This window comes from Ctenopharyngodon idella, chromosome 8 (assembly GCF_019924925.1).
Source record: "Ctenopharyngodon idella isolate HZGC_01 chromosome 8, HZGC01, whole genome shotgun sequence".
NCBI lineage: Eukaryota > Metazoa > Chordata > Actinopteri > Cypriniformes > Xenocyprididae > Ctenopharyngodon > Ctenopharyngodon idella.
Window position 1 is genome coordinate 2,259,869 of NC_067227.1, and position 109,838 is coordinate 2,369,706.

General features: G+C 38.6%; 3 protein-coding genes and 1 long non-coding RNA gene across 13 annotated transcripts; 3 read left to right on the plus strand and 1 right to left on the minus strand.

Annotated features, from left to right (window-relative positions):
- Nucleotides 1-7,747: 7,747 nt before the first annotated feature.
- LOC127518068 (uncharacterized) lies at nt 7,748-55,829 on the minus strand. Of its 7 annotated transcripts, XM_051904392.1 has the most exons (19): nt 55,425-55,829; nt 45,913-46,024; nt 44,052-44,168; nt 43,748-43,858; nt 43,397-43,507; nt 43,130-43,246; nt 42,688-42,804; nt 40,799-41,213; nt 40,479-40,556; nt 40,320-40,374; nt 38,582-38,674; nt 36,390-38,342; nt 36,145-36,301; nt 16,995-17,408; nt 13,826-14,272; nt 9,085-9,342; nt 8,745-8,990; nt 8,412-8,657; nt 7,748-8,067 (listed from the first exon to the last, which is right to left on the minus strand). In XM_051904392.1, the coding sequence occupies exons 2-19, from the start codon at nt 46,011-46,013 to the stop codon at nt 7,767-7,769; spliced, it is 5,337 nt and encodes a 1,778-aa protein (XP_051760352.1). In that variant the 5' UTR covers nt 46,014-46,024; nt 55,425-55,829; the 3' UTR covers nt 7,748-7,766. The 7 variants fall into 7 exon arrangements, 6 of the variants coding, with proteins under 6 accessions (XP_051760352.1, XP_051760354.1, XP_051760355.1 ...); XM_051904394.1 differs by lacking the exons at nt 7,748-8,067; nt 8,412-8,657; nt 8,745-8,990 and adding an exon at nt 9,513-9,915 and having other exon boundaries at nt 9,206-9,342; XM_051904395.1 differs by lacking the exons at nt 7,748-8,067; nt 8,412-8,657; nt 8,745-8,990; nt 13,826-14,272 and adding an exon at nt 9,513-9,915 and having other exon boundaries at nt 9,206-9,342.
- Nucleotides 51,306-53,473, plus strand: LOC127518069 (uncharacterized). The gene is made up of 3 exons (XR_007931451.1): nt 51,306-51,958; nt 52,144-52,278; nt 52,333-53,473. It is a non-coding gene; the product is annotated as an uncharacterized LOC127518069 (long non-coding RNA).
- A 21,240-nt stretch (nt 55,830-77,069) lies between the features above and the next one.
- Nucleotides 77,070-89,633, plus strand: chmp7 (charged multivesicular body protein 7). 3 transcript variants are annotated; one of them, XM_051903877.1, is made up of 11 exons: nt 77,070-77,212; nt 79,016-79,291; nt 80,751-80,922; nt 82,425-82,610; nt 83,281-83,414; nt 85,451-85,499; nt 85,600-85,719; nt 86,343-86,441; nt 86,561-86,618; nt 88,287-88,460; nt 89,324-89,633. In XM_051903877.1, the coding sequence occupies exons 1-11, from the start codon at nt 77,172-77,174 to the stop codon at nt 89,374-89,376; spliced, it is 1,362 nt and encodes a 453-aa protein (XP_051759837.1). In that variant the 5' UTR covers nt 77,070-77,171; the 3' UTR covers nt 89,377-89,633. The 3 variants fall into 3 exon arrangements, with proteins under 3 accessions (XP_051759837.1, XP_051759835.1, XP_051759836.1); XM_051903875.1 differs by having other exon boundaries at nt 77,072-77,212; nt 88,287-88,517; XM_051903876.1 differs by having other exon boundaries at nt 77,210-77,393; nt 88,287-88,517.
- Nucleotides 89,634-91,400: 1,767 nt separating this feature from the next.
- entpd4 (ectonucleoside triphosphate diphosphohydrolase 4) lies at nt 91,401-109,072 on the plus strand. Of its 2 annotated transcripts, none has more exons than XM_051903262.1 (13): nt 91,401-91,657; nt 92,112-92,277; nt 94,716-94,913; nt 94,996-95,201; nt 98,704-98,854; nt 98,934-99,037; nt 99,442-99,501; nt 99,624-99,778; nt 102,274-102,440; nt 104,073-104,397; nt 106,376-106,461; nt 106,597-106,758; nt 107,803-109,072. In XM_051903262.1, the coding sequence occupies exons 2-13, from the start codon at nt 92,270-92,272 to the stop codon at nt 108,038-108,040; spliced, it is 1,860 nt and encodes a 619-aa protein (XP_051759222.1). In that variant the 5' UTR covers nt 91,401-91,657; nt 92,112-92,269; the 3' UTR covers nt 108,041-109,072. The 2 variants fall into 2 exon arrangements, with proteins under 2 accessions (XP_051759222.1, XP_051759223.1); XM_051903263.1 differs by having other exon boundaries at nt 99,624-99,754.
- The last annotated feature ends 766 nt before the right edge of the window (nt 109,073-109,838 follow it).

Sequence of the window (109,838 nt, forward strand, 5' to 3'; positions counted from 1 at the left end):
GTACTTAATAAAACACAATGGACCAACACCAGCAGACGTCACGGCCCCCCCAAATCATTATTGACTTCAGAAACTTCACACTAGACTTCAAGCAGCTTGGATTCTGTGCCTCTCCAGTCTTCCTTCAGACTCTGGGACCATGATTTCAACATGAAATGCAAAATTTACTTTTATCTGAAAAGAGGACTTTCGACCACTGTTCACTGTCCAGTTCTTTTTCTCCTTAGCCCAGGTAAGATGCTTCTGACGTTGTCTCTGGTTCAGAAGTGGCTTGGTAGTCCTTTTCCTGAAGATGTCTGAGTGTGGTGACTCTTGATGCGCTGACTCCGGCTTCATTCTACTCATTGTGAAGCTCTCCCAAGTGTTTGAATCGGCTTTACTTGACAGTATTCTCAAGCTTGCGGTCATCCCTGTTGCTTGTGCACCTTTGCCTACCCAATTTCTTCCTTCCAGTCAACTTTGCATTTAATATGCTTTGATACATCACTCTGTAAACAGCCACCCCATTCAGTAATGACCTTCTGTGACTTACTCTCTTTGTGGAGGGTGTCAATGATTGTCTCCTGGACCATTGCCAAGTCAGCAGTCTTCCCCATTAGTGTGGTTTCAAAGAACAAAAGATACCCGGAATTTATACTGTAGGGATGGTCATTTAATGAAACTCAAATGTAAATATTCTAATATTTTGAGATACTGGATTTTGGACTTTCATTAGCTGTACGCTCTAATCAACAAATTTAAAAAAAAAAAAAAAAAACTTTTGAAATGTTTTACTTTACATGTAGGGAATCTAGAATATATGAAAGTTTCATTTTTTTAAATAATTTACAATAAAAAAAATGAACTTTTTCACGATATTCTAATTATATGACCAGCACCTGTATGCTGTTTTGTCTATACATTCAGAAAATCATAAAAATAAAAGTCCTAGTTTCCACAGACTGATTTCACCTCAGATGGAGAGTACACATTCTCATAGTGTCAACTATATGGTTTCAGGACATTCTGATGTTGTATTCTAAAATTCATATTTATGCTATTTTGACTGAATAAATGAATGTGAAATCGCTTTGACAGAAGATTACTTGTTTTCAGATCAGTACTTTGACGGTCTTACCGTAATAGCCAGTGTATGCGCAAACTGCAAAATATAGTGGCAGCTAGATTGACCCTGCATTTCGTGGTGGCGGCTGGTTTGACCACAGTTTTCCACAGATGGTGTGGATTGTTAATTCCTGGGAGCAGCATTTCCTATTAACATTGAGTTTCTGGAGAAGTTGGTTGGAGATGAAGTTCCCCGCTGAGTCGGAGTTGATGAGGGCTTACGCTGAAACACAGATTTGTGGATATGTACAGTAGTTATTGTTAAAGGAGCGATTTTAGGTGGAAGTTGAATAGTACTCACCGCTGGGTGTGGTGGTCGGACTGGGCAGGCAGTGATGATGTGACCCCCTCCCCCACAATACAGGCATAGCTGTTTGAGAATCCTCCTTTGATGCTCTGCATGTGTCAGGTGGTACGAGTCTACCTGCATGAGTTCAGGTGTTGGAAGAGTAACTGATGGTACGGAGGGTGGAGGATGCAGAGCGGGTTTAGGGAGAGAGCAAGCTGTTAGACGTTGAGAAATTCTGATGGTCTTCTGGATGAAGCTTTCGAGTCCAAAAGCATCGTCATATATCACCATGAGTTGACGTACATCAGCATTGAGTCCTTGTTGAAATGCAGTGAGCAATGCAGTCTCATTCCAGCCGCTAGAAGCCGCTAATGTGCAAAATTGGAGAGCATAGGCACTGACCAAATTATCCCCTTGGCGCAGGTTAAACAGCTGATTGTGAACAGAGAGTTCTGAGGTGGTTTGGCCAAATACCTCTTTAAAGTGGCTGAGGAATTAATAGAGTGATGTGGTGACTTGGGCATTCGATTGCCATTTAAGAGCGCAACCAGACAGGAGGGAAATTACAAATGCCACTCGGACTCGATCAGTGGTGAGACTGCATCACGAAGTAGAGCAAACATTGGAGAATGAACCCGTTGCAATTCTCCACCTCACCGGTGAATGTCGCTGGTTGGGCCATGGGACCGGCAGAGGCAGCAGGTGAAGCAGTGGGTGTAGATGGCAGGTGAGATTTGCGTACTGCTTGCACAAGGTCGGCGAAAGGATTGGTGGAGCGATTCCCGCCAGTTTCCATGGTGCTCTGCATGTGGTCTGGTCTTCTGTTACACAACAGAAGAAGGCAGACAGGTAAGTTGAAACAACAGAGAGTTTATTTATAACAGAGGCATGGAACTGAATGGGAATGCAGACTGGTGAGTATAGCAGTTCAGAGATGCATAGATGACTTAGCTGAATGGTAATGATAATGTCTTTTTGCAGGAGTGATGCTGAAGACTGGGAACTAGGATGAATCCGATGAGAGGCAGACAACAGATGACGGAAGACAGAAGACAGATGACGGGAATCCACAATGGCAGGTAATTACACAGGTGAGTAACGTGATGGAGTCTATTTGTTTATATAGAGATGAGACAAGACAAAGGAGTGCAGGTTGTGAGGGTATTTATGGTGTGTACTGATGAGGAGGTGAAGGTACGAGTGAACGAGTGGGTGGAGCATGCTGATCTGGGGACAATAGGATGATTGTGGTCTGAGATGGCTGCGACTCTGTGACAGCAATATAATTAATAAGAAATTAATTCATTAATATAACAGATTGACCACACTGTGTGACTTACCTAGGTGAAGTTTTTGGGGTAGGATACCGAGTACCGACTGTGGCTGCCTCCTCTTCTAAACTCCAGAAAAAAGTTTGCAATCTTGTTTCCACGGACACGTGCCGAATCTGCTTTGCAACTGTTGTTCCTGCCCACTGAATCCAGTCCCAGGCTGGATCCGTATTAGAGCCGTGAAACGGAGGTGACTATAACGCGAATTTGCCGGTTTGAAAACGGATCCGGCTCAGAGTCATCTGCTGTCTGGGATAGAAAAGTCAGAAAAAGGAAGAGTGTTGGATTTTTTAGGGTGACTGAAAAGTCACCGCAGTCGATTTGGCGACTTGAAACGGAAGGAGGAAGTAATGATAGTAAGAAAGATAAGCCTATTCTGCACCTGTAAGGATCTGTGCCCTGATGTTGCTGGCGACAGGGGGCAGTTCCAAAGCTGTAGCATTCAGTGGGAAGGGCATCGGCGTTGTGGAAAACAGAGTGAAAGGAGTTTTGCTTGGGGAAAAGTGTTAGGAGGAATAAAGGCCGGGGCCAGAGGCAGCCTCACGCTTGGACCCCTGGAGCCTGGGGAGGGACAAAGAGAGTAGGAAAAGAAAAAATAAGGCGTCTGGGCCTGTGCCGCTAGCGGAGGCAGCCTCGCTCTAGAGTCTGATGGTGGGGCTGCAGGCCAGAGACAGGGAAGAGGGTTGGAGAAAGTGACAGGAAAAGGCTGTGGTGAACTGGCGAGTATGCCACTGGCAGAGGCATACTTGCGCTGCAAGGCTGGACCGTGTTGATGGAAGCTGGCATTGAGATGTGGGGTGCAGCGCTGGGGAAGCTGCGGTGTGAAGCTCAGCGGAGCAAAAAGGAAAGTGAGGCCTGGCCGTGGCGGAATCTAAGGCGCAGCCCAGACTGCCTGAAGCCCTGCTTCCGTGGCCTGACACTGTCAGAAAAACCAATCTTGCGAGGGAGGGAGGCAGCGATTTTTGAGAGCGCAAGTTGGGGGCCTTGTGATTCTTGCTCGCTTTGTTAGAGGCTTTGGAAGGTGGAGTGGATTTTGGAGATGGTAATGCTGACTGATAGCTCTACTTTATTCATCGTCATTAAAAATGAACGTCAGCGCTGATTAGCGCTTGTCTTAACCCCAACACTATCCATTATTCTTTTGCAAGGATTGTGGGGTGTGCTGATGTGTAGGAGGATGCTGAAGATGATGGTGGACCTCTTGACGGTGGAGGTGAGGGCAAACCTCTGCGTCTTGGGGTATGAGAAGCGGCATGGCTGGGCAGACGACAACGCAGTGTTGCTAGGGGCTCAATTGCGGTGTCCTGTTGAGCGCAAGTGCTCCTTGTATTGGTGAGATGCGATGTAGGATCCTGGGCAATGAGGGATTCATCATCAGACTGGAACAATTCAATCTTGGACATCGTAACAATTGGGTGGGACCAAATGCTGAAAACTGTTAAGGAATGGAGGTGAGTCAACTGTGTATACATATAGGCTTCCTCTCATGCTGATAGGATAGACGTGGTAATTGCTGATGATGAGTTGACTGGATAGATCATTTGCACATGCTCCTTCCGAACTTAGTTAATAAAACATAATTTTCAAAAATCTGCATGTAGCCATGTGCTGAATGGCATCGCAGGCTCACCGGGGCAAGGCAGGAAAAAACTAGGGATAGGCACGCAAGTAACAGCATTCTCTGTGACCACCAATAGCACGGGGAAAAAACTAAACATTGTTGCCAATTTGTGGAATCTTTTAGGAATTAGTAGGGGAATAAAGCACGGGAGACAGGAGTAGCGAACTTCATCCATCTTGTTTACTCATTTCACTTCCGTTCTCCACACATTAAGTCAGAACACAAGACTTTTCAAAATAGTTGTCAACAATACAATTCACTTATGAACACAACACAGTAGATGCAGAAAGCAGGAGACAAAATACTGGTTCAACATCAGCAGAGTTTATTTAATCTTTTAGTTGTGTCTTTCCTAGTTCTCAGTCTGACTTTCTCTGACCAGCACTAATTCAAAAAGTGCTATTATACCAAAGCAAAGTCAACAGAAGATGATTACTTAACATCATGAATAATCACTACTTAACATGTAATGAAAACCTTAAAATGTAGATCTCTAGATTTGTGAAAACAACACAAGATTAGATTAAAGAGTAACAAAGTGAAACGTATTAAAGGGATAGTTCACCCAAAAATGAAAATTTGATGTTTATCTGCTTACCCCCAGGGCATCCAAGATGTAGGTGACTTTGTTTCTTCAGTAGAACACAAATGATGATTTTAACTCCAACCGTTGCGGTCTGTCAGTCGTATAATGCATGTCAATGGTAACTCCATCTATAAGAGTCAAAAAAACGAGCACAGACAAATCCAAATTAAACCCTGCGGCTCGTGACGACACATTGATGTCCTAAGACACGAAACGATTGGTTTGTGCGAGAAACCGAACAGTATTTATATCATTTTTCACCTCTAAAACACCACTATGTCCAACTGCCTTGAGTGCACGCACGGCATCCGGTGTGTGAGGTCTGAATGCACTCTGATGCCGGAAGTGATCACTCGCACTCATTGACATATACACGCGAGAGATCACTTCCATCATTTTTAGACCTCACCAACCGGATGCTCAAGGCAGTTGGACATAGTGGTGTATTAGAGGTAAAAAAAAAAAGATAAATAATGTTCGGTTTCTCGCACAAACCGATCGTTTCGTGTCTTAGGACATCAATGTGTCGTCACGAGCCGCAGGGTTTAATTTGGATTTGTCTGTGCATGTTTTTTTGACTCTTATAGATGGAGTTACCATTGACAAGGATTATATGCAACGGTTGGAGTTAAAAATCATCATTTGTGTTCTACTGAAGAAACAAAGTCACCTACATCTTGGATGCACTGGGGGTAAGCAGATAAACATCAAATTTTCATTTTTGGGTGAACTATCCCTTTAAGTAAATGAACATTAATAATGAGCAAATATACATATGGAGAGATAACAAGAAGATATGATAAAACAAAAGTAAAAAGTAAGAACATGTATGTTTGCTATCTCTGCAAGTTGGGTCTAACTATACATTTTACTGCATAACCAAAACACTTGCAACTTTCTTACAGCTCAAATAAGTGTATTACTGGAGTTCATTAACATCATATTTACATTTATTCATGTAGCAGATTCTTGTATCCAAACTGACTTATAAATGTGGAATACAAATTAGAAAATACATAGAACACAGAGACACAACGTCAATCTCTTGAACTTGATGTAAGCAGTAACTCACCAGTTAAGACAGTTATTAAGAAATAACTCTTGCTCTAATATGTATATTAAGGCAATATATACACTATTGGACACAACAGTCCAATATTTTAAACATTTCAACAAAATCATTCTGGTTCAAATTAACCAAACTTCATTGAAGATATAAAGAAATTCCTTTCAAAATAATCATAAAAATAAAGTACCAGATGTTTGGTGCTTTGCATAGTGATTGTCAGTTTGTTTTATCATGAATTAAGCCATTTACAAAACATACTCTTAATGATGAATCATCAGGTTAACGGTCGAGGATCTTCACCATATTTCAAATCGCTTGTCTCCGATGAACTGCTTTCTGGCACTGACTTTGTTTCCGAACAGTCTGCAAACACAAAATTGACCACAATATGATATAAAGTCATCTGATGTGAAAAAAAATAGTCAACTGATGTCAACCAAAGTTAAAGTATTTATCATAAAGTATATAATTAAAGTATATTTGGCTAAGCTGTACAGAAAATATGTATTTTAAAATGAACCACTGACATTTATGTATGACAAGTCATTTTAAATATGCATTTTTTAATATTTAAAAAAATACAGACTTAAATGCTTCAAAAATGCTTATGTGGCCCTTAAACAATGTGGATCTAAAACTAGCATTGATTGTGTTTTTTAAACGTTTCAATCAGATTACAGAAAACAGATATGACTTTATAACACAGAAATTAAATGATTTATGTTTTGTTTTGTTAAATCATTAAAACTACACTGTTTTATTAATAAATGATGTGGGTCCATAGAGGGTTAATAACCTACACTAATAAAACACTGGTCACACACTCACCGTACAGTCTGAATACTGCTGGAGACGACACTGTAGATTCTCTCTGCTGATTCATCTGTGACATTATTGTGACTCAGGCTATGAAGGAATGAGACAGAAACAATAAAATAACAGAAATAAACAAAAGTCTAAATTTGTGTTTCTCTATTCCTGCCGTGTCTCTGTAACTCACTCCAGAGTCTGAGTTTTGTGCAGATGTGGCAGCAGCGGCTTCATGCAGTGATCAGTGAGTTTGCAGTGACTGAGATCCAGTTCTGTCAGCCCTTTAGAATATTCCAGAAACAGTGCCAGCTCTTCACAAGTGCTCTGGTCCATCTGAATGTGACTGAAGTCCATTTCTCCTCCCAAGGCCTGTGAAAGAGCCTCAGCCCTCCTCAAAGAGCCTCTCTGGGATCCAGCTTTACTAATACAAGCCAGAAACTGCAGCAGCAGAGCTTTACTGCAGCTGATGAGAAGAAGGAGAACACAATGACAAACATGAATGTAAGAAAAACAATATACAGGTAGTTTAAAAGAAGATAAATTAATGCATAATGTTATATCAGTAATGAAAGGGATGTCAGATTTCATACCTTAGCTGGACTTTAGGCAGGATTGGCCAAAGTTGTTTCAGGGCGGTATTAGAGATGTCACAGTCCTGTAAAATCAACTTCACAATATTTTGGGTTTTCTGAAGCACAGATGAGATTATTTTACAGTCTTTATTTGTTAGTTTCAAATGTTCTTGATTTTTCTGTGTATTTGTTAAATCCAGAGCAGAGCAGCAGGAGAAGTCCAGTCTGTTGTGAAGAGCAGAGAGCAGAACTGCTGCTGCCTCCTGCTGGAGATCAGAGGAACTGCAGCAATGAAGCAGCCTCAGCAGCAGCAGCCTGTCAACACTAACACACACATATAATGTTAACAAAGAGATTCTTGAGCAAAACAACAGCCAGATCTATCTAGTTTAAGTCCATTAACACATAAACAGTTAAATCAGTAAACCTGAGTTGTGTGACTCTGCTGAGCAATGGCAGAAAGCTTTCCAGCTCCTTCTCTGGTATGGAGGTCCAGAGCAGATTGAGTTTGACAGTGTTACAGTGCTCTAGGGTGAAGCGCAGGGCAGCGCAGTGAACACAGTCCAACACTCTGCCGTTCAGGTTGATGTAATTTTTTGCTGAACTCATCAGACTGGACACATACTGAGGAAAACGAGTCTCATAAATCTCCATAATGATGGACAGAGTAAAGCTGGGGCTCAACCTGTGGAGATTAAGATAATTTAGTAAAATCTACTTTAATCACAGGAACTCAATGAATACAAATCCCCAAACTGACAAGTAAACTACAACTGGACAACTACAAACTTCTTGTATCAACTTCTGTTTTTTAAGCGCTTGACATGACTGTGTAATTTATGTTGGTAAAATATAACAGGAAAGTATCTTTAAGTATTAACAACAGACATTATTTTACTCCTAAATCAAGTAAAATAAGGTTTGAAATGCCAGAGGAAACTAATGACTTGAAAACCTCAGTTCTCTTCAAGGTTTTATGACCAAGAGTCTTGCAAACTGAACTGCTCTATCCTTGAGAGATTCTTTTACCTTTTCAGCTGGATTCTGTCTAACACCAGCAGAAGTTCTCTGATGTTTTCACAAGTGATTTTGCTCTTTCTAAAGTCCAACTTCAGATTTAGAGCTTGATGTTGCAGCAGGTAATGAATCACTTCCCAGGTTAGTGAGCAGCAAGTCAGATCCTTAGACATCTTCTTTAGAAAAAAGCATGTCAGTTCATCATCCTGTACTTCATACACCAGCGAAACCAACTGCTGAAGAGTCTCTTTAGAGAACCTGAACACACACAGACAGAACAGCACTTGTCAGTTTGTGAAACAGGTTGAATTGCTCAAAAATGGAACAATAGTGCTGAACACAGACCTGATAGTCCGGGGTTCCTGGAGACCGAACAGGGCCGTTAGAGACAGAGCCTCTGATTTACACTCAGTAAGATCCAAACACTGAACAGACAACAGTTTCAGGAGAGACGTCAAGCTGCTCAGGATATGAGAGAGATTTTGCTTCGAGCCTTTTGTGAGCAGTGAAAACTCATCTGTGCTCAGTGGAAAAGGATCATTCAATGACCTCAGTGCTCTGAACATCTTTACTAACAGTTTGTCTTCCACACTGTCAAAGATTAAATCAGAGATCATGAGAAACATTCAAATAGTAGTTTTCAGGATGATGTAAATTGTGTGAATACAGATAATGAATCTCAAACCTCAGTTTCTGCAGGTGTTTGATGTGTTTGAAGAGCAGTTTGAGTCCTCTGACAGAGATGACGCTTGTGTTCAGAGTCAGGTTTAGTTTTGAGGGTGAATGGCCCAGAACTCTCCCCACAGATCTGCAGGTGCTGCTGGGTAATTTTTCATTCAGAGTGACAGTGAAGTCTAAAGCCTGGAGCAGAGGAGTCACCTGATCTGCCTTCACTCTGGGTCCAAACACTTTACATAGTGAAGGGATGAACCGCTCAGCATTCCTACAGGATGAGGAAGTTATGAATAATGATTTACAAAAATATAGATTATTTTATTTTGCATCAATATTTAAGCATACTGTTTTATCTTACTTTCAGTTAGAACATTCTGTGCTTACAGTATGAGGCTGAAAAGCATAACTATAGTCAAAAGAGCAGTATTAGACACATACCTGTCATACAAACCAGTCTCTCAGCTCTACTGGTTTCTTCTCAGTTTGGAGTTTCAGCACTTCTTGGAGGATGGAGCTCTTTCTTTCTGAGAGCTTTATGGTCCAGACTGCAGGAGCTGACTGATAAATTGGCTGTAATGCTGGAAGGACACTCCTGCCTGTTTGAGTCTCATAGTCCTTCACATGTAAGTACAGATCCAGCAGGAAATCACACTGATCAATTTGATTCATGGTATAATCATAATAATTCTCATCATAGGGGAAAGATGTGTAGCTGCACACAGATGTTAATAGTTGAGTGTAATTTTCTTCTGTATTTGCATTGAACTCTGATGCTGAAACAAACAGATTCAGCAGAAACTTTACAGCAGCTTCTCTGTTCATGTTGATAATGTCATTAAATCTGTGGAGAAACACACATAATTATCACTTTATTGTCCAGTGTAGGAGAATATAAAATATTGAAAGTGACTCACTGAACTATTATAAATTCATATAAACATACAGTTGTGATCAGAATTATTGGCACACTTGGTAAATATGATCAAAGATGACTATTAAAATAAATCTGCATTGTTTATCCTTTTGATCTTTAATTCATAAAATTAGCAAAAATCTAAACTTTCATTGAAGGAAAAGAATTGAAAGTGGGAAAAAAAAAAAAAAAAAAAAATCACATTATGAAATAAATGTTTTTCTCCAAAACACGTTGGCCACAATTATTGGCACCCTTTTATTCAATACTTTTTGCAACCTCCTTTTGCCAAGATAACAGCTCTGAGTCTTCACCTATAATGTCTGATGAGTTTGGAGAACACCTGACAAGAGATCAGAGACCATTCCTTCATGCAGAATCTCTCCAGATCATTCAAATTCCCAGATCCATGTTGATGCTTCTTCTATAGGGTTCAGGTCTGGGGACTGGGACGGCCATGGCAGAAGCTTCATTTTGTGCTCAGTGACACATTTTTGTGTTGGTTTTAATGTTTGTTTTGGATCATTGTCCTGATGGAAGATCCAACCACGGCCCATTATTGGATTTCTAGCAGAAGCGGTCAGGTTTTGATTTTTTTATCTGTTGGTATTTGATAGAATCCATGATACCATGTATCTGAACAAGATGTCCAGGACCTCCAGCTGAAAAATAGGCCCACAACATTAAAGATCCAGCAGTATATTTAACCGTGGGCATGGGGTACTTTTTATCCATGTGTGCACCAAACCCATCTGGTGGGTTTGCTGCCAAAAAGCTCTTTTTTTAGTTTCATCTGACCAAAGAAGCCGGTCCCGTTTGAAGTTCCAGTCTTGTCTCACAACTGAATATGCTGGAGATTGTTTCTGGATGAGAGCAGAGGATTTTTCTTGTAACCCTCCCAAACAACTTGTGGGGATGTAGGTGCTGTTTGATAATTTTTTTTAGGCTTTCTGAGACTCAAGACTCAACTAATCTCTGCAATTCTCCAGCTGTGATCCTTGGAGAGTCTTTGTCCACTCAAACTCTCCTCCTCACCGTGCATTAGGGCGATTTAGACACACATCCTCTTCCAGGCAGATTTGTAACATCTTTAGTTAATTGGAACCTCTTAATTATTGCCCTGATAGTGGAAATGGGGATTTTCAATGCTTTAGCTATTTTCATACAGCCACTTTCTATTTTGTGAAGCTCAACAATCTTTTGCTGCACATCAGAACTATATTCTTTGGTTTTACTCATTATGATGAATGATTAAGGGAATTTGGCCTTTGTGTTTCCTCATGTTTATACTCCTGTGGAACAGAAAGTCATGACTGGACAATTTCATGTTCATGATCACCCTGGTGTGCTAAAAAAAAAAAAAAAAAAATGGGAATATGAATGGGAATATGCTTCAGAGATATTTTACTCACAAAAATTCTAGGGGTGCCAATAATTGTGGCCAACATGTTTTGGAGAAAAACATTTATTTCATAATGTGATTTTTCCCCCACTTTCAATTCTTTTCCTTCAATGAAAGGTTAGATTTTTGCTAATTTTATGAATTAAAGATCAAAAGGATAAACAATGCAATTTATTTTTATAGTCATCTTTGATCATATTTACCAAGTGTGCCAATAATTCTGACCACAACTGTATATGACAGCCTGGTCTCATTGTTAATACGTAGGTATTAATACGTAACTTTCAAAGACACAAAACATACATTTTTGTACGTTTAGAAAGGTGCTAAAACGTACAATATTGACGTAATTATGGCACTAAAATGTAAAAATACTTACGTTTTTACAGCAAAAAAAACGTAAAATATTTATGAATCTTATCATGTCTTAAAGATATATGTATAATTTCCCTTTTATCGTTTTGTAGATAAATGTAAGATCCCTAAACCCCATCCCGAACCTAAAAACCTACCCATTTTATACAGAATGTTAAAAGAATAAAACATAATGGGCAGAAATGTGTAGGAAAATGACAATTTTAGTAAAAATATAACATTAAAACGATATTTTGAGCCACTAATCCTACACCTATCCCTAAACCTACCCATAACCATTTCTTTAAACTACCTACTAATATAAATAAAAGAGTGACAGACAAACAAGCGTAATCACAATAATTTTTTTTTTTTTTTTTTGCGAAAATGTCAAAAGTGGTACCAAAAGTAGTTCAAATGATGATGAGTTCCAGTCAGTCTTCTCTGGCGGTAATAGTTTTTATAGGGTACAGAGCAGAATTTAACTTATTAATCCATGAAAATATGATGAATCCGGCTTCTCTCCGTGAAGGCGCGCACTCATTTCAAATGTCAATCCACTGAAACACGGCATGTCGCAATCTGTGACGAAGCAGGTGAGAACCAATGAGCGTTCGATATCAGTGCCGTAAACCATGTCGTAACGCTTCTCGAGGGTGGCGCCACTTTCAATTTGAATCATAACGAGCGCGAGCTTTGACTGTGATGGTCGCTGTTGCTGAGAATGAAGATGAAGATTGATGGATAAAGGGCTGATTTTGGATCTGTTCCTTACAAACATATGGATTCTAAAGATTGGGAGTACAGCGAACAAATACAATTGATGTGATTTGTGAATTTATGTTGTGTTTTGGTGTGTCTTATGGTTGTATTGTCAGTCGCTGCATAGGAGAAAACGCCTCACAGCAACCAAACTAAATATTACAAAATGGTTAAACAATTACAGAAAATTTATTCATAAGGTTTTAAATTGTAGTCTTATTTAACATTATGCAATCCTCCGAAACGAGCAGCACAAGTCACGAACAGAAATGTTATTTCATATTAAGTAGATGAGTAAACTGCTTTCAATAAATTCGACTAAAAACAAAATTAAATCATTAAAGCCACGATTTGAATATTAATACATGGGAATTCATATACATTCACACTTTACGTTACATGATTTACGTTTTTATTGCTGTTAATACGTAAGTATTTTTACGTTTTAGTCCTCTAAATACGTCAATGTTGTACGTTTTTTTTGTGTATGAAAACGTAAGTAAATGTACGTGTGGTAGAACCACAATTTACGTAAAAATACACACGTATTCTCATGAGATCACGTTGTATATGAACATGAGCTGGAGTGTTTTCCTTTTTTACAATTTAGTTTTAACTTGTGTACACAGTGTGTGTTATAAATATAATCCTAAAATGAATATTTAGTAAATTAAGTATTTTTGTCTAGCTTCTATCTTTTGGAATCTAAACCAAATTAAAAAACAAAGTTTAAGTAACTTAATTTTCTCAAAAGTTTCATTTTATGTAATTGGCACATATTCAGTTGATATGAAGGTAAACCTGTGTCAGACAGTTTCTACACTGTGTTTATTTTTTGACTTGACAGTAAACACTTAATCTAGAGCTTCATTAAAGTCATCCAAGCTTCATCCAGCATGTTAATCAGAATACAATTTGCCTTGTCGTTGTGCACTAACTGTGAAAGTCAAGGGTAATGTGTGATGTTTTTAATCCTGAAAATATTTGATAATGTATTGTGTCATGTATACTTGGACAGAGAGGTGAAGATTGTAGCTTGACTATGCAAAAACACACTGTAGCTCGATTATAACCACATATATAAACGTACTGTGTGCTGCATTAAGCTGCTATAATAGAAATACATGAACAAAATCAAGAAGTTTACACAACCGGCCACTGCGGTATTGACAAAACCGCACTTCAATTCAGTGTTTTCAAATCAGGTTCACATTTACATATATATTGTCTACCCAACATATACATTCACTTCATTGATTTTATTGTGAGCACTGAATACAATAATCAAGCATAGTGGTCTGTTCCCCATAAAACTCTCACCTGAGCTGTGAGATGTAGGGCAGACACTGGAGGAATCCCCTCACTTCACTCTCTTCATCTGTACAGTCTATCAGCTCTACTGGTTTCTTCTCAGTTTGGAGTTTCAGCACTTCTTGGAGGATGGAGCTCTTTCTCACTGAGAGCTTTATGGTCCAGACTGCAGGAGCTGACTGATAAATTGGCTGTAATGCTGGAAGGACACTCCTGCCTGTTTGAGTCTCATAGTCCTTCACATGTGAGTACAGATCCAGCAGGAAATCACACTGATATTCAATATGAGAATAATAATAATAAACATCATAGGGGAAAGATGTGTAGCTGCACACAGATGTTAATAGTTGAGTGTAATTTTCTTCTGTATTTGCATCGAAATCTAATGCTGAAACAAACAGATTCAGCAGAAACTTTACAGCAGCTTCTCTGTTCATGTTGATAATGTCACAAAATCTGTGGGAATACACACGTAATTATCACTTTATTGTCCAGTGTAGGAGAATATAAAATATTGTGTAAAATAGTGACTCACTGAATTATTATAAATTCATATAAACATATATGAACATAAGCTGGAGTGTTTTTTTTTTTTTACAATTCAGTTTTAACTCCATTCAGTTTATATTTCAGTTGTAGTGGCTGGTTGTATATACAGTGTGTGTTATAAATATAATCCTAAATTGAATAATTAGTAAATTAAGTATAACTCCTATCTTTTAAAAACTGAACAAAATTAAAAAAGTTTGAGTAGCTTAATTTTCTCAAACCATTAATTTTATGTAATTGGCACATATTTAGTTGATATGAAGGTAAACCTGTGTCAGACAGACAGTTTCTACATTGTGTTTATTTTCTGACTTGACAGTAAACACAATCTAGAGCTTCATTAAAGTCATCCAAGCTTCATCCAGCATGTTAATCAGAATACAATTGGCCTCGTCGTTGTGCACTAACTGTGAAAGTCAAGGGTAATGTGTGATGTTTTTAATCCTGAAAATATTTGATAACGTATTGTGTCATGTATACTTGGACAGAGAGGTGAAGATTGTAGCTTGACTATGCAAAAACACACTGCAGCTCGATTATAACCACATATATAAACGTACTGTGTGCTGCATGAAGCTGCTATAATAGAAATACATGAACAAAATCAATTTCTACAGAGACTGAACAAGAGTGAGAAGATCTACTGAAGATATACTTACAGGTGCTGGTCATATAATTAGAATATCATCAAAAAGTTGATTTATTTCACTAATTCTATTCAAAAAGTGAAACTTGTATATTATATTCATTCATTACACACAGGCTGATATATTTCAAATGTTTATTTCTTTTAATTTTGATGAGTATAACTGACAACTAAGGAAAAACCCAAATTCAGTATCTCAGAAAATTAGAATATTGTGAAAAGGTTCAATATTGAAGACACCTGGTGCCACACTCTAATCAGCTAATTAACTCAAAATACCTGCAAAGGCCTTTAAATGGTCTCTCAGTCTAGTTCTGTAGGCTACACAATCATGGGGAAGACTGCTGACTTGACAGTTGTCCAAAAGACGACCATTGACACCTTGCACAAGGAGGGCAAGACACAAAAGGTCATTGCAAAAGAGGCTGGCTGTTCACAGAGCTCTGTATCCAAGCACATTAATAGAGAGGCGAAGGAAAGGAAAAGATGCAGTAGAAAAAAAGTGTACAAGCAATAGGGATAACCGCACCCTGGAGAGGATTGTGAAACAAAACCCATTCAAAAATGTGGGGGAGATTGACAAAGAGTGGACTGCAGCTGGAGTCAGTGCTTCAAGAACCACTATGCACAGACGTATGCAAGACATGGGTTTCAGCTGTCGCATTCCTTGTGTCAAGCCACTCTTGAACAAGACAGCGTCAGAAGCGTCTCGCCTGGGCTAAAGACAAAAAGGACTGGACTGCTGCTGAGTGGTCCAAAGTTATGTTCTCTGATGAAAGTAAATTTTGCATTTCCTTTGGAAATCAGGGTCCCAGAGTCTGGAGGAAGAGAGGAGAGGCACACAATCCACGTTGCTTGAGGTCCAGTGTAAAATTTCCACAGTCAGTGATGGTTTGGGGTGCCATGTCATCTGCTGGTGTTGGTCCACTGTGTATTCTGAGGTCCAAGGTCAACACAGCCGGAAGTTTTAGAGCACTTCATGCTTCCTGCTGCTGACCAACTTTATGGAGATGCAGATTTCATTTTCCAACAGGACTTGGCACCTGCACACAGTGCCAAAGCTACCAGTACCTGGTTTAAGGACCATGGTATCCCTGTTCTTAATTGGCCAGCAAACTCGCCTGACCTTAACCCCATAGGAAATCTATGGGGTATTGTGAAGAGAAAGATGCGATATGCCAGACCCAACAATGCAGAAGAGCTGAAGGCCACTATCAGAGCAACCTGGGCTCTTATAACACCTGAGCAGTGCCACAGACTGATCGACTCCATGCCACGCCGCATTGCTGCAGTAATTCAGGCAAAAGGAGCCCCAACTAAGTATTGAGTGCTGTACATGCTCATACTTTTCATGTTCATACTTTTCAGTTGGCCAAGATTTCTAAAAATCCTTTCTTTGTATTGGTCTTAAGTAATATTCTAATTTTCTGAGATACTGAATTTGGGATTTTCCTTAGTTGTCAATTATAATCATCAAAATGAAAAGAAATAAACATTTGAAATATATCTGTGTGTAATGAATGAATATAATATACAAGTTTCACTTTTTGAATGGAATTAGTGAAATAAATCAACTTTTTGATGATATTCGAATTATATGACCAGCACCTGTACAACACGCCTGTCAGCGGCCAGCTGCATAAACACAGACGCTAAATTAAGACTGTGTCAAACTAGTCTGACAAACTAGTTATTAGTTAGGGCTAATCAGTCTTACTTTACAGATTCAAATTACACCAATCTACCTTTTAATGTAACTGGTTTAAAACAGTTATGATCAGTCTTGAAGAAAAACGTGAGATGACTAACTTGTAAGACTAGTCTAAGAAGTTTACACAACCGGCCGCTGCGGTGTTAACAAAACCGCACTTCAATTCAGTGTTTTCAAATCTGGTTCACGTTCACATATATATTGTCTACCTAACATATACATTAATTTAATTAATTTTATTGTGAGCACTGAATAATCAAGCAAACTCTCACCTGAGCTGTGAGATGTAGGGCAGACACTGGAGGAATCCCCTCACTTCACTCTCTTCATCTGTACAGTCTATCAGCTCTACTGGTTTCTTCTCAGTTTGGAGTTTCAGCACTTCTTGGAGGATGGAGCTCTTTCTCTCTGAGAGGTTTATGGTCCAGACTGCAGGAGCTGACTGATAAATTGGCTGTAATGCTGGAAGGACACTCCTGCCTGTTTGAGTCTCATAGTCCTTCACATGTGAACACAGATCCAGCAGGAAATCACATCTCTCATAATTCACTGATGACAGCAGTTTCTTCAAAGTTTCTTCTATTGTCTCTTTCTGGTGGACAGCAGCTTGCAGACACAAATTCAGTATAAATAATCTCTTTCTTTTCACCCATGATTCAGCTGTTTTATTCTGTGGTTCAATAAATCTAAACAAAGAGTGAACAAGATTCAGATAAATATGACAAAGGAGACAAAGATTATTGAAATTAATCAAACAGTTTGTCAGATAATACCTAAGGGTAGTGTAACTGAACAGTGAAAAGTGATGAACAGATGTTTTTATAATCTTCTTCAGCTTTGCCCTGAGGTGAAATTGCATTTTTTTTTCTGGCAAAATATCAAAAATGATATGGGCAAGTGGAACCACACTGGTTGAAATCAATTACATTTTTCAAACAACAAAAAAAGAGTGCATAACTGCAAATAAACTGAAACATAATTAAATCTTTGTCAGACAGATGGTTGCTCCACCATTATTGATGTATCAGTAAACACTTTGGCTGTATTTACACTGTCAACTAATTCCATTTTTCCCCAGATATCTAGAAACCTAAATATATTAACATATCAGTCTCACTGTGTAGACTTGCCAGCTCCAGTTATTAGTCACCACTACACAAGACCAACATGTTTCGGAAGTGGTATTGCCTAGCTAAGACTTATTGGTCTAAATCATACATACCTAGTTAACAAGATCAATATTAGTAGGGCCGGATTTTTCCATTTTCCCTAGTGAATCATCCACAGTACTATGTTTGTTGAAAAAATTCAAGCATTTATGGAATGAGGAATCAAATTTTCTTTGATCTTTTGACAAATAGGATGTAGTACAATGAAAACAACTGTTCAGACTCCCAAAAAATTGGCATAAGTTGAAACCAAGCTGCCAAATGACATTTTATTTTTTATTTCCTCCACATTGTGACATTAGACTATGGCAGATATTTTCATCTGACCACCACCACCACAACCACATCTCCACAGAGAGGGCGAGATTCATCATGGCGACACGTCACTGAGAGAGTTGTACAAACTGTTCTAACTGTACTAACTGTACAAAGTGTAGCAATACTGTGGATTATTATCTTATCGACAACTACGGGATCATACTGCCTGAATACTGGAAAATGAATGGATTTAGAGGCATACATTGATTATCGCTACAACTGCTGCAAAATGGACAATAACGTCACAATTCAGCAAAGCACCCCAAAACCAAACAAACGGAAAAAGACTTCATCTACTGACACCAGCGATCTACAAACTACAGACACTACAGAGGTGGAGATCAGTGTTCTTGCATCCATTAATAACAGGCTAGAACTACTGATTATGCTACACAAAGAAATAAAAGAACTCCGTTCAAGTCTGGAATTTGCATACAACCACATTGAAAAACTGGAACAATCTAATAACTCTCTCCAAACTACTGTCAAAACACTCAGCGAAAGGATGGATGAAGTCATAAAAGAAAACAAAATCATGAAAGACATTTAAACTGGAAGTATGCGTGACAACTTGATTTTTTCCGGTATTCCTAAACATCCATCAATGATCCTGAAGCGGTGATCAGAGATTTCATGAAAACACAACTCAAACTCCCACCGGACACCGTAAATTAAATCACCTTCCACAGATCACCAACATGCTACATTCTACAATCAGTGACTATCATATATTACATATTAATTCTATGCACCTCCCTCTCCCTTTCCCTTAAATACATACATGGACTTCACTCCACCATTTTTTATGTATTTGTCTGTCTTGTCTTGTTATAGCATACTGCTTTTGTATATGTGTTTATGTATCACTTTACACTCTACACATGTACAAATATTCTTATATAAAACACAGACTCTACCTAGATTGTTATACCTTTCTGAAAATATGCATACCTTTTATTTAACTATTCCTCTCAATATATTAACAAATAATTATGCAATCGCTTAAATTTGTGTCCTGGAATGTGCATGGCTTCCAGGCTCAGACAAAAAGAATTAAAATAATTAACCACTTAATAAAACTGGGGGCAGATATAACTTTCTTAAAGGAAATACACATTTCAAACTCAGAACATGGAACTCTTACATTAAATCATTCCTACAATATATACTCATCAACATACAACAGTAAACAACGAGGAGTTTCAATATTAATAAATAAAAATATCCCTCTTACCGTTAATACATCCATTACTGATGCAGACGGGAGATTTATCATTATCAATGCTTCCATATACCATACCACATAAACACTAGCTAATATCTATGGACCAAACAATGATGACCCATCTTTCTTTCATAACTTCTTCTCATTACTATGCGACACAAATAATATTATTATTGCTGGAGATACACCGTAATGAACCCACAAATGGACCGATCAAATTCAACTAATTGTTCAAGAGTCTCAATTCTACAGAAATAATAAAACAATATATGACTAATTTTGGACTTGGCGATAGTTGGATAATAAACAATCCTTCTCTCAGAAAATATACTTACTTTTCCCCTCTTCATCATTCTTATTCCCGAATTTATCTTTTTCTCATCAGTAATTAATTTACCCAACAAGTAAAAGAAACTGCAATCCATGTAATTATAATTAGTGATCACGCTCCAATTTCCCTTTCACTACTTCATGATCCTGACTTTGACAGTTTGATTAGGAGAGAGTAGGCCTTCTTTCTGGATATGAACGAATCTCCAGAGGTCTCACCATCACTATTATGTGAAACAGGTAAAGCAGTAATTACAGGGAAAATAATATCATGCTCATCATACAGGAAAAAGTGTCAACAACAATTGGAAAATAATTTGGAACAGAGAATTAAACACCTTACTGATTACTTACTTATCTTACACCTTACTTATTCTTGTAACCCCAGTGAACAAATACTAAGCGACCTGGATAATCTTAAAGCAGAACTTAACAGCATTATAAATAAAAAAACTCAGTTTATTATCCAACAACTTAAATATCAACAAAATCAATATAGCAATTAAATGGGTAAATACACTATATTGCCAAAAGTATTGGGACACCCCTCCAAATCATTGAATTCAGGTGTTCCAATCACTTCCATGGCCACAGGTGTATAAAATCAAGCACCTAGGCATGCAGACTGCTTCTACAAACATTTGTGAAAGAATGGGTCGCTCTCAGGAGCTCAGTGAATTCAAGCGTGGTACCGTGATAGGTTGCCACCTGGGCAATAAGTCCATTTGTGAAATTTCCTCACTACTAAATATTCCACGGTCAACTGTTAGTGGTATTATAACAAAGTGGAAGCAGTTGGGAACAACATCAACTCAGCCATGAAGTGGTAGGCCACGTAAAATCACAGAGCGGGATCAGCGCATGCTGAGGCACACTGTGCGCAGAAGTCGCCAACTTTCTGCAGAGTCAATAGCTACAGACCTCCAAACTTCGTGTGGCCTTCAGATTAGCTCAAGAACAGTGCGTAGAGAGCTTCATGGAATGGGTTTCCATGTCCGAGCAGCTGCATCCAAGCCTTACATCACCAAGTGCAATGCAAAGCGTCAGATGCAGTGGTGTAAAGCACGCCGCCACTGGACTCTAGAGCAGTGGAGACGTGTTCTCTGGAGTGACAAATCACGCTTCTCTGTCTGGCAATCCGATGGACGAGTCTGGGTTTGGCGGTTGCCAGGAGAACGGTACTTGCCTGACTGCATTGTGCCGAGTGTAAAGTTTGGTGGAGGGGGGATTATGGAGTGGGGTTGTTTTTCAGGGGTTGGGCTTGACCCCTTAGTTCCAGTGAAAGGAACTCTTAATGCTTCAGCATACTAAGACATTTTGGACAAATATTATGCTTCCAACTTTGTGAGAAAAAAGAAAAAGCAATTAAGCAATTATTAATATTATTATTTACTGAATCAGGCAAAACAACTCAGAACCCACAAGAAATTAATAACGTATTTCGAACTTTTTATTATAAATTATACTCTTCTGATCACAACCCAGACAAAACAGAAATAGATCATTTTTTAAAAGAAGTACAACTGCCAACACTATCAAAAGAACAGGCAAATGTATTAGACGCACCTCTTACTCTGGAGGAACTCCATAAAGCCTTAGACAAAATGCCTAATAATAAATCACCTGGACCTGATGGATTACCAGCTGAATTCTATAAACACTTCTGGCAAATTTTATAAAGAGCACATCTACAATACCGACACATATGAATACAGCCATTATGACCCTTTTATTAAAACCAAATAAAGATCCAAAGCATCCTTGTAGTTAACGCCTGCTTTCATTAATAAACACAGATTTAAAAATTATTACTAAAGCACTAGCTACAAGAAGAGAATCAGTCATTCCAACATTAATTCATCACGATCAAACATTTATTAAACACAGAAATGCTTCAGATAACATCCGTAGATTATTCAACTTAATTAGTCTTGCCCACAAAAACAAACCAAAACTATAATTGTATCACTCAATGCTGAAAAAGCATTTGATAAAGTAAATTGGACATTTTTATTCAACACTCTACACAGATTTGGCTTTGGAGATTCGTTCATTCAATTGATAAAAATATTATACACTTCACCCAGGGCCACAATCGCCACAAATGGAATCACGTCAAAGAATTTCACATTTCACCGAGGGACCAGGCAGGGATGCACACTCTTTCCTTCTTTATTTGCTATTTTTATACCACTTGCAGCAGCAATAAGACAAAATAATAACATTAAAGGAATGCAAGATTCAAACACACAACACAAGATATGTCTTTATGAAGTTGACTTATTATTATGTTTACAGGACCCACATACCTCATTAGAAGAAACCTTTAAAATTATTAATACCTTCTCCCAAATTTCTGATTATCGAGTGCAGCGTTAGTTCAGTCAGGTCATGTAGCATAGTGCTGCAACCAGCTGACACGGTCAGCCATCAATCGCTCCAATCACTACCATTCTCCTATTAGACAAGGGACATATATACATGGCATTACTGCTCGGTAAGTAAGCTCAAACTGCTCGCAACCCTCCCTCCCTCCCCACTATAAGCATGAGCATATTACTGTGCACCTTCTGGTTGTCATCTTCTTTTGTTTCAGATCACTAAGGCTTTCAAGTCCCGGCTGGCATGGACCTCACTGCTGAGAGACACTCATCCTCATAACCAAGCTACAGTATAGACGTCCCACTGCCATATCTACACGATTACCACTGTTCGCTTTTAAAGACATTACTAAGTGTCTTAATTGTCTATGTATTTCCAAGCTGATGGTTCCATGGGGGGTTAATGTTAAAGCTCTTGTATATTCAATTAATTTTGGAGCAAGAACCCCCATAAGGAACCATACCGCCAAAGATTATTGTGTTCAATAAACTCAAGTAACTTGCCAAAGTGGTTCTGTCTGAAATACAATTAACTGGAATAAATCAACCATACTATCTCTCTACAGCTACAGGATTCTACAGCTCATAATACATCTCTTCCACTCCGCGCTGGCAACATTACATATTTAGGTATTAACATTTCCCCCAAACTGTCAGAGTTATTTAATCTTAACTATTCACCCCTTTTAAAGAAAATTACAGATGATTTCAAACACTGGACTAACCTTCCATTATCACTCACTGGCCACATTGCTACAGTTAAAATGAAGATTTTACAACAAATTAATTACCTATTCTCAATGCTCCCAATAAAACCCACAGATAAATGGTTTAAATCACTAGACTCATTAACTTCTCATTTTTACTGGAAAAACAAAACACCTCAAATATCTCCGGAAAAATTGCAGAAAACAAAGCCACAAGGTGGCCTAGAAGCTCCAAATTTTCAATATTACTTTTTTCAATATTACTATTACTTTTTAGCAAACCAATTACAATATTTGATTAAATGGATTCACAAAAAAAATTACACTAAATTATGGATAGATCTGGAACAAAATCAGTGCAATAACACATCAATAGCAGACCTTTCCTTTCACTTCGACTCTGACAGCCTGGTGGAAAGTGAATAAAATTACTAATTCATCACTAACACCATGTAGACACAACCCAATCTGGCACAACCCTGATTTCCAACTAAGCAATCTCTTTTCCTTTATGGCAACAAAAAGGAATCACTCATCTCCATCACGAAAATATCATTTCAAGAAAATAAATTGGTACCATTTAAAATATTAATCCAGAGATACGGTCTTGGGGGAGAACAGTTGTTTAAGTATCAACAAATTAAGTCCATAATTAAATCAAAGATCAATATAACTAATAATCCACTTAATTCCTCTCAGTTAATGGAAGACATATTAAAAATCAACTTTCAATTAAAGCTGCAAGCAGCGATGAAAGGGCCCTCGCACCCGGGCTCACCGCCACCCGTTGGCCTTAGGAAAACAGTGAACAGTGGGTGACATGCATGTAAGCGAGTAATTTCAGGAGAATTATGGCAAAGTCATTTTAAAGTGCCAAATTTCCTTCTGCCAACAGGTGGCTCTATGACTGTAACTGAATATTGCCATGTAGATGTCTTCAGGCCTGGACTCTAATAAAACGTGAAGTTTGGGGCAGATCGGACATTGTATGACCGAGTTACAACAACTTCCCGTCTCATGGCGAAACATCGAACTTTGTCAGGCCACCACGGACACACCCTTCAGTGAAAACTCAAGATCTTCACAATTTAACGTCGCAAAGGCCTTTAGATTAGACTGACCAAATATGATGTTGATCTGATTAAAGCTCTAGGAGGAGTTTGTTAAAGTACAACGTGTAGAAATGGAAAAAACTGCAAAAAATTTTCCAGAGAAAGTTCAAAATATCTCACTTCCTGTTGGGTTTACAGATTTTGCACCAAAGGACCTGTATGTGAAACGTAACACGAAGGGTGCTTAATTTAAATTTTGTAGGTGGCGCTATCAAGCCATTTTGCCACACCTAATTCTGAAACCCATATCAGATGTAAATTTTTACCACTTCTGACGTGTGTTCAAAGTTTCATGAGTTTTCGAGCATGTTTAGGCCCTCAAAAATGTGATTCATTTCGGAGAAGAAGAAGAATTGGCCGAGCAATTACAATAGGGTCCTCACACCATCAGTGCTCGGGCCCTAAAAATGAATATCCAAACTCTATAAACTTATATCAAATAATGATGATACAATATTAACACCAATGGCAAAATGGGAAAAAGATTTAGCTTTCTCCCCCAGTCCCGATCTCTGGAAGGAAATCTGTAATAACACATTTTCCATGACTACCAATACAAACCTCCAACTCATACAATACAAGATTCTTCACAGGACACACATCACTGAAGGAAAGCTGTTTAACATAGGTCTGAGGGACACTGATATCTGTTCACAGTGCACATTTAGAAGCACAGATGACTACTTTCATGCCACATGGTCCTGTCAGCCTGTTCACTCATTTTGGATATCTGTCACTAAGAAACTTTCTACTATTTTATGTTACTAAGAAACTTTCCTCTATCCCCATTACTCTGTTTACTTGGCAACAGTATAGAAATCGATAACCTCCCAATAAAATATAAAAATACTCTTCTTATTTTTCTAACTATCGCCAAGAAAATAATTCTACTAAACTGGAAATCCAAAAATTGTATACATATTAACCACTGGATTAATACCCTTATAGAATATATTACATTAGAAAAAATTACATTCACCAATAAGAAAACTATGTCCATATTTATCGACATCTAGAACCCATTTCTACAATATTTCAATATATATCAGACACCTGAAACTGGATCCATGCATACTCTCCTAATTATATAGAATGTTTGCAGAATTATAAGATATTGGAATGAGGGAAATGGAAAATGAATCTATAAATGTCTATATATGTGTGATATGTGTATTATGTTTGTATATGCATATAATGATATTGTCTATACATTAGTTTATAAATAGATGATCATAAGATATATTGTTAACTATTTAACTGTTTTTATTATTATTAGTATTATTATTATTATTATTATTATAAGTATAATCATCACATATCGCACTGTACTGTTCCCCCAATTTTTTTTTCTTTAATTCCAATGGCAGATACAAAGTATAATCCATAAACATCTATATATTCTCCTCACTCTTTTATTGATTTATTTAATTGTTTATTTTGTTTATTTAAACTATTATTTGGTTATTTTCATTTTTCATGTGCTCTTTCCTTTTCTTATTTTTTATTTATTTTTTCTTTTATTATTATTATTATTATTATTATTATTATTATTATTATTATTTTATTTATTTATTTAATTTTTTTTTTTTTTTTTTTTTAATCCTTTAATTTTAAACTAGTTCCCTTTCGAAAGGGAACTCGCGCTGCATCAGAGCGCTAGGGGAACTGCCTCCGCAGGAACTGGTGTCTGAAACACATATCCAATCTCTGCAATATCATATTGACTGGCGACAGCCCATGACGTCATAACCATGCGACCCAAAAGTATATAAGGGGCGCCCAGATAACATGTCATCCTCTTTTCATCTCCAGGGACTGTTATGTGTGAAACACTATCTTTTCATCTTCAGGGACTGTTATGTGTGAAACACTATCGTGGCAATTATGAAACGCACAGAGAAACTAGAAGGTTTAGTAAGTGTGTGGATCCGTGTCCTCGTTATCTGACACCAGATGACACACACGAACTGTGCGTTCTCTGTCTGGAGGAAAAGCACGCACGGGAAGTTCTCGAGGGAGCTGCCTGTGCAAACTATGAGCGTTTTCCTTTAAGAACGCTCCGTTCTCATCTGGGTATATAGGTCACCACCCTGTGGCCACAGAATGAACTGTTTTAGGTCTTGGTTAATATTTAAATACTGAAGTATTTTCTTTATAGACCACTGTTCCCTGTTTAGGGTTTGTGGAAGGAATATGGGTATGTGTTGATGCCACCGACTGATTAATAATAATAATAATAATAATAATAAACTTTATTATTTAGCACTTTTCTTACATAAGATACAGTTCAAAGTGCTTTACATTGAAGAGAGGGTTTGCTACCATCTTGTGCTCTGGGCGGACATCAACACTGATGGCTGTGTGGCAGGCACACCAGGCTGACCTGCTGTGTGACTTAGACCAGCAGCATTCAAGACGTGCATGCCGCTGAGGTCTGATTCCTCAACCAGGCAGGTTAGGCCGGGCCTGGCCCGTCCCGACCCGAGGGCCGCGGACAGGGCCAGAAGGTTCCGTTCTTCTTTAACCCCAGGCGCTTCTTACATCAGGCCTGTGGCTGGGCCGATAATGAGTATTATGATTCTGATGGTCTGCCTTTGGCTTTGATAGTGAGAAGACCCTTTCAGGCTTGTAAGGGTGGAAGACACCACGTTTCCATGGTGGAGGTCACCACCCTGTGGCTGCAGTTGGAACTGTTAAAATTCAGGTCTTTCACTTTTAATAAATACTAATGTATTTCTTTTAGACAGCTGTTCCCTGTGTAGGATGTGCGTGGGCATTTATCTAAACTTAAAATGTTATTTTATTGTGAGATACTAGGGCCCTGAAGTCCCTGTAGGTTGGCTAGAACCATATTTTTAGAGAGAGAGAAGTACCATTGTGTTTTTACTGGTCTTGCTGATTGTATGCTCTCTGACGAGACCACTGCTCTTTATGTTCTCTTTTTAGTGAGTAAGTTGGCTTCCTCCCAAAAAAAAATAAAAAATTGGGAGTGGCATTTGAGGCCGCTGCTCTGTTGCAGGCTGGCCCTCTGCTGGCCGCCTTGGTATCCACCTCAGAGTAGAGTAGATTGTCTCCTCTCCTACAAGGTTTGGAGGGTGGTTTTGACATTGTTACCGCCTGACATTGTTATCTGGTTAGTGTCACTTCCTATATTATTTAGGATAGCTAAGGCTTTAATGGAAATTTCTGCCACCTTAGTGGTTTCAGTTAAGTGATTGTGCCTCCTCTTGCCTGTGAGAGTTGTTCTGTGAGGCTGTTGCTCTGTAGAGCGCCAGGTAGATCTATGCTTTGGGCTAGCCCTCACCAGGGCCGCCTTGATAGCTGGACTAGGCCTAGCGCTAGGGATTTAGAATAGAATAAATGCTCTTCTGATGTGGCCCCACATTTCAGAAGCTAGTTACTGCTAGGCCCTCGCTTGACTCCCCTGGGTTGATCATGGGTGGCCGTTTTTAGGAAACAGGCCCCCATTCCCCTAGGGCTGAGCGCAGATACTGTTTCTGTCACGTTTGGAGTCGCTATGGTATGCCTTTACCCTGTAGCATTCTCAGGGTCATGCGAACCGTACTCCCTTGTTAAATACAAGGTTTTAGATGAGTCCTTCACTTATAGCTCTTGTTTTTGTCTGCCCTTCACCATTGTGGCTCAGGTCGAGCAGTATTTTGACCTTCACTTCGAGCTGGTCATTTAGTATGCTCCCTTGTAGCCCGAGCATTGCCACGAGCTGACACCTGTGTTTGTCTGGAGAATTTGGCCTAAACAGGTCTCCTCCAGGGCATCTGGCGTATGTTTGTACGCCCCTTGCTTAAAGGGTAAAAGGTGCTTTTACTGAGTACACTGCTTGTTGGCGATGTGATAGGTCCCAGGCTTAGGCGCGGTTTATACAGTCTATTTTTTCTACTAGACTTGCTATAGGGCAGTGGGCTTAACAGACCTCCTTCAGTGTGAGTCCCCACCGTGTTGGGCTCCTAGCAGCCAGCATATGCGCTGTCAGGTAGCTGGCTTAGCAAGCCTCTCTGTGTACAGCCCCCATTAATTGGGTTTCTGGTAGCTTTGGGGTACTTTTTTTTTTTTAATCAAATAGTAGGCCTTAGCAGGCCTCTCTGTGGTGAGCCCTCATCAGTGTGGATGTGGTAGCAAAAAGACGCGTTCCAAATAGTTGGCCCTAGTAGGCTTTCTTGGGAGTAGTCACCAGCACTTTGGGTCTTGTGACAGCTAGCAGATGTTTTTGGCAGGTAGTCAGGCCCTGGTATGTCTTCCTGTTAGCTAGCCCTCAGTCTCTTGGGGAGTTTTAGCAGCTAGCTAGACTTGCTGTTAGACAAGTAGGCCTTAGCAGGCCTCTTGCGAGCGAGTCCCCAATAGTGCGCTAGCAGCAAGACTTGCCGCTGGTTGTGGCCTTATCAGGCCCCCTTGCAGGCGAGTCCCTTTGGGTATTTAGAGCAATGTCGTGCTATCATGTTTATGATAAACATGATAGCAAGACATTGGGTATTTAGAGCAATGTCTTGCTATCACGTTTATACCCTTAGCACGTTTATACTCCCTAAGCTGGTCATAGGTCGAAGGCTTCTCTTGAGGCCTCCAGGTTAGATCAGCCCCTAGGCTGTGAGCATTCCCCTTGCGAGGGTCCCCTTTTTTAGAGTGCACGGCCTCCTTAGCACCTTGAAACATAGGTGCTTTGTAGATCCTAGGATTGAGCAGATATACTCCCCTCGATTGCAAGGGTTGATAGCGCTTCTGCTCTCCAGGATGCCCATCTCTAAGATCTGGTCTAAGTTGGTTACAGCCCTTTCGCAGTCTCTCTTTCTAGATGTCTCTCCATGAGACTTTGTGTCAGAGACTCTACTTTCTGTAGAAACAGACTAGGTTACTAGTACAGCTAGAAACTGGGTCAGCCTCCCTGGTGGCATTCAGGGTGACAGTGTTCCCCTGAGAAATGACTGGCTGGGGGTCTGTTGGGCCCCTAGCCACACTCCCTTAAAGGAACCCCTTCTGTATGAAGTAAAACGTTTATAGAGAAGAGGGCACATGCCAAGTGCTTCGTGACCTTTCTAAAATCCGTGTGCATGGTAAAAGGGGTGCTTTTGCCCTTTCTAATTCCATGTGTATGGTAAGAGCACGTGCCGAGTGCTTCGTGCTCTTTCAAAAATCCATGCGTGTGGTAAGAGCACGCGCTGAATGCTTCGTGCTCTTTCTAATCTGTTGGCTCCAGGCCTTTGTGCGGCCTTGGCAGGCCTTCATATGTAGAATATGAAGGCCGCTTTTAGGCCTATAGCTGAGGCTTTGACCGCTGGGAGCGCTGTCACTGACAGCCCAGATGTGACCCATGGGGTGAATGGGTCTGGCGTTTAATTTTTTTTTTATTTATTGCAAATTGACTTGGGGGTACATACAATACATACAAGTCAAACCATGCACATAAGGAAACATACATATACGAACATAAGATACATATACACAGCTATACATACACTGCAGAATACAACGACAGGACAAACAGATAAAAACAAGAGAAAAAGATAAAGGAAAAGAGAAAGAAAAAAAAAAACTGAAATGTTGGTCACCAAACATCTAAATTATTAATTTATCCATGCAATGATTATATGCATTAAAGGGATAGTTCACCCAAAAATGAAAACCCTGCCATCACCCACCCCTAAGCAGCCTCAAACCCGCACGAACCCCTCCGCTCCACCGAACACAAAGGAAGACACCCGGCAGAATGCCCGTAACCAAACAGACCACGCCCCCCACCTCTGCCCGGCCACTGACACCAAATATATTTTTGTTCTATCCTTCCAGTTTAATAGTATTACTTTTTTTAGCTATTATAGATGAGGTAAAGATAAATGTTTTTGTTTCTTTTGAGACATTAATGGAAGAAAGATCTCCTAACAGAAATACTGAAGGAGACTTTATATTAAAATCTAGAATTGTTTCAAGTTTACATATGACTTCTGACCAGAATTTATTTATGTATGTAAGGAGTTCCAGAAGGAGTGAATATAATCATCTAAACTATTTTGACAGTATGTACATGTATTAGTATTAACATGGCCCATCTGGAACAATTTACTTTTGGTGAAATACACACAATATAGTATTTTATATTGTATCAACTGTATTCTAGAATTGCTTGATATAACAAAAATATCTTCGACAAAGTTTTAAAAGGTCTAAGTCAGTATATTCAGAATGAAGATCATTATTCAATTTAATTGTTGGTAAAGAATTTGTAGTATCATTGGAGACAAGAATATTATATTTCCCTTTCGAGGGAACTCGCGCTGCGTCAGATTCATTGCTCAATCTCAGGTGTCAGAAACCCGCACTGTGGCTTCTTCCACCCGAGGAGAGAGCCCATCGCTTCAGCACTCCAGTTCTGAGTACGTGGATGTTTTGAGTGTCGGACTGGGATAAGATGACTGCCATCTCTTTCCCCAGCATATGAGGAGCTGGTGGAGGTGGTAACTCGTGCTGTCTCTAAGAACATCGAATGGCCAGCTGAGAAACAGGGCGCTCGTCCAAAAAAGCAAGCTAGACGAGCACTTTTTAACACCAAGCACAACAGCTTCACTGCGGGGCCTTCCTTTCTTTCCCGATCTTCATAATGAGTTATCTAGATTGTGGAAAAAGCCATTCTCCACACATCTTTTCAGCCCTCAAGTCAAAGTCTATTCAGATATAAGGGGGCTGAAAGAGTATGGCTATGGGGCGATGCCCAGGGTTGAACAGACGCTTGCGAGTTATCTGTCCCCTGGTGCAGCATCATCCCTGAAGGCCCCGACGCTTCCCACTAAGCCACTAAAGACAACATCTAGGTTAGTGGGAAAATGTCTGCATACAATGTCCATATTGCAGGCTTATCAGGCTGACCTGCTGAGCGATTTGGATGGTGAGGAGGGGATTGGCCCTGACGCAGTTCGAGAACTAGATTTATCTCTTAGGGCCACCAAGGAGACCGCTAGAGCGATGCAACAAGCAGTGGCAACGGAGAGACATCTGTGGCTCAACTTATCTGATATAAAGGATAAAGACAGGGCCTTTCTCCTCGACGCCCCGCTTGCACCCTCTGGCCTCTTTGGCAACTCCGTAAACAGTCGTCGAGAGGTTTCAAGAGACCAAGCAAGCAGAGGCGTTCAAAAAATTTCTACCACGGCGCCATCTATCCTCTGGGGCTCCTAGGCATGAGCAGCCCCAGCCGTATAGCTCCTCATATCGAGCGCAGCAAAAAGTGAGTGTTGCATCTTGTGCCCCACCTCAGCGATACGGTGGGCCGAGACAACACTTTCAACCCAGGCCTTCTAAGCCGAAGACTGATCTGAGGCTTGTGCTTCAGGCGAAGAAGGCTTCAGGTCAAAAGAGGTCCTGACGCCAGTGGTGCCAGACATCTGAGGGCAGCCCCCCACGTTGTGGAGTGGTGTTCACCTCAGAATACGGTGCCTGCACCATCTCGTTGCCCTCAGGGGACTGTTCTGCCAACCCTGCCACCTCTGGTGCTTCGGGGCGCAGCAGTTTCCAACAAGCTTGTGATGCAGCACTCACAAGACGCTGCGTCACACTCACATCCTCTGAGGAGGATAAAAATACAGTCAAATCAGTTGGTTCCTGCCAGTATGCTTCAGGTCACCGTGATGGCTGTTCTCAATACACCAGAGGCCAGCCTTGAGAGGCTGGATCCCTTAGTAGATTTCCTGGTAAGAGTGGAAAGGTCTGCCAAATATATCTCAATGGGTCCTGCAGATTATAGAAAAGGGCTACAAAATCCAGTTTGAGTGCCGTCCACCTCTATACAACGGGGTGCTACTAACTTTAGTGTGTCCCGAGCAGGCTCTGGTGATGGAGCAAGAAGTAAATAATAGAAATGTGGTGCATTTAATCCTTCCAAAGGGTTCTGTAAAGTAGTGAGTTTAATTCTTGGTTTCCGTCCTTTCCAGTAAAATGTATTAACAATTCTGTTAAGAGAGGAAAGCCAGCTAGAAGGGGGAAAACAGGAGTCATAGAAAAAAAGATAAACATCGTACCAAAATTGAATTATTTTAATGGAAGATATTTTGCCCATCAAAGAGATGGGGAGGTTGTTCCATCTTTCTAAATCGTCTTTAATTGTCTTAAGTAAAGGAATTAAATTAAGTTTAAACAGATCATTGACATTCGAATTTATATGAATTCCAAGATATTTAATGGAGTACGCAATTTTTTTAATGGGGGACTAAAAATTCCTACAGTCCCATTTATATACTGATAAGGGAAGTATTTCTGATTTTAACCAATTTATGGAGTAACTTGATACCTTACTATTTACATTAATTATATTATGAATAGTCATTTGCTAACCAGTCTTCTGTTAGATATATATTTTGATGCAGTATGTCTTATGGAGAGGTATATCTTAAATCGGTCTGAGATTAGATATGGAAGAGCTGTACCTGTCTTAGGTTGTCTCATTCATTACAAGAGATACAACCAAAATGATGGTTTGGATCAAAACTCAACATTGCAGCAATGTCACCATGCCATCTGGGTTTCAATGTTTAAAGTGTGTTGGATCAGCATTGAAACTTTGTGTAGTGATTCTGGATGAGGGCACCACAAATGTAGTTTTTTTATGGTCTTAAATATTAATATTAAAACTTGGTCAGGTGATTAGTCTGGCGATGGGAAACATCTTCCACTGTTATCCTTCCATTTGCAGTGGAAAAGACTGGATTGCTTTCCAACAGTTGCAGAATTGCACGAAGTGCTGGGGGTCTTCGACAACTGGTGGTCGATCTGCAGGATCTTCTGTAGGTTGGGGGTACTTGATTTATTAAAGTCAGGAGCCAAAGGAGACAGTGCTCCTGCTCTGCAAAGTGTCACCCCATTCCTCGTCCCCAAGAAGGATGGCGGCCTCAGACCCATCCTTGACCTCAGTCACCTGAATTACGCCCTCATGAAACAGTCGTTCAGGATGACAACCTTGGCATATCAATATACGGTCCATCCATTCGGACTGTCTTCTCCTCAGCTACCTAGAGCACCTCGGACTCAGGGTCAATTTTGCCAAGAGCTCACTATCCCACAGCCAACAGATTTTGTTCCTGGGAGCAGTTTTTGACTCAACCCAAATGAGGGTTGTAGTCAAGCGCGCTCTGGCCATACAGCAGTTCGCGGTCACCTTCAAAGTTGCAGCCGCTCTCTAAGAGCGTTTCAGAGAATGCTAGGCCTCATGGCCTCTGCATCTCTGGTGCTACAGCTGGGCCTGCTTCACATGCGGCCCCTACAGTACTGGCTGAAACGCCGGGTTCCGTCCCATGCTTGGCGTCATGGACGCTTGCGTATCAAGGTGAGCCAGGCTTGTGTAGCAGCCCTGGCCCCTTGGAAGAACACTTATTGGTTCAAACGGGGCGTGGCTCTGGGAATGGTCTGCAGAAGGAAAGTCGTCACGACAGATGCGTCCAACACAGGTTGGGGAGCTCTGTGCAAGGGCAGACCGACCTTCGGCTCCTGGTCGGATGAGGAAAGTCGACTACACATCAACTGCCTGGAAATGCTGGCAGTTTGTCGAGCCCTTCAGACCTTCCTGCCAGACCTAGAGGGACACCACGTTCTGGTCTGCTCAAACAGAATGACAGTGGTGTCCTATATAAATCGTCCAGGCGGGCTCACCTCGAAGTGTCTCTTCAATTTGGTGAAACACCTCTTGGAATGGGCACACCTCAACTTGCGTTCACTGAGGGCAATGCATGTGCCAGGCAAGTTGAACCAGGGGGCAGACATGCTGTCCCGCAGCAATGTCCCCTCAGAAGAGTGGATGCTCCATCCTTAAATGGTTTGGGAGATCTTCGGAAGGGCAGAAAGTTGTCTTCGCCTCAGAGGACAACTTTCATTGCCCAACTTATTTTTTGAAGGACAGGGATGCGCTGACCCACAACTGGTCCAGCCTTCTCCTTTATGCCTTTCCCCCGATCGCCCTGATCCCTCAGATTATCAGGTGAATCAGGGAACACAAGCACATGGTTCTCCTAGTGGCCCTGCTCTGCAGAAACCAACATTGGTTCTCTGAGCTGTCTCAGCTGCTCATAGCATGGCCCATTTCCTTGAGACAGAATCTCCTCTCAGGCGAACAGAACGATCTGGCACCCCCAGCCCGAGCTGTGGGCTCTCCACTTATGGCCTCTCGATGGGAGCCTGTGGACCTCCCCCAGAACATCTTAAATACCATTTTTCAGGTTAGAGCCCCATCTACAAGATGTCTCTATGTTCTTAAATGGTCAGTCTTCTCCGCTTGGTTCGCAACCCATGGCGAAGACCCAACTTCCTGCAACATATTGTTGATATTGTCCTTCGACCCCTGTCACTCAACACACTCGGAGGATGACCAGGAGTTAAATTTACTCTGCCCGGTCAGGGCTTTGAGAATTTACATTGAACGTTCCGCCCCATTCAGGCAGTCAGAACAACTCTTTGTATGCTTCGGAAGCCGCACTGAAGGGCACCCGGTCACGAAGCAGAGATTATACCCATTGTTAGTTGACGCGACTGCGCTGACACATTTCTCTTTGGACCTGCAATGCCCCATTGGAATACGAGCCCACTCCACCAGAGGCATGGCCTCATCCTGGGCATGGTCCAGTGGTGTGTCCACTGCAGAAATCTGTGCGACAACCGGCTGGGCCTCACCGTCCACCTTTGCCAGGTTCTATAACCAGGACATCCCTGCCCTGCAGGGTCGGGTCCTTTCTACATAGTAAGTTGGCCTCTTGCCTCGTGGAGCCCCACGCACCTGCCTCAAGGCAGGACCAGTTCTTAGCACATTAAGGTCAAACTCTGCTCAAACTTGCTAGAATTCCCTATGACTACGATTAGATCCGAGTCGTTGGCTTCAGGCATTTGCCTTAGCTTCTTGTATGCTCTTGGCCCTACCTAAGTGCCTAGGCCAGGGGTGTACAAACTCGTTCCTGGAGGGCCACTGTCCTGCAAAATTTAGGTCCAACTTGCCTCTACACACCTGACTGGAAGTTTCTAATATGCCTAGTAGACCTTGATTAGCTGGTTCAGCTGTGTTTAATTGGGGTTGTTGCTAAACTCTGCAGAATGGTGGCTCTCCAGAAACAGGACTGCAGTATGAGTGAAGTATCGAAAGGGAACGTACTCGGTTACTAATGTAACCTTGGTTCCCTGAGATACGGGAACGAGTACTGCGTTGCTAGACATGCTATGTCGCTGCACGACTCCGTGTCATCGCTTCTGTCGAATTAACCTGAGATCCTATGCCAGAATGCCGGCTTATATAGCCAGATGACCCCATCTATTTCGGCGGCCTCTGGCTGGCTTTATTGCCATAGGCTCGTGCAGCTCCCCTGCCTCGTCATTGGTTCGCTTATCTGAACTGCACAAACCAATGGTCGTGCAGTTTTCACTGCGTTATGAAAAAGGCTTCAGTATTTGGAGAAAACAGAGTTTTCCCCATTGCGTCTAGCAACGCAGTACTCGTATCTCAGGGAGCCGAGGTTACGTTAGTAACAGAGTATGTTAATCAGACTACAATTGGCCTCATCGCTGTGCAATAACTGTGAAAGTCAAGGGTAATGTGTGATGTTTTTTAATCCTGTAAAAATGTATTGAGTCATGTATATGGACAGAGAGATGAAGATTGTAGCTCGACTATGCAAAAATACACTGCAGCTCGATTATAACTGCATACATAAACGCTCTGTGTTCTGCATGAAGCTGCTATAATAGAAATACATGAACAAAATCAATCTCTACAGAGACTGACTGAACAAGAGTGAGAGAAGGATTTGAACAACAGATCTACTTATAACATGACTGCCAGTGGCCAGCTGCATAAACATAGCTGCTAAGATAAGACTGTGTCAAACTAGTCTGACCAACTATCTATTAGTTAGGGCTAATCAGTCTTACTTTTCAGATTCAAATTACACCAATCTACCTTTTTATGTAACTGGTTTAAAACAGTTATGATCAGTCTTGAAGAAAACAAAATGAAATGACTAACTTGTAAGACTAGTCTAAGAAATGTATGCACCGGCCGCTGTGGTATTGACAAAACCGCACTTCAATTCAGTGTTTTTAATTCTGGTTCACATTCACATATATGTTGTCTACAAAACATATACATTCACTAAGCACTGAATACGATAATCAAGCATGGTGGTCTGTTCCCCATAAAACTCTCACCTGAGCTGTGAGATGTAGGGCAGACACTGGAGGAATCCCCTCACTTCACTCTCTTCATCTGTCCAGTCTCTCAGCTCTACTGGTTTCTTCTCTGTTTGGAGTTTCAGCACTTCTTGGAGGATGGAGCTCTTTCTCTCTGAGAGCGTTATGGACCAGACTATAGAGAATATTGGGAAATCATTGTAAGTTAAGCAAACACAGAAGAAAAGGTTATAAGAAAAGTATCTGTTTCACATATATCCCACCATCAACTGGTACTGGTGTTTCATCACTAGGTTTGCTGGTGATGTCTTCATAGACAGCAAAGACTCTGACTCTATAGCAGGTGCTGTGAGGAACAGTTAAAGTACATTCACACTGAGGTCTTTGTGTAAATACTGACGACCAGCCCTCCAGTCCTGCTTCTTTATACTCAACCATATACTGCAGCACTGGGCAATCTTCATCAGTTTCAGGCCTCAACCATGTGACTCTGAAAGTATCTCTGTCCAGCTTATTCACTAAGGGTTGCCCAGGTGCTGCTGCAACCACTGTCTGAAAGTTCATAATCCTACTAAAGTTCATACAGTCCTGCTCAAAAAATATATACCTCAGCTGATATTGATGGCCGGATTTTAGATCTGATATCATACAGGGTTCTCTGATATTTGTGGAATCAAAAACGATTGGATTCCAAGTGTTGTTGTTGCTTCCATCATGACCCAAAGCCCTGTACTCCACTGTATATCTCTTTATGTTTTTGGTTTGTGGTTGATTCAGTTTCAGGGACACACTGGTGTGTTTTATGTGAGATATTTGGATCAAATCTGGGTTTGTTCCAAGCTTCACATTTCTGCTCACAATACTTCCATTATGATAGAACTGCACAGAGTATTCAGGAAACCCATCATCAGGTATCAACGCAGCAATGAACTTGGTTTGCTCTGCATCTTCATTTGCAGCAATAAACAGTTGTACTTTAATAAGCACTTTATCAGTGATGCTAACAGGCCTAAACAAGAGTGAATCATTTTGCATAATGTGATCAGATTCAATGTGCTGCCTCAGAGCAGTGAGGAAGGAATCTTCTACATCTGTTGAGAAAAGAGTGAGACACATCACTCTGGTAATCTTTGAGTGACTTATGACCTGCTGTAACTCTGCTTGTGATTTCACAACAGTGATGTCTGCAACTCTGCAGTCATTCAGAATCTTCAGTTCAGTTTCTTTATTCTCCAGCCACTGGTTTGTGCACTCTGCACTGAATGGTGATTGCCCGTGCCTCTCTAGAAGATCCTGTAAACTCCTTTCTCTTTTCCCTTCTTTAATGCAAACAATGTCTGCGATTCCTTTCTGAAATGTTGTCTGGTATTCCTGCAGAAGCTCTGAAAACTCTATTAGTTTATCTTCCAGAGTCAGAAACCACTCAGAAATCACCTTTACATTGATGTAGTTTGTTATCATGTCCTGACAGATCCTGATCTGTTTCCTCAGATGTTCTAGAATGTTTTCAGCTCTATATATCAAGTTTTCACTGACACCACTCAGAGCAGCACACACAGAGCTCTTCTCCAGTTTCTTCAGAGGATACAGCCAGACCTTCAGAGAAACTGCTCTCTCATCTTTAGATCCAAACAGTGTCGACAGAGAACCATAGATCTCCACAGCCTTATCAAAAGACACTGGACTCTTCCAATTACCCACATCAATGTAGAGACTACAAGCAAGTAATGAGCTTTTAGCTGTTTCACTGACACTCAAGTTTGAAATATGATTTGAGCAAAAGGTAGAGGCCATATTTTTTAAAACATCAACAATTTCTGCATTTTTGTCATGATTCGAGCTCTCAGTATCAAAAACCAAAAACGCTTGTCCTCCAAAGTACACAGCGCTGACCACATGTGTTGCTGTGGTTTGACCAACTAATGCAGAGGGCGCTGCTTCCTGTAACAGTCTGTGGCTGATCATGTCCAGTCTGGTGGTGGTTCTGTAGTGTAGTGTAGCTCTTTTCTGATTATGAGATTGTTCTGGGTGGTTTAGAAATGCTGCAGCCCCATTAATTTTAATTTGTCCAGTCTGGGTGCCAACTTGTAACACTGGGGACATTTCAAGGAATCTTTCCTGAAGAGAGTCATTTTCCAACACCTTCACATATGTGTGTGGCCGTGGCAAAGATACTTTCATACGAGCTAACGTATCTTCATCCCACATAAAGGTATCTGGAAAGACATACTACATGTGATATCTTTGAACAAATACTGAGATTTTTACATAATTTATTTACAGGTCACTAATTTTCCATGTTAAATTGACAGCCTTATTTAAAACATGTCTTTAAACTCAATTTAAATGACATTTGCAAAAGCACTTTGTTTCCTCACACAGTTTCTTCTGTTTGTTATAATAACAAAATAATTGTAAAAAATATTATAATAACAAAATATTACAAAAGCCTCACCTTGGCAGAAAGAATTGCTGTGAATGTCGTACAACATTCCAAGGCTTAAAGGGCGACCTAGAGCAGGCATCTCAATCACATCTAAGGGAAAATCTAAAAAAAATCATACATAGAGAAAGACATATTTAAAAAAACTTTTAAACAGCTGATGCAGAAATACTTTTACATGGTCTTGGGTTATGGAGGAATAGGATTGACATTTGAAAATATTATATTGAAAATAATTCAAACATAAAACTGGAAACAAATACCTTTTAAAAGGACAAATTAAAAGATACATTTAAACATTATTTAATGTATTAAAATGTAGTTTGAGGGGGGGGGGGGGGGTTCCCCCCTTTTTCATGCATTCTGACTTATTTACACTGTTAAAGAGTAGGATTCTCATGCTAAACATGGCCAAAGTTTCAAAACACGAGTTGGACGTATGACGGAGTATTTTTGTGCCAAATACACTACTTTCGGTTTCGGACCGGGTTTCTGAGATTTTTTTCCGAGTATGGCCTGTATGACGTCAAAAGAGAGCAGAATTCCTTGTATAGGCACTTCTCCCTGATAAGCGTGCACACACACATCACCCAGAGCAAGAGCAAGAGCACGTCCATCAACGCGCTTCGTTCGGGATACGGAAGCCGAGAGATTTTTCAACAATGCGTCCCAATTCAGGGGCTGCACCCTTTGAAGGCTGCATACATCATCGAGGCAGTCTCATTTAAGAAAAATAACCGTTAAATTGCAACGTAAGAAAGAAATGACAGTATTTTACACCTCACAATGAATATCATTAAAATTTATTACAGTTACTTTTCTTAAATAAGACATCCTTGATGAAGTATTCAGCCTTCAAATGCGATCTCCAAAGGATGCAGCCTCGAAATGAGACGCAGCTCCTGTCACTGAAGGAGTGTGTTTTTAGTTGTGAGGGAAAGACTACCTTTTTCAGCTTTCTAAAGAACCCAGCGTCAAGGGAACAGTGGATGGAGTTTGGTTTTCCGGGGCAGCAACGGAGTTGTGCACTTATGTTTGTTTGTTCCCGGGATTTCGGCGATGGACGGGTGGTGAGTAAAGCTGCATCAGATGTCCGTGTTTTGTTGGTAATCGGCGCACAAGTGCATATAATGTAAACAACACTAACATTTTTGTTCCCTTTGTATTTATAATGATGTCGCAGCTAGCAGACGATCTCTACACAAAAGCTGTGCGCGCTCGTGACTCTTTAGCTCCGCCCACGGCAATGATGGCAGACACGCCTCCAGGAGCTCTGCCTTTTTTTCGGAAAGACTCGGTTTAGCGACATCTATCTTTTATAAATATGATAAAACTAAAGACTTTTTGGAGATATGAAGGATGCATTGTTACTCTAAATGTACTCAAGATTAACATGATGAGATTGGCAGAAACTGTGTGTGATACCCCCCCTTTAATGAGATAATAAAACAAATCGCTTATATTTTAAATAAAAATAGACATTTAAAAAGTAGATGTAAAATGTAGTAAATTAATAAATCATTGTAAATACACATTTTAAAACATGAATTGAATAAACAGTTTTAAATATATCTATTAATTTGACCATTTGACCAAAGCAATTTATTGTTATGTTCAAATTATAAAACAGAAAACTGATTTTATTTTTTAAGTTTGTTTAATTTTTTATTTATTTTAAAACGGTCATTACATGATATACTGATCTGCAATTAATAAAGTACTGGAAAACTGATGCGATTCTCTAACTCACCACTGAAATGAACTTCAAATCTTCTACACAAACGTTTTGTCTGTTCTTTCAAGATCTGACAAAAAAAAAAAATCAAATTAAAATCTCTTAAATAGCACTTAAAAGAATATGACGATATTTTTTCCCCACCAAGTGGGTTTTGTAATAAGCATCTGTTACCGCTTCCAGTTTGGTCACTCTTGCAGTTAATTTTTCATCTTGTGATTCCCTCTGATCTTTATGTGATAAATTAATAGCCTAAAATACAAGACAGATATGTTATATTCATTGTTCTTTGAACTTAAAACATGTGTTTGAAGGTAGATAAACAAACAGTGTGCGGAATAAGTCTAATTTTAGCTAATCAGAACTTCATATAATTAAAAAACCCTGGCAATTCTATTGCCAGTTCAGCAGCATGTGCATTAGATGCAACACGTTCATTTAATGTGTCATTAATGACCTTCTCATTGTATATTCTTGTAACAGAGTCCAATCACCTCCACCAGGTTGTGTCTCTGCAGTGCTGGTACTGTGTAGTGTTGTCTGACATGGATCTCACAGTAAGACACAGTGCAGGTCAAACAGGATTTAACAGCTTTGAGCTTCATCTCTGTGCAGATATCACAGGGCACATCTTCAGGTCCAGGGAAACAGTGAGCAGGAAGAGCAGGACTAAATCCTGCCTTTTGGAGTTCCTCAATCAGTTTAGACAAAGCAACATTTACACTCAACACAGGACGATCTCTGAACCTCTTTCTGCACTGAGGACAAGCGTAACCTCCAGCTTGAGTAGGTTTGCTCCAGTAGATCTCAATGCAGTGTTTGCAGTAACTGTGTCCACAAGGCATGGAAACTGGATCCTTCAAGACCTCTGTGCACACTGGGCACTTGTAGTGATCCTCTGAAAGTGTGCTGTGGGAACATCTTTGGTTATTACTTTCAACTGTAATGCAATGACTGTAAACACATAAAAAAAAAAAAAAAAAGCAAAAACAAGAAGAGATTGGTGTGCCTAAACCTTCAGAGTGTATAGTGCCTAAATTTGATATCACAAATGGTACAACATTTAAAAGAAAACGTTTTTTGTAAGTAACAGACGAATGTATTGAAGCAAATAGAAACGCACCAATGCCATTTTTTTCATAACCGACCCAATTCCAATTTTCCAAATTCTGAATATCGGATAAAACTGATACCAGTGCTATTTGATATTGTAGAATATCTATACCTCTCTGTGTGTGAAACTGATGATCAAACTTCTGTGTTAAACACAATCCACTAAATACACATTACATCGTTATAGAGAAAAACAACAAATGAATAAAAATATATAATCAATCTACAACAAAAAATATATTATAAACTAGGTGAGTGGATAATTCAGCAGAAGTACTTCTAGAAAAAAATAATTGGTGCACAGTACTATTATAAAATCTAAACATTTAGTGAAATACATAATTTAGTGGGGAAAAACAACAGTGAACATAAGTGTAGTGCTAAATCTGGTAAAGTATTAATAAAAGAACAAAAGAGAAGTTTTACTATTTGTATTCTTATAAAATAATATATAAAAAAGTATATTTATATACATCTAAATTTATATGATTTATATACAAATATAAATCTAATATAATTTTTTTTTATTTATATATAAATATAAAATTATATATAAGAAAATAAATAGAGGTATTATAATACATTTTATAAAACAATTATTTAAAAATATATAAGATGTTTATTTTAAATGTATTGGACAGCTTTTTAATGGGGCAACAAGATATGATAGATACAACGAAACAAGATGGGCTTTTAATTATGTGCAAAACTCCAATAATATTAAAGGCTCCAATACAAACCGGTTATATGCGCATCCCGTGTAAAGAATTTAAGTCACAGTGCTTTGTGCTCCGTATAGAGCTTATTCAGAGCAGCGACTCATCTATGTTTTAATGTCTTTGACAAAAACATGCAGCTATTTGTTCAAAATGTGTTTTTTTTTAATGAAGCTTACCCACATTGAAGTGTTGATTTAAAAAAAAAAAAAAAGAATGCAAGAAGCTAGAATTTTTTTGTTTGTTGGTTGGTTTAAAAGAAGAGGCTCTGTTCTTTCTTTTGATTAATTGTATGTTCAGATATTCATACAACAAAATATTCTGGGGACATGAACATTTTGTGAAAATTATCAAAAATGCTGCCACTGGCTGGCAACACTTTTAAAAAATGCTAGCAGGGAAAGAGTTAAACTACGGGCAATTTAGTGAGCAAATTGTGTAGCATCAGCAAGCTTCTAAAACACAGATCCTTGCACAAGAGATATGCTATGTAAAACAAGCATGGTACAGTAAGTATGCTGACTTTAATCCCCTGACAGAATAAGTTATCATACTTCTCTCCCATGTAACTTTGCGCTCCACTGTTAAATCCAATTGGTCTATCCATTGACTGATCACTCTTTACAGACAGGAGTGAGAGGGATGGAGTTGGTGCTTCATCTGGTCTCAGACTGTGAAAGTTAAAGCATAGTTGTTTGATTTGTTAATAGGACCTCTAATGTACTCACAAGCTCATAGTGTTGTCATAAGTACCGGCACTTCAGTACAAAGTCGATACTGAAATTGTAATGCCAGTCTTTCTGCAGTACCTTCAGTGATTCTAAAAGGAATGCTCTTTAATTTCAGAGTTAAATAAAACAGTTAAAGGGAGTATGTTACACTATTTGTATTTTTTCAAAATCAAAAATGGTAGAGAATCATTAAATTTTTACTGGTATTGGGACAGCCTACTGAAATTGAAAAATACAAGCTGACCAAAAATGCAAATTCTCATACCGTTTAAGACTGTAAGGCTGAGTTCTGTCTTTGAATGCAATCGGTTGATCCATTAATTGGTTGCTTTTTAAAGAGAAGTATGAAGTTGCAGGAGATGGTGCCTCAGCTGGTCTTGGACTGTCAGGATGAGACAGAAAATTTAAGTTTAACAACGTAAAAGAGACATACAACACAAGCAAGAAAAGGATAATTGTATGTCTAATTTTTATTTTTTTCTTGTAACAAGAACACCATTTAAAACGGAGTAAATTCTCATACTTTTCATACCCAATGTAACTAGGGAGTTCATTGCTGAATGCAATTGGCCGACCCATTGACTGATCACTTTTCATGGACAGGTGTGAGAGTGCTGGAGATGGTGCTTCATCTGGTCTCAGACTGTGAGAGTATAAATGACATTATAAACAACTATCCCAATGACATTCAAAACACATAAAATGACCACAGCCGTACTCAGAATCTTTTAGAGAAATCATGGCTAAAATATATTTCAGGCCTGGACTGGCAGAGTAAATTTTCATACTTCTCCTTCATGTAACAATTGTTTGTTTGTTTTTCTTTATCAAGCAACAAACACCATTTAAAAAAAAAAAAAGTAAATTCTCATACTTTTCATACCCAATGTAACTAGGAAGTTCATTGCTGAACGCAATTGGCCGACCCATTGACTGATCACTTTTCATAGACAGGTGTGAGAGTGCTGGAGATGGTGCTTCATCTGGTCTTGCCCTTTGGTACATGGAGAACAAAGTGAGATTATTATTAATCATTACATATTGTAACAGCCTAAAAAGCAGAATGAGAAACAAAACAAGTTTAGATATGCAATGCCAAACAAGCAGTTTTGTAGCTAATAAATTGTTTTCTTTACTATACAATAAGCACAATATCTTCAACCTCCTGACAATGTAAATTCTCATACTTCTCTCCCATGTAACTTTTTGCTGCACTGTTGAATGCAATGGGTCTACCCATTGACTGATCACTCTTTACAGACAGGAGAGAGAGCGTTGGAGATGGTGCCTCATCTTGTCTCGTCCTTTGGAGACAAAAGTGTTTTGTAAAAGTTGAAATAATAATATGTTAAGTCCATGAAATGCAAAAATACATATTATTGGAATTGAAGGCTCTACACATCCTCAACATTTATTCATAAGATAGCATTTGTCCTTAAAGCTACACCATGTACATTTTGTTTTGTTCGTTGACAAAATCTCCTTAATTCCAAACCGTGTTTTAGCTTTACCTTGAATCATATATTAGCGATGTCAGGACATATTTCACAGATCTTGCTATTTTAACAATCTAAGCTTATGGTCTGAAGCGCACTGCACAAGTGCACTTGGGGGGTGTCCGAATCCACTTTTGCTAGTTTAACGACTGGAAAAATGGTGACCTCCAGCTCCGCCTCTCTGGAGCTCCAAGGGGACCTCTCTTGACCTACTGTGGGCTTGATGGGTGGAGCTGCATCCACCAACCACATCCTAACCCTACCCATAACCCTATCTCTCTAACCATTAAAGAGGTTAAGCTCCACCCTTGAGCTCCAGAGAGGTGGAGCTGGAGGTCATTTTGCTCTGCAGCGAGCACTACTTGAAAATGGTCGGCGCGCCCGGCACATGGTCTAAAAGGGTTGTCCCTATTCTCTTAATGAGTCATGGGTGTGTTTTGGGCGTAACGTGCAATAAACCAATCAGAGTCTCATCTCCCATTCCCTGTAAATGTTGCGCTCGTGCCATGGCGGATTCGCTATTCACATGGCGGTCTTTGCAAGCGGAAAAACTGAATGCTTCTCTAGCGAGGCAACAGATCAGCTCGTGCGTGAGGTTAAGGCGTGCGAGCAGACCATCTACGGGAAAAGCCGGATTCCACTAAGCATTTTTAACTTTATGCACACAATAATAATCTTTTACACTGTAATCCTTTTCTTTTTAATATTTGGCAAGTTTGTGTGCTGCTGCGCATCCCTGTGTGTGTAATAAGCAGAACGTATGCGCGTTGTGCACCCGCATTTAGGCGCATATTACTAACGCGCTCTTTAAATAACAAAACAAATATTGTGCCATTGACTTTAGGGAGGTTTCAGTTGGTCAATGGCGCAGTCTATTTCAGTTGCCTCAAAATAGCAACACGCCGACAATGTGCCTGAATACGCCTTGTTTTCAGACCAGCACGCCCATGGGTGAACAGATGGGTGCAAATGCATTTGCTATTTAAACAACGTGGCGCTGGACGTGATATTGATAACTGCGTCGGGCTGAAACTAGCAAAAAGCACTTGCATCGCATTGTGCTGGGTATATGATAGGGCCCATTGTGTTAATTAAAAAACAGGTCTAGCTATTGTAGGTGGAAGGTGTGAGCATATTCATCCTTTTCATTTTTTTAGGGAGGGGTGGATGTAAATGTTGTTACTAACATTCTCTCTGATAAGATGATCACCTGTAACCATGGCTAGACAGGCACAATTTAAACCTTCAGATTCATCCACACAGAATTGCAGCGCTGAAGCCCAACTAACATAATAATTACTAAAACAATGTTCAACTGCTAGAGGCCCAAAACTTACATAGTGTAGCTTTAAAACTCTTAGTCTTTATGACAATAATGCTTAGGCAATTAAGGCCAGAGTATGAAGGTTCTATGGAGTAGTTGTTTCATTTGATTTTAAACTTTCAGGTTTAACAATCTACAAGAGACAAGCAAACTATGCAAGATGGGTTGACAAATTATTATTCTTATTATACAAATAGCACACTACATATCCATCTAAATTGTCAGTACTTCTCTTCCATATCACTAGAGGTTCCATTTTGAAAAAAACTGATCCATCCATCGACTGATTGCTTGTTAGATAGAGGTATTACGGTGCTGGGGGGCTTCATCTGGTTTCACCCTTTGATACACAGAAAAAAGTGAGATTATTCTTATGTAATAATATACAGTTGTACACAGCACACAATGGTAACAAGCAGTTATTTTAATACATGAGATACAAACATGAAACTAAGAGAAGCTATTGTAAAATAAACACACAAAGGTTCTTCTGAAAATCCAGTAAAAGTACTGTAAACACATCTGTTTTATATAAACACATAAAACTCAAAGTGAATTGCAATACGTCATTTCAAAGCATACAGGTTATGGCCTTAAAAAAAAAGCGGTTTACAGTTTTCCAGACAACTATCTGGACCATTAGGTTTTAGAGAAACATAATCAATTTTAAAAACTAATCTTACAGGCCTATATTTAGTTATTTGGTGCAGACGTAGTTTGTTACTACAACTGTTAATACAGCCTACTGAAAGCTATGAAATGCAATTTAAAACTGTGTTTGTAAATAATGACTTCATAAAACAAGAAAGTACTGTAGGCTCTACATTTCATTTTGATAGGCACGGTTTAAAACATTAAAAATCTAATTTTATTCACACAAATAAGGGCTCTCAAGTCTCACGCGTTCACCGTGAGACACGCATTTCAACCAGTTCACACGCTCACACACCACACCTTGTATTTCTCACGCTGAGAAGTAAGGTATAACTTGTCCCGTTATGTACAATTAATGGACGAGGCTATTATACATCTCGCGTTCGGAACTATTATAAGCACCAAGTTCCAGTACGAACGGAACGGACTAATTATCTGCGCAACATGACTGAAGCCCAGTTTATTTAATTGTGCATGTGTGGCGCGCGAATGGCTGTATACTCTGCGCGTGTTCACCAGCACGCTTCAAAAGCGTGATAAAGCCATGTTTACACTGCATATGTCTGCAGCGCGTTAAGGCCCTTTTACACAGGACGCGGAACGCACTGCGCTATGAAACCCATTTATTTCAATGGCTTGCGAGGCGCGAGGACGGTTTGTTGCTGCGTCGACCAAAGCGTACGCGCAGCGGAGCGTAGCTTGATTGCACGCCGCGGTCAAAGTTATAGTTCAACTTTTGCCGCTGAGCTCTGTGATAATTACCCGCGCGGCCAATAGAAACGGAGCTCCTTCGCAAGCCTGAATTCTCCAAACTGTTCTCTGGGCCTGAGGGTTTCATGAACCCACAGCCTCTTCTTCCTTGCTGTTTTCTTTCTTCTTCTTACTAGCAGGGCTAGTGTTATCGCTCACTTTATTTTGCTGCTGACCGAAAGGTGGAACAACAATCAAACGACTAGACGTATAGATTAGAACTCCCGCTAAAAGTTTTGAAAACTCCGCCTATTTTGCTCTGGCCAGCGTAGCGCAAATCGCTTTGTATCTGAAGGGCTGCACTGAACCCAGCGCGAGCGCAGCGCATTCCGCGTCCTGTGTGAAAGCCGCTTTAAGCCTCGTTTACACTGCACACGTCTGTGGCGCGTTACGGCTCCGGCAAGTATTTCCAGAAGTATTTCAGAAGCAATGTGGCTGGATTCGCGAGACCACGAGATTTGCATTTCTGACGTTTTTTTCCTTGATTTTTACGTGTTTGTAATGGCTAAATGGTGATATTTTGTCCAGTTTAATTGTGTTTATTGTTATGCCATACTTTATTTTGCTGTAGCCTACAGACGAAGTTAATACACTTAAAAGTCCAGTTATGGACAACAAGAACAAAAAAATTTCAAGATTTTCAACTTCGAATCTCTTGTCGTCAGTTTCTGGCTTCCTGGTGATGTGAAATATGAGCGGGAGTTTAACAGGGTGATTATTTTGACTTTATTTTGTATTTGAGCTGCGCGTCCATTAAAAATAGGCGAGGCGCCTATCTTTAGCGAAGCGGCGCGGCGAGTCGCTTCTGGGACGCTTCTAAAACGCACCGCGGTGCAGCTGGTGTAAACACGAGCATTGACTAGAGTGGCCGCGTATCAGCTCCGGTAGCCGTGTCGCAGCCGTAATGCGCCGCAGATGCGTGCAGTGTAAACGAGGCTTTAATGCTGCGTTTACACCGAACGCGTCTGGGGCGTCTGATTTACATGTTAAGTCAATGTAAACGTGCGTCTAGATGTCCTGCGGCGTGAATCAAGTATCTTGCACGGCGCGAATCGGCCGTTGATGAGCAAATGGCGCGGCGCGAATTGAGCGGTCTGACGCGCGAATCGAGCGTCTGACGCTTAGATGCCCGAGTTGAAAAATCTGAACTTTGGCGAATATTCGCGGCGCGTTAACCAATCAGAGACTCTGCTTTGGTAGTCACGTGTTTATACTATTTTCAGGATTATATGTGTGTCCCTTTTTACAGAAGATATATTTACTCACAATAAACCTTATTTTCTTTTGTAAATATTTTATGATTTGTGTGCGTCCCTCAGTTTGACTTACCACCCCCTCACACTAACTCCCTTTAAATGACATCACAAAGCCGAAGTTACATCATTTGAGCCTCATAGCCACCAAGAACAAAAGCAGGCAACTATGTACATTTTTTTTACATTGTTTATTTGTTGCTTTTTCATGTTAGGCAGGGCCCGTCAAGCTCAAACCGACCACCCCATCACGTAAAATAGATAGGGAAAAATATTTGTTATTAATTTTTTTACATTATTAATACAAAGAAAATTATATTTCAGATTGAATGCATGTATGCTAGGTGAGAAACTTGACCACATGGGAGATTTGCAGACATTTTGGGATGAAATTTACCACCCCGTCACATACCACCCCGGCACGTTTTATTGTGACGGGGTGGTAAATTTCATCCCAAAATGTCCCCCGATAAAAATCCCGTTCTGGGGGGTAAAACATGTTTCTTGGCAGGGTTCCTTTGGTAAAATGTGCATTCCAAGGGCTAAATATCATGTTATTTGGGCTCGCTTCAACCCACAGACATGAAAACAACCTGCAGCAACAGTGTAAAAGTAGCCCAATTCCGTGGGAAAACCGCAGACTTGGCAACACTGTTTGGTTCATTCACTCACTCACTCACACACTTATTATTCACTCTCTATTGCTATAGAAGGAAAGAAAATGCACTGACAAAAAAGATATAAGTGCTTAAATAACAATGACTCTCCACATTCAAAAATAAATTAACTAATATAGGCAGAGTACGCTCTAAAATCAGAAAGACAGGTACACTGTTATGATGCCTTTTCAGTATTTCAGAGCATGACCAAAGTTTTCCATTACATCTCCAATTTGAATGTCTCCCCTCCCCCAGTTTTTAAAGTTTAAAACCAGCAGATCATATAGAGAAACACTTTGTCCATACCACCCTGTCACAGTGAACAACCCCGTCACATCAGTTACCACCCCGTCACAGGGTAATTTCGTTAAAAGTTTATGGAAAGAAAATTAAATATTACATAAATTAATGTTGAATGATGTTCTTGTTGTGTGGACTAATCAGATAAATGTAACTGTATTTGAATTTTTTTTTAAGTAAATTCATTTTTTCAGTACAAACAATGAGGCCACTGAAATGTCGAATTCATATTTAAAGATTAAAAATCTAAGAATTAAAAACAAATATTAAATTACAGACTTTCTATTGATGGTTTCCAAAAAAGGGACATTTTACTATTAGGAAAACATTAGATTTTAAAAATCCTGAATAAAAAGGATAATATTAAAGGTGCAATATGTAAGATTTTCTGTCCGCTAGAGGTCGCTAGAGGCCTATTCAAAACAAAGGCGTAGCTTGATGACGCCAAGTTTGAGCACGGAATCTTGGGACATGTGGTCTTCACTTCACAGCCGGTGCAAAAGAATCGGGTCGGGACCCGGGAAAAAATCATTTTCATGAATGTGATTATTAACGTTACTGTAGTATGAAGCAGAGCAGAACCAAGTGCTGTGGGAGCTGAACGAGGCCGCTGGAGCGATTGCGCAGCACACGCCACGAGCAGCGGAACTTTTATTATGACACAGTCGCCGGTGCTGCTTCCGCTTTTCCGGTCATGAGTATGAGGTAACGCAGCTCTGTTTATCATATTAGATACATTTGAGAGTGTTGAAAATGATGTTATAATGGTACTCTGAGCGTTCGCTCGGCGGCTGCTGTGAGACACTTGTTGCACACTGCAGTAAGCTAGATTGGTATTAGAATATCATATTAAATGCTGGATGGCTTTTGTTGATAAATGGCATGCAATTAATTTTAAAACGTATTGTATGAAGGAGAAAATTCTGTATTACTGTTACTAAAAATTAAGCTGCATCTGATTATGCTATGCATTAGCTACTTGACAAAATAGTGTTTTTCTCTGAGGCAAGGTAAAGCATGGTACTCGCAAAAAAATCAAGAAAATTAGATTTAAACAATAAGACTAAACGTGTTGAGCTATATAACAACAATTTGTTTTCTGTCTATAAATGTATCAAAACAGTTGTTCCCTTGTCTATTAAAATATGTAATATATTAAAGCACCTTTGGTGTTTCCATGGTTTCTACAAAATAAAACCGGAAACCGAGGGTAACACGGGTATGACACAATTGACAGGAGACTCCTCACACGTCCCGGAGCCTTGGTTAAAATTGCAATTTTCTTACTATTTACAAATGGTTGGAAACAATTGGGATATTGTAAGTACTCAACTGAACAAAATATATTACACTGACCTAGTGGTTTTTGGATATTTTACTGCAAAATTCTTACATATTGCACCTTTAATAAAGATTTTGTGCCTGAGGTGGGGAAATATGTTTTTTGGAGGATTACCATATCTTTCAGGTTGTAGGTTTGTTTTAAAAAAAGTTTGTTCTTAATGAAAATTTTGAAAAATGCAAAGTGGAAATGGCACCCATTTCGTAGAATGACTCGAATAGATTTTTCACTAAAGATTTATATTACAACTGTGGCATGTTGTGGCTATAGTTTCTCTGTGTATAGGCTGCTATTACTTGTATTTATATCCTTATTGTAACAAATGCTATAAATATATTACAAGACAACTACAAGAACTATACTTTTTCATCAGTCCAAGTACAAGTTAGAATCAAGACAAGCGCTTTAAAGTCTGAACCTTCTTGAATTATTGACTAAACAATTGGTTTTCCCCATGTGTAAAATGTGTTCTGCTAATAATGACAGATATTAGTAAAAAACCTAACAGTTTAAGTAATGTTCTTTAAGTAAAATTGTCAAACTGATAAGATTTTAGATGCTTAAATAATATGAAATACATGCAGTTGTGTTATTAACCAATGTTGCATGTGGATGAAACCACAAAAGACCATTTTGCAAAAATAAACAAACAAACTAATGATGGGTCGGCAGAGCGGGGATCCATTTGCAAGCTTTATTAAGAACAGTATTTACACAGGTAGACAGGGGCAAAGGCAGGAACATAAACAAGGACAGGCAATGGTCGAGGCAGGCGGCAGACAAACAGAATCAGGGTACAGGCAAGGATCAGGGCAGGCAGCAAACAATCACAGTCCAGGAAACAGGCAAAGATCAGGGCAGGCAGCAGAGAATCACAAAGAATAAACAATCCAACCGGAAACCAGGAAACAGTCCACAAGAAAACGCTCAGTAATGATCACAACAGCAAATCAAGACTTCGCAATGAGGTGGTGTGTGTGTGAGTCCTTTATAGTCCAGGTAGTGTGCTAAGCTGTATGTGGCAACTGGTGATTGGTGTGGAGTGTGCATGTGATTAGCAAGGAGGATTATGGGAAATGGAGTCCAGGAACTGACAGGAACAGACAGTGATCGTGACATAACGCCCCCCTTCCGGAAGGCGCGTCCTCGCGGCGTAAATGGCACAGATAGGGAGGGGGGGTGGGTACATTGGAGACCTGTTGGCAGACGGGAACGGGGTCTCCAATGCAGGTCCAGGAACTCGGGCGGCCACGGCGGGTCAGGTGCCACGGGCGGCCACGGCGGGTCAGGTGCCACGGGCGGCCACGGCGGGTCAGGTGCCACGGGCGGCCACGGGCGGCCACGGCGGGTCAGGTGCCACGGGCGGCCACGGGCGGCCACGGCGGGTCAGGTGCCACGGGCGGCCACGGGCGGCCACGGCGGGTCAGGTGCCACGGGCGGCCACGGGCGGCCACGGCGGGTCAGGTGCCACGGGCGGCCACGGGCGGCCACGGCGGGTCAGGTGCCACGGGCGGCCACGGCGGGTCAGGTGCCACGGGCGGCCACGGCGGGTCAGGTGCCACGGGCGGCCACGGCGGGTCAGGTGCCACGGGCGGCCACGGCGGGTCAGGTGCCACGGGCGGCCACGGCGGGTCAGGTGCCACGGGCGGCCACGGCGGGTCAGGTGGCTTGGGCGACCATGGCGGGTCAGGGTCCGTAGCTGGCCACAGCAGTTCACAGGCGGTTGAAGGCCGTGGGCGTGTAAGGTCCCCACCCGCAAGCTCAACACTGGCAAAACATCAGCACTGGCAAAGCGGCCATCTTGTCCATAGCATCCAGAGAGCTTGAGGGTGTCGCAACCGGCGAGCTTGAGGGCGTCGCAACCGGCGAGCTTGAGGGCGTCGCAACCGGCGAGCTTGAGGGCGTAGCGGCCAGCGGGCTTGAGTGCGAAGCGGCCGGCGGAGGCTTAGGAATGCCAGTCGCTCGTGCTGAAGTCAGCGGTGGATCAGCCACACTGGAACGCAACCCACACCGCTCCCAAACAGATCCAGAGACGTGATGTAGATCTAGAAGATCAGTGGAGATGGGACGTGACTCGGGAAGTTTAACTTGGTCTTGACTTGGCATTGTAGTAGTGGTGGCCGCCATTTTGTGAGTGTCATCTGGCGCGGCAGCCATTACACGACCAGACGAGGTGTCGCATTCCTCAGCGACACCCACAGTAAAGGGAGAGCCCACATTCAATAAAGCATAATCCAGAAACTGACTTAGAGATGAACGGGGTCCCTCACGAATGAGTTGTTTTTTAAGTGGCTGGTTAACACCCTCACAGAAAAAGTCTATCAGTACACAGTCTGGCAGATCTGAACCATATGCAACATCCAAATATTCTCTGATGTATTCCTCCAACGACCGGGTGCCCTGCTTGAGCCATAATAATAATTGTGCAATGTTCATACCGGGCCAGTGTTCTCCAGGAGAGCCGCTGGATCCATGTGTCGGCGAAGTCTTCTGTAATGATGGGTCGGCAGAGCGGGGATCCATTTGCAAGCTTTATTAAGAACAGTATTTACACAGGTAGACAGGGGCAAAGGCAGGAACATAAACAAGGACAGGCAATGGTCGAGGCAGGCGGCAGACAAACAGAATCAGGGTACAGGCAAGGATCAGGGCAGGCAGCAAACAATCACAGTCCAGGAAACAGGCAAAGATCAGGGCAGGCAGCAGAGAATCACAAAGAATAAACAATCCAACCAGAAACCAGGAAACAGTCCACAAGAAAACGCTCAGTAATGATCACAACAGCAAATCAAGACTTCGCAATGAGGTGGTGTGTGTGTGAGTCTTTTATAGTCCAGGTAGTGTGCTAAGCTGTATGTGGCAACTGGTGATTGGTGTGGAGTGTGCATGTGATTGGCAAGGAGGATTATGGGAAATGGAGTCCAGGAACTGACAGGAACAGACAGTGATCGTGACACAAACAAGTGCATAAATAAATCTCACGAGGGAGCATGCCCTGTGACCCTGCTAAACCCCCCAGTGTTCAAACCAAAACTACACTCAACCCCTTCGTTTTTTTTTTTTTAGCATTTTTATTTTACAATTCCTGGATGAAATCACTTGCCTGTGATCAAAGATAGCGAGAGCTGATGTTGGGGAATATAGCCAAATTCATGCTAAATTATTATACATTATTATTAAACTAAGGAAAGTACTAGAGATGTATTTAATTATTTTATTTCAAATTCTATTGTATTAATACTCTTTTCAGCTATGTTAAGACTACATCTCTTAAAGCAGAGCTCTCTGGCTATCATTTCAGTAATGTTTAATATCCTGGCAATGCATACATTAATCATTTGTCTGTTTCAAAGATGTCAGGGGAAAAGCAAAAGAGTATTATTTCATTCTGGGCACCAAAGGGTCAACCCCTAAAAAGGTTGCCAGATCAGTGGAGGAGACAGTGGAAGAGGTGGAAGCAGAGATGGTGGAGAAGACCATAAGGGAGACAGTTGTGGAGAAAGTAGAAGAGACCATAGAGGAGACAGTGGACAAGACAGGGAAGAAGAAGAAAGCATTAAGTGGAACAGCCACCAGGTGTAGTTTTAAAAGTGAGTGGTCAAGCAAATGGCCATTAATTACCATAGGCATCACCAGCTCCTACTACAGGGCTGCGTTCAGCCCCGACAAAACGTTGCAAGATGTTTTTTAAACGGAAACAGTGGTGCGTTGAACACCCTGTTCTGATGATGCAAGAGTTGCAACTATGGCAGCTGAGAAGGCCATTCTTTGTGTTCTTTTTGAAGAATTTTTAGAGCCTGATGAAATCGGTATAAATACGTGTTTAATACTGCAAAATACGCTCAATGTTACAGTCACTGCCCTTGCTGTCCAGAATAAAAGAGAACATCCCAATCGAGTGAAGGGATTTGTGGAAACTGTGGTTCCTGATTATTGTGGTCCAACATTTGCCTCGCATTTTAGGATGAAAAGACAAACATTTCAGGTGAAGGATAATCCACTTCTTACCTCCGAGACTGTGTTATGATCTACATGACCTTATTATTTTTATTGTGCGTATTAGGCTTATCATTATTGCTGATCACTGTTGTTGTGCTATGATATTGTAATATTTACCATTATATAATCAGAGGAGAATAGAAAAGTTTATTAAAGTGTCACTCCAAAATACAATAGCAATCTCTTTAATACCGCGTGGTTTATATACATGTTGTTGCTGATTGGGCTGACATTTTTGACACACCCACCAAACAAGAGAAAACGTATCTCACACCCGTTGCACACCGTTTCCAGGATATATGTTGTTCCACCCGGAAACCGTAGCGCACCGGTTTGAGCTTGAACGTGCCCCAGGTGTTCAGTTTGCAGACAGGAGAACTCATGTGCCCATCAAGGTGTGAAGGGTGTGAACAGGCATATAAAACGTAAAGAGCATCAGGACAAAGAACAGGCATTTCAGCAATTCAGAGAATTGGGCCGAGGGGCCACTGCTGCAAATATTTGAGTGGCTCCTCCCCTAACAGATCTAATCTCACTCCAAACTTTTGATAAAACTTGAGAGCCTCTGAAAACATATTGCTACCTGAAAACTCCCAAAAGAATAGGTCTACATTGGGGAAAGTGTCGAAGAATGTCAAGTTTCTAATGATGAAACATCAGTTACAGACAAATTGAGGCCTAACAATAATCAAACTTTACTTTATCTCATAACTAGCCTATAATTCATTTGCCTCAAGTAAAAAAAAAATAAAATAAATAAAATAATAAGAGTGAAGCACTTACCAGCTAAATCTATTTTGCTCCTCTTCTGAATTCCGTGAGTAACGTTAGTTCCGCAATGTAAATCATTGTTGTTGGCGACTTCTTAACAGAAAAGCTGTGGCGAAAAATGTCTAATACATCGAAATCCATTCCAATCCAAACCAGTCCTTGTTAAGCTGAAACTAGACACGTAAAAGTTAGTTTTGTTTTCGATATTCCTCACACATTCAGGAATAAACGGCAATAACTCCGAAACGACTTGCCCAAAAAAATCTAAACAGTATTACCGCGAAAAGGGCAAAGCTGATAATGTTTCACAACCTTCCTTTTCGTTATTTTCCCTCAAAATAATAAGCACTGACCCGCAGAAGCCGTCGAAATGTGAATTGCGCCAGGAAAGCTCGCTCTTGACGGAGCTGTAAATTAGGGACCGTGGCAGGTTTGCCGAGACAGGGGTTACTGCAGCTTGGAGTAATGGGCGTGCCGAACGGTTTCTCATTTGTGAAAGGACCATTGTTGTTGGCTAATCAGCGGTAACCTGGGTCGCATTAATGCACGGGCTTACCTGGGTTTAAGCCCAGGGCCCTGGGCTGAGGGAGGGTCCAGGTGATGCCGGAAAAAAATATAACCGCAATGCGATGACTGTCCCTTTAACATCGCTTTGCTTTGAATACATGTGCGGGTGTTTCAAGTCCTGCGCGTGAAGTGCATCAAGACGCGCCGTGTACGGTGTTCATTTTAGGACTTCCTCACACCTCAGTCATACAACAAAAAGGCGTCATGCCTCAGACTAAAAGGCTTCTGTCATCGGACAAAACGGCATCGCGCCTCAGACTGAAAGGCTTCAGGTCTCAGGAAAAACAACGTCAGGTGTCAGGTCTCGTACAATTAGGCATCGAACGAAACAGCCTCAGACCAAAAGGCTTCAGAAGAAAAGGCATCGGATGAAACGGACTCAGACAAAAAGGCATCGGGCTAAAAGGCATCAGGTTTTTTTTTTTTTTTTTTTTTTTTTGTATTGCCTAACTTTCTATTGGCTTTTATCCCATCATAATGCCGTCCTTCAGTTGTCTTTTTCTTTACTGTTACTATTCCCAAATTGATGTAAGATGTGTGTGCGTGCATGTTAATTATGTAGAATCTATCTGTTGATGGTATTCATGTAGGCTATTTATAAGAAAAGAAAAGAAAAGAAAAGAAAAGAAAAGAAAAGAAAAGAACATACCGATTTTCACATTGGTTTGCAGAAAAACAGCAACGGGCTGAATGAAAATGTAAAATGTGACTCTTCCATCCAGACAGTGGTATGTTTTTATTGTTATTTTTATTTTTTATGCATTCCATTTTTATTCTTATGTATTTGTTTCCTTTTTATGTAAAGCACTTTGAATTACCATTGTGTATGAAATGTGCTAAATAAAATTGCCTTGCCTTGCCTAATCGACTCTCTGACAGTAGGTGGCGCTGGAACAGAAGAAATAAAGCCGTTTCCCTGGTAACCTCTGTACACAAAGCAGCTCTGCTTATAACAACGCATTCAAATAGCTCGAATACCTCTTATAAAAATGAACCATGGTTTCACTACAAATAAAACAAAATGGTTATTGTAGTTGACCATGGTAACCACAAATTAACCATGGTTTTGCTACACTATAGTTTATGGTATTTGTAGTAAAATTATTGTTATACAAATAGTAGCCTATCAATCCGAGAAAAAAAAAAAAAAATCATAGTTACACTCTTTTAACCATGGTTAATTTTCGTATGTGTTCACAATAGTTTGCAATGCAAGCTATTTGCAATATGTTATTTTGCTAACTTTTTATACATGCAAATAAAACTAGTGAATAATACAAATTTACAAAATCTCAGTGGGATATGTTTTATACAACTTAGTGTAACATTTAACAGAAAACTGCATGCACGTGACATCACATTGAGGCGGGGCAATTCGCATCTTTGTAAGTCCGTTTCGTCTGATGTCTTTATGTATGATGCCGTTTTGTCTGATGCCTTTTTATCTGAGTCCGTTTCTTCTGAAGCCTTTTGGTCTGAGGCTGTTTCGTTCGATGCCTATTTGTACTAGACCTGACACCTGACGTCGTTTCTCCTGAGACCTGAAGCCTTTCAGTCTGAGGCGCGATGCCGTTTTGTCCGATGACAGAAGCCTTTTAGTCCGAGGCATGAAGCCTTTTCGTTGTATGACTGAGGTGTGAGGAAGTCCTACAATGAACACCGTAGCCGTGTCTAGCAGCAAGCAACTCACAGTATCAGTATCTGGACAACGTGTGGCGCTGCATGTGTGCGTACACTCTTAAAGCTCGTTCACACAGAACGCGTTTTTGCTTTGAAAAACGCGAGACGCGGGCAGTGTAATGGGGGAAACCGCAAGGTCTCGAGACGCTTTTTTAAACTTTTTTAACTGATTTTAACTTAGCTGAACTGATTCATGTCTTTAGAACGCCATGTCATGCGCGAGATGCTGCAAAAGACGCGAGCGCAACGGTTCTGCACGTCCTTCTAGCGCATGTTTACATAGGAAAACAATGAAAAAGTAGCGCATTGGAATGGAAAAACGCGTTCTGTGTGAACAGCCCCACAGAAAACAATGTGTTCGAATTGTAAAGACGTGGTGCGGCGCTGCGCTTGTCGACCGATGTGCGACTCTTCACTCACCGAACCCTGCAGTCATCAGTAATGTTCTGTCTGAAGCAGTGGTGTAGTCAGAGAGAACTCCGACCAAAGCCGCTCGGTGTGTGAGCGGTGCATTGAGCGCAGTTCTCTCACTGCAGCGGACACGGCATGAGAAACATGGTGGTGAGCGAATAAGACTATTAATTGATTAATTATATACATCATGCGTTCGGAGCTTTTATAAGCGCTAAGTTCCCAACTGAAAAGACCATCAGCGCACCTGAAAAATATAAAGGCACATAAAATATAATTATAGTATTGTTTGTTTATTGAACGTGTCATCAGCTCAACTTGAAGGACCGTGTGGTTTTTCTCTTATTCACGCTTTTTATGTTGTTATTGTCTATTTTCAGAAAAAAATAATAAACTATTCTGAAATGTAAATAACACCGAAATATCAGTAAAATTACAAAGGTATAAAAAACAATTACATCATTCCTTTTGCACGTCATACTTTGAATGCATTAATGAATCAATTGAAAAAAAAATAATAATTCAAGCAAATATTACAGATTTCAATATCACAAGGTAACTAGAGACTATACCAGCTCCAGCTCCAGCTTGGATCCAGCCTCTTATGAAGACTTCAGATGAAGGACTCCAGAACATCAAACATGGATGATTATACAAAATGATCATGTTATCATTGCTTTGCATGCACACTACTTTTGCTTAAAAGAAGTAAATACTACAATTTGTATATCTTACAACTGTTCTGATATCATCTCATAAAAGAAGACTATTGTGTTTTTGTCACATAGAAACATGAATTTGCTGTAAAGCTTGAAATATGTATAGTGAAAAGCGCTAAACAAGTGAATGTGAATTAAATTGCATTGAACTAAAAGAGCCCTTGCATTGTTGGTTACTGTACCATTTTGAAGTTATGGACCCAATCTCATACTACAGTTTGGAGAGCCATTACATTGTTGGCTCATTTGGGGTGCTTGACTATCATCATTCAAATTTTTAGACTTTTTTACTCTAGCGTTATGATGTTATGGACTCATTAAATTGACAAAGCGTGACCCTACAGTTAGAAGAGCGATTGCATCGTTGGCCCAGTTGGGGGTGTTATATCTCAGCTAATGTTGAGGGTGCTTTAAAAGTTTCACCGAGGCCTTATTTCCAGGGCAATTGCCTGTCACCATTCACATATTCAGACATTTTTACTGTAGCATTATGAAGTTATGGATCTATGAATTTGACAGATGTGACAAAGTAACAGGACAAATTGCATCACTGGCCCAATTGGAGGCGCTATATCTCAGCTACCTTTGAGGGTGCGTTAAAAGTTGTACTGGGGCCTTACTCGCAATGCACTTGAATGGCACTATTCAAATTTTCAGACATTTTTACTGTAGCATTACGAAGTTATGGACCCATGAATTTGACAAATGTGACAATACAGTTACAGAAGAAATTGCATTATTGGCCCAGTTGGAGGCGCTGTATCTCAGCTGCCTTTGAGGGTGCGTTAAAAGTTGCACTAGAGCCATATTCCCAATGCACTTGACTGTCATCTTGCAAATTTTTAGACATTTTTACTGTTGCATTATGAAGTTATGGAGCCATGAATTTGAAGTAACAATAAAGTTACAGGAGAAATTGCATTATTGGCCCAACTGGAGGCGCTGTATCTCAGCTGCGTTTAAGGGTGCTTTAAAAGTTGCACTGGAGCCTTATTCCCAATGCACTTGACTGTCACCTTGCACATTTTTAGACATTTGTACTGTAGCATTATGAAGTTATGGATCTATGAATTTGACAAATGTGACAATACAGTTACAGGAGAAATTGAATTATTGGCCCAATTGGAGGCGTTATATCTCAGGTACCTTTGAGGGTGCGTTAAAAGTTGCATGAGAGCCTTATTCCCAATGCACTTGACTGTCACCATGCAAAATTATGGACTATTTTACTGTAGCATTATGAAGTTATGGATCTATGAATTTGACATATGTGACAAAGGAACAGGACAAATTGCATCACTGGCCCAATTGGAGGCGCCATATCTCAGGTACCTTTGAGGGTGCGTTAAAAGTTGCACGAGAGCCTTATTCCCAATGCACTTGACTGTCACCATGCAAAATTATGGAAATTTTACTGTAGCATTATGAATTTATGGAGCCATGAATTTGACAAAAGCAACTTAACCCCAAAAGCAGCTGAGATACAGTGCATCTAAATGGGCCAATAATGCAATTTCTCCTGTAACTGTATTGTCACATTTGTCAAATTCATGCGTCCATAACTTCGTAATGCTACAGTAAAATTGTCCATAATTTTGCAAGGTGACAGTCAAGTACATTGGAAATAAGGCTCCAGTAGAACTTTTAACGCACCCTCAAAGGCAGCTGAGATACAGCGCCTCCAGTTGTGCCAATAATGCAATTTCTCCTGTAACTGTATTGTCACATATGTCAAATTCATGGGTTCATAACTTCGTGATGCTACAGATAAATGTCTGAAAATTTGAATAGTGCCATTCAAGTGCATTGCGAGTAAGGCCCCAGTACAACTTTTAACGCACCCTCAAAGGTAGCTGAGATATAGCGCCTCCAATTGGGCCAGTGATGCAATTTGTCCTGTTACTTTGTCACATCTGTCAAATTCATAGATCCATAACTTCATAATGCTACAGTAAAAATGTCTGAATATGTGAATGGTGACAGGCAATTGCCCTGGAAATAAGGCCTCGGTGAAACTTTTAAAGCACCCTCAACATTAGCTGAGATATAACACCCCCAACTGGGCCAACGATGCAATCGCTCTTCTAACTGTAGGGTCACGCTTTGTCAATTTAATGAGTCCATAACATCATAACGCTAGAGTAAAAAAGTCTAAAAATTTGAATGATGATAGTCAAGCACCCCAAATGAGCCAACAATGTAATGGCTCTCCAAACTGTAGTGTGAGATTGGGTCCATAACTTCAAAATGGTACAGTAACCAACAATGCAAGGGCTCTTTTAGTTCAATGCAATTTAATTCACATTCACTTGTGTATAATCATCCATGTTTGATGTTCTGGAGTCCTTCATCTGAAGTCTTCATAAGAGGCTGGATCCAAGCTGGAGCTGGAGCTGGTATAGTCTCTAGTTACCTTGTGATATTGAAATCTGTAATATTTGCTTGAATTATTTTTTTTTATTCAATTGATTTATTAATGCATTCAAAGGATGACGTGCAAAAGGAATGATGTAATTGTTTTTATTATATACTTTTGTAATTTTACAGTAATTTTCACTGATATTTCGGTGTTATTTACATTTCAGAATAGTTTATTAATTTTTCTGAAAATAGATAATAACATAAAAAGCGTGAATAAGAGAAAAACCACACGGTTTTCAAGTTGAGCTGATGACACGTTCAATAAACAAACAATACTGTAATTATATTTTATGTGCCTTTATATTTTTGCAGCCTATTTTCGCTGATATATCAGTGTTATTTGCATTTCAAAATAGTTTATTTTCCTTTAATTCTGAAAATAGACACAAAAAGCAACACAATACCTTACAAAAGCGCGAAAAAGAAAAAAACCGCACTGTCCCTAAGTTGAGCGTGAATAAGAAGCTACAAACGCGGAAGCGTCGCGTCTTTTAAGGTGGACCGGATAGCGTCAATAAGAAGCTGCAAATAAGAAGCTGGATTCAGCCTCGTCCCTTACTAGAATTTATCACGTTTTATTGTAATAATTGTGGTAAATGTTGAAATTAACAATGAACAATACTTTTATTAACCTTACAGATGTTACAGATGGACTCTTATTGTAAAGTGTTACCATTTCATATAAATCCAAACAGTCATGCTTAAAGATGACCATCTTTAAATATCTACACAAAGGCCATAGCATTGACATTAGACACATATTGTATGTATGTATACTTTATTTGCTTCCATTTTAGAACACTGATTATTATTTAAATAAGATTTGTATTGTATTACAGTGATGATAAAAGAGAACTAAAATCGGATGCATTTCTGATTTGTTTATATATTTATGTCTGCTGCATGACGATACAGTTTGCTTTCTCATGACACTAGCTTTAAATATGCAACTTTGCTGCATAACGAATCGATAAAAGCGACCAGCTGGATATAAACTAATGCAAATAGATGGTAACAATCATGACATTAAACATTTGGGTCAAACTTGCGTGTGTTTTTGTCACATTGTTTTAAAGATCAAAGTGCAGGATAAATAAAGTAATTTTCTCCTTAAAAAATGAACTGATTCTGAACTGCCGAAACAAATCTTCAGCAATTCCAGTCTCACCTGTTACAAACCTACATAACAATGTAAAAATGTGCATAATGGCAGCCGGTTGCTCATGAACAACATCTATTTTGACCTGCCTTCAAACACTGTTGTAGCTGAGACTGGAAGAGTTTGGTTTGTGTTGTTGACATGTTGACATGACATCTTTACGGTGTGAAAGCAAATCCACTTTGCATGCACTTCCAAAAGACGAGGTCTCGCGCTGGAATTGATACGGTAATGTTACTGTTCGAATCGTGTATCAAGAGCTAAGGAAGCCTCCGGAAATTCAGATATGGTCATTTGTTTGGTTTCCTCATGCGCTGTAAGAAGTAGACCAGTCACAACAGACTGGGCCATCTGACTAATCAGAGCAGAGCAGACTCTTGGAAAGGAGGGGTTTAGAGAGACTGACTCTGCATCCCAATGTGCCTACTATCCACCCTAATGATTGGCCTGTTGAACTCACCTGACGTAGCTACTCGCGTTGAATTCCTAATAATAGATGAGTTGATGTCATAATAACATCTCAAGAATATGAAATATATGAGTTTTTAAACTCCTAAGTACTGTAAGTAGCCTGTACAAATAGTTCAGACTATGTGCCAATATGTAGTTCATGCAGTGATATTTATATTTTATAACAGACCTATAAGTTCGAATGTTTTGGTAATGGTATTTATTCATGCAAAATAAAAGGCTGATAACTTATACTCTGTGATTAAGAAGATTGAGTGAATGTAGGTAATAGTTCTGGTGGATGAAGGGCCCCCTCAAGAGGTAAAGCCCAGGGGCCCCTTGTAATCTTAATGCGGCCCTGGCGGTAACCATTTACGTAATTTCCTGGCAGCGGTAAGACGTGATGTGTGATTCGTCATAGAAAATACGTTTATTTATGTGATAAATATCATAGATATGTATATTACGATAGCTTGTTAAAATTAGTGATGGGCAGATCGAGGCTTTGTGAAACACTGAAGCAGTTGAAGCAAATGTGCCATAATGTGTCGAGGCTTCGAAACAATGGCTGTTTCTCAATTCCAAGAACGCAGAGAACGGACTTGAAATATATGAGCTTTTTCCACACTGATGAAGAGTCACTGGAATAGAATTGGTTCCTTAATTTTTCGGAATAATTCCTCTTTGCCACTTTGATCTCCTTTTCTAGTGTGTATTTGGCCTGTTTATACAAGACTCTGTCCCCATTCCTGTAAGAATCTTCTTTGGCCTGATGGAGCTGTCTGAGTTTTGCAGTGAACCACGGTTTGTCATTGTTGTAAGTTAGATGAGTCCTGGTAGGAATGCACATATCTTCACAGAAACTTATGAAGTTACAGTCTCTGTGAGCTCATCCAGATCGGTGGCAGCAGCTTCAAAAACACTCCAATCAGTCCATTCAAAACAGGCTTGTAAAGCCCGCTCTGTTTCGGTGGTCCATCTCTTTACAGTCTTTGCTACAGGTTTAGCAGATTTAAGTTTTTGCCTGTAGGCTGGTATAAGATGAACCAGGCAGTGATCAGAGAGCCCCAAAGCTGCCCGTGGGACAATATGCATTCCTTGTTGCTGTGTAACAATGGTCCAGTATATTACCCCCCTAGCACACATACATCTCAGAGACGTCTATTTGAGGTGTGTGTTTACGTCTGGAAGACGTATTTTTTAGAGCGTTCGCTCATCTGCAATACGTCTATAGGACGTTTCCTGTCAGATGTCAAATAGACGTTTAGAAGATGTCTTTAAGATGTTTATGATTTAGAATGTATGTAAAACTGACATCTTAAAGATGTCTATCAGATGTTTGTAAACAGCAGATGTTATCACTTCATCTGGAAAACATCTGCTGTTTACAAACATCTGATAGACATCTTTTAGATGTCAGTTTTACATACATCATATTCATATTCTGAACACATGGAATAATGTAGAGTCTCAGGAGTGTTTTGTGTTATGTTTCGACTAATCTATTGCAAGAAAATATTCTTCTGATCGATTTAACTGCATCTACCCAGTCATCATCAATATACTCATTATTGGCAACTTTCTCCCAAGTACAGCATATATGATCAATACCACTGGGTTCCATTGAATAAAAAAGAAAATAACATTTTGAAATAAGGTGTATCAGTCAATTTAAACAACAACAACAACAAAATCTATATCACAGTATACAGGCAAATCCTTAGTTCACCCCAAAATGAAAATTCTGTCATTAATCACTCACCCTCATGTCGTTCCAAACCCATAATACTTTAGTTCATCTTCGGAACACAAATGTAGATCTTTTTGATGACAGAATGCTGTTAGATTTCCTTCCATAGACTGCCTTCGCAACTGAAACTTTGACGCTTCAAAATGTTCATAAAGAGTTTGGAAAATTAATCGAAATGAACAGATTTCATTTAAGCTTTTACTAGCATTTAAACATTGATCAGCGTACATAAGCAATCTAACCTGAATGACGTACAAGAACAAACCTCTTCCGGAAGTTCAAACTTGCTGTGTAACACACGAGAATAAACACTTATTGGTTACGTAACACATTTGAGCTTTGTTCTCGGTTTGTTCTCACGAGTCATTCAGGTTCGGTTAAAGACAGAAGGAAAATTTTGTACGTGCAGTTCTGTATCCAGCCACAAGGGTAAAAAGAGATGTTGTGAAAGATGTCCACTGTCACCCTCTACTGAATGACACTGGATTGATGTTTCTGTCTCCCTGATGGACAAAGCTATTACAAAAGAAAGTTAATTTTAGACATGCAATTCCCTTTTCAGCCAGTAGAGGTGAAAGGAGAGGTTGTGAAAGTCGTCCCCTGTCCCCGTCTACTGAATGACACTGGTTTGATGTCTCTGTTTCCCTTGATGGACAAAGCTATTAAAAAAAGAAAGATAATATTGGACATGCAATTCCCTTTTTCACCAGTAGGGGTAAAAAGAGAAGTTGTGAATGTTGTCCCCTGTCCCCCTCTACTGAATGACACTGGATTGATGTCTCTGTCTCCCTGAAGGACAAAGCTATTACAAAAAGAAAGTTAATTTTAGACATGCAATTCCCTTTTCAGCCAGTAGAGGTGAAAGGAGAGGTTGTGAAAGTTGTCCCCTGTCCCCCTCTACTGAATGACACTGGTTTGATGTCTATACGCATAGACGTAATTTGCTTCAATCTATCGCCTAACGCTGTTGCGGAGACTCTATTCGTTCCGGTGAAATCACAAAACAAAATGCACATAAACGTGTCCCTGCTCTTGACATACAATCACTGATGAAAATCTTTGGTTTTAATGAGAAAAAATAAATAAAATAAATGACACAAGGGCAGTTTAGAACCCAGAACCTCTGGCACGCTGAACAAAAATTCTACCCCTAGTCCATCAGGACAATCTAATACCAAATGCGGATCAAAGTATTTATTGGCTAATGAATACTCTTGAGACTAACAATATATTGTATTATAGTAAGGACGAAACTATCATATTAAATATGAGGTCTATGTCAATAAATTTTGTGCATTTATTATTGCTAAGATAATTACAATACACTCCCCACCACCACAACCACACAAATTCCTGTCCCACCCGCTTTTTAAAACAAAGTTACACCACTGAATTAGAGTTTAATTTTTAACTAAATGTAATTCTTAATATCAAAAACTGCCATTGTTACTATTAGAAATATAATTCCTGATATCAAGAATTAGCATTTTAACTAGTGAAACTGAATTGTTGATATCAAGAATTCATATCCTGCGAACAGTAGCGTCATTTCACCAAAAGCCAGGGTATGGCAGACCCTGATGACGTCATCCAATCTTACTCCCTGGACGTGACAGTCCCACTTTCTTCACACAAATTTTTCCAGCACTTCAAAGCTCAAAAGTCTGAATATTATTCAATGTAAGTATTATTTTTAATATGATTACCAAAAACATTTTTGTTCATCCTACAAAGATTGTCCTTATTTGTAAAACTAAAAGTCAATCAATCAAAAACTACAGCCAATCAGAATACAGTGTGGGCGGGCTCTCGTGGTATTTGCATGGCACCAGAGATTAAACTCGATGGCACTCGCAAGGAAATGGATAAGTACATAATCAAATTCACAAATATTACACCATTTGAACATTCATAAAAAATTTTTTTTTAAAAATACATACTGAGCTACTAAAACAATCTTTGTCATAGAGTACACTTGTTTGTTCACAATTTGAACATTCTTGCATCCATTTGTTTAATTTCAAGATCTGAGGTGAATTATCCATTGTTGCTTTTACTACAGCTACAAAGCTGGGAGCACTAAATGATATTCAAACTCACATTACATGCTTATAACATTAAATAAAGCACATAAACATTACCTGAGATTATCATTGCTATATTTTGTGTCGTTGTTCCAGCCGTGACTTCGCATAAAATAGAAACCGTTTTTAAAATAGAATCGTCGTGTGTCACCATCGCGACTGGTTAGGACAACCGGTAACTTAAACACCTCTGACTGGTCATTATTTTCAACAGAAATCCCTGTGATTGGCTACAATACTCAACACTGCAAAATCACATTGTGAATAGACACATTGGCAGCGCCATTGATCTTACATGACACAAATATAAAGATAGCTTAAATTTACTTACTTTTCTGTTTTATTTAAAAATACAAATTATATGTTACACATAGTAATATAACTCCATTAATCTTGCATGCAGTGAATAAAATTATATAAGTTGCATTGACTTGACCAGGCAGCCAAGGTATGGCAGTCGCCATAGCCTGCCATACCAAATTGACGCCCCTGCCTGCGAATTAATAAAAGTCAAAACGGCTTGCCATAGAAGAGGTTTTCCATTCCTGCTTCCTCATCTATCTCCATGTTAGCGCCATCTATGGTGCCAATCGAGACTGATCATCTCCGCTAGCGCCTGCAGGGGGCAGTGTGGAATTTATATATAAATATAATAATTTAGTAAACTCTTAATTCTGTTCATAAGTCCAAATGCATTGGTGACAGTCAGCTATCATACCAATATTTAGTTGGAAAGTCTTTCTTGAAAGATAAGTATACATTAGTACAGATTATATAAATTGTTGATTGATTTGAAAAAAAAAATACTTGTAAATTAAACAAAAAAGAAACCACGCGTCAGTGATTTTATTCTATCAAACTCACGGAGCTCTAAAAAATGTCCAAACTGTATTAAATATGCATGAATTTGTGTGTGAATGGAGCTTTATTGTCTCTTTGTGAAGTATATGCCTATTGTAACTAATTGTTTATGATTATATTTGTATCTAACGATTTTGTTACATTAAAAAAAATATCCACCAATTGTGTATCTAAGTGTATCTTTTTGGTTTCTGCGTATTGGCCTTTTCAGACAATCAGAAAACTGCATGGCTATAGCCTACTATAGGTTGATTGATTGGTATAGGTTCCTTGATACATGCTTTATAGGCCTATTATAGGCTAGTTACAAAATATTGCAAAAAATAAAAAAAAATAAAATACAAAAGTGACTTTTAAGAACTTTTTCGTTTATTATCATTAATTTATTATTATCATGGGTTATTATCATGTAACCCACGAATCATAAAATTAGAACATTAATTTGATAGCTTCAGAAATCAAATTATTTCTGCGTTAACAACAACAACAACAACAACAGTAGCCTAATTATAGCTAGCCTACTACTTTATATTACTGTTGAATACATGTAGCCTATATGTGGTGCTAAAAGTCAAAACTGATGTATCAGACCTTGTTACCTGCCAGTTATCAGCAATATTAGCAAAAATGTCATTTCCGCAACACGTCTTTACCACAGCATTTTTAGGTGTTGCGGTAAAGACCTTGCGTTGCGGTAGAGACAAATTCAAGTTTTATACTGTAATCTAAATATAAACATGCCATTTTTGCAACCCTAGATGATACCAAATTCATCTAGTAAGATGACAGAAATGCAGAGACATAATGAGAAAAGACCCTGACAGATATGAATAGTTATGGGAAAAGAGCATTAAAAAAAGAGCAGATAAACTGACAAATCAGAAAAGAAGACAGTGGAGGATAAACAAAAGAAACCAGAAGACAAAACAAAATACTGAAGGCCTCAAATTAGCTTGTTGTTATAATATAAGTTCATAAAAGTATTAGTTTTTGAAACAAGAAAATCAGTTTAACCCAGTCTTTCCTGCAATACCTCTTTGACAAAATATATTCTGTTGTCTGTTACTGTTTTTCTCTACAGTAACCTATTGTTAAGGTTACATTATTAACATGCGTCATTAATATTGTGTCCTTACCGACACAAGCTGCATTACAACAGCAAAGATTCATTTTTAATTATTAATCAGACTGTTGTTTGAAAAAAATTATTTTAACCCTTCAGTAGAGATGATTTACACATTAAAATGACAATATTTGTCATAAAAAGCGAAATATTTTATCTTTGGCGTGTATTAAAACAATTGATATCTTAGGTTAGCATCAAAATTTTCCATGGCATATGAATATCATAAAATCCCCTATTTTTACATTATTTTTGTATTTACAAAAATGGACAAATCCTGAAAGTAACTATGTAAATGTATTAAATTTTTATAGAAATTAAAAAAGAAAAGTGTATAAAATTACCGTTATTGTAATGTTGTGGTAAGGACATTTTGTAAGAAGAAGAGATGAAAACCATAAAAAAAATAAACACGTTCCAGATTAAAATCTTAACGTCTATTGAGTTTTGTGTACATTTTTATATGTATTACAGACTGTGATGGTTAAAATTAAAATTCATAGAGGTTTTTTTTTTTTTTTTTTTTTTTTTTTTTTTTTTTTCCCGAAATGTCAAAAGTGCCCGTAGTTGCAGAAACACCCACTTATAGTAATAATAATTTATTATTATCATTTGACAGTTTCTGAGAATGCCGATTTGGTCCGATATTCCGGTTTTCTTTTTTCTTTTTTCCCCCTCTTCTTTTGTTTTCCTTCTGGTGCGTTTCAAAACATTAACCTTATAGCGCTCCAGGTTGCTCATTCAACGTCGTTATGTATCAAACCATTTTAGTAATGTGTGTTCAAAAGTATAATTTTGTCCTAAACGTGTTGTTTACTTTCAAAGATTATCTACAATGTCGGTTTGTTTGTTTTTTAACAAGCGCGCGCTCGGAATGTTTGATGCGATGACTCCATAACAGCACACGGTTGTACATAATCTAGCCATTCATTGCAGACTTTAGATCGTGATTGTTCGCTTGCGGTGTCTTCACGGACTTTGCTTGCGATTCGCGATGACACCTACCAAACTGCGGGACATAAACAAGGGGTCCGATGTCAGAAAGCAGCGGATCCGCTCGCACAAAATAACCTGGCCCGTTGCTCCCGACGGCTATATCCCCAACTCTGTCGTCAGGAGTTTGGCGCCGTATCCTAAGTTTAATAGGTCTCATTCTTGTGCCAGCAAGGGGCTCCAAGTAAAGACACAAGTAGAGGAAGACAAAACTCTCATCTTGACAGAACAGTTGAACTATTTGCTCAGGAAGCATTTTTGTCCTAAGGAAGAGCAACAGAACAAAAGTGATGACAAAGGCGGTTTGGAAGATGGTATACAAAGTGTGCCTGAGGAGACTAACATAAGAGTGAGCCCAAAACCATTTCAAAGTGATGTGTCTGGGGAGACAAAGACTGGGGCCAAGTTTACACCACTTCGAAGAGGTGTACCCCAGAGACAATACTTGCTTCAGACTAGACAAAAGTTCCTACAGCAAAACGTTACTTCTGTAGAGGAACTCCAGACCAATACTTCTTCAACAGAGGAAATTCAGACGAATACTTCTTCTGTGGAGGAACTCCAGATGAATGCTGCTTCAATAGAGGATGTCCAGACGAATGCTCCTTCTGTAGAGGAGCTAAAGAACGAGGAAGATGGTGAAAAAGACTTTATTCATCCTCCAAATATTGTGCCTCAGAGCCTCAGTGAGAAGAGCAATGGTTTTCCCACAAAGCAGGCAAAGAAAGTGAAGAAAGGACAGAAGGCCAGCTTTAAACTCCCAGAGGATGTGTCTGTGAGCCCCAGGTTGCTGCAGGAGAAAGATGAGTTGCAGCAGGAGATATCTTCTTCCATTAAGGAGCAAAAGAAAAGCTTTCTAGACAGTATAAACAAAAATGGACACGTGCCAAAAATTGGGGATCCGAACCAGAACATGCGGAAGAAGACTAATTTCTCTTTGAAGAAATTGAAGTCATTTGTGCCACCCGTTCTTCCGATGGGTGACAGAAGGCCTAATTCTGTCCTCATGTACCTTTATAAAAGATCAAAAGCAGAATCCTTGTCTTCTGATGGGGTGAAGTGGGCTCCAAAAGAGGCCTGGACCACAATTAGATACTACAAAAACTGAAATAAATGAATGCATAAAAATATTATTATTATTTATTATATTTATGCAATACATGCTGATGAGAGCACGGTTAATGACCTCAGAATTCATTGTACTGTTCTTCAAATACAATAATTCAACATTTCCAGGGAATAATCTGTGCATTAAGCCTTAAAGCTAAATCATTATTTTCAACCAAAATTTGACTAAGTGAATCACATAGGTTGCATCTGTATCGACATTGTTATTTAAATAATATAGTGCTGGTTTACAGTAAGAATATCATTTATTATCTTCTAAATTTATTTTTTAATGCTTAGTTACTTAGAAAAGATGTGATCTTCATTATAAAAACAGAAAAGCAATGGACAAAATGTGGACATCAGTCCTACAAAATTCTTTGGGTTATCTGTACCTACACATCTAGGGTGAAATCAGGTTGACTGGGACACTTTTTCCAAGTCATCTCCATGGCAAAAAGTGTCCTAATCAGCCTGAATTCAGCACTACATGGTTTCAGTCAAGTATTTTATTGGTTTCAGTTAGTTCCAGTTTTGTTTTCAGTAAGACAATAAACATGTTTCATTTAACTGACATTATTTCAGATTCTAAATAAGCCAGATTTCTGCTTCAAATAAACAAAATAAATAAAAATAGTTTTAAAAAATCTGTAAACTTTTATAAAAGTTATATTTATATTTACATGTTCACAAATACTGCAGTACAAAGTGATAGTTATTTATATTTATATTACTGCAGTGCATACTGATGTGAAACATTAAAGTTATTTATATTTACCTACTGCAGTGCTTATCAAAGTTGATTATATTTACATGTTTACATTACTGCAGTGCAAAAGTTGTTTAGACTTTATTTACATTACTGCAGTGCTTATCAAAGTTGTATACACTCTAAAAACTGCTTAATAAGAATCACATGCTGAAGTTTTGTGAAAAACATGAATACTGGTTTTTGGAAGATCATTTTTATTCCATATATGCAAAACAGACTTTTCAGGATAGGAGACTAAAAATGAACTCCGAAAACTTGCTGCCATATTCTGGAAGATGAATTCTTCAAACTGTGGTACAAGAGGATGTGGTGCTGGTCCTTCAAGAGTCCCTCTTAATCTGTCTGTCTATAAAGCCTATACAAACCAGTATTCATGTATTTCACAACACTTCAGCTTGTGATTCTTATTAAGTGGGGGTCATTTTTAGGATTCTTTACCTAACCTAAGTCTCTGAGATCCTGACACCTTACACTTCTGAAGACTCCAGTTAGGTTGCAGTTCTGGAAAATGGTGTCGCTGGAGACTAAAGGGTTCCTGATGGTTTCACACTTAATTCTTCACCTTAATTCTTAATTCTTTAGCAGTTAACATGTGTCTTTTCTTCTCCACCTGTTTTTGTCTGACCCTGCTGACCCAATAAGCGTTTTGCTGTCTATTGGTCACGTCTCAATTCTACAATTTCTTGTATCCTTCTTCTCATGAGCATTTAATTATTTTTGACTTTTCAGTCTGAGATAAATCTCTTTTTTTGGCTCATTTTGCCTGTAAAAGAAAAGCTGACTAATAATTATGCACACCTGAATATAAGGTGTTTTTCATTTCCAGCCTTCATGAACAAGTAGGCTATATATCACTGATAAATGATTAAATACATAAATAATAGTAGTTATTAAGATTGATGTATCAATCTAAACGTAGGCAATTTAAGAAACGTTTTAACCTAATTTAGATAATAATTCACAAGAAAGTGAATTTTCAGATAAAGAATTGGGAAAAACAAACTTTAGGAAAAGCCTAGTAGCCTCAAAATCGTTGCATTTTAACATAGGCAAGAACGCCATATAAGGTGTTTTTTATTTTCATCCTTCATGAACAAGTAGGCTATATATCACTGATAAATGATTAAATACAGAAATAATAGTAGTTATTAAGATTGATGTGATTTGGAATTGGTAAAATGTGCTTGGAAAAAAATATGATCAGAAATAAACTTGCGTAATAATTATGCATGCACTATTATCAGGGCACCATTATACACCTATAAATAAACGTGTCTTTATAATAAAAAACATGCCTTTATTATTAATGTCTAATCTTTCTTGAAACCCTTCTCGCTGACTCACTATTAAGAATGACCGAGATTGTTTACTTTTAACGTAATTAAATTTAAGAAACGTTTTAACCTAATTTAGATAATAATTCACAAGAAAGTGAATATTCAGATAAAGAATTGGGAAAAACAAACTTTAGGAAAAGCCTAGTATCCTACAAAACAAAATCGTTTCATTTTAACATAGGCAAGAACGCCACACATCTCCCATCAACTGAATGAATAAACCGAAAAACACAGGCAACAAACAAATAAATATATGCTAAATTTGCCCGAACTTTTTGTCCGTTTCCGGTTCGTTCCGAAAAGACTATTAGCTTGATAGTAATTTTATGATTTGTGGTAGTTTTTGGAGTTTTATTCTTTACTGTAGGCTAAATGTTACGACATAGCCTGCATGTTTAAATATTGCAATGGCAATATTTTATTTCACTAGCCTACAATACAGACAAATCTAGCCTATTTGAAACTGTTTTGTACATTTTAAGCCCCATCCCGACACCAGCAAAAGATTATCGTTTTCAAAAGATGACTTTTAAGAACGGATATTAAATTTCAGTGTTGTAATTTGGTGTAATGTCAGTTACCTTTGTAAATATTAATTAAAGACTGTCATTATATAATAACGCGCATTCAAAAGTGTCGTAAACGTGACGTGTTGTTTACTTTTAAAGATTATGCTAGCAGATGCACGGACCGTCACAACAGCACATTTTAATGTGTGACTGCTCGCTATTATTCGCTCGTAGTCCCTTGCCGACTTTATATCGTGATTCATGGTCTTAGCTCGATTCGCGATGATAACAGTGACAGGAATACACCCTCCTAGTCTTCCAAATTGCCGAAAATGAAAAAGAGTTTCGATGACAGAAAGCAGTGGACCCATCTGGACAAACTCTTCAATCCCGCTGCTTCTTGCGGTCCCGGCGAAGTCAGGGGTTTTGCGTCGTGTCTTTGGTCCAGTGATTCCTGTGCCAACAGGGTTAAAGAAGACAGTAAGAACGAGCTTGCCAAAAAGGGAACAAATGTAAGAGCCAACTTGCCAACACGTGTAGGTGGTGTGCCTCAGAAGTTCCCTCAGAAGAATGCTTCTTCTGTAAAAGTGCTCCAGAAAAACAATGTAGAGAAACTCCAGACGAGTGAATCTTCCATAAGGGAGCTCCAGACGAATGCTTGTTCTTTAAGGGAACTAAAGAACAAGGAAGATTATGAAAAGGCCTTAGTACATCTTCCACAAATCGTGCCTCAGAACCAACAGTTGCAGCAGAAAAATGCTTTTTCCACAGGGAAGGCAAAGAAAATGGAGAAAGTTGAAAAAATGTGGAACCCACTGACCGACGATGGGCCATGGTCTCTGACTCCATGGGTGGAGAATGTCAGCGAGGATGAGTGGTTTGATGAGTGGTTCGAGGAGCTCACTTCTCAAGTAGAACAAAAGAAAAATGAGACAAAGAAAGATAACAGCTGTCAAGCCAGTGCAAGACAAAACATAAGTCTTCCAAAGAATTGGCCTCCCAAACAGAGCACACTGCCAAAGACTGAGTACTCCATAAAGCAGCTAAATTCATCTGTTCTACCGTTTCCTCTGTGTAACAGAAGGCCTGTTTGTGATAAAACATGGAAAGAGGAATCACCATCACAGAGAGCTCCCCAAAAGACAAACTTGAAAGCTTTTAAGCCCGTGTGTGCAGCACTAGAATGATTAAGGACACTAAAGTCACCTGATTTATTAAATGCAATAAATAAAGCTAAATACTTGCTGTTTTTGTTGGGGTCACCTTTTCTTATAACTGCTGAACAATGTGGAGTAACATAATCATTGCTATAGCATATGGTAAATTTTTATGTAGCCGTTATTATCTTGGGCTATTGGAATCGGAGCCCATCATCGTACGGAAAAATTAAAATGTTATCATTAGATCAACAAGTGACAGATGCAGAAGGACCGTGCACAGACATTTTAAAGGGGCCCAAGATATTTGGTTCATACTTAAAGGGATAGTTCACCCTAAAATTAAAATTAAGTCAACATTTACTCACCCTGGTGTTGTTCTAATGCATGTTGTTCTTTCTTTTTTGGACCACAAAAAGGAAATAAAAACAAAAACATCCCTCTTGCGCACGTTCATATAGCTAATGGCGGTGAATAGCGACCAGCATCAAGCTTTGTAACCCTTTAACTGTCACTGTCCTGCTGAACGTTTGCCATTATACTTCAAACAAAAATATCTTTGTCTAAATCTAATATTGACAAACTATATATCATTTGAAAGCTTACAAATTGTAGTTTTCATATTTGAAGTTTTCTGATTTTCAAGACAAATGTTATTTATTAATTTTCAGACTCATAAGGCATGTTCAGACGTTTATTTTGAAATAGCAATAATAATGAAAATCTTGCTCTTTTTGCATGTCTTTTATGTGTTTTATGTCTAAACCAAATACTGCCATTCTGCCCATACTCTGAATAGGATGTCAGTTTCTTAAATTGTATGAACATTATGGAAATTAATGGTTCAGGTCACTCAAACCATAGGCTATATGGAAATGGAAGAGTCCTTATGTGGTCACCAATGGAGCCTGGATGGTATCTAGTGGAAGAGTTTGGTACTGCGCCCAAACAAAATTTTACTGAAAGCTCAATTTTTGAGATATCAACCTAAAATTTGAAATACAACTTTATTAGATTTTAGATTTTGGCTTTGATTTTCTTGCAGTTTTGTAAAAAAGTTTTTTGAAATACATACTTTATATAAATGATAAGAAATCATATTTGTACAATTTACATTTTCCTAAACTAAATCTTCAATAACTATTTTTTTTATTTCACTTTCGTATTTTTTTATTTCACTTCTAAAATAATCTGCCAAGCGCCCCCTTTGTAAGGAGAGCAAACTTAAGACTGTGCTCAAAAGTATTCAAGATTTTAAAACAAGTTAAGTTGGGGCCTGTTTCCCAAAAATTGGAGTGACAGTTAAATGGTTAAAAAAGACGCAAAACTACATGTCGTATATTCCAAGTGTTCTGGGGGTATAAGGTAGGGTTTGGTGAAAAACAAACCAAAATTTAATGTATTAACAAAAATGCTGGATTGGATTCTATTCTATCAAGACACAACATGAAATTCAACGCCTATAAATCCCAAAGAAGTATCCGTGTACTTTCTAGTTAAATCACTCCATTTGTCTTATGACAGTGAGAATATTAGATGTGAACGTAATAAACTTCTTGTTGCGATGAACACAACAGATATATTCATCTCAGAGAAGAAAGTATATGGATTGTATTTCATGTCACGTTTTTGTTAATCTTGATTTCTCAGAATTTGTGTGTTTTTCTGGGCGAGTCGGAGTGAACTGCGGCACTAATAGAGTCTCATGAATGCATAGCCATGCACAGAAGACCAACGGCCAAGGATTTTCGTTAAATAATACATTCAATTTCGGTTTGTTTTCACCCTCAGAACACTTGGAATATACAACGTGCCACACGGGTTCATTCTGTGATACTTTGGTGTCTTTTTTAAAAAGCTTGATGCTGGTCGCTATTCACTGCCATTATATGGACAAGTGCGAGTGGGACCATTTATTTATTTTTTTAAATCTTCTTTTGTGGTCCAAAAAAGACAGAAGGGCATATGGCATTAGAACAACACCAGGGTGAGTAAATGATCACTTAATTTTCATTTTAGGATGAACTATCCCTTTAATACTCATCCTTAGAGAAAAGAAGATATTTTGAAGAATGTTGGAAACCAAACAGTTGATAGTAGCCATTGACTTCAATAGTATTCTTCAAAATATCTTCTTTTGTGTTCAACAGAAGAAAAAAACTCATACAGGTTTGGTACGACTTGAGGGTGAGTAGCCTAAACGATGACAACATTTTCATTTTTGGGTGAACTATCCCTTTAAACACTCGATTTGACTGGGATATTATATGCAGCTTCAAAGGGGTATTCATGTATGGTGATAATTTTACATTTGCCGATATTAAGTTTTAAACTTGAAAATGTGGAAAAATAATCATTTCAATTACTTTAGGAATCTGATCAACAGCTTTTAAAAATAATGTTGTATCGTCCGCCAATTGACTAATCACAATTTGCTGTCCAAACACATTTAGCCTACTCTTTCAAGAAGCATTTTTAATAAGGATGGCCAACATCATGTTGTTTAACCCCTCTCTTGATGTCAAAGCAAAGCTAGGTAGGCTAAGTAACATACTTCTTGGCAAGGCCACTGAGCTTATTCATTTGCAGCGATGTCCATGTTTTCTTTTAATGGGTTTCGACCGCGAGGTGGCAGTAAGTTGCCGTCGGTGGTCTGATCATGACGAGGAGAGGGAAAAGAGCAGCGTTGTCGTCTTCCGGGTGAGGTGTTGTTGTCATCTATTTTTAGCATACAGTGAAACGGCAAAGACGGAGCTCTTTGCGTGCCTCTCTCTTTCCCCCGCCGATACTTTAAGCAGTATGTGGATTCCCGCCGATGGATGTCACGACAAACACTGAGGAGATTTTAGCTGAGAACTGTTTCCAGCTGCTTCAACTCGAGGTCTGAGATTGAGTCTTAAAGCAAATCAAAGATTGGAGAATCACTTCTTGGCGGTGTCTCGAAACCTACCTAGACATCATTTATGAGGCATCATAGGCGTGCAGCCCACTAGATTTTGACAAACGGCATTATATCAAACGTTATTTGGTTTTGATCTTTCGATATGTGCACTTGACTTTGCCAGCAAACCTGACCGTGATCAGTTGGATGACAATGTGAAATGCTGTGCTGAGCACCTGAAAATACGAGCTAAACTGGTATAAGGTGGTTGACATGAAGTGACATCAATGTCTTACAATGCTATTCTTCATCTAAACCGATTCTTGTACCATTCTTGAATTTTAAAATGAACTAAAAGCAGAATATGCGTGCTAATTTGAATGTTTATGTTATCAGAGAGAAATTGAATTTTTGTACTGTTAGCTTTGGCGTACCGCAGAACCATTTGAAACAAAAAAGGGTGACCAGTGACCTAATATACATTTACCTTACACATTCATTTAAATTAACCAAACATCTTGATATTAAAAAGACAACAAAAGCTACCCATCATCATGCACTTCCTTATGATTCATGTCACCCTTCTGTCAAAACGGTGTGCTTAATTGTATTGAGTGTACAATTGTAGTGTACTTCAAATCTTAAAAGTAAAAGAATACTTGCTGATGATAATATATTTTTATTAACCGTTTCTACTTAAAACACTTTGTTTTACTTTAAAGCTGCTTTCCTTACCTTTTTGTTTAAAATTTACAAAAGTTATATAATGAGCAAGTACATCATTAATCCGTTTTCCAAACCGTGTTTTTGTCTTATCCTGAATCACTACGCTACACCTTTAATAAGTGTTTATATTCGGATTATTTCAGACTGGTTCGGGTCGTACCACTGCGGAGTAGCACAGTACCTGCGTGACTCGTAGACATAAACAGAGAGAAGTAGTTCCGGCTACAATGTTCTTCCACCAGATCCATGCAGTTCTGTTTATTAACCGCTAGAGCGCCAAAAGTTACGGACTGCGTACACTTATTTTAATTTATTGATTAACATACTAAAGCTGCGGAGCCCCGGACATGACATGCAGGGAAAAAAATTATTAATTCGTTCCCTCGATTTACTAAAACGTTTTTAGTAAATCGAGGGAATGAATTAGTAAATCGTGTGCACTATTTAATTTTTTTTCTTGCATGTCATGTGTGGGACTCCGTATAAAGCACATGTAAAGCACTTGATTATAATTTTAACTGTAGTGTGTTTTTAAAAATTACAATTAAAGTTAATATATTTTAAATGTACTAAATAGACTTCATCGTTTCAAATGTGTAATTACAAATATATTTACATACAAGTTTCAATAGAAATGAGTATTTAATTTACCATAAATGCTTGTCGGTACATTTGGCAGTACACTTTAACCATATTTCAAAGTCAATAGAAGTAATCATGAAATGACAAATAAGGATGTGCTTAAGTCTTACTAAAAAAGTGGTAAAAAAACACTCTTAAATTTGACTAATCGCATTTAATATAAATTTAAACTTGTAAATAACATGCAATTAAGTGTATTTATTTCACGCTGACGTATAAGTGTGCAGTAATCATTTGAACTCTTTCATTCGCAGCACAATGTCGGTTTCAGCGCAGAAGAGGGAGACGTGGTTCCCTCCGGACTGGGAGGATGACGAGCGGATGGCTTTCTTGTTCTCTGCCTTTAAAGAGAACCGAGACGTTGACTGTACAGACTGGGATGGGAAGATAGACTTCTGGAGCCCTCTGATCGTTGATCACTGCCGGCGGTGCGGATCGGTGTGTGTGAGTCTGCAGGACCTGAATGAGAGTTTCAGAAGGAAGGGCATTGTTCCTCTGGGCTTGAGTACTGTAATTCAGAGCATGATTAGGTACGTCACTGTCACCTCAAGTACAGGAGCTGCGTCCGCAAGCTATAAAATCTAAAAATCTGAAATGTTATAGGCGTATTAATGGTAAATAGCTTTCGAATATCATGTAAAGTGTGTATCATTACCCTTTTCATCTTAGTAATTTAATAATTTAATTAAAGGGAGGTATCACACACAGTTTCTGCCAATCTCATGTTAATCTTGAGTACCTATAGAGTAGTAGTGCATCCTTCATATCTCCAAAAAGTCTTTAGTTTTATCATATTTATAAAAGATACATACGCTGTACCGAGTCTTTCCGAAAACAGCCGAGCGCCTGGAGGCGTGCCGTGTGAGCGGAGCTAAAGAGTGACGAGCACGCACAGCTTTTGTGTAGAGATCGTCTGCAAGCTATCAATGGTCAGCTAAACAACTGTATTTAAACACACACAATACACCATCGCATTATCCCTGGATAACTTTTGAATCACTATAATGAATATAGCGTATAGTGAATGATGAATAATGAATTTATGAATTCACTACGTTCGTGTTGTTTACATTATATGCACTTAGGCGGCTATAGTCAACAAAACAGACATTTGAAGCAGTTTTACTCACCACCTGCGCTTCCGACTCATGACCGGGATCATTATCGCTGTGACCGCTCCATCTTTCAGTTTTAAACGATCTGTAAATCCAGCGTTAGAACTGGGCCTTGTTTATGAAACCATAAGCGCCGATCCTGAGGGCTCGAGCAGCCATGGAAAAACACGAGATATTCTCCATTCATTTTAACCAATAAAAAAGTGATTGCAACTATCAGTTTCTGTGGTTATCTTAATAACTTTCAGTTCCACTTAACGCTGGGTTCTTTGGGAAGCAAGGTTATCTTTCTCTCACATCCAAAAACACACTTCTTTGGTGACATTGTTGATTTTGTGAAGTCCTGTGACCTGTGCAGCGCTGCCGACGACTTCCATAAATCCGAACGCGCGTTGATGGGCGTGCTCTTGCTCTTGCTCTCTCGCTCTGGTCGACGTGTGCGCGCGCTCTTCCGGGAGAAGTGCACGTACAAGGAATTCCGACCCCGTTGACGTCACACAGGCCCATACTCGAAAAAAAGACTGCGAAGTTTGAGGATTTGGAAGAGTATTGCACCGAAATACTCATACATCATACGTCCAACTCGTGTTTTAAAACTTTGGCCATGTTTAGCATGAGAATCCTACTCTTTAACAGTGTAAATAAGTCAGAATACTTGAAATAGCATTATACCCCCCCTTTAATATAATAATTTAAGAGTTCAGTTTAGGGGTATTAATATCAGAACGAAAAAAAAAAAGTGGTATCGCTCATCCCTACTCTGAAGGCAGCATTTTTAAGCTTTCGGACGCAGCCAGTGTCTCATAGATCATGATATTTAATCATTACATGTATTTATGGCATGTGATTCGGATTTGTTTTATTGTCCTCCTAGGAGTGGGAAGGTGCAGAAAGAATCAGACTTTGCGGCAAACGTAGATTCTGGCTGGCTGTCATGGGGTGTTGGGCTCTTGTTAGTCCGGCCTCTGAAATGGACTCTGTCGGCTCTGCTGGGCAGCGGGAGGGTCCCGCTGGAGGAGTCCTTCGTTGTGATAGAACTAGTAAAGGTAAGTGTGTCTAATGGTGTTACCTAACAGAATGCATCCTTTACCTGTTAATACGCCTTTGCATTTATATGCTACCTTTCAAAAATTTGAAAGAAATTAATACTTTTATTTAGCAAGGACACATTAAGTTGATCAAAAGTGACAGTAAAAACTTTTACAATGTTACAAACAATTTCTATTTCAAATAAATACTGTTCTTTTGAACTTTCTGTTCATCAAAGAATCCTAAATATCATGTTTCTCATAAAAATACTAAGCAGCAAAACGGTTTTTAATCAGAAATGTTTCTTGAGCATCAAATCATCTTATCAGAATGATTTCTGAAGGATCATGTGACACTGAAGACTGGAGTAATGATGCTGAAAATTCAGCTTTGATCACAGGGATAAATTACATTAAACAAAAAAAATATTTCACCACAATTATTTAAGTCAAACTTCATGTGGTGTGAAATGACCACATTTGTAAATTTCCCTTTTCCTGTGAAGTCATGTATCGATCTATCAATAGCCCTGTTTCCATCCACTTATTTTTATGCAAATTTTGAGATGTCACATAAAAAATGGCAAGATGAGCATAAATTCTAAAAATGCGCATTAAAAAAATGTATGCGCTGAATTGAGGCAGATAGCATAAACTACGATGGAAACACATTTAATAAATTCCCTAATGCACAACAAAAAACTCACTTGACTTTGCCTCAACAGTGGATGTGATTGGATAACTGTACTAACCAGTGGACCAATTGCATCACAGCATCTCAAATGTTGGTTTGATCATTCTGAAACGCCTGATCCAAAGTCTGTCATCAGAATGATTTGGTTTAATTCCCTCCCAGGAGCGTCTCACATGATTGCGTTCCCAAATACCAGCATCCGAATGCAAGAGAACATGACAGTGTTTATTGCATTTCGTCTGCTGCTCTGAGACGAAAGTCATTTTTGATAAGAGCCACAGTTTCTTCAGTAACATCCATTTTTATTACAGATACTTTGCACCAATTTCCCAGGAAGTGACAATTTTGTTCTCTTGAACACATGGGATGGAAACTGTGATTTATTCGCAAATGTTTTATCTGGTATTCCAATTTTGTGACTTTGGATGCAAACATATGTGCTGTAGTGTGATTTGCAGTGCCCTTTTGACTGAACTTATACATTGATATACTGCAATATGCTGCTCAAGTGCTTCTGTCCAGACATAATGAATACTAAGACATTTATTCCTATTTTTAACTTTAGTTTTTATGATGATATCATTTATAATGATCAAAACAAAAAAGGTGTGCACACCCAAAACCCAGATTGGGCTCAGGTGCAGGGCAAAAAGTGTTGCATCTCACTCCTCAAGGTTATTGTGCCTGATGAAGACCTGACTAGTTGAAGCATTGCTGTAATGTCAGTGTAATTTATATAATATAAATAATACTGTCTGTGTATTATTTATATTGCATACAGGTAGTTTTTGGTCAGAGCTGAGCGTAAGCCATTTTTCTCTTGCAGGAAAAGGCTGCGGCGCTTTTGGCGGCATATCGAGGTTCCCCTTTAGCGGTCCGCTCTCTGCTGTCTTTCCAAGAGCTGCGTGCTCTCTCCTCTCACATCTGTCCAGATGAAGGCACACTCTGCATGGCTCTGCTACAGCTACAGAGAGAAAAACACGTCACCGTCTCACTCCATGAAGGCGAGAAGGTAGGTTTGTGTACAAGAGCGAAACGTGATGTAGCCACAGAGACTTTAGGACAGAACGCTAATGTATTTTGAAAGTTGTGTAGATACTAGTGCAGGTTAACCATTTTCAACGAGTCCTCAATACGCTGCCATTCAAATGTTTGGACTCGGTAAGATTTCTCTTGTTTTTGAAAGAAATTAATACTTTTATTCAGCAAAAACACGTGACAGTAAAGACAACAGATTACAAAAGATTTCTGTTTAAAAAAAAAAATGAAAGTATCATTTTCATTAAAGTATCCTGAAAAAAAATTTATTACTGTTTCTGTGCTGATTTCGACATTGATAATAATCACATCATCATATTAGAATGATTTCTGAAGGATCATGTGACACTGAAGACTGGAGTAATGATGCTGAAAATTCAGCTTTGATCACAGGAATAAATTACATTTATTTTAAATTGTAATAATATTTCACAGTATTACTGTTTTACTATAGATTTGATCAAATAAATGCAGTCTTGGTGAGAAGAAACTTCTTTCAAAAACTCTAAGCGTAGACAGAATAATGTTCCAACATTTCTCTCAAATCTGTGTCGCTGAAATCACAGAGCTCTGATTATTTGATAAGCATGTTTGGGTTCAGATTGCTCCGTTCTGATTGAACTTTTGACCTTGTCTATGTATAGCTGGTGAAATTTAGTCAGGCAGGACAGGGCCGTGTGTCTCCTGTCAGCGAGGTGGACCTGGGCATCTATCAGCTCCAGCGCAGCGAGAAGCTTCTGGAGGAGAGGGTGGAGGTGCTGGGACAGGAAGCAGAAAAGTGAGCCAGTTCATCCAAACTGTATAGACATTGGCTGCGTCCGAAAGCTAAAGAATGCTGCCTACGCAGGCAGGATACAGAGGTAGGAAGGTAACAAGGGACGTTCCGAATCCTACGATCGTGATCTACTGAGATCCCTTCATTTGATCGATTTTTGAAGGCAGCATAGATGTATCCTTTACTGCTTGTGATATCCCACAATCCTCTGCATTTGAATCTGTGACAGTTAAGCTAAAAAAAAAAAAACGTCTGAAAGTTGCGGTAGTGGTCAGTTTGTGTGTAAATGTAAGTTTATGTGTAAATCCACTTTTGATGTCATTTCTAGCAAGAAACTGGTATTGTAGTAATTAAAGGAATACTTCACTTTCAAATTAAAATTTCCTGATAATTTACTCACCCCCATGTCATCCAAGATGTTCATGTCTTTCTTTCTTCAGTCGAAAAGAAATGAAGGTTTTTGACGAAAACATTCCAGAATTATTCTCCTTATAGTGGACTTCAATGGTCTCCAAACGGTTGAAGGTCAAAATTACAGTTTCAGTGCAGCTTCAAAGGGCTTTAAACGATACCAGACGAGGAATAAGGGTCTTATCTAGCGAAACGATCGGTCATTTTCTAAAAAATAAAAATAAAAATGTATATGCTTCATGAACACAAATGATCGCCTCACAGACCGCCTTCCGTATTCTTCAAAAAGCTTACGCTGAATGTCCTACACAGAGGGAGACAGAGACGGCAGAAAGTGCATCCTGTTTGCTTTCATTATTTTACACAATGTTATTGTGAGTGTACACAAATAAAAGTAGAATGAGTCTTGAATGAGGTATTACTCTTATCTGTATGAACAAAAATGAAGTTTTTTCCACTGTTGTCAGGAAAAAATGGCAAGTGATCGCGCCTCCATGTCATGCAGTAAACACACTGTACTTCAGCTTCACACTCCGCACAAACACTTGGATATGCATCTAATATCCAAGTGTTTGTGCGGACATTTAAATAAAGCGCACATTTATCTAGGTTAACGTTAGAGCGAGCGGCCATGTAAAGTTGCTACTACTTACATGTTTCAAATGATAAGCCATATTTGAGGTCGATGGATGATAGGCGAACGTTTGGGTTTCTTGCCTGATGTACTGTAATTACCACAAGGACCCGCCGTTATCGATCTGTCGCTCAGGGACTGCGTGACTGAGTTTTTTTTTCTTCCTACAACTAACCGACTAATAAAAATTTTGGTCGACTAAGCCTCTAATCGACCAACGATTAGTCGACTATTGGGGGACAGCCCTAGTAAACTGTATAAACTATAATCACTGGCATCTGGCAACAGCCATACACACATTCACGAGAGAGTCGAGTTCTGGCGGAAGGGTGACCTCTGACCCGACTTAGGCGTAGTGTCAGCTCAGGTGAGAATTGATGAACGCAGAAGCGCCGGTCACAAATTCTGAAAGTCTAAAACAAGAATTTTTAAAGAAAATGTCGGAGGATTTTGATATAAGAGAAGATGAGCTACGTTATAAGCCAGGTCATAAAGTTTTAAATATGGATATTTTTCTTACAAAAACCCATCACTTCACTTCAGAAGGCCTTTATTATCCCACTGGATTTATATGGATTACTTTTATGATTGATGAATGTGCTTTTTGGAGCTTCAAAACTCAATATTCACAACAATATTCAATGCCATTACAAAGCTGGGAAGAGCCAGGATATTATTTAATATAACTCTGATTGTGTTCGGATGAAAGAATATATAGTCATATACACATAGGATAGCTTGAAGATGAGTAAATTATGGGATCATTTTCATTTTTGGGTGAACTATTCCTTTAAACCATTACGCTGCCTCAGAAGTCTGTTTCGTGAGATGCCTTCATGCGCAAAAGCTGCCTGCAAAGTCATTGCCTGATGGGCAAAAAGTCAGCTGCCTAAGCTTTCGGACGCAGCTGTTTTTTTGGTTAGGTGCCATTTCTTTGACATGATGGGTAATTACAGTGGCGCTGCAGCTAAATAATGTGTTGTCTAATGTGCAGGTGTAAGCAGCAGGCAAAATCACTGCTTAAAGAGGGGAAGAAATCACAGGTATAAGCACATTTTGTTTTACCCTTTTTATGTTTTACATCCTTTTATTGTAATAGGCAAGAAAAGCATTTTAATGAATTCTCACTTATTCCTGCCACAGGCCCTGAGGTGTTTACGTGGGAGCAAGCGGGTGGAAAAGAAAGCGGATCGTCTGTTTGCTCAGCTCGAGACAGTGAAGGGGATCCTGGACAGAATAGCAAACTCCCAAACCGACCGCCTGGTGAGACGCACAAACACACAGACGCATGGACAGTCTGGTGTGAGTGACAACACATGCTGTTGGCCAACACCAGTGAACGTCACCCACATTCGTACCAGACAGCAGTGTTGTCATTTTTTTTTTTTTTTTTTCGAATGCCATATTTTTCTAGAATATAAGTTGCATTTTTTAATCTTCTGAAACGTGCTGTGACTTATATTCCAAAGCGATACAGTTTCCATAAAGCACGCAAAACATGCTCAACGCGCACACATTTCGATTTGTGTCGAATGAGAGTTACACGAGTCCAAGTTTAGTTGTATTGTGCATTTTTCACACACTGGTGGTTTCAGCTCACATGTTGTATGGATTTTCAAGGTTTCTATGTCCTTTTTGGGGCAAGGCGGGCGGCACTATGAACTATCATTGTATGAAAAAGATCTGCGTGTACTTTCTTTAAAATATCTACTTTTGCCTCCATTCACACTTTTTTAGATAAATTTGTAGATGAATTCAACTTGTTCGCCAGAACCTAACATGTTGTTTCTTTAAGGAAAATATAGTTTTGTTGCTGATGCACACCACAAATGTCACAAGCATATTCATTATGCTTGTCTTAATGAAGTGTTTTGGTATGTGTGCAGGTGATGCAGGCATACCAGGCAGGTGTGGCAGCTCTGAGGATCTCTCTGAAGGGTGTGACTGTGGAGCGAGCGGAGAACCTGGTTGATCAGATACAGGAGGTGATATATGAGAAATTTGCCTTGTATAGCTATGCATAGTTTATGCTATAATAGTTTTGAATATAGTTATACAAATTTTGAATGAAGTTCTTTATTTTGCATTTATGCTTTTTGCGTAGTTATGTGACACTCAGGATGAAGTCAACCAGACTCTTGCCAGTGGGGCGCTGGATTCTGGTATGCAAGTTTCACTTAATGTTTTTCAGTGTGCTAATTGATGCATTTAAATGTAAAAAGGGCATTTCCATTTTCCCTTCCCGTATATCAGCCGTTTCTACAGGCCATGAGAGTGTTGCATAGGTGTGGATTGTGGGTTTTGCTATGATTGGCATTTCTGCCTTACAGGCTTCTACTGTTCATTCATTCATTAATAACAATACAACCGTCACCAGGCGAAAAAGTAATCTGATCGGATTTTGGCTGTCGGATTGGATCAAATCTTGAAAATTTTAAATTGGATTAGATCAGAAAATCCAATCTTGGTTTTGATCTAGATTAAACTGTCAGTATGTGTTTTTCAAAACGTTTTGGTAAGATTGGGATAGTTTTGATCCCCCCCCCAAAAAACAGGATTATCCTGATGGGTGGATTTCAGGAACAAAAATGTAATATAACTTTAAAATTGGTAAAAAAATAAAATAAAATAAATATATATATATATATATATATATAACATTTGTATCTTGTATCTTGCGAACATACAAACATTTATATTTTTTATAAACATTTATAATTGTTTAACCATTAAAGTGATAAAGTAGAAGTAGACATTAGGCTTTCTATTAAGCCTTTTGAAACAGTAAAGTAAAAAAAGAGATTTTGGTACCATAAAATAACCCCCCAAACAGCTGTCAATATCAAACCAAATTAATATATATTAAATTATATTAAATATTAAAGTTTTTTTTTTAATCACTGTATATAAACTACATGCACAAACATCAGAGATGAAGCAGTCAAAAGTAGTTTTTAACAACTGCATCCCTTATTGCATAACTTTGTTTGTTCTTATTGCGGGTCACATGAGGGGCTACGGAGCCCCTAAAGGGACATGGTGAGGGGAAAAATATATGAGATGGGAGGAAAAAAAATTCTGTTCCCCCAATAAACTTGACTTTCACTCAAAACTTTTGATTTCTTTGCGAATGAACGCAGTTTCTTTGAGGAGGGCAAAACTTTTGCAAGAGAGCTCAAAAGTATTGAAATATGTCATTTTTCTCCCATCTCAATGTCCCTTTAGTGCCTCTGTAGGGTAGGGATGTCACAGTGAGGACATTTTCACACTGGTATATAAACAGACTGAATGTTTAATAAGATAGTCAAACCAAAAATTATTCAGACATTTTTTATATATTTTTACTAGTGGGTGCAGGACACTATAGTTCATTTATGTAAGTGAGGATAGCAAAATAAAGTAAACTGTTTCATATTATACTCAAAAGTTCTTCATACAGTGGACTACCAGTTAAATTGATAAAACTTCGGAACCAAAAATTATTCAGACACTTTGATTTTCTTAAGTGTTATCTGACATAATTAAGATTCATTTTTTCTGACAGTTTAACTCTGAGATCTTGTCATATTTTATTACCATTTTTTTAAACTATAGTGAATAAACTGTATTAATGAATGAAATGTTCAAGGTGTCTGAATAAATTTTGGTTTGACTGTATTTATCAATGACGCTCTCCTGCTGCACTGTGCTGTGACTCTGCAGCTTTCCAAATCTAGATAATCCAGATTAAACTTTTTGAACAACTGGGCCCAGGCCTTCACGACTGAGCTGGACTGAGTCTGTACCATAAAGCTGCCTTAAAAAGTAAGCAATGCTTCATGTTCTCATAGGTGAAGATTCAGAGGAGTTGGAGGAGGAGCTGAAGTCATTATTGGAGAAAACCATCCCAGATAACGACGTGCTCCCAGTGGTCCCCAATCACACTCTTTCTCCTCCCTGGAAAACGGGTTTCTCAGATGCCGATTTTATCCAGTCTCTGCCCTCTGTGCCTGATTCCAGCCTAGGTATCACAGATGAGGAGCTGGACAGAGAACTAAGTCGACTTACAGTCTCTGACACAGGTTTTCTATTTTCAAAATGTCACTAGTTTGTGGTGTTTTCGAAGGCAAGCATCACTATTACTGTTACTCATACTTGTCAAAAATTATTGATTTTTTTTTTATTATTTATTTTCTTGATACTTTTTCACTTTTGCATCATTTTTAACATTTTTGTGGGCAGATGATTACAGCTTTTCGCTAGATTTGTAATGAGTAGCGTTTGTGCACCTTTTGACACAGAAACTTAAATGGCTTCCTTGCAGTTTTCTGCCAAAATAAAAGTTTGAGGTTTTAACTCCTGCAAGTGAAGATGTTTAGACCTAATTATTGTAATTTCACTAATGCTGTGTAAAATATTGAATATACTTATTATGAAATATTCACTTTTTATTTTACAATGCAGTTGTATTACAATAGTAATACATTTGTCTCTTAGAAATAACATAACTATATATATATATATATATATAAGTGACTTAATATTGTTATTTTTTACGGTATTGTATGGAAGTTAGAAATTCCAGTATCGTGACATTAACTTTGCGTTAGGGATTTAAACAAACCTTAAATATTAAACTATTGTTTAATATATTAAAATGTTTCACAGAGACAGAAGCACCACATTTTACTGTAACCACCTTGCTACATGTGGTTTATTATTATTTTGTTGTTGATGTACCAGATTTATGTGTATAGTGTTGAAACTGGTTGGTTGTTTTACATGTCTGTCTGACCATCCATCATTAATTAATTTCATTACCATACATCCATTGATTGAGTAATTCTGTTCAGAGTTTTTCTTGATGTTTTCTTTTCTCTGCTCCCAGATGTGCCCAGAGGAAGCGTTTCAGCTCCGAGGAGGATGGAGTCGGCACAGTGACCGTTTCAGCACAAGCAGCCACTAATGGGTTAATCTCTGTCCACTAAAGAAAGCCATCAGATACAGTACAGTACGTGTGTGTCCTGGCGTTGTAATAAGCCCTACCAAGTCTTTATGAAAAGCCCTTATTCATGTTTGTAATAGCATGTTTATTTTTGTTTTTTAAAGAGAGTTTTAAGAGTGGCCTTCTTGAGTTTGTAAAGTCTGTACAATGTATTATTCTAATAAAACTACAAATTATGATGCCAAATAAACAATATTCTGTGTGCATTTTTTTGAGAAGCGAGATGCTCACTACATTATATTTTTTTGAAGAATATAGTCTATTTAAATCTGTAGTTTTTGTAAGTATATGCAGTAATAGTGTGTACAAGAGAAATATTGTGAATATTGTAAATATTACTATTTAAGATTAAGTATTTTTTGATGGCGAATGCGAATCTGATCCTTCAGAAATCATTCTAGTATGCTGATTTGATCCTCAAGAAACATTTTTATTGTCAATGTGGAAAACAGCTGTGCTTAATATTTTATTTTATTTTATTTTAGGTGAATTGTCCATTGTTGTTTTCAGTATGATTATAAAAGACACACAAAATGATATTTAAACTCACATTAGACACTTTTTCCATTAAATAAAGCACATGTGTATTTGTCCTAACTATTAGGGTCACGTCTAGTTAGGACAAATACACATCCTTGCTGAATAAAAGGTTTTTATATATATATATATATATATATATATATATATATATATATATATATATATATATAATGTTACTGACTCTCTGACTTTTGTTACATATAAAAGGTATTTTAAAGATTTTGAAGTGTCAAAAGGTTATTTGGTTTAACCGTCCAAAGGCCAATACAGCCATTTCATTTATAATTGAAATATCTTAAAATGTAATAAATGTATATATTTTTTTATTCGGGCATGATTTTATAACATCGTATATCAACATAGTGCAAAATGGTATTAGAATTATGTGTAGAAGTCGTTGCTTTGTAATGAGAAAGAATAAGAAAATAAGAAAAATGAATGTCATTGATGTCATTCGGAGTAACCAATATAAAGGGACCATTTTGGATCAAGTCATGCGGTCAATATCATGTGACAGGATGTGACATCATTTAGACACCTGCACAGGACCACATGGTCATGAAGCAAAGTAACTAACTCTCTTTTAACTATTTGAAAAATTCATGTTTTTACTTGCTCATACACATGTCCCGAAACATCAGGTCATTCGGTACAACCGCTATAAAACATGGAAAATGTTGTAACATTTAAAAAACGTACTAAATATAAAATGTTTGATTGTCCTTTTGCTAGAAATCAGCCTGTTAGCATTGCTTGAAAATATTGTCATTCGGTAAAACTTAAATTTTGGTTAAACCGAATGACTTTTTTGGTGACAAATTTTGTCCATCTTGTAAAAAATGACAAAAGCAGTGTTAATTGATTATAAAAACCACATAATCTCATTGTTAACACTTAATAAAACTTCAAAATGAATTATATCTCCATTAAGTTTTTTTTTACACTTTTAAAAACCTTATTCGTCAGTGACCCATAGATTTTATTTTTCTAAAATAAGATGATTCGAGTTAACTTTTAAATTTAAATGTCTATTTTTATGTATTTTTTTTCTTTATTGAAAGTTATGTGAACAGAGCAGAAAATACAAGTATAATCCAAAAAGTCTTGAACAATTACATACATTAACAAAGGATGACATATTTTAAAATATATATATATATACATACAATAATACAAATTAAACATAGAGAGACAATGGGTTAAGTTACAGTACATTCAAATGTTCATCATACAATTTCTCCATTTTAACACTTTTTTATTTTGTATTGTTTTAGTGCCATAATTAGGTAAAGTAATTAAGAAAGTTGTTAAATTTGGGTAATGTAGAGGAGAACTGACATTTATGAATAAAATATTTTGCCAAATCTCAATGTCTGCTGACGAAGTGGAAACGCAAAGTGACGTTAGAGCAGCAGTGTACACGCAGACACAAGTTTCCGGCGTCGACGCGCATGCGCACTAACTGTCTTTACTACTGAACTGAACTGTTGCTCGGTAACTACCGGGAATTAGAGGCTTTTCTCGGCCAAGTTTCAACTATCATCACTCACTACCAGAAGAATTAAACTGCCATATTTATGTGTTCACCGAGAGGATTTCGATTCTTGGACTCCTGAATTCATAAATCTCAGAGGATGCCTCTGTTATTGACGCATCCGTACCAGATGTAGCCGAACGGTGAGAACATTTTCCTGCGTTCATACCGATATTTATCTGATCAGAGGATACACACTTCTCACAGCTTTTAATGACTCCAGTCTGTCTCTGCACAACCTCACTGACCTACTTTTAAGTATCAAATAGAGATCCTTTTATCATTGAAACTGTTCTCGGCCTGAGAAGCGCGCAGCTTGTGATTAGACGTTATTCGTGGTTGTGTTTCACAATCTAGTGAGCTCCCTACCTAGACAGCATTAAGGTTGTGTTCGAATCGTACATTATGGGGCTCATAGGCGCCTTCGGACGAGCTGCTGAATGATGTCTATGTAGGCAACTAACTAGATCGTAAGCCAAAGGCATTAATTGTGATCTCGAGCTAGACATGTGCACTTCTGTCTACAAGTGGACTTGTTAACGTTAAACGTCGTACTGCTGGCTGTGCTGATGCGGTTATTTCACTTCCTGCTGTCAGGACATGCCACGTCTCCTCAGCACACCTGCACATGTGTGAGAGCCCCTGATGATGATGATGACTTGAAACATGGCGTCATGGAGGAACACACCTGTATAGAGAAGAGGCTGCCAGTAAAGCTTTGATTCGTCCACTTCACCTGTTCATCCACTCCAGCGATGGGAAGGCAAGTACAAAACTGAAGTGTCTTGAGGGAAGGGGTTTTCTCAAATGGGAAAAGTTGATATGTTAAATCTGATGTATGTAATGGCAAATAAATGATTACCATATTGTTATCAGTGAAGTAAATAAGAGTAAGTCAGCATTAAATAAGAATAGATGCTTTTTACTTTCTAAATACACAATCCTGATCTTATTATGAATGATTCATTATTCATGAAAAATATGAGTGAGATTTACAACATTTTAATTTATAAAAATTAATTTATACTCAGATTTTTCAAGTACACTTTACACATGGAATGAAGTAAAATCCACTTAACTAAGCTGTAAAATTAACAAGTTGAACAAATACATAGTTTTATTTTACAAATTAAGGCAAGTTTTAACACAAAATTCATTTCTTAATTTTAGACAGACATTTTTAGTTTGCCACTGCTCTGACATTAGCATAGCATGTACATTGAATTAAGTAAAAAAAACAAAAACAAAAAAAAACACAGTAGCCATCATATAAACTTTCTACAGTCTAACCACAAGCTTTGCTCTTCAGTACAATGGTAACCACAAAAACTTCAACAACAGAAACTCTCTTAAATATCCAATATAACTGAACATTAAACACATTTGCTGTTTTTTGGCAAAATCCAGTCATTTAAATTGGAATCGGGATCAAAAGCAAAAGAATTCGCCAAGTAGATTTCACAACGGGTTCAAGTTGGTCACTCACATTCACTGGGTTGACTATCAGAAACTTCTGTGTGAGCTGAGCTTCGTACATTGCTACACTATTGATTATAGACAATGGACATTTTTTGCCTGTGAAATTTTGCTTTGCACCTTAAAATCGGCATGAAACGGAAGTTTTTACTTACCTATTGTGACGTATATCTGAGTGAAACGGCTTCTGGAACAAGAAAAAAGAAAAAAAATGTAGAGCGGGCCTTAATTTTATACAGTAGCCCTAAACGGACAAACTGCTCTACAGAGCGCATTTCATCACTTTGTTGTCGTTCTTCTTCGTTGGTGGTTTTAGAGGCAGATTGCATCGTCACTACGTTGAATACACACGAAGAAGTAGTAGTAGTAGTAGTAGTAGTAGTCGTCTGGTTTTATTACAAGCAGAGACCATTCTTTGTTAGAAGTAAGAAGAAACCTCATTGCTTGACTGGCTACTCTCTGCTGTCTCAGACGTCATCTTTGTCCTGTGTCGGCCACCGTAGCTTCTCTATGTGCTTCGAAAGGGAGGGGTGAGCAGTGGGCTGAGCCGTTGATTGCAATTCACAACCTCACCGCTAGATGCCGCTAAAATTTACACACTGCGCCTTTAATGCAATATAAATGATTCATGTCATCTGTTTTCAACTAAAAACAAAAAACTTTTTATGCGTTTTGGCCATTCATTTACGCGACAACGGCGTTTTGGGGGCCTGAAAATGCAAACGGATTTCAAAGTGCAAGTTTTTGAAAATGATACCGTTATCATCTCAGTCAGTGTAAACTACAAAAACACAAATTACATGTTCATTACATGTTAGGTGCAGTGTTTTTTTAACAAAGTGACATTGCCATCTACTGGCCTGGCAACAGAATAAAGCAATTTTAATTGTTTTTGTGGATCCGTGTGAATGGGGATCGTTTTGACAGCGTTGTCGTCTGTACACGAAAAACTCAAAGGAAAAACGTTTCCGTTTTTAGTACATCGTTGTTGTGTAAACGTGCCCTAAGTCAGCTTTAATTTTACACATTTAAGTGGATTAAACACAATGAAAATAAGATGTAATAAAGTGTTCAGCAATTGTGTTGTTTTAGCTCATTTTAATTTAAAGGTTATTTCACCCAAAAATGAAAACTCTCATCATTCACTCACCCACGTGTCTTTCCAAACCTGTAAGACTTTTGTTCATCTTCGGAACACACATGAAGATATTTTTTAGTGAAATCTGAGAGAGATTTCTGTCAGTCCATTGAATGTTCGTTTACCCAAAACTCTGACGGTTTATAAAGAGATCTTAAAGAAATCCATATGAATCAAGCAGTTTAATTCAAGTCTTCTAAATTAAATCTGTTCATCACATAAAGCGAATGTGTCTCTTCAGAAGACTGGGATTAAACCGCTGCATTCATATGGATTTATTTTATGTTTTGGACAGTCAGAGTTTTGGATGAATAGACTTTCAAAGGAAAGACCGAAATATCTCAGGTTTCTTTAAAAATATCTCCATTTGTATTTTGAAGATGAACAAAAGTCTTATGGTTTTGGAATGACATGAGAGTGAGTAATTGACAACGAATTTTCATGTTTGGATGAACTAACCTTTTAAGTAAACACAATCAACACAAATCTTTTTTTTTTCCAGTGCATGTCTTTCCCAATTTTAGCCGAGCTAAAAGGATCCAGTAACCATAGTGATGCATTGCTCATCTTTTTTTTTTTCCCTACAGGATTAGCATTTCCTGCCTGTTTCCAGCATCCTGGCACTTCAGCCTATCTCCGGTGGTGCTGCCCCGGTTCCTGCTGCCCTCCTTCAGGCAGTTGCTGCTGCTGGGTCTGCTGGCTGGTGTGATGGGGCTGCTGTACCTCCTGCTGGTCACAGGGAAGGGCCAGTACAGCTGGATGAGAGAGGACAGGCACCTCCACACGTAAAGCACTTCTGATCACTTCTCTTATTTCTGTTACGCATCTCAGCAAACCTAATCATTCTGACTATTGTGTCTCTTCTAGACGTTTGGGTCGGGTGCCGGACATGGAGGCCACGGACACCAATAACCCCAACCTGAACTACGGGCTGGTGGTGGACTGTGGAAGTAGTGGCTCCCGCGTGTTCGTATACACATGGCCCCGGCACAACGGCAACCTGCACGAGCTCCTAGACATCAAGCAGATGCGAGACAAGCACAGGAAGCCTGTAGTGATGAAGATCAAGCCAGGTCAGTATGGGAATGAGTGAGCAGAATCATGGCCTAGAATGGTTAAATAATTAGTGGTCAACCAGTTGGATTTTTTTGATGCCATTTACATTACATGGTTCAAGTGACCCAGTTCCGATTTTTCCTCCCATGTGGCACAGATTGGCAGAAAAAAAGCACATAGATTCTGATATTCACAGACTGGTTTCAGGCCTCATTCATATGTGGAAATAAATCTGATATGAATCGGATTTGTGCATTTGTGTCTGCCATGTACAAGTGGACAGATCAGATATTTCCGTCAATGTGAGTCGTACGTCATTGAGAAAGCATCAGTGGCGAATAACGTCAACTCAGGTGGACACAAACCACAGTGGTCATTACTACATTCTCCCAGGCTGCAGCAAGGGCTCTCCTCTTTTTTTTTTTTTTTTCCTCCACCTTAAGAGACCAATGTTTTGCTGACCTTTAAAGATGGTGCAGAAAGCAAAAGCTTGCATTGTCATTTCGTCTGCGTCCTTTGCAAAATGCTTTCGGCCCTAGCTTTTCCAGGTCAATATGTCTACCTTGGGTTTAGGGCTGCAATTAACGATTATTTTGATAATCATTAGTTGGCTGATTATTTCTTTGATTAATCAGATAAAAAGACCTTTTTTTTTTTTTTTATTGACAAAACACACTATTCCACATCCTGCCCAATGCTGTCCTTCAAACAAACGTGCCAACTGAATGCTGTGAAAAAATATACATAGTGAATATTTCTATGCTATATGCAAAAAAAGCTATAAAGCAAAAAACAGTTTAAATCCTACATTAAAAATGAAGATAATAATAAAGATAATAAAGAAAAACCTCTTACTGTCATTTCTTTATCCTGTAGCCATTTCGTATTCAACATTTCATGTTGTTATCCCTTTACAGTTACCACTCTCATAAAATACTTGAATTACATGTTGACTTTTAAACCTAAATTTAGCGTTTAACAACAGATATTTCAGCAAAATGAATATTTTTGCGCTGAATTTTAATTGTCTCCCTCTCTACCCCGTTCCGTCTGTCTGATGCGGGTGCGTGCGCTGGCTCTCATTTAGTAAAGTTTGAAGTGTAACGCAGACTGTCAGAATGAGCCTTCATGCAAAATGGAAATACTGGCGTGAATCTGTAACACAGATTAACTGTAAAATGAAAGTTTTGCGCTGAGGAAACATCACGCTTTACACCGCACACACATCTGTCAGAGTGCCTGACAGGGCAAGCCATATTAAACATTATGATAACTCATTAGCTTGAAGCTTAAAATAAATAATTTTCATGTTTTGGGCAGCGTGGTTCACGTACCTTTGCCGCAGCAGCTCACTCTGTTTCCTCTACTATTTTTAGATGCATTTTGTCCATAGAAATGCATTATTCAGTCAGTGGCAGTGCTGTAATTTGACGCGACTAATCAATAATGACATTCGTTGTCGACTGTTTTCATTATTGATTATTATCGATTTTGTTGATTAGTTGTTGCAGCCCTACTTGGGCTGTTTCACCAAGTGTATAGTTTAAATGCAGATATTGGATATGGGCCACTTTTAAAAGATGTAAGCTGGTCGTCAAAAAAATCTGATATTGTCAACAAATCGGAATTAGGCATCAAAATCTGCAGTTTAAATGAAGCCTTAGAAAGCAGGTTGACCAGGGAGCAGGCATTGCCATTCTTGTTGCTTTCAAACTTACACTGTCAAAATAAAAGTCTTGCTTCGAAATATCAGCCAAACAGAAAAACATGTCAGCTTATGCCAATAATTAAAAAACGCCAAATATCAACCACTCGAAACAGTGGTAATCAAATAATCAATATTGATTTCTTGATTTTAATCTATTCTCAATTTAATAAACCAATATAATTTCTTAAATCCCAAGAATTGATCATTTAGTCTCTGCTGTTTACTGTGTGAATAAAACTTAACTAAATGTTACTTGAAGTGTGCCAGTCGTCCAATAATTGCAATATGCTTTACTTTTGATATGAAACACAGTCTCAGCTTTCAAATTCTATCAGTTTTATCACAAAATAATAAATTAGGCTCTTTAATGTGGTGTGATGGAACTGATCATTTCTTCCTCTTTCCTATTAAACATGAATGAACATCAGGCGGTATGTTAAAAGAAACAGTACAACTGAAATGTATCATATCTCATTTAAACACTCAATTAGTGATTCAACCGGAAAGACATCAATATAACAACTTGTAAACAATAAGTCAGCAGGTATGCACTGTATTACATATACAGTCAAACCAAAAATTATTCAGACATTAGATATAATTTTTTTACTAGTGGGTGCAGGACACTATAGTTCATTTATGTAAGTGAGGATAGCAAAATAAAGTAAACTGTGACATATTATACCCAAAAATTCTTCAGACAGTGGACTGCCAGTAAAATTGATAAAAATTTGGGACCAAATTTATTCAGACACTTTGACCTGACCATGTTTTTCTTAAGTGCTATCTGGGGGGGGTGTAAGCTATAGCCAGTAAGACTTGGTAACCACAGGTAAAACCATACATGGCTACTCGCTACCATTGTGATATTATATTATGATATGTTATATAGGCCTATAAAAACGCCTAAACAGGTAAAAACTACACCTTATCAAAGACATGAATTATATATTCCCCTACCCACCTAATAAATATATTGCAATGTAAATGGCTATAACATAGTTTTCAATATAAATATTCCACATTTCCACAAACCATGGTAAATGTTTGTAAGGGTGGAGATTTTGGTATTTAAAAGTCTTGAATCATGGCACAATGTTTCTCCTGTTTTCCTCATCAGTCTTGTTGGGAATGTTGGCTGTTTAATCCGATTTAAAACTAGTTTAATCATCGAGTGATTTGTAGTTTGTAACCTAGAGGTGTGTGTCGAATTGAAACGCACTGGAGGTCGCTATTGCTGTAAGCTTTCGTTCCATTATCCACTGGGCTGTGCTGCGTAGTTCAAAGTAAACTAGTGAAACACATGAAAACATCGCAACGAATCCAAAGCGTTTCAGATCGTTATGCAAGCGCGTTTGGCCATTTCACGGAAAAGAAAGTCGACAGAGATACGGGACACGCATAAGAACTACTGAAATATTCGCATGGAAAACGTTTCTCAGGAGCGTGCGTGGTACGAACAGTGCGTATATAGCCGTACAGCTGCAGGCGCCACTGCTGCCACTTATCTAATCAAATTTATCCGCACCGCCAGGAAAAGAGGAGGAGGGAGTTTGGGGTGCCCACGGGCCGGATGAAGATGATGGGCGGGCCGGATTTGGCCCGTGGGCCGCCAGTTGACGAGCCCTTATTTTCAGCTTTAGTTGAGAGATTTTCTTTCTTTGAGGAAAAATTGTCATACTTTACCTGATATATTTCCAAATTAATCAGTATTGAATCGAAACGAATCAAGAGCTTGTGAATCATAAATGAATCGTGAAGTTTGTGTCAATACCCAGCCCCACAAATAATACTATTTCTGGTCTGTTCAGGTATTTCAGAGTATGCATCCACTCCAGACAAGGCCAGTGACTACATCAGCCCTCTGCTGAGCTTTGCTGCTCAGCACATCCCTAAAAACAAGCACCAGGAAACGCCTCTCTACATCCTGTGCACTGCGGGAATGAGAGTCCTGCCTGAAAGGTGTTCAATCACACACTCATATTAGATGCATGCTGTGGGAAAGCCGCCACCTGTGCTAAGAGATTGTGTTTGTTTGCAGCCAGCAGGAGGCCCTGCTGGAGGATTTGCGGACTGACATTCCTGTGAATTTCAACTTCCTTTTCTCTGACTCCCATGTGGAAGTTATCTCAGGCAAACAGGAAGGTAAGAACCACGTTCGAGACATCTCTGGAGTCATCAGTTCATAAATTCAAGGGTTAATTCAAATGTTGCACAAATCTACACTACCGTGTAGAAATCATTCTAATAGGCTGTTTTGATGCTCAAGAAACATTTCTGATTATTATCAGTGTTACTTTTCTTAGAAATCTTTGATGAATAGAAAGTTCAAAAGAACAGCATTTATTTGAAATAAGAATCTTTTGTAACATTATAAATGTCTTTACTGTCACTTTTGATCAATTTAATACATCCTTGCTGAATAAAAGTATTTCTTAAAAAAAAAATTAAAAACTTAAAAATCTTACTGACCGCATTTTTTTTATGCTGATTTTGAGTGAAAATCTGAATTCTGTGGAATTGTGTTTATTTATTTTCTATTTTTGCAGGAGTATATGCATGGATAGGTATCAACTTTGTTCTGGGCCGATTCAATCATGTTGAGGATGGTAAGAAATATTGTGCCATTTTCTTCTTTCTTAACATTTTAAATGCCCTACAAAAGGCACACTTTTCAGCCACACTTTTCTCCTTTCTCTCTTTTTTAATATTTTCTTGACTTGTGTCTCAGAACATGAGGCAGTGGTGGAGGTGCAGGTTCCTGGCAGTGACCAGCAGGAGACGCTGGTGCGCAAGCGTACGGCTGGCGTACTGGACATGGGCGGCGTCTCCACTCAGATCGCATACGAAGTGCCCAAAACTGTAAGCTTTGCTTCTCCACAACAGGTTATTATCCATGACAATTTCCTGTATATTTGAAAGCTGCAAGTTTGGCTTTGTCATTCTCATTCTCTCATTCTTGTTCTCCTGGTACTCTGTGGTCCTTGGCCCAGTGCAGTACAAGGCCACGGTGAATTGATGCCTTGGACTGAGATAAGCCTGCTGCATGCTCATATAGCAGCATGGTGCTTCAGCTCTGAGACGATACTAACCGCTCCTCAGCAGTCATTTTTTAAAGGGGACCATATTCAACACTTTTGTTATACATTAGATTTTTTCCTCTCTTTAAGTCCACTTTTAATATTAGTCAAGTTTTCTCATGCCAAAAAATTTGTTTAATAATTAATAAAAAAATAAATAATTTTGTTCAACGCGCTCTCATGAAAATTTGCAACTATTTTACATTTTGGTGAATTGGTGGCTAATTCATATGAATTCGTACAACCTAATATGAAGTAATTTGTACAATCTCATTCAGAGTGATTTGTATGATCTCATTCTGAGTAATTCGTAGGATCTCATTCTCAATCTGCTTATGACCAAATGAAGGTTAGGTTTAGGGATGGACCTTCATGCTTAGTTTTTTTTTTTTTCTAAGAAATTGTGAATTGGTGGCTAATTCATCTCATTTGGAGTAATTTGTAAGATCTCATTCGGAGTAATTTATAGGATCTCATTCGGAGTAATTCGTAGGGTCGCATTCGGAGTAATTCGTAGGGTTGCATTCGGAGTAATTCGTAGGGTCGCATTCGGAGTACTTCGTACAATCTGCTTACGGCCGAATGAATGGTTTAGGGATGGACCTTTATGCATAGTTTTTTTTCTTCTAACAATTGCGAATTGGTGGCTAATTCATATGAATCCTTATGATCCCCTTTGGAGTAATAAACTTAAACTTCATACAAAAAAACGTAAAATATTTACATTTTCTCTCAAGGTCGGATTGTATTGTTTCAGATGACCATTTCTTACCTCTCTGAATCTCATAATTAATCAGGCTGTTTTTCCTGCTGTACCTTTTAAGGCTAAATTAGATAACCCTGTTGATCTACTTTTATTCATGATATGACCCCTTTAAACAATATTGGAACATTTAATGGAATCCCAGTAATTTGGGGAGAGTTTTATAGTCTAATATTAGACTTAAATTGTGTGTGTGTGTGTGTGTTTATGTGTTCTATTTGGGTCTTTCTCTTAATTTAATATTTGACATAATTATGTTTAGTAGTTTGAGGGAAAACTCAGCACAAATCCTGATGGCCTCTAATCTGATATAACAGGATGCCGCTGGAATCAAATGCAATCAGAATGAAGTGTTCAATGTTTTTGTCATGTTCTTCAGTATTTTTCTGCATCTGTATTAGAGCTTGTGAGCTATTAAAGGAATGTTCTCAGATCAGAAGTCTTGAAGCTCCATGGACAGCACCTGTGCTGACGATTACCACTGAATAATTCATAATCTCTCATATTGTAAAAACAACAACAAAAGATGTTCACAGTAATGCACTTACAATGGAAGTCTTTGGGTCAAGACACAAGTTTGGGGTCGGTAAGATTTAAAAAAAAAAAAAATGTTTTTGAAAGAAGTCTCTTCTGCTCACCAAGGCTACATTTGTTTGATCAAAAATACAGTAAAAACAGTAATATAGTGAAATATTATTACAATTTAAAAGAACCTTTTTTTTCCATTTTAATATATTTTAAAATGTCATTTATTTCTGTGATCAAAGCTGAATTTTCAGCATCATTCCTCTAGTCTTCAGTGTCACATGATCCTTCAGAAATCATTCAAATATACTGAATTGATGCTCAAACAGTTGTGCTGCTTATTTTTGTAGAAACTGTAATACATTCTATTTCACTGTTCTTTAAAAAAAATAAAAATAAAATAAAAATAGAATTTGTTTGTATCAATGTAAAAGACTTAACTGTCACTTTTGATCAATTTAACATGTCCTTGCTGGATAAGGACAAAGTATTGACTTCTTACAAAAAAAAAAATTTACTGACCCCATAAACACAGGACTGAAACATTGTGTTTAACATGACACTAGTGTTATAAAATTACATATTGGCTTGGTCTATGCAAAGCTATAGCCAGTCTTTGAACTCCTGGATACCAGAAATATGGCGCAAGAAAAATCAATCCACAGGAGCCCCATAGACCTCCATTGTAAGTGCATTAATGTAAATTTTCATTTTTTTCTGAAGGATGAGCCAGTTATTTTCTGTGGTAATCAACAACATGCCACAGATGCTTTTGACAGAGCTCAACTTGAACCCCGAACATTCTTTTAAATGTCACCGTACAAATATGATGCTGCTTCTCGCTCTGCTTTGCTGCCTTTGTGTTTAAAGAAACATGCAATTCATTCAGCCATTCTTCAGAGCAGATCTGTATTTTTTAGAAGATGGCTCCAAATGTTGCTCAGAAGGAACCTCTGTTAATATCTGTTTTCCACAGTCTTTCCACTGTCTTATATTTCTCTCTGTGCTACCAGGAAGAGATAGCCAAGAATTTGCTGGCGGAGTTTAACCTGGGCTGCGACGCTCACAGAACAGAACACGTGTACCGTGTTTACGTCTCAACATTTTTGGGTTTCGGAGGAAATGCGGCCCGCCAGAGATATGAGGAAAACCTCATCAGCACCACACAAACCCAAAACAAGTATGATCAATATATATTTAATTTAAGCTAGATGATATACACTATTGTTCAAAAGTTTGGGGTCAGAAAGATTTTATTTTATTTTATTTTTTTAAATAAGTGAGTCTTTTTTCAAAAACCTTACCAGCTCCAAACTTTTAAACGGTACTAGTGCAGTTAAAATAATAACTTAATTTTTTTTAGCCTGTTGATCTGTTCAATATCTTCCTAGTTATATAGCTAGCTGGGCACGTTATTTTTTACACTCTTCCACCAAATGAACGCAAGGAACAGCATTTCATATGGATGCACCTATCTCCCGATACCAAGCTCATGTACTTGTACTTGTACTCGTACTCGTACAAATACCCCTGATACCAAAGACCGATACCTCACGTGACATAACTGACAGAATTTTCCGTGCACAGAGACACCGGCGGCAGCAGCAGAAACAATGTCCTCAAGGGAGTGGAAATACTTCAAAATTAATGATGACAACACACACATTGTGAACTGCATGCTTTCAATCACAATTCGTTATCGATTAGTGAAAGCGGGATAGGCGGAATCGCACTGAAAGACACAGACCAGAAGCGCTCTCTCTCGCGCGCGATCCCAGTTCTCTCAGACAGCGCGCGATCAGTCCTCCTCGCGCCTGAATGGTCAAATGCACACATAGTTGTCAAAATGTCTATTGTGTGGAGTATCTCACGTAAATACAGTCGGTTATGGCTTAAGTGGACGTAAACATTTGGGTGAAAACAGGATATGTGTTAGTATCCATGGATTCGGTCTTAAAGGGACCGTAGCCTATATTTGTCATTAATGTTAATAAAACAACAAAAGATGTTAAATAAATGTAAACATGGTAAATAAACCTACTGTATCTGAAAAACAAGTTTATTTAATTTGTATCTCTATAGTATTGTTTGTAATTTGTTTGTAAATTTCTCTTTATATAACAACAATTATATATATTGGTAATTATGCCCTTTGAAGGTTATTGGACACTGTGAAATTTGTTCTTTAAGTTTGTGACAAGCACATAACAATTATTACTTTATTCATTAGAGTAATAATAAAGAAGCTGTCCTACATTCTTTAGTCTCACTGTGTTGTGCTTGGAAAACTGCCACGTTATCAAAAAAAAAAAAAAAACAGAGAGAGAGAGAGAAATTAATAAATGTATAGGCATCGGTAATGGCGAGTACTAGAAAAAAAAGTATCGGTACTCGTACTCGTTCCTTAAAAAATGGTATCGGTGCATCCCTAGCATTTCATATTTTAAATGCACTATATATATATCAATAAACAGCAATATTATCTACTTGTTTTTTTCTAAAACATTTAATTTATTAAAAATACCCTGTGCCAGTGTCAATGAACATTAAGTCATAAAAACAAACATAAGTTTAAAATCAATTGATTGAAAACCGACTGTTTGACCTGATTCACAGCAATGAATCAAACTTACGAACTTTAATTTTAAATGACAACCATTAACATAACAGATTAAAACATCTTGGTTTTAACAAGTCTAACCAGTCATAGGAAACTTGACAGTATTCATGATGATGGATAATTTTGTGCAAATATATTGTGAACATTTGATCTGTCACCCAACATTTCTTGGCATTTCTCCTCTGTCTCTAGGCTCCTGGGTCAGCATCAAGGAGAGAGCGCAGACTCGCCCATCCTCGACCCCTGCCTGCCAGCTGACCTCCAGGATGAGGTGGGTCCCCAGGACCAGAGGGTGCACCTGCGTGGCACTGGAGACTTCGACCGTTGCCGTCTGCTGCTCCAGCCGTTCCTCAACCGCACCAATGACACCAACACCTCGCTTAACGGAGTCTACCAGCCGCCTATCGACTTCCCAAACAGCCAGTTCTACGGCTTCTCTGAGTTTTACTACTGCACTGAAGATGTGCTGCGCATGGGAGGAGACTACAACTCCACCAAATATTCCAATGCTGCTAAGGTACAATGGAACGCTAAATGAAGAATTTTATAGTATGTTCACAATGCTCTTTTTTCCATAGAATTAAAGGGGATAGTTCCCCCAAAATAAATACAAATTTATTCACCCTCAATTTGTGTTAAACCTCTTTGAGTTTCTTTCTTCTGTTGAACACAAAAGATTTTTTTTACAGTTTCTGGTCCCCATTGACTTCCATAGTGTATATATATAATTTTTTGGAAGTCAATGGGGACCAGCAACTGTTTGGTTACCACCATTCTTCAAAATATCTTCTTTTGTGTTCAACATCCCTTTACTATACAACTATCCCTTTAAAGCACAATGTGGCTGTCAAGCTCCAAAAAGGACAGTCTGCTTCTGTTGTATGGAAAAGAGCAGTGTGAAAATTTTTTTGTGTTGCATGAAAGAAATAAACTTTTTGTCACAGCAAGCTAGAGCTGCACGATTAATCATTAAAAGATTGTGTTCTCAATTCAAACACCCATGCGATCTCATTCCTAAACGAGAACTATTTGCCTGTTCTTATTAAAAGATTAGTTCACTTTAAAATGAAAATGACCCCATGATTTACTCACCCTCAAGCCATCCTAGGTGTATATGACTATCTTCTTTCAGACAAATACAATCGGAGTTATATTAATAATCACCCTGACGCTCTTAAGCTTTATAATGGCAGTGAACAGAAACCACCTGTTTGAAGCTCAAGAAAGTAAAATATCTAGCTTCCGCCAGACCACCTTCCGTATTCAACTTGGGAAGAAAGTGTAACCCCTCTCGCAGTTCAAAACACTTACGCTACGTGACGTCAGTTAAGCTTTGTTCGTAACTTGAATACGGAAGGCGGTCTGGTGGAAGCTAGATATTTTATTTTATAACTTGTTAAATATGTATATTTTTCTTACACAAACGCATCACTTCACTTCAGAAGGCCTTTATTAACCCCCCGGAGCCGTGTGGAGTACATTTATGATGGATGGATGCACTTTCTTGAGCTTCAAACAGGTGGTTCCCGTTCACTGCCATTATAACGCTTAGGAGCATCAAGGTGATTATTTATATAACTCCAATTGCCTGAAAGAAGATAGTCCTATACACCTAGGATGGCTAGAGAGTGAGTAAATTATGGGGTAATTTTCATTTTAAATTGAACTAATCCTTTAAAACGGACAAAATCACACAAGAACATTCAAAGCTGTCATGTATAAACATGAAACAGCTTTTCAACCACAGAGTATCATCATTTCTATTACAAATATTCATATTATCACAGAAGAACTGGGATAAAAGTTTATAGTTCAGATATAAACGCTGATGTCTATGGAAGCGATCATAAATAATTAAGTCACCCTTTAAAAAATAACATGGATGGTGCTTCAAATAATGATTGTATCGATTACATCATTACGCCAGTAGGTGGCGACAAGTGACTGTTAAAAAAAAATTGTCATTGAATCATTCATTCAAGAGATTTGTTCAAAAAATGCTGATTCATCCAGTAATGAATCAGTGAAGCATTTATGAGTGAGTCGTTGAATCATTCATTCAAAACCATTTTTTTATTTTTTTTTTAAATAATTCATTCAGATTTATTAAACGTTTTAAATAGACTGCAGCAATTAGCATTTTGTCAGAACCTCTAGTAAATTTTTGATTAGTTGTCTGTTCAGAATCGTGGGAGATTCGTGATCTCTGTTTGAAACCAAAAAATAGTGAATCTCCATTTTTCCAGAATCGTGCAGCTCTACAGCAAGCGTTTCCATGATCCAGTGGATGAAATTAAGTCCCACCCAAGATTATACTCTTGCTATTTTTCGAAGTTGCAACAGTCTTTCTTCCCTATTGCTTCTTGAGCAAGAAAAAATGTAGGGTGGGACTTGATTTTGCCCATCAGGATCTTAAAAGTCAAGGAATAAAATGAGTTGCATATGCTGTTTCACATTTGTTTTTAAAGTTATTATTCTCATCCATTTAATTTCAGAGTTACTGTGCCACCCAGTGGAAAACTTTGAAAGAGCGCTTTGATCGAGGTCTTTACGCCTCACATGCTGACCAGCATAGATTGAAGTAAGTTTAAAATACAAAACCTCCATCCAGACAGTATTTACTCGTTTTCTACCATACACCTTTATACTGCAGAGAACGTATTTCAGTGATCAGTTTGGGAAAGGGTGTAAATGGGCTGCTTTTCTCTTTCTGCAGGTATCAGTGCTTCAAGTCTGCGTGGATGTATGAGGTGCTCCACTCAGGTTTCGCATTTCCAGCGGCGTACGAGAATCTCAGGACGGCACTGCTGGTGTATGACAAAGAAGTACAGTGGACACTAGGAGCCATTTTGTACCGCACACGTTTTCTACCTCTAAGGTACAATATTTTTGCTTAGTTGACTTTGGCTGTACCTTTTTTTTTTATATATATATATATAAATACAATAGTGGCCAAAAATGATGTCCGGAGGGGATATTTGTTTTAATGGCCCTACAGGTTTGATTAAACCATCAAAATATGAGGAAAATATTTTAAATTTGAGGGAAGAACCAAACATTAAACTTGGTTACGGTATTTATTTGACAAAATTATTTGGTAAAAAAGGCAAGCTACAGGTTTTATTTTACTATGGAAAAAATGCATAGAAAAACAAAGAGCCATTCATTGAACGGAAATTCTCAAGCAGAGAACCGTACCAGAGTTCGTTTGGAACCGGACCGAGACCACCTCTTCAGCTGGGTCTCGGTACGGTTGTTTGGTCTGCACCTGAGTGCAATTGCTGTATTCACACCTGCCCAAAAGATCCGCACCAAGGGGGGAAACGAACTTGAGTTCGATTCAGTCGAACCAAACAAGACAGGTGTGAATACACCCTTAATTGTAGTGACCCCAAACTTTTGAACGGTAGTGTACACTCACTTGTTTTGAGTCTAATATACAAAGTCCAAAAAAAAGTACATTTGTACGTACTTTTTTACTTTTCAACATTTTTTGCAACTTCAGCTACTAAAATTTCAGCTAATATATTGAAATAATAGCCAACAGAATTTCTAAACATTTAATTTTTATGAGTTTGTAACCCCTTTGCCCTGTAAATTAGCATCTTCCAACTGTCTTTTTCCTGAAGTAGCATTTTGCTATTACGAGTGTCTCAGACATGTAATGTTAGGTTTTTGCCACTTAATAATATTACACGTGTTTTATAGACCTTTTTTTTTTTTTAATTACAAAAGTGTCATATTACTACTAACCATATTTACACACACACACACACAAAAATCACATTAAAACAAAAAGTTTTTGTGTGTGTGTGTAGATTTCATGAAATAATGCATAGATATTATATTAAATGTAAAATTGTGTACATGGCAGAGTTTTGATGATTTTTTTTTTTTTTTTTTTTGTCTTTGGGTTGATCAGGGACATCCAGCAGGAGAGTCTGAAGGGCTCTCACTCTCGCTGGCATCACAGCTTCTCCTTCATGAATAACCACTATCTCTTCCTGGCCTGTTTTCTGGTGGTGGTTTTGTCCATCCTCCTTTACCTGCTTCGTCTGAGACGCATACACAGCCGCTCCACACTCCACCGCGGTGCCTCTGCTTCCGTCCAGTGGCTGGAAGAGGGCCTGGGTTCACCAGACCTCCCTGTTACCCTATAGGGCCTGGAGCCTGTCAGTCAAACAACTGGCCAATCACTGGAGGAGAGCCTTCTTGACACACCTCTCCAATGAAGGCGCTTTGCTTTTTAAAAATGAGTCCCACTCCTACAATCGTCATGTCGGCCCTCTACTGGCCAGTTTTGCATTTTCCTAAAATTCTGTATGACATTTTCAGCCAAGACCAGTGAACGTTCACCGTAATGTGAAGACTGCAGCTCCAGTTTTTGCCCAGACTGGACCGTATGACTGCCTCTAATCAGCTGTGATGTTTCGTTGTTTATTTATTGTGAGGAACGCTGAGGCTGCCTTTGGATTTTCAATGTCACTATCAATGTGAAAGAGGTCAGGAGGATTGAGTATGGTTTATATACTGTACGTGTCCCCAATTTGGATTTATATACATCACAGTTTAGACGAGATTTTGCCGGCTGCTGCCTCAACTCAAGACTACGCATAATTGAACATTTATTAAATGACTTGGTTGTGCCAAAGAGAAATAGATTGAGATTCATTTTAAAGGATGAATGTGAAATGTTTTTAACACCAAAAACATTTTTTTTTGTCTGTTCAAAACTCTTTTTCTTGGGGTTTTTAGACACTGAAGTTGGACTGCTTGGATACCATGATAGAAAGCTAATCCGTTTTAAAATCCCTTTAGCATGTAAAAAAAAAAACAGGCACATTTAGAAAGTTCTAATAGGATTCAGAAGTTTTGGTCACCTTTTTTCTACCTAAACACTTTTCCATGAAATGTAAACAACATTAAATATCCATCTGTCTTATTTTAAAAAGCACTATGTACATTCTGAAGGAATGTTGAGGGAGAGACAGAAAAATGACTTCTGATTTTTTTTTTTTTTCATTCAAGGTTGTGCAAGACGGTTCATTGGTAAATATTACAGTGTTACAGTGTCAGAATTACTGCTTTATCATGGGAACTGCTTATTGCTTGTCTGTGAGTGTATATGATTGTGAGCATGTGTATATATGCGCACCTTTTTTTTTTTTTTTTTTTTTTTTTTTTTTAATAAAGCCATCACCCATCAGACTTCTGTGGAAGCTTGTTTCCACCACAGAATTAAAAAAAAAAAAAAAAAAAAAAAAATTCCGACTGCTTAATCTCACAGTTCTATTGTTCTTGCAATTGTGAGTTCATATCTTGCAATTCTGAAGTAAAAAGACTGACTTTGTCTCGCAATTCTGACTTTATAACACGCAATTGCGACTATATCATGCAATTCTGAGAAAAAGTCTGAATTGTGAGATGTAAACACAATTGTGAAGAAATAAGTCTGAATTGTGATATGTAAACTCGCAATTGCGTGGGGAAAAAAAGTCTGAATCGTGAGATGTAAACTCGCAATTGCAAGTTATAAAGTCCAATTCTGAAGTAAAAAGACCAACTTTTTTTCTCAGAATTGCAAATTTATATATCACAATTCACACTTCATAACACTCGATTGCGGCTTTATATCATGCAATTGTGAGAAAAAAAGTCAGAATTGTAAGACGTAAATTCACAATTGCGAGAAAAAAGTCTGAATCATGAGATGTAAACTCGTAATTGCAAGTTATAAAGTCCAATTCTGAAGGAAAAAGGCTGACTTTTTTTCTCAGAATTGCAAATCTTGCGATTCATACTTTATAACACTCGATTGTGGCTTTATATCATGCAATTGTTAGAAAAAAGTCAGAATTGTAAGATGTAAATTCGCAATTGTGAGAAAAAGTCAAAATTGTGAGATAAAAAGTTTATAAAATTACCCTTTTTATTTTTTCAGTGGCGGGAAACAAGCTT

Coding starts and splice junctions, on each gene's coding strand:
- LOC127518068 (XM_051904392.1), bottom strand. CDS start 46,013: ATGAAGCCCCCCAGCACCGTAATACCTCTATCTAACAAGCAATCAGTC. Junction 36,302..36,389: donor AACACCAGTACCAGTTGATG/GTGGGATATATG, acceptor TATTCTCTATAG/TCTGGTCCATAACGCTCTCA. Junction 8,991..9,084: donor AAACACCTGCAGAAACTGAG/GTTTGAGATTCA, acceptor AATCTTTGACAG/TGTGGAAGACAAACTGTTAG.
- chmp7 (XM_051903875.1), top strand. CDS start 77,172: ATGACGAGGAGAGGGAAAAGAGCAGCGTTGTCGTCTTCCGG. Junction 83,415..85,450: donor CTGGGACAGGAAGCAGAAAA/GTGAGCCAGTTC, acceptor TCTAATGTGCAG/GTGTAAGCAGCAGGCAAAAT. Junction 85,500..85,599: donor AAGAGGGGAAGAAATCACAG/GTATAAGCACAT, acceptor TTCCTGCCACAG/GCCCTGAGGTGTTTACGTGG.
- entpd4 (XM_051903262.1), top strand. Junction 95,202..98,703: donor AGTGATGAAGATCAAGCCAG/GTCAGTATGGGA, acceptor TGGTCTGTTCAG/GTATTTCAGAGTATGCATCC. Junction 99,779..102,273: donor GCTTTGCTTCTCCACAACAG/GTTATTATCCAT, acceptor CTGTGCTACCAG/GAAGAGATAGCCAAGAATTT.